This window comes from Mus caroli, unplaced genomic scaffold (assembly GCF_978045245.1).
Source record: "Mus caroli unplaced genomic scaffold, Mus_caroli_1 scaffold_4, whole genome shotgun sequence".
In the NCBI taxonomy this organism is placed as follows: Eukaryota; Metazoa; Chordata; class Mammalia; order Rodentia; family Muridae; genus Mus; species Mus caroli.
The window spans coordinates 30,792,309-30,936,487 of NW_028227259.1; the positions used below are offsets into that span (position 1 = coordinate 30,792,309).

A 144,179-nucleotide genomic window follows, 5' to 3' on the forward strand; every position below is an offset into this window, starting at 1 on the left:
AGTTCCTGTCTGCAGCAAGAACAAAACTCCACTTTAGCTGAGACCTGACTTTGTGCAGGAATGCCACGTTCGTGTTGCCTTCCCTGGATTCATAAGCTCAGCTATTGGAGCTGCTTGTCCTCTACTTAACTACTTCCCTCTGAGTCTCTCTTTCCAGCTTTGTGGTTGCAAACACTGTTTTTGTTTCTCGGAGTGTGTTTTTGTTTTTGTTTGTTTGTGTGTGTGTGTGTGTGTGTGTGTGTGTGTGTGTGTCCCCTCATGATTGAAGAGAGCACTGGGGGTTTCTGATTTTCATCAAGAGCTCAAAAGAGCCTCTTTCTGTTCTAGTTTCTATTTTTGTTACTAAAAAGACCCTCTCTTAGCTTGTATATACTTAGTGGATGACCAGATTGTTCTCCCTAACTATTGAAAATTTGTTATTCTTAACTCTGTTGAGGAAGGATCCATATAGAATAAAATTTGTGCTTAAGTATATGTGATCAAGATTTCGCTATGTAGCTCAGACTAGCCTTGAACTTGAAATGCTCTTACCTTAGCCTCCTAAGTGCTGAGATTACAGTCACGCATGATCATGTCTGGCTGAACAAAGTGAACATTGTAATCATGATTGGATGAACTTGAGTTTTGTACGTACTTGTGACTGGAGACACAATAATATGTTTCGTGACGATCCCTCCTTCTTTATTCTTTTGCATCAGGCTTGCTTCCCTGCAACGACAGCAGCCAGAGCTCTGTTTCCTGTCACTATGGATGACTTGCCGTAGAATGACAAATAAGTGGGCACATGTGGATGTACTCTTTTGATATTTGGCTGCCTCGTTTGTAGCTATGAGCTCTGAGTATATTGCATGCATTAGTGGCTTGATCCTCTGACTGCTAAGTGACACTCCATTATGTATACATATCAGAGTTTGATGAAGCATTACTTGTGGATTGAAGCCATTGCACATGACAGTGTTGTTAATTATCAAAAATATTTTCATTTCTCTTGGATAAAGTAAAGAATTGCTATGTCACAAAACAAGTCCTCTCCCCACCTTTCTGGAGATGGAACCTAGTGTTACACACATGTAAGCAACTGCTCTACAACCGAACTGTGCATCTCTAGCAGGTCGTTTCTATTTTAAGAAAATGCTAAACTCATTCCCAAAGCAGCTGTACTACTTTAAAATCTCCTCTAACAATGCACATGTTACAGTTAGCTACACCCTCAAAAAGCTATTTTGTCTTTCTAGTTTTACATCCTTACAGATTCATATTAGAATATAACTGTGAAATTAATTGTGGCAAAAGTATTTTAATCTGCTAATTGGACATAGACACCTTCTTTTGTGAGGTGCCTGTTTATTTCTTTTTTCTTTTCTTTTTTTTTTTTTTAAGGCAGGGCCTCTCTACATAGCCCTGGCTCTCCTGATTGTCTCTATGTAGACCAGGCTGGTCTGGAATTCACAGAGAACCACCTGCTTCTGCCTCCTGAGTGCTGAGACGAAAGGTATGTACCTTCATGCCTGGCTCTGTTTCTTTTGTCCATTTGAAAGGAGTACATTGTGTTCTTGTAATGTACTTTCATGTCCTCCTCCTCCTCTTTTGTAATAATATATAAAAAATGTGAGTATAGATGCCTGTAGAGGCCAGAAGAGGGTATCAAATATCCTGAAACTAGAGTTCCAGGCAGTTGTAAACCACCAACATAGGTGTTTCAAACCAAACTTGAGTTTGTGGAGGAGATGTGCTCATACCATTTAGCTTTCTTTCCAGCTGTTGGCTTAATTTTTTGTCTTTTTTTTTTTGTTGTTTGTTTTTCGAGACAGGGTTTCTCTTTATAGTTCTGGCTGTCCTGGAGCTCACTTTGTAGACCAGGCTGGCCTGGAACTCAGAAATCTGCCTGCCTCTGCCTCCCGAGTGCTGGGATTAAAGGCGTGCGCCACCACGCCCGGCTTAATTTTTTGTCTTAACATTTAAGTTCAGTGCTTTGTAGCATGTTCTTTGGTATGTGTGTGTGACACATATGCCTTCCTTTGTTTGGTTTGCCATCTTCTTTTGTTAATGGTGGCCTTTTCAGAGCAGATGTTTAAGTTTTTAGGAAATCTTACTTTTTAATTTTTGTCTATAGTTTACTTTCTATTTGTCTTAGTCAGGGTTTCTATTCCTGCACAAACATCATGACCAAGAAGCAGTTGGAGAGGAAAGGGTTTATTTGGCTTACACTCCCACATTGCTGTTCATCACCAAGGAAGTCAGGACTGGAACTCAAGCAGGTCAGGAAGCAGGAGCTGATACAGAGGCCATGGAGGGATGTTCTTTACTGGCTTGCTTCCCCTGGCTTGCTCAGCCTGCTCTCTTATAGAACCCAAGACTACCAGCCCAGAGATGGTCCCACTCACAAGGGGACCTCCCCCTTGATCACTAATTGAGAAAGTGCCTTGCAGCTGGATCTCATGGAGGCATTTCCCCAAGTGAAGCTCCTTTCTCTGTGATAACTTCAGCCTGTGTCAAGTTGACACAAAACTAGCCAGTACACTATCCCATTAAAAAAAAAAAAACTTTGTCAAGCCAAATACCACGAAGATTTGTTTTCTCCTGGAACAGTGGTTGTCAACCTTCCTAATGCTGCAACCTTTAATAATCATGTTGTGATTCCCAGCATAAAATTATTTGTCTTCCTCTTTTATAACTGCAATTTTGCTACTGTTATGAATCCTAATGTAAATATCTGATGATCTTAGGTGACCTCTATGAAAAGATCATTTGACCCCCTAAAGAGGTCTTGATTCACACCTTGAGAACCTCTGTCCGAGAATATTACAGCATTGGTTTTCATGTACAGGAATATAATGCATAGGTTACTGATTCTCATGTAGGGGTGTGGTCAGGTTTGAGGCGAGGTGTATTGAGAGTTTTGGTTTCTTTAAAAACAAAGAAATGTTATATAGGCATATGTTTTTGTTCTAATTGCAGTTGTGGGACATGGGGCTGTTTTAGATTGTCCACAGCAGCTGATTATGATTTACCTCATGCTGTAGCGGGTGCATGATTTTGTCAGCTACATATAGTTTTTGCCATTGTATGATGTTTGGAATTCTGGGAATTGAAAGGGTATATAAATGCTAGAGCCTCAAGAGGGGCTCCTGCTCATCTTCCCCTTCCCCTTCCCCTTCCCCTTCCCCTTCCCCTTCCCCTTCCCCTTCCCCATCCCCTCCCCCCCTCTCCTCTCGCCCCTCCCCCTCCCCCTGCTGGTTGCTGTTGTGGTTTGTCAAGTGGACATGCACTGATAGTGAGGATCAAACTTGCCCCTAATCAGCAGAAAGTAGTCTAACAATATTAATGTCCCTTTCCCCTCTAGCCCTCTTATTTTCCTACCTAGTGTTGTGGGGTTGGAAGAGTGTAATATGTGTGGAGAAGGGTGGTTTAAAAAAAAAAAAAGGAACCCATAAAGTAGCCAAAAGTCTGGGTACAGTGGGTGTAAGAGTCAGTGTTCTCTAGAGTCATGGATCTTATGGAACGTCTCTACATATTAAGGGAGTTTATTGTGATGACTTGCAGTCTGTAGTCCAACTAACCCAACATTGGGCAGCCATGGATGGGAAGTCCAAGAATCTAGTAGTTGCTTAGTCCCATGAGGCTAGTTGTTTGAGCTTGTCTTCTGTAGAAGTAGGTTCTAACAAATGTGCTGGCAAGTAAGTGCAAGCAGTTGAAGAGTGAGCCTTCCTTCTTCAAAAGTCCTTAAGGAGGCCTCCAGAAGAAGGTGTGGCCCAGATTAAAGGTGTGTATCACCACTCCTGGATTCAGGAGTTCAATCATTATTTCTGAGTTGTATTCCATGACATGAACCTACCAATTCATCCAGTCACCCACTGAAGGATAATCACAGATAAGCATTGACATGAAAGTTATAAACACACAGGTTTTTCTGTGAACACACATCTTAAGTTCACTTGGGTAAATGCCTGATGGGTTATATAAGAAGTGTACTTTAAAATATTGTTGTGTGTGTATGCCCTGGCAGTGCATGGAGGTCAGAGAATAAGCTGTGTAATTCAGTTATTCCTTTTGCTTGCTTGCTTGCTTGCTTGCTTCCTTCCTTCCTTCCTTCCTTCCATCCTTCCTTCCTTCCTTCCTTCCTTCCTTCCTTCTTCTCTTTCTACTCTGTGGGCTCTGGGAACTAAACTCAGGCTGTTAGGTTCAGTGCATTACCTGCTGGGCCATCTCACTGACCAGATACATGTACTTTTATTTTTTACAGAAACTGCTAAGCTTCCCCAAAGTGCCTGCACACATTTTGCACATTTATTAGGGTGGTTTATTTTGGATTCAGGTTTTAGGGGGTACAATTCATCCTGGTAGAGGAGAGCATCATGGGAGGAGTGATTCAATGGAAGCATGCTGTACAACTTATTCATACCTTGACTGATAAGAAAGTAGAGTCTGGATAAAGATGGGGTATAACCTTCAAAGGCCTTCCCTAGTGTCCCACTTTTGCCAACCAGTTTTCAACATTAAAGGTTCCACAGCCTTGAAAGACCCAAACACTGCTCCTCTGTGAATGCAGTATATGCTTTTTTGTATGTGAAAGGTTTATTTATTTATGTATAGGAGTACACTGTCGCTGTCTTCAGACACACCTGAAGAGGACATTGGATTCCATTACAGATGGTTGTGAGCCACCATGTGGTTGCTGGGAATTGAACTCAGGACCTCTGGAAGAGCAGTCAGTGCTCTTAATGGATGAACCATCTCTCCAGCCCCTCAGTATATGCTTTTAACCACTGAACCATCCCTCCAACTCCATGTTTTGGTTGAATGCATTACTATGTGAATTCTGAGTAGGTATCCACCCCACCTTTATATTTATTATGCAAAAGCATTCTTACTTATCACCACAACAATCAAAATCAAGCAGTTAACTGTCATATTCCACCTCTCTGATCCTGTGGCCTTCCTGTTTTCACGAGTTGCCCCACTGATACATCTCTCTGGGAGAGCCATTTCAGTCATGAGCTGTACTTGGTGGCCATGACTCTTCTTTAGCCAGGAATTCCACCTCCCTGTTTTTCCCAGACTTTCATAAATGTGATGCTTTTGAAGATTATAAACCTGCATAGAACATCCTTCCGTAGAAGTTTCTCTTGGTTTCTCAACAACTAACTCAGATAGCCTTTTTTTTTTTAAACATATGAAAGTATACATTTGGGTCTATGATTCCAGAGGGAGAGTTCATAATGGAAGGAAAGACATGAAAGCATGCACCCGGGGCAGGCAGTGGAGATATTGTCTCTTCAACAAGAAAATGTGAATGTAGAAAGAGTCTCTCCTTGGAGAACGGATCGATCACTGAATTCCATTTCTTTCTTGTTAGAAAATTTTAGTTTCTCAATGCCATAGCTATGTTAGAGCATGAGATTTGAGTCAAGACAGATACAGAGTTGAAATCCTGATTCATTTGTTGAAAGTGCAGATTCAGAGATTTTTGATTAATTTAATCTTCACTTGCCCCACTTTTTAATTCGTAAAATGTATGGCCCTTATGGAGGCATAGAATGTGAAGAAATGATCATTCCATGACTTACAGACTGCCTGAGCTTCTAACTTGCTTTACTTTTTGTGCTTTCAGTCACTATTCCATTTTATTTATTTGTTTGCTTATTTATTTAAGCCAATAGAAAGTCTTTATTATAGCTGGTCAGTGACTACATTGGGTGTTAGGTAGACGTCTTTGATCTCCACAAAAGACATTGTTCTCCTACTTCATTCTGTAGGTACACAAGATTTTTATTCACTCATAATTGAAGTGTTAGTTAACTTGGGTGAAGTGTTTCAAATAGAAATTATTCTTTTGGAATATAGGATTCAAAAGCCAAGACTTGGGTGTTAGGTGTCAATGAAGGCACAGTGTGTCCCCAAGACCACCTAGGTACTCACTGAGGGGAAGGAGTCTCCTCGGCTTAAAAGCTCCTGACCTGTAGAAGCCAGTGTATCTAGTAGCTCTGAGAGGTTTTCTTTTCCTTTTTTTCTTTTTTTTGTTTTTCGAGACAGGGTTTCTCTGTGTAGCCCTGGCTGTCCTGGAAATCATTTTGTAGACCAGGCTGGACTTGAACTCAGAAATCTGCCTGCCTCTGCCTCCCAAGTGCTGGGATTAAAGGTGTGTGCCACCACGCTGGGCTGAGAGTTCATTTTTAAACCCTCACGTTTAGATAGTAACCTCAACTAGGAAAACATAGAGGGCTAGGTTCCTGTGAGGTATGTAAGGACTGAGCCGTGCTCTGAAACCAGAAGCAATGCACCAGTCAAGAGACCATTTTCACCACAAGCATTGCAGTTTGGTTTCCTGGTTGACACTGAGCCTTTAACAGGTTTCTAGAGGAAGTTAGAGAGCTGACTGAAGTGGTATGTAGTGATAAGGAAAAGGGGGTGATTAAACCTGTACTCACAGCAAGTGATCACATCTCTAAATACTAGGTGTTCCTACATACAGGTTAAATGTTTTTCTAGTGAATGTTTCATTACAAAATGTTTAGAGTTTCCTGTCCTGGAGAATTTCAGTTTTAGGTGAAATTAAGAAAACTACTTTCTTAAGGTCATAGCTATGTTAGAGCATGAGATTTGAGTCAAGGCAGACATAGAGTTGAAATCCTGACTCATTCGAAGTGGAGATTCAGTGGCCTTTGACTGAGCAATGTAATCTTCATTTGCTATAATTGAAATACACGTCTTTTTTTCATGTGTAATACGTTATAAAGTATTACGAAGTAATTTTATCATTGTACATATTTTTGAGAGGTCTTTCTCAAGACCAGCACTGATATTATCTTGAAAATATTCTCAGCTGGGTATTCCATCCTGAACAGTGTAAAAAATTAGGAAAAGGTGACAAGGGGTTCAAGCAGTTTAGATATGAATTAATGTGCTTTCTGACAGAAATCTAGTTAGTCAGTGAGGCTCCATGCCAGGCTTACTTTTATTGGGCAACGACTTCATGACGATAAATCAATGAGGATTTTTTTAAAAAAGGAAATTGTTTTTTTTTTTCCTTCTGTTTCTTAAATGAACATTATAAAACAGGGATTTTAGGGATTTTTTTTTAATGGGGAAAATTTTCAATCACCTAAAAGCTGAATTTCACAGCAGACATTCTTTCAGCTCCCTAAGACTTTCCGGGAATGTGGATGCCCGCGTCTGGAATTCTCACTGAGCGGCGACCAGCCTCCATGCCCGGCCTCTCCAAGGGGCCCACCTGCGGGGCTCCTCCGCCTTCCCAGCTCGCTTTTGCCCGAAACCTCGTCCTCTAAGACGCAGGCTTGGGGGCTTGCTTTAGGATGCTCTGGCGTCCGTCTTTGAGGTCGTGGTACCTAGTCCCACCGCCACACACCTCCTCTCCTTTCCTAAGACCCTAAGCGCTAAGGTTTCCGCCAGCTAGCGCGAACGCGAGTGCGCGTGCGTCGATGCAGCGTTCGCGCGCCTCAAGCTTGGGGGCGCGGAAGCCAGACTCGGCCGTTAGCGTCGCCGGCCGCGCTTCGGCTCCACTTGCCACGGCGGCTCAGCCGTCGTAAAGCGCAGCCGCGCCTACTGCTGCAAGGCGATTTATGACGGCCTCCGGTTCGACTTTACGGCGTGTGGCCGTCCACACTCCTCCCGCCTGAAGCCTCGGCCTTCCAGCCCGGCCGAAGCTGTGTCTGTGCGCAGCTCTTTCTAGCGCGCGCCGCCGGGCACTCGCTGGCGGTCAGGCACCCGGGACCTTAGGCGTCCGCCCGCCGCCGTCTGGCTCTTCCGCACGCCTTGCTCCCGGCGTGCACCGCGGCGCAGCCATGTTGCCGTAGTGTTGTTTTCTTCCTGCGGAGGCGAGGGTGCGACGCGCGGGCCTCGCCTCTGCTCGCTCGCGGGCGCCGGCCCTCGCCGCTCCCCCGCCTCCCCGGCCCGCACCAGAGCCGTCGGCCTGCCAGGAGCTCGGGGGACGGCTGAAGGCCGGGCCCGGGGACCACTATGGCGGCCGCCCTGGGCGCGGGCGGAGGAGCAGGCGCTGGAGGTAGGTGGGCCGCGGCGGGGGCCGTAGACCGGGCACCCTTTATGTAGGGCCTTCGTGCTGCCCCGCCACAGACGGAGCCGCCCCGGGCTTGCCGCCGCCGTTCAGGCCGGGAGCGCGGAGCGTTAGGCCCGAGGCGGCGACGCGAGGTCGGCGGCGGCCCCGCGACGGGGTCGGGGGTCGGGCGGCCCTGGCGACTTCCAGTCTTCTTGGAAGATGCGCCCTGGGCAGCGGCAAGCAGCCTACTCAGTGTAAAAAGAATTTTGCGGTTTATTAGAGTGCTTTAAATAAACCTATTATCATCTAAGGAAAACTTGTGTTTGGCAGTATGCTTGAAAGGGATGAAGACCGTGTACAAAGGGTTAGTTACTGAACCAGTTGTTTGGGTATTTTCATTTCGCAATCGTAAACGATATGGAAAGACTAACCAGTTATAAGTAAAACCACATTTTGTTGAATGAGGATTTTTAAAAAAGATGTGGAACAATAAAAAAAAAATGACGTTTCAGGACTTGGATAAAAGAAGACCCTCACGGTAAAATGTGGATAACAAAAGCATTTGCCAGCTAGTTCTGGCAATAGACACTTGAACTATTCTACATATTCCAGAGGTGTTAGTGATGCTTACAGATTGGGGGTTGGGGTGGGCATGTTAAACAACCCTGCTTAGGAGTTCTGACCTCAAAACAAAAACCCAAATGGCAAAGACTACATCCAGAATGCCATTTCTGGCAGGATGTGGTATGGTATATGTCACTGCCAGCTTACATAGATGATTTTTTTTTTTTTAACATGCAGATTCGAGGCTTTCTAGTTAAATGTTTAAAATACATTTTGTCTGCTTTACCTGATTAGAGAAGGTAAAAACTAAGGTTTTATATGTGAGTCTCAGAGTTATGGGAACCCTTGGGTCAAAGCTGTTTTTAAAAGATGAAGATGATATTTTCATTTTCCAATTTTTTTCTCACTAGTGTGGTTTGGTTTTCCAGAGGCTGTGTGGCATGTGAAGACTTGACATTGATGGCTTGGGGACTATGTGCTTTTATGATCTTTTAAGTTTCTCATTTAAAACTTTAATCGTAAAAACTGATAAATATCCACACAAATAAAACTTGAGGGCTGTCTATTAGTTTTTAGCCAGAAAGTTTGAGGGTCGTAATTTTAGAAGGCTAGATTGCCTTTTTGGAAGTTTGGAATTTTTCTTCCATCTTAATATCTTGTCAGCATTCCCATTGCTTAGACTTAATCCAGACTCCTTGGGAAAGTAGGCAAGTTCTTTTGAATATTCACCTTGGTGCTCAGCAGCTCTGCAGTCCTGGAACTGCTGGACCTCTTCAGCCCATGTGCAGTACACTGTTCCTGCCTTGAAGGGGTTACACTCCTATTGGTAGTTGGTCATCTCTGAGGCTTACTGTTGGGTAAGTTCACCCTTTCTAGTTCTTTCTGAACCCTGGCTGGTTCAACTTAGCTGTTCTGGCTCAAACTCTTCTCAAGCTGATCAATCTGGCTTCTCTGGGCTTCTCCTGGATTGCTCTGTTTGGCCTCACACTAACTCTAGCAACCTTTCCTAATCTGGCTTCTTCTCATTTTCTGGCTTGTTCTCTCTTCAACCTGTCTTTGTAAAACTCTCCCAGGAAAACTGCCCCCTTCCTCCTTTTTCTTTTCCCTTCTTTCCCTTTCCCTCCCTCTCTCCCTCCCTCCCTTATTCTCACTAATTGTCTGCCACTCAATTAGACATCCCTTTCAAACATTGGTGCTTTCTTCTATAAGCTAACTTTACCTTCCTTGTTTGGGATTAAAAGTGTGTACTAAGGGCATGTCAGTATTCCAGCAGAGGGATTAAAGGTGTGTGCTAAGGCTGAGATACAACTAGAAACAGTTTTTTTTTTTAAAGTAAGTAACACAATCTTGGGGGTTCACAGTGTGATCAAATATCCTGTAACTGTCTCCTGATTCAACATGCTCCGGCTCCTGAGGGAGGAGGCCTTACTAGAGAAATTATTGGCTACTATTTATCTGTTTGCTACCTCAGTGCCTCCCTCTCCATCTAGTAACACTCTTATTTTCTCTTGAACAATTACCTTAATCTGTAAATTGTTTTTTAAGACCTGTGAGGACAAGCATGTCTGCCTGCCTTGCCATGCACCCCAAATTCCTGACCTTGTACATGTGTTCAGCATATACTTGATAGATGAGTTAGAGATTGAAATATTTTATTTAAAAGAAAACAACACCCTTTCTTCTGTACATTAGATTTCCAATGTTTGCTGTAGAACCAACAAAGCCATTACACTGGAAATATTTACATTGTAGGTAATACCGTCTTTATATCTGTAGATTGCTTACGTGACACCTCCGTTTAGCATATCACCTAGCACAGTGGCTTTCGAGTTTACAGTTAGATTCCACACTGGCATTATGATTTAGTACTGCACAAGCTTCATGGGTAGTTCTAGTGTGTACTGTGCCACACTTTGACTTCTGTCTCATTACATTAAAAGGCTGCTGTGTACCTTGCATGGGTTTATAATCCCAGCACTTGGGAAATTGAGGTGGAAGGATTATAAGTTTGAGGCCACCTGGGCTGCATAGTGAGAGTCTGTCTTTACCCGCTTCCCCAACAAAACCTGGTTGTTGCCTAATGTAACTGCATTGTTAAACTAAATCAATTAAATGTCCCAGAATTGTCAGTTTAAAATTAATCTCAATATTGTAAGGGGTTGATGGTGGTGGTAGTAGTAGTAGTAATATTTTCAATGTCTAGAATGTAACCAGAAACTAATGGTATCACTAGGTGGCCAAAATAGATGATCACAGAGGTACAATTATGTCGGTGTGAGACTTAGGTCTTACAGGAATCAAGCATGCCCGTAACTTTAGATAGTCGCTCTTGCCAAGTAAGGGTGAGGGAAGCATGGGGTGCTTGCTGCTGGTAAAAAGAATATTGCACCTGTAACATTGGACATAGAGATCAACATAAATGCAAAAATCGGTCTTTAAGGACACATTGTAGAGCAAATAATAAATTTCATGGGCTAGTGCTTACTTTGCAATATAAAATGAAAAGTTAGGACATAAATTTTAGCAAAAACCCTTGCAACTGATTTGTATGTTAAGGCCTAACAGTTTATAAAGCAGCTCATGAACTGGAATGCGTGCCTTGTCTCACAATTTAACAGTAATCTTGGACCTTACATACAATGGTTTTATAGGTGAGGAAACTAAAATGTACTTGTAAAATTTTGTTTCTTGGGTCAGTCTTACTGAAGAAAAAGATTAAGAAATTTAAGACATACCTAATGTAAAAAGAATGAACCCACTGTCAACATTTATCAACATTTTGATGTTGCTTAGCTCATGGATTAGGTTTTTGTTTTTGTTGTTTTGAGGCTATGTTTTTGTCAGTTTAATGTTACCTCAGTGGCTAGATAGGCTTAGTTCTACTGTGTCTGGCAAGTTAAAATGAATCTTACAGTGACCATAAGGTATGTTTTTGACACCCTGCACACATAGTATATATGTGATCATATGAGTGTGTATAGGTGTGTGTGTGTGTGTGTGTGTGGAGGACAGTGGTCCATGTATCTATCACTCTTCACCGTTTGGAGACAGGATCTCTCTGAGCATGGAATCCATCCATTTGAGCTAGGCTGTCTGGCCAGTAAGCCAGAGGGATTCTCTGACTCTTCCTTCTCCCATCTTTTAGCATAGGGGTGATGGATGGACTCAAAAGCTTATGGTCCAGTTTTTTATGTGGGTATTGGGGATTTGGACAAAGTCTTTATGCTTGTGTGGTAGACCTTCATTAACTGAGACTTCTTCCCAGTCCTTGAGTGTAGTTTTTCAGATAGGGAAAGATCTGTTGTATACATAGCCATCTTGGAAGATAATCCTGTACATACACAGATAACTGTATTTTTAATAGTGAATAGAACCTGTTTATCATTCTGGGTTTGCTTGTTCACTTGAGAACCATTTCTTTTCTGTGTCTGTAGGTTAGAGATGCATCCATCTACCATTAGTATTTCATGAGCATCTTTTTTTTTTTTTTTCTTTTTCACTGTAGGGTCTTGCTTGTGCTAATGTCTCAAGATGGATACCTTTAAGATTGGGTTTACTGAGGCATATAAATGGAGAGTTTGGGTAGCTACTTTTTAGTCATCCTTAATACTTGGTACTGTTCTGTCATTCCATCAGTCAAATATTCCCTTTCTCTTTTTTTTTTTAAGATTTATTTATTTATTTATTACATGTAAGTACACTGTAGCTGTCTTCAGACACTCCAGAAGAGGGCGCCAGATCTCATTACGGATGGTTGTGAGCCACCATGTGGTTGCTGGGATTTGAACTCTGGACCTTCGGAAGAGCAGTTGGGTGCTCTTACCCACTGAGCCATCTCACCAGCCCTCCCTTTCTCTTTTAAATGAGTCTGAATTTTTGCTAATGTATGTGGGAAAAGTAGCTTCAATGTTGTATTTTATACTACTTATAGTTCTCAAATGAATCTTTATGTGCCTTGTAATGACGTGTTCATGCATTCACTTTTTAAAAATTGGGCAGCAAATGTATTTCTTATTTCTAAGTTCTTGTTTTGATGATTGGCCCTATGGTCTTCCCTGTGACCTTGTTTTAAACTCATTGTGGCAGTTTTAGCTTTACCTTGTGACATGTATCTGTTCTTGAATATTTTCCTCTCAGAGTTCTCCGTGTCACTTCCTCTTTCCTTTTCACATACCTTTGCATAACCCAGAAGGCCTTGTTTTTGGCTATGGTATGAACTTGGGCCTTCTGTGCTTCCATGTACTGAAGTCCCCATCCTGTTATGTAGGGTTTCTAGTTAGTAGCTTTTAAATATTGTGGCTTATTTGCATGTTGTATGCACATGTTCTTGTAACACGGCATGTGCTTTCCAGAATGCTCTTTGATTAATCTGGTGCATTAAAAACACTGAACGTTATAATCACCACCTGGGAGTTTGTGCAGAATTCTGTTGGTATTGTGACTTGGATTTTGAGAGGTTTGTTAACATAATTTAAGGTGTTTTTTTTTTTTTTAAAGATGTATTTATTTGATACATGTGAGTACACTATCACTGTCTTCAGACACACTAGAAGAGGGCATTAGAACCCATTACAGATGGTTGTGAGCGACCCTGTGGTTGTTGGGAATTGGACCTCTTGAAGAACAGGAGGTGCTTTATAGCTACTGAGTCATCTCTCTGGCCCCTTGTTTTTCTTTCTAATAGTTGACATATTGTCGTTTTAGGTGGTCTAGTTTTTTTTTTTTTTAAACAATGGGTTATTTTTTTTATATGAGTTTAATTTATGTATATGAGTACACTGTAGCTGTCTTCAGACACACCAGAAAAGAGCATCAGATCCCATTACAGATGGCTGTGAGCCACCATGTGGTTGCTGGGAATTGAACTCAGGACCTCTGGAAGAACAGTCAGTGCTCTAAACCACAGAGATATCTCCAGCCCTTTGTTGTTGTTGTTGTTGTTTTTTTTTTTTTTTAATGTATGTATGTATGTATAAGAGTGTTCTATTTACATGTATGTCTGCATGACAAAAGAGGGCATTAGATCCCATTATAGATGGTTGTGAGCCACCTTGTGGTTATTGAACTCTTAACTGCCAAGCCACCTCTCTAGCCCTAGTTTGTTTTTTCCAACCTTTACATTCTCAAATGTCTTAGTATTTTATACAAAAGCTCCTCTGTTGTCTTTGGTTATTACAGGGTTTCTGTTGCTATGTTGAAACATCTTGACTGAAAACAATTTGGGGAGGAGAGGGCTTATTTTAGCTTATGTTTCACATCACCGTCCATCAGTCAGGGCAAGAACTCAAGGTAGGAACTGATGCTGACTTGCTCAGCTTGGTTTCTTGGACCATTACTGCCCCAGTACACTGGGCCCTCCCACACCAAATACCAATCAAGAAAATGCTCTGTATACTTGCCTACAGGTCAGTATGATGAAAGCATTTTTCTCAAATGTGTTCCTTCTTCTCAGATGACCCTATCTTGTGTCAAATTGATAGAACACTAACCAGGACACTTCGGTAATTGAGACAGTTAAAACTAGTTGGATTCTGGTTTTAATAATTGAGAAATTTAGATTTTTCTAGTTATATAGTTGTATCTTCATCTATGTTTCTCTTTTTTGGAAGTCAGGTACTTGACTAGAGAGTATTGGCTGTCCCTCCAATACCAAGTCCAATACAGTGGGTAGTGAGAGATGTCTTGATCTCTTTGTCTTGGTTTACAGTTTAGTGGCTGATTTTTAAATGTCTTACCTTGAGTGTGACAGTTGCTATGTAGGTTGTTGATAGTGTTTGAATCAAATACTTCTCTGGTTGCAGAGGTAATCATGGATCTCCCTTTTCCAGTTTCTTTTTTTTTTTTTTTTTTCTTTTTTTCTTTTGGTTTTTCGAGACAGGGTTTCTCTGTGTAGCCCTGGCTGTCCTGGAACTCACTCTGTAGAGCAGGCTGGCCTGCTCAGAAATCCGCCTGCCTCTGCCTCCCAAGTGCTGGGATTAAAGGCGTGTGCCACCACGCCCAGCATCCTTTTCCAGTTTCTTAACATAGTGTTGTGTTAATAGATTCTCAGTGTTGAACAAACCATGCATTCCTGGGTTCAATACCTCCTTCATTTATAAATTTGTTCTCTGTTTTGCCCATAGTTTTCTTGTTCTGTATGCATTGTTAAAGAGAGAAAACATCTATATGCCCTGTTAAAGAGAGGAGCCTCCCTCCCCCCAAATATCAAGTTTGATTTTAGGTTTTAATCTTTGATTACAGAGGCTGTTTCAGTTGTCTTTGCATGAGAGTGCACATGGGCTGTATGCTGCTCTGAGGAAGTTCTGGGGACTTTGGAAAGTAGCAGTGTAGGAAGATTGCTCGACTGTGAAACTACACATGGGTTTAAAGTTCTTTCTATTTCTTCTATCATTGTACCTTTTAAAGCTTTTTAAAAAATGAAATGTCAGCTTTAGTCTATTTTTTGTAGTTTTTTTTTATATTTTTAAATTAATACTATTACACTTTTAGTAGTATGCTATTAAATACAATAACAGGTTTTAGTATTACAACAATTTTTATACAGTGTGTAATGTATTTTTTTTAATCATATTTAACCCTCATTACCCTATGTAGTCTCTTTTTACTCCTACTGATCATCTTCCTTGCTAGTCTACCTTTTTTGGTGTCTCCAGTTTAGTTGAAGTTGGTTATGTGAACATGAGTGAGGGACTTTTTTTTTTTTTTTTTTTTTTTTTTTTTTTTACACAGGAGAATAGGCAACCTAACAGTGGTGGCTGTAGCATTGAAGAAACATTCTCTTCCAGCAACCATTAACTAACTACTAGTAGATCTTCATGGGGGTGAGGTCATCCTCTTGTGTCCTTCCACTTAACTGCATTAACTGCCTATAAACCCCCTGGAAAGGTTGAAGTCTTATAAGCTCCTCCCCCATCCTTGATACAGTGTTGAACAGTCTAGTCTTGTGAGGTAGCTGCTGTGAGTTCATGAGTGATGTGCCATGTCATATCTGGAAGACAGCCTTTCTCCAGCTCTTACATTCTTTGTGTCCCCTTTTCTAAGATGTTCCCTGAGCTTTGGATGGGGTGATAACAGATACTTGATTTAGGGCTGAACATGGAACAGACACTGTCAGCACTTTGATCAGTTTTGAGTTGTCAGTAACCACTATAAAAAGAAGCTTCTTAGATAAAGTCGAAGAGCAGCTCTTACTTAAGGGTGTAAATAAAATATTCAGGAGCAGTTTGAGGAGTACATTTGCCTATTTAGCCTAGTAACAGTAGTAGCTTCTCCACAATGTCTTGTGACCCTCTCTAGCCATGGACTGTTGACTAGAAGTATAGTTGTAGGAATAATTCCTTTCTATGGAGCAGGCCTTAAATCCAATTAAAACATTTAATTACCCTCATCACAGTCATGGAACTGTTGCACCAGTGGGTACATCTTGCCTATGCCTATATTATATGTGTAAAACATATCCTATATTATGTGTATAAAACACATTAAAAAGGCACACAAGGCATTTTCCCTGAACTGTACTTGTGTTTTCCGCCTTTTGCTTACTATAATGGCACTGTTGTCAGCACTGGTACAGAAATAACTTTAGGCCCTCTATTACTTTTAGGTGTATGGGAGTGGCTTGTCACATTAGTTACTGGTTTTGGGACCCACTCTAATAGAATGATTTTTATCTGAACTAATTATATGTGCAAGGTCTTTGCTATTTGTAAATAAGGGCATGTTCTGGGGTTATAGTGGTCAGGATTTTTGATAGGCATTAACTGTATGTAGTATAATGAAAGAATGGGCCTTGTTTCTGATCCCTATGCACAGTTTCTAAAAATCTTGGAATTTGTTCTCTTATGCTAATGAAATGAGTGGAGAGGGGTTTCCTTAGCTTTGAAATGAGAGTTGGTTGTATGAAAAACCAACAATGTGTGTTTAAGGGGTTAGATGTTGGTGTTCAGCGTTATAAGGGATGGTTGATCTAAAGAAAGATCCTGCAAGATGAATTTAGACTTCTCAGTAGCAGGGTATTAGCCTCTCAAGTACTGAACCTTAAACTCATTTTGCATTATTGTTGCACAAAAGGCAGTGTTAGCAAGTCAGTTTCTGTATAGCCAAATCTCTTGTCTGATCTAGGGGTTGTCAGAAGGAACCATTACCTAAGCAATTCTCAGCCATAGGAGGCTTACTGGTTTGCCAGGTATGTCTCAGAACTAAGTTGTGCAAGAGCTCTGAGAATCCTTCAGAAGAGCAACCCCATAAAGCCTCAGCAATCACTGACTATTTACAAAAGGCTACCACAAAGTCTAGTTGCCATCTTTCCAGAATTCATGCCAGATACAATGGCTCTGCTAATATTCTGCTACAGTTTAGAACTTTGAACTCCCGACCTTCCAGAAATGCAACCTCAGTGCAACCCTTATTGTGGACACATCAGTGAGCTGAAAGGATGGCATATCTTGTTCTTCACTAACTCTTCACTCAGTTGTCTTTGTAAAATTAAGTTAGTTTGACTTGTAGATTGTACTAATTTAAACAGCCACTCTAGCATCAGCACTTCCCTTTTATGTTGACAATCCCAGAACTAGGGGTCCATTCAACAGCACTGCTCCTACTCACTAAAGATGGCAGATGAGGTCCAGGCTACCCACTGTGGTGTTTGGGCAGGCTCAGGGTCTACAGTTCAGTGGACTAGTCCACTGGGGAAGAAAGAGCTGTTGGCTTTGTTTTCATTTGCCTTTGGGAGAGTAGATGTAGTTTCTGATGGTGCTCAGTTTGTCAGATCTTCTATTGGTTTTGGTATTGCTGTTACATAAAAGAATCTTTGCTTACTCTAAGAACAAAGGTTTTCTTTTGTTCTTTTACAGAGTATTGATACAGATTCCTTTGTTTAATTTTTATCATGGCCATACATTATGGGTGAATTCTCCCTTACCTTATTATATTGAGGTATTTAAAGATATTCCTGTTAGGTCGCTGGCTGGCTAGGGATTCCAGTAACCTCATTCAAGAAGGGATGGAATAAATAGTATTTGCAGAAATGGTTTGGAAGTCATTTAATGGATAACAGCCTGCCTGAGTAATATATGGAGCAGCTGTGGACATGGGCGAGATGAATTGTTACTCTATTGCAGTATTCAGTATACATCGTTTTAAATGAAAAAAAAAAAATCAGCCTGTACACCAGAAAAGTATGACCTACTCACAGGAAGAAAAGAAATAGGAACCACCTACCAGGAGGCCCAGAAATATTTTGAAGTAACCGTCTAAGAAACTTCTAGGCCACAAAAGAAACCAAAGCAAATGTATTATGTACATTATTAGAATTTAGGTGAACAGCATGCTCAGAAAGAGAGCAACAAAGAGTAATTTCAAAAGGGGAGCAAGGGACGTTTCTAGATCTGTAAAGTACAATCTCTGAAATATTCTCTTGACAGTTCAGTAAGAGACTGAGCAATTATGGAGGTCTATAAGAGTATCCATTTAATGGAGAAGTGGGGGAAAGCATGTGGGATACCATGAAGTGTGTACTTGAACACATGTGCATGCCCTGCTCAGAAGACCACGGGGATGGCAGACAAAGGCCATCTAGGGGGTTCTTACCCCTAGATTCAAGTAGAAGATATAAATCTGCATATCTAAGCACCACAAAGTGGGTAGCTTGATGGAAAGTTATTTACAGTCAGGAGACTAGAAAGTCTCTGGGGAATTTGGATGTCATACCCTTTCTTTCCAGTTCCTGATGATACTTTGTCTAGAAGCCTCACTGTCTGGTCTGACATGGGCCTTTCTCTGTATTATGTCTTGTCTACAAATTTCCTTTTCCTCATGAGGACACCAGTCATTGACTTAGTGTCCTCTTAATGTCCAGTGTTATCTCAACTTAAAATCATTTTCACCTTATTTCAAAAAACAGTAACGAAGTAATTTTCACACATCACATAGTTCAATTATTGTGGATCTGCTAACCACAAGATCTTGTTTGCAGCTTTCTGTGCATATAATTTTCATCTCTGTGAAGGATAGTTTTGCAGGCTATAAGGCACCCTGAGTTTTCTGTTATTGCCTGAACCCCCAACTCCTGATTCTGGAGATGGGCAGCATTTACTCTAGTTACCTTGTAGTGATGAGGCCTTTCCTCTTTCTCTAGGCTTTCTCCTTGGCTTTGGCTTTGGGACATTTTAATGTGTCTGTCTGTCTGTCTGTCTGTCTCCTTCTCTCTCTCTGTCTTTGTGTGTGTGTGTTTATTGTGTTATAAATTAAATTTGCTGAGCTTTTCTAGATATGAAAGCTGATTGTTTTTCAGTAAATTTGGGAAGTTTTCAGCCAATCTTTAGATGTTTTTCCCTGTTCCTTTGTACCATTTTTCTGATATTCTTTTTGGTTTATATTCATGGGATAGTGGTGGTCCACATTTTTTGCAATAGTGGTCATTTGATGCTTTTTTCCTATTTTGCCTGTTGAATCTGCTTTTGTGACCCCTGTCTTGTAAATGAATTTAGTCTGTTTGATTGATTGAGGCAGGGTCTCACACTGTATCCCTGAGCCTAGATCTCACTTCATAGCTTTGGCCAGGTTCGTGCTCATCACAATTCTCCTGATTCAGTGTCCCAAGTGAGTGCTAGAATTACTCATGTGAGCTACCATGCCTGATTCCTGTGATGTATTTGTTTTTTAAATTTGTGTGTGTGTGTGTGTGTGTGTGTGTGTGTATGTGTGTGCACATACATAGATCAAAGAACAACTTGGGGGATTGGTGTTTGACTTCCACCTTTCTGTGCTTCTGGGACTTGAAATCCCAGTGACAAATCCTTTACCTCTGCTGAGCCATCTTGTCAGCCCTCCTGTTATTTTTAATTTCAAGATGTATTTGGTTTTGTACTGGTTTGCTTTTTTTATGTGTCCTTTGCTATGGCACTGCCATGTTAATTTCTAGTTCTTCCTAGTTTGAACATAAATTTTTGAGCATAAATATCAGTGATGGCTACTTAAATGTCCTTATGAACCTCTCACAAGCAGTTTCTGCTGTCTCTTCCCTCTCATTTCCATGTATGAAGGGTTATACCTTTTTGTTTCTTTGATGTATGCTGTGTCATAAGACTTTACCTGAGGAGAGGGAAAATACACATTCGTGCACACACACACACACACACACACACACACAGCTATTCACCCCAGATAAGAAATTCACTACAGGCTAAAGTCCAATTTGGTGAACCAGTGAGTTTTATGGGGGTTACTCACAGGAATATGGATAAAGATACTTACAGCAGCAGATGACTCAAAGACAGCGCTATCACTAAAGCCTACCCCAGTCTGGGTTTACAGCTCACAACCTGGGAACCTGGAGTACACTGCACAGCCTGTAGGCAGCTCAATAGGAAGTGTCCTTTTTAAGTGACTTGATCTAAACCTTTACCCTGCAGGTGGTCTGGTCTGATTTCAAGATTCTTCTTTTCAGCTTTGCTGGTCTGTCTCTCCTCAGCCTTTTTCTCCCCCCCCCCCCCCCCATGGGTATTTGAGATAATACTGTGGTGTGACTGTGAGTGCTGGTTTCCCTACTTCTCCTTGGGTTTCTTACTGCTCTTTGCTTGTTGATTCCTTTGCTGACTGGAGTGTGAAGCTTCTGTTTTCCTCTTGAGAAGGACTTGTTGGTTGAGCATCTGTCCTACACGTGGTTCTTGGTGTGGGAGAAGGGTTCCCCCTACAGGTGAGCCTCAGGAGCAGGTAGGCTGGGGGTGTGGTAAAAGATACCAGAGGCTCTAGCTCTCAGCTAGAGAACCAGGGGCAGGCAAGGAGCCCTATGATTTTGGAGGAACACTGGGTCTGTTGCTGCCACAACTCTGAACATGTGAATTTCTGTAATCTGTATTTCATTTGGTTCCTCTCAGAGACTTTATATAGTAAAATTTAAAAGGCAGCCTATGGACCTAACCCTCATACCCCGTCTCTGTAGCCCTGGCTGTCCTGGAACTCACTATGTAGACTATGCTGGCCTCAAACTCACTATCTGCCTCCAACTCATCTATCTGCCTCTACCTCCTAAGTGCTGGGATTAAAGGTGTGCACCAGTACTCCCTGCTAAAGACAGTTTATCAGATTCTCTCAGGAGTCTTAACTGGGTAAAGGATTGGTTTAAAACCTTAGTGGCTAATTTTAAAGTTTGTGCTAGATAAATGCCCTAGGCAATAGGTATTTGTATCAGAATACTCAAGTATTCTGGCCTGAGTGGACTCTGTACAAATCCCCCCCCCCCCAACCCCTTTTGTTTTTGTTTTATTTTTGTTTTGGAGACAGTGTCTCTGTAGCCCTGACTGTCCTGGAACTTACTTGCTCTGTAGACCAGGCTGGTCTTGAATTCAAATCTGCCTACCTCTGCCTCCTGTGTGCTGGGATTAAAAGTGTGTGCCACCACTGCTAAGCTTCACATGAAAACTTTAATTTCAGTTTTTAGTGTTTTTTTTTTTTAACAATAAAAATAAATGTCAGGTGCCTCTCCTATTTTGAAAATATATTGTCACACTTAAACTTCCAGCAAATTTGTAAGGAAAATAATAACTTGATTTTACAAAGGAAAGAAAGAAGGGCTCTGTCTGTTTCTGAGCTCTCTTTGGCTTCTTGTCACCATTTTGAGATACAACTGTGCTGTATGTGTAAACTGTGTGTTTTACATGGCAGCAAAGCACCCACTGCTGCTGTCTGTTCTGATTCCATGCCTTAATGGCCAGACTTATACCAAGTTAAATATAATACAGTTGAAAATTTGCTCCTTAAGATTTGACAGTTTTTACTTTTTATAAATTGTGACCAGTAGAAAATTTATGTAGCTTGCATTATACTATTACATATATGTATATGTGTTTATGTACATTATAATATATTACATTATAATTATTACTGTTACTTATTTGGAAAATGTAAAGGTTGAAAATATTGAGTCTCTTAACTTTTAACAAATCATTTGTGCAGTAACAAGTTATAATTTAAAAATGCTGTTCTTGCTGTATTTTCATGCCTAGTAGTCAATACATTTTGGATTTCTTTTATTAAAAAACCTAATGCTTCAGCATGGCCTTATATGGATAATCTGGAGGGTTAGGCTCGACTCCTAAGGAAGCTGGTCTCCTAGCGATTGCCTTGTATCTGTCTTAATTTAACAAAACTGACTTGAGTGTACCCTAATTCACAGATGATGACTTTGACCAGTTTGACAAGCCTGGTGCAGAACGGTCCTGGAGAAGAAGAGCTGCTGACGAGGACTGGGACAGGTATGCTATGCCCATACTTGGGCTCCCCCACGGTGCCTTGTGTGATGTCTGTGATCCTGTACTGAATAGAGATCGTTACCAAAGATAGTGTGCTGGCCCTTTGGTGCCCTCCCTGTCCTATATGAACCTCCCTGATGGACTGATGGGAGGTCTCTTCAGGCTGCACCAGGGCCAGGTCCAAGTTTATGTTGTAAGTAGCTGTGTGGAGCATGTGCCCACTTTCTCTCTGTTTGTAGAACAACACTATGAACATTAGGATGCCACAGTACCTTTTGGTGTATAGTCTACCCAGTAGTTAGCAAGACTTTAAACATTTTTTCCATTTTAATATCAATTAGCTTTTAATTTTGTTTCCCTAACTATTACTGAAGGTGAACGTGCCTGCTTTATAAACCACAGTTGCACACACAGTGGAAAACAGTTGGTGATGGCTGATGTCATCTCAGTGTAGTGGGTGCCTCTTGTGGGAGCTCTACTTTTAGAGGAGGCATGCTGTAGGTGCACTAGGTGTAGGCTGGCTATGTTAGGTGCTGAGGCAAGTGAACAAAAAATATACTATGGTTATGGATTGATTTCATTTAAGAACAAGTGCCCAGAAGTTTACAGGATGATTTACAATGGACTCTTGGATGATTAACCTAGATAGATGAGTTAGCCTTTCCTGACTCATTCAGTGCTCAGTCAGGATTCTAGAGAGGACTGTTAGGGTGTGAAGGAGATGGATCTTATTTGTGTGGGTGAAGGTCGGGGTTGGGGGATTATCAGTTTTTATCTATATGGTCTGCAAACCCCCAAATCAGGTTAACTGGAAACACTTGAGAATATTTCTTAAATATAGACTTTACACATACAGCCATATTGCATGTAAGGAAAATCCCTGATTATACATGCCTGACTATTGTTCATATTTCCTCTATTACCTGTTACGTTTGCATGTGTGCCTGTATCTGTGCATTTTCACACAGTGCAGGTACATGTCTGATTTCCTATGGTTTGAAATTAAATCCAGATAAAGGTCTGTATTTTGAAGTGTTGGTTCTTCCTATTTGTGTTGTCTGTTGCTACAATGAACTGCTTGGACAGTTAACGTAGGAAGTTGTGTGCCCCATAGTTTTGGAGGCTCCACTTTTGTAATTTGCCTCATTAGCTTTGGGCCTCTGATGAGAAAGCATATCATGGGAGAGGTACATGGTCAAGTAAAACCACTCATGTATGGTATGAGCCAGAAACCTACTCATGTCCCACTGTTTCCTGGGACCTCTCACTAGTCCCCGTCTACTCAGTCCCATTACCTTCGCAGTATCACCCTGGACACCATGATTTTAACTGAATCATGGCCTTTGGAGGTTATTCATCAGAATTGAAGCCTTTAGTTCTTTGTGAAAGAAACAAAATGATATGTTTTCTAGGATTTCTGCCTTGCTGCTTATCTGTATATAGTCTAACTAACCCCCTTGTATTTTTTGTTCATGAATATAGGTATAAAGGTTGTTCACATTGATGTTTTAGTTTAGCAGTATGTGGAAGCCTCTCATGTCTGTCTTGTTATCTCCACTAGGAGCCAAACACTTCTGGGGGATTTAATTTAGTCACAGTGGTTTGTTTCCTCTAGTGTGTCTGTTAACTAAGAAGTTCTTCTGAGGCACAGATTAGACAGGTGCTTTAGTCAGGGTTTCTATTCCTGCACAAAATACCATACCAAGAAGCAAGTTGGGGAGGATAGAGTTTATTCGGCTTACACTTACACATTGCTGTTTATCACTGAAGGAAGTCAGAACTGGAATTCAAGCAGGTCAGGAAGCAGGAGCTGATGCAGAGGCCATGGAGGGATGTTTCTTATTGGCTTGCTTCCCCTGGCTTGCTCAGCTTGCTTTCATATAGAACCCAGGACTATCAGCCCAGGGATGGCATCACCTCCAAGGGGCCCTCCCCCCTTGATCACTAATTGAGAAAATGCCTTACAGCTGGATCTCATGGAGGCATTTCCTCAACTGAAGCTCCTTTCTCTGAGATAACTCCAGTCTGTGTCAAGTTGACACACAAAACCAGCCAGTACAACAGGAGATTTTCATTTACTCTTTTTTTTTTTTTTTTTGGTTTTTCGAGACAGGGTTTCTCTGTGTAGCCCTGGCTGTCCTGGAACTCACTTTGTAGACCAGGCTGGCCTCGAACTCAGAAATCCGCCTGCCTCTGCCTCCCGAGTGCTGGGATTAAAGGCGTGCGCCACCACTCCCGGCTTCATTTACTCTTTTCCAAAGTAATTACCCATAACATCTTCCACTCCTGAGCATTGGTTTAGAATAATTTTGAAGCATAGACTCTTGTGTCCATTGTGTTTAATCTGTGGTAATTATTCTCTTATTGTGGTCAGACTGCTCTAATAGTCCCTTAGTTAGAATTTACTGGTTGGCTCCTGAGTCTGCCTATTGCTGAGACTTGTAGTTTTTGGCAGCTTCCTTCCTTCCTGCTATGTTGGTTGGTCATGGTGTGAGGAAGCCTGGTTTTATTACTCTTCTCAGTCTGGGTAGCAGTTGTCTCTGTAAACCAGCTTCTTTTCCCACATGGTCTGCAGTATGGTGTTTGCATATTCTAGATTCTGTGTTTTGAATGTTTTGATACTGTTTAAGTATCAGACACTTTCTGCCTGCTGCATAATGGAGAGGTTTTGGAAGAGTGGTTATTTTGAAAACCTCTTGTCATGTTGTATTAGTGCAAGAGAATATGGTGATGCTGACTCCACATCTGAAACATGTTCAGGCAGTATAGGTGCACACTGAGAAGATCTTAATTGAGAAACATTTAATGAAGGTATATTTAGGGAGCAGGCTTAAGGAATGAGCGTTACCTACCCAGAACATAGTGGTTCCTGTGTAGGCCCCAGGGGAGGGCTGGTCTGGGACTGAATTCAGAAGCTGTAGGTGGGGACATCTATGTGAGCCATTCCTGGAGGACATAGTCAAAGTCCAGAATGAGTTGAAAGAGACTAGAATGGATAGGAACCAGAGGGCAGTAGACTGAGTTCTCAAACAGTGGCCATGCTGTCATACAGAGCCAGGTGACTGACAAACACAGTCACTCAAAATCATTTTCTTATTTTCAAATGCTTTTGCTTGTTAGTACAAGTTGCATATTCTTTGTAGTTTTTCTGGTATAATTATGAAGCCCTCTCTTATTACCATCCCAATTAATGTGTCCTGAGAAAGTGATATTACCTCCTAGTTCCCATTTCTTAAAGCTGTGGCATGGAGAGAAACTCATTTTCAAAGAGGTACTTGCATGGTTTTGGTCATATAGAATCAGGTTCTCAAATAAGGCGTTGGCTGTCAGCTTATTTTCCTGCTCTCACAGGAGGAATATAACAGAAGATAGCCAAATCCCATATGACTGGTGTAAAAATGTTGGGAGGAATTATGCAGAAGTCAGAAAGGTAGTCTTTAAAGTCCTTGTCTTGCATCTCTCTCAGGTTATTTAAGCTCTTGTCCATATTTCCATTTATGAAGTGAGGGTATGAGACTAATTACAGAGTAACTTACAGTAACACAGAGCCTTTAGTATATGAAGTGAGTGATCTTTTTCAAGTTGTTTCTAGTTCTTTCAGAACTAGATACTATAACATTGTTGTTTCTAGTTCTTTCAGAACTAGATACTATAACATTGTTGTTTCTAGTTCTTTCAGAACTAGATACTTTAACATTTTGTTTCTAGTTCTTTCAGAACATACATAAGAATGTAGAAACAGAACTATTTTGGGAACAAAGATAACAAATGGGAATGGGGAGAAGAGGGAATACTTATATACCTGAACGGAAATGGCCTCCTTTCATAAGGCAGTGGGAAGTATTTAAACCTTGATGTGTTAAAGGTTCCCTCTGGAATCTTGAGAAAACCTGTTCCTAGGCACTTTATCACAAAAGCATGCTGGGAGACCTGAACCTGGCAAGTGACCACTATGATTTCCATTCCACACTCCTTAGTTACATAATTTAAAATTTTTCTTTAAAATATTTAAGGTAAGTGTGTGTGTGTGTGTGTGTGTGTGTGTGAGTGAGTGAGTGTGAGCGCGTGCGCATGCATGTATGCATGCCATGTATGCATGCCATGTGAGTGCAGTGCTCTTGGAAGCCAGAAAGGAGTGTTGAATCCTCTGAGCTATACTTGAAGTTCCCTGATAAGGGTGCGTGGAACTGAACTCATCATCTGCAGGAGGAGGTGCTCTTAACTGCTGAGCCACTCACTGCTTCTGCTCAAATATTTTAAGTTCCTTTTGGTTTCTGCTAGTTGGATGAGTATCAGGTGATTTCTTGTGTGTGTGTTTTTCCTTCCTGATTAATGATATTGAACACCTTTTTCTTCACATCATAAGTTTTTAAAGACGGGGGAAGCTTTAGGTGTTTTTCTTGATTATTTGATTATTCAGCAGATTCAGAGGGAATAAAGTACTTTCTACAGTGCTGAGCTTAAGTCTAGTAAGCCACCTTCTGTATTGAGCCTGTCCTTAGCTGACAGACAGACTTGTCCATGTATCCTTAAGAATATCTATTCTTTTTGTAGAGGAAGGAAAGTGTAGCTACCTGGAAGTTCTCATCCTGGAGCCTTTACTGGATTTCTGAGTGACTACTGTTCATTTTCTAGTCTAATAGGAGTGACATTTTGCATTTTTCTTTCCCCAGTGAACTGGAAGATGACTTGCTTGGAGAAGATTTACTGTCTGGCAAAAAGGTAAAAAAACCAAAAAAAAAAACCAAAAAACCAAAAAACCCAGGGACACACCCACACCACCACCATCACTTGTATATGGGGTAGACTTTTTAGAAAGCCGAACATGGACCAGAAGTTTGTAAATGGAGTGATTGTTTTGTTGCTGTCGATTGAAATAGATAAGGTCTTTTTCCCTAGAATTATTATTGACTATTAGTACTGTAATAAAAGTTCCAGGACAGCCAGGGCTACACAGAGAAACCCTGTCTCGAAAAAAACAAACAAACAAACAAAATACACAGTTAAGTTTTTCCAGTTTTACAAGCTGTAGATGTCAGACACTTACTGTTTCATTTAAGAAGTAAAAAATCAAGTCAGTTTTTCTTTCTTCACTTAAAGTTTGTGTGTGTGTGTGTCTGCCCTTTGGAAGGATATGCCCCTTTTAGACTTAGGAATACTTTTAGTAGAGGAAGAAAGTTGAACCACCCCTCTGTCTAGAATATTGAGACATGTTTAACCCAGCCTAGAATTTAGAACTCTAGCAGATCACTCTGATGCCTCTACATGCTATAGAAATGGGTGATAATGTTGGAAGACCTGAGCTATTATTTGTATTTTCATGTCATCTATTTGGGAAAGCCAAAGTTATGTTTCTAATTGGTTTACTTTCTGATCCAGTGACCTTAAAAACAGCTTGTATCAGATTTGTATCTTTTGTCTTGTTTAAAAACTTGAGATTTTTTTTCTGTCATTATTAGTCATTTTAAGATTACCATTCTTTTTTGAAGCTGACCTTCAACTTATAGAGCAATGCCTACCCGTGCCTCCACGTGTTGGTATTAAAGACATGTCATCATGCCAGGCAAGGCAGCCATTTGTGTTTATTCTGGTTAAGAAAAAGTTGTTAACAGATTCCCTTCCAGGGATGTCTTACCTAACCTTTTTCTTTTGTGCTAGAATTATAATAAATGTGACCATTATGTTTGCTTGCTATTTACTTGTCTGTGGCATTGAAAATTTCTCAGGGGTTAGCCAGTAGGTTGTATGTGGGCTTTCCAGATTCTCTGTGGTAATGCCAGGCTGAGTAAACCTGGAGGATGGCAAGAGGTGGAGCAGTAGGAGGTTAGAAACAGCCCTCTCAGGGTGAGCTTGTGCTTGTAACAAGGCTTCTTATGGAACTGACACGTGTTAATTATATTTCTTCTTTGAATTAGAATCAGTCGGATTTGTCAGATGAAGAGCTGAATGATGATCTGTTACAGAGTGATAATGAAGATGAAGAAGACTTCAGGTACTCAATATTAGCTTATTAAAACTGGACCATACTTAACTAAGTTGATGAGAATTGTGTATATATTTTGTATTATAATGAGTAATTGAATAATGTGGTATTGGTGATGTACAATTAAATTTTGAACAAGATATTGTTGTATTCTGATTTAGAAGCTATATAGATTGTTCCCATAAGTAGGTCACTGGCTTAAAGTCATGTATGCCTTTCAGGGAATGTTGTGAAAGCTCAGCGCTCTCTGCCTGGAGTGTAGTGGTCTCTGACTTGATGCAGGTGACTGCAGTTTGATATTGCTGATTTTGTTTTCCTTTTCAGACAGTTTTTAATTGATACTACTCCAGAGAAGTACTTAGAAATACTCATTTTTCTGTTTTAGGCGGAAACATGGGGAAAATATACACATCCTTCTGGGTTATAAATGTGATTGCAGATGCATCATATGAAGGCCATAGATTTGAAACCTGTTTTTTCACATGGTTTGTGACTAAAAGTATACTTCCAAGTCTCTTCATTGATATCACTAATTGTATTTAGATCTTTTGAGTGAAGTTGGCCTTGAAATGTATCTTTGGAGTTTGGCAAGATGTTTGAAGTCTATGTTGTGCTCAGCTTTGCTGTATAGGCTACTTGCTATGACCAAAGATTTACTTTGTGGTCTTGAATCTGAAATCTCATGTGTGTGTATGTGTGAGTGTGTGTGTATGTGTGAGTGTGTGTGTGTTTAAGTACATATATTTAACCTAATTTTAAAGAATTGTCTGAATATGTCTGTGTAGCACTTGTGACTTCTGAGACCTGAAGGGTGTCAGATCCTCTGAAACTGGAGGTACAAATGATTGTGAGCAACTCTGTGGGTACTGGGACTAGAACTTGGGTCCTCTAGAAGAACAAGCCAGTGTTCTTAACAGTTGAACCACATCTCCAGTCCCTACATTTGAACTCTTACTTTGAAATGTTTGCACTTCAGTAGGTAGCGATAACAATTACGTATAATAAGGGTTTTGTGGCCTTAAGACCCTTTGCTCTCTTATGAAGAAATTACTAGTTTGTTGAGTTTAGTTTTTGAGACAAGGATCATATTGTAGTTTAGGCTATTCTGACTCATGTCAATCCTCCTGTGTCAGCATCCTGAGTACTGGCATTATAGATGAGCTACCACACCTGGTGCTGTATCAGTTATTTTTAAAAATATATTTGTGACTAGCATTTATTTGGATGTTGAGATATACTTTTACACAGATACTTAATGTTTTGATTTTCTAAATAGCTTATCATGTTTTTGGGGGGGGGGGCAAATTGTTTTTACCATTCTAACTCTGGTTACTGGAGAAGTGGCTTAGCAGTTAAGAGTATTTAGTGTTCTTTCAGAGGATTCTCTATTTGTTTTCCAGTATCGACATCAGCACCTATAATCACCTGTAATTCCAGTTTCAGGGGATCCTGTGCTCTCTTCTGGCCTGTGGGAAACAAGCATATATGCAGTGCACATACCAAATTACACACACCAAAGATAAATGTGAATGACTCTTACAAACAAGTCTATGCTTTTTCTGAGTATAGAGTAGTATTCTTGTTTTCTGTTAGCAGTTCAACCAGACAGAGTCTGTTTCATTTTATAAAAGTAGATGGAAATGCAAAGTGTTTAGTTTTAGCATTGGATGTTTGTAAGCCAGACCAGCTTCTTCATCTGACTGAATTCATTTTTTAGTCAGTTAACAGAGCTGAGAAGTGGAGATGCCATCTGCATTGTGGGTCAGTGGCCTGGGCTACTTAGAATCTAGTGCAATTGTGTTTTACAGATTGTTAAAGTACACTTACCTAGTGGGGTATTTTGTTAGCTGTGATTAAGTCTCATAACTCACTTAGTTAATGCTGCAGCTTTGAGCCTCCTCTCAGTGTATCTTTTGTTGTGTTTTGTCATCTAGTTCTCAGGGTGTCACCATCAGTCTGAACACCACCTCTGGCATAGTAACATCATTTGAGCTGTCTGACAACACCAATGACCAATCCGGAGAACAGGAATCTGAGTATGAACAAGGAGATGATGAGCTAGCCTACCACAAACCTGAGGAACAAGAACTGTATACTCAAGAGTACCCAGAGGAAGGACAGTATGAAGGCCATGATGCAGAGTTGACAGAAGACCAAATAGAATATGGGGATGAGCCAGAGGAGGAGCAGCTGTACAGTGATGAAGTGCTGGACATCGAAATCAATGAACCTTTAGATGAATTTACAGTGAGTCTTTTCTCTTTTGAATGGCCAAAGATAACATGGCTTCCTGCACATAGGTTTCTAGGCTGATTTAAAATCTATTTACCTCCCATGGGAAGGAGAGAAATTAGACCTTATTATCACTGTCTGCCAGTTTCTTTATCAGAGCTATGACAAAGTTTGTGTTGACAGCTTGTTTGGCCACTGGTAATGCTCCTTTGTCATTCGGGAAAGCTGCAAAGAATTGTGACCTTGAGGATTGTACCCTAAGGAAGAAAACAGCTTTGTGTGGTGGAAGCACACTGTCAATGTTAGAAGTACTTAATGCAGAGCCTTTATCCAGGCTTTAGACAAGATCTGATAAAGTCCTTCTAAGGTGAAAAGATTATTGACCTGCTAAAGACATCTTTAAGGTGTTAATATTCCACAGTGATTGATGTCCTGTCTTCATTCATCCCTTTCATACTGAGAACTGTCTAAACATGAATAAAGAGGTTGAGGTTAGTTTAGAAAATGTCACATATAATTTGTTATCTATCTGTAATCAGCAAGCTAAGGTGGTTCTGGTCTTCGTTTCAGAAAGATCTCTTTAGTAGGTAGCGTTTATTTTTATTAAACACCAGGAAGGAATTGGCTTCTGGTGGCAGGTTAGTTGTTTGTCATAATTATCAGAAGAGGTTTGTGTTTTTAAAAAGCTCCTGATGACATTCATGCTGGAAAGATGTTATTGCTGCATTGTGTAATGCCTAAGGGTTTCATTTCATTGGGGTTCTATGTAGGCAGAGAGGAAAAGAGGTGTGTAGAAGCCTTGTTGGTGGAGTAGCACCCTGGATTGTGGTACCATCATTTAGTGTGTGCTTGCATTTGAGAACATTGGTCAACAGCTAATAAGTCTTGGTCTTTTATGTAACGTAACAGCCTCCTTTACTAGGGGTTGATGATACAGAGTCTGAAAATACTTCGTTCAGTCAAACTGGGCTTTGGTGTCTCAGGAAGTTGAGGCTTGTTCTTCTGAAAGTGTGTGTAGTTGGAGTCATGAAACAGCATCATGGAGCCTGCTGCTGTCTGTGGTCCTGTAAGGATGTATTCTAGTAATCAGTCAGTAGATAGGTAGTGTCTCCTGGTACTGCTTGCTTATGAGAGACACCGTAATTCAAACTGCTTGTTTAACCCAAGGTCTTTTGAAAATGTGGTTTTCTTCTAGTGTTTGACTATTACTATTCATTTGTAATATTAGCTGTTCATTTCTTTGGTCCTCTACTCTTTAAATAGTCAGCACATCTTTACTAATTGTAATTCATATAAATATTGTTGAACCATAAAAAGCATAGAATAGAGGAAGTACTCACGGAGTGGAAAGTGTGGCTAGGGTGAGTTTGCTCACTTACATAGTTCTTGGGGACTTGTAATGAGAGAACTTGTAATCAGTGAGAAAATTTCCCTTACATATATCCTTGTCCAACTTAGGACCACTTAAAGTCCCAGGAATATACAAAATCCATTTAAATAATTTAGCATCTTGTGGTCCAAGATTCAGGTACTGAAAAGAATAAAATATTTAAATTTAAACTGTTATAGAACTCTTACATGAAAATGAATTACTTTTTTTCATATTAAAAAAAAAAACCTCAGAAACTTTTAAAGTTTCACTTAGAAATTTTAAGTATGCTAATATTTCATACCTGAATGTTCTGTGAGCAGTGGCAGTCTGGTGTTGGAGATAAAGCTATTATCTTCTCTCTCCATGGATGCCACAGTGATAGTGTCTGAAGTGACTGACTACTCTGGGTGGGAAGAAATCAGAATTAAGCTGTGGAGTGCTTTGCTCTTGTCCAGCAGCTTCAATCTGTCTTAGACGTCCCTGATGTGCATGTTGCTATTAGACCGGCAAACACACGAATAGATTCTGTCCCCATGTACCCTACAGGTATGTAGTTTATTCAGTGGTTTAATCTGGTTCCTTGTCCTAGTCAGTATTTGTTGACCTGCTCTTCAAAGCCAGAATTAACTCTGAAATGTGACCCTACAAGCATTGGCTTTCTGTGAGAGCCTACCACCAAAACTATGCATTTGTTGCAGAACTGGCTATAGAATCCATAAGGCCACACTTTGTAACTGGAAGGGATACTGCCACATGTGAAGAATGGGAGATCCCAGGGATGTTGAGAGATTGCTTAGCGTTGTTAAGTGAATTTTGCAAGCACCATTGTTGGTGAGTGTGACTGCGTTTTAGCATTTATACTCTGGTAGCAGCAAGAACTATTGCTCAGTAGCCAAGAGAATCGTATTTGTTGGTGACATTAAAGTATATTCACTGTGAAGTTAGTATTGAATGAGATTTCATAAAACATTGTTTTAAAATCATGTTCAAATTTCCCATTTGTGTAAAGAGTAGCAGAATGATACATTGTGGATTTGGCTGAAATGTTGCTTTGATGGGATGCTAACAGTTTTTGTGCAAAGTGGAATGCACTCTCAGAATCATCTTGAGAAGCAGGAGGGTCATTTCTCCCCACCTCATTACTTGTAGGCAATGCCAGTATCAGTCTGCTTTCTTTGTCAGTGTGGTGTTCTCTGGTCACCTTGTCTTCTACCTTGCCTGAACTCAGAAGGAACAAGCTTGCCTACTGATAAGCCCTTTCCATTTCATCCAAAACCTCACCCAAGAGAAAGAAAGGCTTGATGAAGAATCCACTTGTAGTGTGATTTGTGAAAAACACTTTGTCAAACCGCCCCACTCCTGCTTTTGCTGTTGGCCTCAGGTTGGCAAGGGGCATAGAGACCAGCTCCTGCTCTGGCCAACTCTTCAGTGAGCACACAAGCCTGGGTCTTGTAAGGCTTTTTTCCTTTGGGCAGATGTGAGAGCTGCTCATCCGGGGCTCTGAAGCTGAGCAGTTGTTGCTCTCATCGCTGCAGCAGCATGTATGTTTGGTTTGCATGACTGTGCAGAGGAAGCTCTTTTGCTATGTGCTCTGTCAGGGCATCCCCACAGTAGAATGTGTTAAAATAACTCTGCATGAATCGTAAGTGAAAAGTGGTTGAAACAACCAAAAGCTTTGTGAGAAAAATGTTTCTTCTCTTTAATGGCCGTTAGGATGAAGAATATTTGCAGGCTTATGGTGGGCAACAAGGGCTGCAAGTGCGGGAAGACTGTGAGGCTGAAGATGACTTAGATGAGATTACTGATTCCCAGGTTGCTTCTGAGACCCACGAGGTACTTGTTCAACTTCTACAGTTTCCTGAGTTTCTTTTCTTCCAGAATCAAAATGAGAACCTTTTTTTTTTTAAAGTATTAGTGTAAAGTCTATGCGTCTCCGAACTGTGTGCCTTGTAGTAGAAGCCCAAGCCTGGGCCTAGAGAAGTGAGTTCTGGTGCCTGTGAGAAGTGTGTGCTCTTGAGTGGAAGTGCTTGTTTGTTTCTTTTTATTATTGCATATGTATGGTGTGTGTGTGTGTGTGTGTGTGTTTTTGCTTGCTTGCCTGTGAGTATCTGTGCATGGTACACACATGAGGCAGCTTGTTTTGAGGGGTCAATCTCAGTTCATCAGGCTGACACAGGGCTGATTTTTAAAAGTGTTAATGTCACTGCTTTGAAATTAGTGCTATAATTATTTTAATTAGTTAATATTAGCTAATTTGCACCATTATTCAAGAAACAATGCAAAGTTACCTGCCTTAGGTTCTGTCTTAAGCACTGAAACATTCTGTCTCCAGAATGCAGTTTAACATAGGAAGGAAGGTACTGAAAATTATTGTTGGGCATAGCAGAAAGTGATAGCTCCCAGGAGAGAGGCTCAGACTTGTTCTGAAGGGTCCTGAGTACTGAAAGGTCCTCCTGGGGAGGGCCCATGTCTAAGGCTGTGTAGAAGAATGACCTTTGAAGTACTCTTGAAAGAAGAGTGGTTTCTAGTAATCATGAGCTCCTGTCTCACTGAGAATTGGTAGCTACTGTGGCTAGGTCTGTAACAGGTCATAAAGTCTTCTTATCCCTGGGTAAATTGTTAAAGCTTAACATTTTTTCTTCCTCTAATACTTTCCTTAATGTTCTCTTCTGCTTGCTAGAGAATATATCCACCAAAGCCACCTAGCACTCTGTAAGGGTAGGTAAAACAGAAGCCTTTCCCTAAACTGAATTTGAGTTTACTTTTTATACTTTGTGTCTCTTTGAAATACAGTAAAAACATAGAGAAAAAAATAAGACTAGGGTAAGAGACTCTTCATCCCAGTTGTACAGTTGTAGAAGAATGTATCTAATCCAGGGAACCATGGCAAAGTTGAAGAAGACTCAGAACAGGCAGTCTGGTTTCCTAAAATGTTCAGTATCATTCCACTTAGCACATTGATGACCCATCTTAGGCCTGCAAAGACACTTGAGAAAGAAATCAAGAAGACCTGAAAGCAGGGAGCAGAGCAGTTATAAGGCTGCCAAGGAGGTGGTCAAAGGTTGGCATGGAAACAATTTTGTGCATATATCATATGTCCTCACAGGATAAGTAAATGAGCTATAAGCTCATGAAAATATATTCAATAAGGTAAGAATTAAAACCTATTTTAATACTGGCAAAATCAAGACTGCTGGAAGATGTAGGAGTGGAACCCAAGCCTTTCTTTTGCTGTTGAGCATGGGAAGACATGTCTGATAATTGAGAAAAGCTAGGTGATATACTCTCCCCTCAGCTCCTCCCTTGCTTGTTTGTAAATCTAAACACAACCAAAGTTTGGATGAAGAGAAATTATCCTTAACGATTGTTTTTAGACTGTGGGATTAGTTAGTTGTGACCAGTTTTCTTTTAGCCCAGGCATTGGGGTGTTGTAGACAAGTGGATCCTGATGTTCACTGGCCAGATAGCCTAGCAGAAATAGTAATTTTTGGGTTAGTTTAAAGGAGTAAATAAGAGACTGATAGAAGACACACAGTGACCTCCTGGATGCACCCCCCCATCACCCCTCTCACACTCACTATAATAGTTTACATTCAGTGAATTAGCCATTTACATCTCAAATGATTCAGTTTTTATGCATGCATATATCCAGCTTACCATTTTGCCAGCATCTGTGGGATGCAAGCTCTACAGCTCTACACAGCTACCTGCCTGATGTCTTTTCAGAGACCTCCAGTTAGGTGAAGCTGGCATTTTTGGCTTTACCACAAGAAATAATTTTAGAGTGAGTTAGTATGGAGCATATTTAGAGTTCATGAAGACAAAGAGAGATTGCACAGGGTTAAAGGGAAGACTCCTAGAGAAAAGATAGAAACCCTGCCTCCCAGTATGAGGCACACTGTATGACATGTCTTTTTACACTTATATTAGCAAATTCTTAAGAGTGCTGAAGAATTTAAATGAGATTATACTGTGCTTCCTGAAGTGCTTTGATAGGATTTTAACTGATGAGGTCATAGGAGGAGTTGCTGATGGGGTTAGAATGTTTTCATGTAAACTAAAGTTAATAAAATATTCTCATAAAATATCTGGAAAAAGGAGTAAAGCCAAACTCAGGGCCTTAAAAGTGATTCATTGTTATTCTAACAATAGTTTTTAAAAAATATTTGCATAAAAGGAATATTGTGTTCTTTCTGTTGGAAGCTCTCACAATGAATCTTGGTAATTGTGTTAGAATCTGTGGTTTTCCACTGGCAAGAGATCTCACCCAAACACCAGAGAGGGGTTCTTTTTCTGTTTCATAACTTTCTGTCCCATAATTTCCCATCTTTCTACCTTACCTTATTTTCATTGATGAGGGACAATCCCATTACCCTTCAGGAAAGCACAACTTTTAAAAAAATATATTTATTTTATGAATATCAAGAAGAGTCTCTTACACTAGTTTTATTTTTTTCTTCTTTAATTTATTTCAAAGACTGAGAGTAAGGTGCAAAAAGAAAAGTATAATTCAGCTTAAGGGAAAGGCTCCTGTTTTACACCCAGCAATCAGAGAAAAGATTGGAATAGTCTCTTAAAACCCTGATATTAGGTAGGGTTCCTTCTGCGCCTGGAGCTGATCCTGTGCCACAGGGCTCCATACCCAAATACCGCCAGGAGAGAGCTGGTCTCCCGGGAGCCCTGATTTGTGAGCACAGGTAAACCTACCACTTCTGTTCAAGTTCCTGGCCTAAGAGGGACCCTCCCAGAGCCATCAGGACACAGGAACTAAGGAACAGCTGGGGACAGGATACTTCTGGTTTCTGTCTACACCCTGGAGCTGACCCTATACCACAGCTCTCCATACCCAAATTCCTCCCAGAGAGAACTGATCTTCCAGGAGTACTGACACACAGGCTTGCAGGAGGGACAAGCCACAGTCAGAGACAGCAAGACCAGCTAACACCAGAGATAACCAGATGGTGAGAGGCAAAGGCAAGAACATAAGTAACAGAAACCAAGGCTACTTGGCATCATTAGAATGCAGTTGTCACACCACAATGAGACCTGAATACACCAACACACCAGAAAAGCAAGACTCATTTAAAATCACATCTCATGATGATGATAGAGGACTATAAGAAGGACATAAAAACTCTTATCTTAAAGAAATACAGGAGAGCACAGGTAAGCAGGTAGAAGCCCTTAAAGAGGAAACACAAAAATCTCTAAAAGAATTACAGGAAAAGACAACCAAACAGGTGAAGGAATTGAATAAAACCATCCAGGATCTAAAAATGGAAATAGAAACAATAAATCAGAAAGGGAGAAAACCCTGGATATAGAAACCCTAGGAAAGAGATCAGGAGTCATAGATGCAAGCATCACCAACAGAATACAGGAGATAGAAGAGAGAATCTCAGGTGCAGAAGATACCATAGAAAACATTGACACAATAGTCAAAGAAAATGCAAAATGCAAAAAGCTCTTAACCCAAAACATCCAGGAAATCCATGACACAATTATAAGACCAAACCTAAGGATAATAGGTATAGAAGAGAATGAAGATTCCCAACTTAAAGGACCAGTAAATATCTTCAACAAAATTATAGAAGCAAACTTCCCTAACCTAAAGAAAGAGGTGCCCATAAACATACAAGAAGCTACAGAACTCCAAATAGACTGGACCAGAAAATAAATTTCTCCCATCACATAATAGTCAAAACACCAAATACATAATATTAAAAGCAGTAAGGGAGAAAGGCCAAATAACATATAAAGGCAGACCTATCAGAATTACACCCGACTTCTCACCAGAGACTATGAAAACTAGAACATCCTGGGCAGATGTCATATAGACCCGAAGAGAAGAAAAATGCCAGCCCAGACTACTATACCCAGCAAAATTCAATTATCATAGATGGAAAAACCAAGATATTACATAACAAAACCAAATTTATACAATATCTTTCCACAAATCCAGCCCTACAAAGGATAATAAATGGAAAATGCCAACACAAGGAGGGAAACTACATCATAGAAAAAGCAAGAACGTAATCATTTTTCAGGAAACCCAAAAGAAGATAAAACATAAATAATAGGAAGCAACAATCACTTTTCCTTAATATCTCTTAACATCAATGGACTCAGTTCTCCAATAAAAAGACATCGATTAACAGACTGGATACATAAACAGGACCCTGCATTTTGCTGCATACAGGAAATGTACCTCAGTGTCAAAGACAAACACTGCCTCAGAGTAAAGGCTGGAAAACAACTTTCCAAGCAAATGGTCCCAGGAAACAAGCATGAGTACCCATTATAATATCTAATAAAATGGACTTTCAACCAAAAGTTATCAAAAAGGATAAGGAAGGACACTACACACTCATCAAAGGAAAAATGTACTAGGAAGAACTCTCAGTTCTGAACATCTATGCTCCAAACGCAAGGGCACTCACATTCATAAAAGAAACTTTACTAAAGCTCAAAGCACACATTTCATCTCACACAATAATAGTGGGAGATTTCAATATCCCACTCTCATCAATGAACAGATTAGCACACCTGAAAGCTCTAGAATAAAAAGAAGCAAATATACCCGAGAGGAGTAGAGGTCAGGAAATAATCAAATGCAGGGCTGAAATCAACCAGGTAGAACCAAGAAGAACTATATAAATACTCAACAAAACCAGGAGCTGGTTCTTTGAGAAAATCAACAAGATAGATGAACCCTTAGCCAGAATAACCAGCGGGCACAGAGACAGTGTCCTGATTAACAAAATCAGAAATGAAAAGGAAGAAATAACAACAGAAACTGAGGAAATTTAAAAAAAATCATCAGATCCTACTACAGAAGCCTATACTCAACAAACCTGGAAAATCTGGATGAAATGGATCTAGACAGATACCAAATACCAAAGTTAAATCAGGATCAGATAACCATCTAAACAGTCCCATAACCACTAAAGAAATAGAAGCAGTCATTAAAAGTCTCCCAACCAAAAAAAGCCCAGGACCAGATGGGTTTAATGTAGAGTTCTATCAGACCTTCAAAGAAGACCTAATACCAATACTCTTCAAACTATTCCATAAAATAGAAACAGAGGGAACACTACCCAATTTGTTCTATGAAGCTACAGTTACGCTAATAACAAACATCACAAAGACCCAACAAAGAAAGAACTTCAGACCAATTCCTCTTATGAATATCGATGCAAAAATAGTCAATAAAATTTTATTTTAGTCAAAAAATAAATAAAAAAAAATCTTTAAAAATAGCAACAAAAATATGTTAGCCACATTCTTTACAATAAACCTAATTCTAGAGCAGCAGTTCTCAGCCTGTGGGTTGTAACACCTTTGGCAAAATTCCATCTCTAGATTTGACATTAAAATTCATAATAGTAGTAAAATTACAGTTGTAAAGTAGCAATGAAAATTTTATGGTTGGGCGAATCACCTTTAACTGCATTAAATGTTCTTAAAATTAGGAAGATTGAGACCTACTGCTCTTCAGACATGTGAAGTATTTATTTAAAATTTTTTACTTTATTATTTTTAAGATTGTGCATGTGTATGTGTGCACATGCACATGTATATGTCTGTGTGTGAGTATGAGCATATGAGCACAGTATCATGAATGCCAGAGGAGTCAGATTCCATGGAGCTCAAATTACAGGTGGTTGTGAGCTCTACAATTACTGGGAACCAAACTCTCTGCAAAAACAGTGCATGCTTTTGACCCCTGAGCCTTCTCTCTAGCCTCATATGCAATAATTCTATAAATGAAATGATTAAATTGTCAATTTAAATGATTCAAACAAACAAACAAACAAACACCTTTGATATTAACACCCAGTGCAAATAAACAGCATTTCCTTCCTCCTTTCCCTTCCCCTCCTCCTCAAGTCCAGGCTTTGCAGAGGTTAACACTACTGTTTCTTCTACCTTATGTTTCTTTTACCTTACTAAACTAGAAGTCCAACTGCTCCCTGACTTGTTTGCTGTGCTGTGAACCTAGAATCTCAGGCATGTTGAACAGGGGCTATACCACTGAGCTACACCCATATAACCATATAGGTATTGGTAGAAAAATTGAGGTAGATAGCATGTGTTGGGTTTTTTGTTTGTTTGTTTGGGTGATTAAAATTTTTTTTTCCAAAGTGATTGTGTCATTTTACACCCTTCCTCTGCTTGAGAATCCTCACTGTTCCTCACCATTTGGTATCAGTTTCTTTCTTCAGCCCTTCAATGACTGCATCATTGTGGGTTTTGTTTGCTTCTCTGATGGCTAATGATAACTGATCACTGTACATACAATCTTTTGGACTTTATGTCTGTCGTTCATGGGTTTGGGTTTAGTCACTTCTGTTTATATAAGCAACAGAATTTATAAGTTCTTCATTGAGATTATTGTCTATATATTTGCATTCCACATAGACAGTGTATTTGTCTATGTATAGTTTATATTGCATAATTTTAGTGTCTATAATCTAGAGAAGTTGCTAGATAAGTGTCTGTATATTCTAGATTTCAAATCCATTGGCAGAAACGTGACTTGTGAATTTTTTTGAATCTCTGATTACACCATTATTTTCTAAAGTTTGTTTGTTGTTTTGTTTTACATGAGATCAGTCATGTTCAGGTGGTATGTGTATAAACAAATTTAGGTTTAAATTTTTTTTTTAATGTATATGGGAGCTTTGCTTGCATACATGCTGCCTTGCCATGTGTACAGTGCCTTTGAGTTTCAGAAGAGGCTCATCAGACCCCCCTGAATCCTCTGTTGAGCTATCCAGCCCTCACATTTAATTTTTGTAAGTAGAAAACAAGTTGGATGATGTCCAAGTAATTTTGTGATCTACCAAAATGTTGACAATGCCATGATTATAAAATTAACTCCCGCTTTTCTTCTGGAAGCTTTGTATTATTAGCAAGTGTTAGATTAGCCTTAGAGGCTCCCTTATCTAATAGTGTTTGAGGTGTGAGAGGTAATCATGGTGTTGAAGAAAAAATGTTTTTCCAACTATTTCACTGTTTGCTGTGTAAGTTTTCCCATCAAATTACTATAGTTTTTGTGTTGTTGGCTGATTTATTTACTGGCAGGCTCTTCTGCACCAATTTGTTTTTATAAAGTCTGTATGCCAGCACCCCAGCAGGTGCAGTAATAGAACATGAAACCAGGTCGTATAAATCCACCAAGTTAATTCTTTTCTTAGGTTCTTTCCTGTCATGGATTTATTAGTATCTACTAGAAGTCTGGCTAGGGGTTTAATGCAGATGGCCATGTATCTCTAGATTAAAAATGGATATGTTTATTATTTTAAGATTGAAATTTTTAAAGGTTTTATTTTTATATTCTTTGGTATATGAGAGAGAGAGAGAGAGAGAGAGTGTGTGTGTGTGTGTGTGTGTGTGTGTGTGTGTGTGTATTTGGTTATGTACACGAGTGCAGGTGTTTGTGAATACCAGTAGAGTGTATTGGACCTGCTAGTGCTGGAGTTACTGGTGGTTGTAAATTACCTTATGTGGGTGCTGAAAATTTAGTTTGGATCCTTTGTGTGAATAGTATATAGTCTTAACCACTTAGCCATCTCTCCAGCCCTCCCTTCCCCTAGTTAACATGTTAATAAATTATCTGTTAATGTAAACATTTTAATTTTTTTCTCTGTAATCAGAATCCTTGTTATTTATTTTGCCTTACTGACTTCCAGTGCAGGTGCTATGTACTGCAGAAAACTTGCTTCAAAGCTGATTTCCTTGCTGTATTTTTAGTGCTGGGAAGAAGACACCTTATTGCTCATCAGATTTGCTCTCAGATTGAAGATAATTCTTTTTGGTTCTAGTTTGCTCGTGGTGATTTTCTAATGGACACCAAACTTTAGTAATCTTTTGCATCTGTTGAAGTAATAATATAATTATTATAACTGCTGCACTAAGGTTTTTGCTTTGGTAGACATGATTTCTTTTCTGTGGTCATATTACTAACATGGTCTATGGATCCAAGAATTGGCTTCCCTGGGAGCTTGTTAGGAATGTGGACTCTCAGGCCCCACCCTGGACCTCCCAGGACAGAATCTACTTCTAAAAAGGATTTCCAGTCATTGGTATATATGTAGTGATATACATTGGTGTATATCATTGGTGTAACACAGAGTAGTCCTGCCGGAGCATGTGGAGGCACAGCAGGGACTTTTTGGCAATGCTGTGTTGAGGCCTCATCATCGATACTACTCATTCTGATTGTCTATATGTACTCAATGATTCAGAAGTGGTAGTATTACCCTAGCAAGAATGTGAAATTCTGGTGCTGCAGAGTTCTTCAGTATGCTGAACCTCAGAGCACTGAAAAGCCATAGGCATTAGGCTGAAAGTAAAGTCAGTCTCCATGCTCAGCATTTGGATTCCTGGATCTGTTTTCCCTTTTATACTACTTGTTATAGAGTCTGACTTGTTAGCTTTTTGCATTGAGAATATTTAGGAAAGGAAATCAACAATAATTTTCCATGGGTTTAGTTTCTTAAGAATATGTCTTTGTTTCTTTGAAGAGTAAAGATAACGTTCATGATAATGAAGAGGCAAGCTGCAGTTTTTTATTACAGTGGTAGAAAATGTTTAAATGAACCTTATGTTTAGTACGTATCTGTCTTCATCTGCCAGTGGGCTACTGAGACTAACCTAAGAGGGAGATGATAGGGCCATAGGAGCTCAAAAAGAAAAACTATATGTAAAAACTGCTTTAGTTTCGGTTAGCACTAGAGGAAAGTCTTGTAAGAGACTCTGCTAAAATAAAACCTGGTTTTAGTGTGAAGAAATGGGTTTTTGTCTTTTACTGGTCTCAGCACTAAGTCTGTGCTGAGTTAATACTAGACAGGAAAAGTGAAGTAAGTAGGGAAGGGGCAGGGGTAGTGACCACAAAACCCCAAACTGACTTAGGGACTGCTCTCCTGACAGAAGATCAAAATATGTGGTTGGGGTCTGTGAACTGTTCAGCTTACATGGCTGAAATAGCCATTACAGCTTCCGGGTGAGTCCTGCGCTATTAACTAGTGTTTTCTCAGTGGTGAGTTTACAGATGTTAGCTTACCTCATGGTCATAGACAACTTAAGTTATGAGGAACTTTGCTGTGGTCTGAATTAGCTGTAAGGCAGCAGGGATGTTTAACAGATATCTGTTCTCAAGCAAGTGTAAGTAGCAGTAGTGGGAGGTCCTCATGTATTAACTATAGGCAGGAGTTTGCAGGTTTTTCCCTACTGGAGTTGGCTTCAGGTTTCACATAGCCTTTTACCAGGAACTTTGAAATGTACTTATATTTTACGTGACTGTGTACTCATTCTCTCTCTTTGCTTCTGTCTGCCTGTAGGGAGGAATGGAAACCCTGGAACTCCAGAAAGACATAAAAGAAGAATCAGATGAAGAAGATGATGATGATGAGGAATCTGGACGGTTACGTTTTAAAACTGAAAGGAAAGAAGGAACAATTATTAGGCTTTCAGATGTAACTAGAGAGAGAAGGAACATTCCAGAAACTTTGGGTAATTTTTGTTTTTGGCCTGTGGGTAAATTAATTAACCCCCCCCCCTTTGGCCTGTTTCCTTGATCTTTATTTCCACTTCAGATCTCTCCATATCTTTTTATGATTTATTATTGGTAGGGTGCATGGTATAAGTGAGGCTGGTGCCCAGTTGTGCTATGCTCAACATTTTGCCAAACAACCACTTCTGGGTTATAAGTGTTTGATTGAAATATTTAAAAGTATTTATTTATTTAGTCGTTTTCTTTGAGAGTATATGACCTAATGCTACTCACCTTTGTGTCCTGTGTTCTTGACTGTACTAAGGTGGTAGCAGGGTCATGCTTGGCTCTTCTCTGCTGGACTGTGTCCCTCAGGTAGCCAGGGCTAAATTCTGGCCATATTGATTTTATTTTGTACTTGTAATGTCCTTATGGCCATTCTTTTGGGTTTTCTCTGCTTGTTGTTTCTGGGTATTCAGTGACTAGTTAACAGAGATCATTAACTAAATGTCAGGTACCTACCGCTGAAGACCTTTCTCAGACTGTTGCTGACTGAGAGCATTAGCCCCACCCCTCTGTATACTCTGTGTCCTTTCCCACTGATCATTGGGTGCATACTGGAGTGTCATAGTCACCCCAGAGCCTGGGAGTATTACTTAGTAGTAGAAGAAGTATCTGACTAGAGTGACCTGGGGCTTTGAAAGCAGTATTGGAGCCACTACCAGCCCTTTTGAGCCTTTAGTCCCATGCATTGCCCAGGAAGATTGTATTTTCAGTGTGTTCCAGGTTCTGCTTGGACTTTAGAAGAACAGAGACCAACAGAGGGTGGCTTTCTCAAGAGGAAAGCAAAGCTCATGGGGGTCTACTTGCCTTTCTATTTTGGTCTAGATAAAAATAAAGGTCAAAGCCTCATTGCCTTGATGGTCTGTCAGTCCCCCTCCCCCACCCCCTCCTCAACTCTCTCATCTCTCTTTCTCTCTGTGAATGTGTGTTTTTTATTAAATCATTTTTTAAAAATTTTATATACATTGGTGTTCTGCCTGCTTGTATGTCTGTGAGGGTGTCAGATCCCCTGGAACTGGAATTACAGATAGTTATGAGCTGCCATGAGGGTGCAAGGAATTGAACCCAGCTCCTCTGGAAGAACAGCTAGTGCTCCTTACTGCTGAGCCACCCTTTATTGTTTTGAAACACCATTGTTTGTATTAGTTATTGTTCTATTGCTATGACAAAATGCCATGATCAAAAGGAACTTAAAAAAAGTATTATCGGGGTTATAGTTTCAGAGGCTTTGAGTTCATTGTGGCACAGCGAAGGTATGGTAGCATGAATTGTTACTTGATCCACAATTAGGGGCCAGAGAGAACAACACAGACACTGGGAATGGTGTGAGTAGTCAGAAAACTCAAATCCTGCCCCTAGTGACATATCTTTTCCAACAAGGCCACACCTACTAATCCTTCCCAAATAGTTCTACAAACTGGGACAAACATTCAAATATATGAACCTATGTACCTTGTCATTCAAGGCTTGGAGCTTGGCACCCTGGCTAGGAACAGTGAGGGAATGAAGAAAAGACAGACAAACATAGTGAAACTGGGAGCTTAGCTAGTCTTGATAGGAGGTCTGTATAAGAGAGAAGTCTCAGGTTACAAACATCTGGGAGGAGGAAGCTGCTGCTAGTCTTTGCCCACACTGACCAGTTGTCTATAAGTGGACTCCCGACTCCAAAGAAAGCATTGCCATTCCTCTTGAGCCTGGTACATTTGGGTGTAATGATTCATGCCAATTTCCCCTGGATCAGTTGGCCTTGGAGTCCTCAAAATGATGGTGTACATTACAAAATGCACATTTCCTCAGGTCTTCACTTACTTGGGGTTTCCCCACTCGCTAACCTATAAGGGCCATTCTCATTCAAACCACAATATGCTTGCTTTTACTACTAAAGAGGAGCAAGCAGCATGTATCTTTCAGGGGCACATACAAATTCTCCAGGTGGACACTAAGCTACCTTCAACCACTAACTCATCACAGTTATTAATATTCATTGTATCTCTCTCTGAGGATGTGAGCATGGCTGTTCTGGATTGTTCTACTTGCCTGTATTCATATTTTATTTTGCCTTATTTTACTTGCCTGTATTCATATTTTAGTTTGGTCACTCCTTATTATTATTATTTTTGGACTTTTTTTTGACTCTTCAGAGTCATTTACACTTTCATTTTTTTTTTTTATGACAGCTGTCAAATCTGCTTTCTTTTCAAGGTACCTACCTGATAGCTATAACCAGCCTTCTCCAGAGACAAAAGGCTAGGAGGATTGTTTTGTTATAGACAAGTCATATCCCTGGAACTGGAATCTTTAGGAGCAGTTCTGTAAGGGAAATAATTTGATAATGTATTTTTCCTCTAAAAAGGACTAAGTGCATTTTTGTAGAATGTGGTATGTGGTAATTTCACTAGGTAATTGAACAAAAGAAAAATGTTAAAAATTCTTTTTTCTTTAGAGTTCTAATTTAAGGAAGCATCGTGTTTTGAAAATTTACTAGTAATTTCATTCAAAGTTGGGTCATTCTCAATATACAAAGGATGTTACCACTCCTCAGAAGACTGGTTTCCTGAGAGAGGAAGCTTCCTGACAGGGCTTGTACATTCCCAGATGATGGACAGATAGAAAGCTTGGTGAGGAAGATGGTGCCCCAGCCTTTGAGAGCTGGAAGTTTACATGAGTGTTATCTGTAGGCTTGTTTTTGTGTGTCCAGTCCCAAGATGAAGTTTATTGGATTGTAAAGCAGTTTCCCTGCTTTTATACTGAGATGAAAGCGTGTTTCTTCTAGAGTCCCTGTGTTCTCTAGTGATGCATAGCTTTTGAACATTTGATTTTTTTTTTGTCATTTTGTCTACAAATAAAAACTTATAATAAATTAGATTTATTTTGTATGTTTTGAGTGTTTGCCTGAAATAAATGTGTGTTTATCATGTGTGGAGCTCAGAAAGGGGGCCTAGATCCTCTGAAACTGGAATTAGGGGTGTTTATGAATGACTGTGTAGGTGCTGGGCATTGAGCTTGGGTCTTCTGGAAGAGCAACCAGTGCGGACTTCTGAGCCAACTCTCCCGCCCACAAATAACACCGTCCTCCTTTAGTGACAGATAACTGGTTAATCCTCAGAGCCCTTGGCTGCTTGAGAATCAGATGTGGCTGTGATACTTCTCATTTCTGACTCTGCCAGCTTGTGTGGGAAGCGAGCTTTTGGAGATTTAGAATGGAGTTTGATCACTTTGAGACACATGTCTCAAGTGTGAAGAGCGCTATATCACACACATGACCCTCCATGTTAAAGAGCAAAATCTTGTTTAGGATAAATAAAAAATTGGGATATTTACTTCAGGCTGAGATAAAAGTAGGATTTGGGGCTAAGGTATTCATATTTACTTGGTTAGCCCTTTTCACAGTCAGATTTTTTTCTGCAAGTTAAATTTTACAGAAATCTATTTAAGTCATGCTTTTCTCCATCTTCCCAAGGATGACATCCAGCTGTGAATTTAGAACATAAATCATTTGTGCAGAGGAAGCCACAGGCATAGGTGGTAATTCTCTGGTAGAACCCAGTTGAGCTAGACTGTGTGTAAAAGATTGGTTTATTATATATGAAAATGCCAGGGCATGCTCTACACAATGCTACTTTGACAGGTTCTTCTCTAGACTCTGCGCAGAAGTGAAGAGCAGTGGCTTCTCTTGCTCTAGGAAGCATTTTGAAAGCAGCATGGCTGTGAGGGAAAGCCAAGCTTCCTAGTCAGTCACTCTGAATTTTGTGTTCAGCCTTACTGGCACATCATATTAAATTACTTTTTATTGCTTTGTCTTAACTGCTTGGCAACCCTTACATCTTGTCTATTGAACTATTATCCTGGCTACTTTCACTGGCGACCAGAGACCTGTGGGAAGAACCCTTTCATCTAGTAACAGTGGGTGGTTGTTAATGCTAGTAGACACATACTTTTTTATACTATGGTTCTTGTTTTAAAATTTTGGGGGTTCAATTATTTTTTGATGTTTGCCATTTTTATTTTGCCAGACTGTATGCCATAAGTATGTATTCATTTCTAACTGCTTTATAATTATAATTATTTGGATGCAAATATGTTGTTACTAGAAATAGCATAGTATAATTGTAGTTGCTTTATGATATATCTTTTTAGGATTTGGACATAGTTTAGGAAACACTTATGGGAAAATTAACATTTCAGTTGAAGTTACAGATGTAATTTCTATCCTGTCACATTTTGGTGACCTTTTGTGACAGTTTGTCTCAATTGGAGGAGGGCATTTTTTCTTGCTGATTAAAGATGTCACTTGAAACCATTTTATTACTGAGGATAGTAAAATTAATCTTGACAGTCAGAACCACCAGGAAAATAATTGCTGATTCACTGCGTAAAATGTGTGTGTGAAGCAATAATATAGTCAAGATTAAAATAAAAATCTATGCTGGTTAAAAGATTATTATGTTTTCTTTCCAAGGGTTTATATTGACTTGAATGAGAGGGGATTCCGTATCAATATTTCCAAAATGAATCATAACTTAGAGATTTTTAGTCTGATGTTTCAAAGTAGACTCTAGTCATACTTAACTGCCCTCAGTGGAGGAGAAAGGCTTAAGACAGTGTTTAGTAAAATTTTGAGAAAATACACATTTACTAATATAGGATGTTACTACTACTACGTAGTATTGCTAAATCATACTTTTAAAGACACTACTGTAAAATAAAGGGACCCTCTATGGATGAAAGGGCTCCCTTAGACGCTTAGAATAATGTACTGTTGGAAGATTTTTAGGGTCTGTGCTATGTTCATTGCAAAGGGAAACATAGGAACCCAAGTAGACGCATGAAGCTCCTGCAGTGCTCTAAGTAGCCGTTTTTTTGTTTTGTTTTGTTTTTGTGCTTGGCTTTCCTCTTATTTGACAAAGTGTCTGTAGCTGGCTGCATGGACATACAATGCCTTTTTACAGCATGACATATGCTAATGGATGTAAAAGTTTAAAGCAAAATGCAGTTAGTGACTGTTCCATTCAGGAATTATCCTTAATAATTTGACTTCAGAAAGAAGTTAGTAATGGCTTTGATTTATGTCAGAATACTTGAGGGAGGTTTGTTGGTTTTGTTTGTTTGTTTCCACCTGATTCTGTGCCATTGCACATTAGTGGCATCTTTTTGGTTTTTGTTTTTGTTTTTTTTTTTTTTTTTGGTTTTTCGAGACAGGGTTTCTCTGTGTAGCCCTGGCTGTCCTGGCACTCACTTTGTAAACCAGGCTGGCCTACAAAGAAATCCACCTGCCTTTGCCTCCCGAGTGCTGGGATTAACGAGGCTTCTCTGTGTAGCGATGCTGTCCTGGAACTCACTTTGTAGAACAAGCTGACTTCAGATTCATGCATATACACCTGCCTCTGCCTCCTGAGAGCTTGTACTAAAGGCATGCACTACCACGCCTGGCCAGAGACATTCTCTTACTGACCTCATTGGTGCCCAGTGAGGGGTAGTCTCCTCCTCTACTGTAACGGTCTGTGAACATTGGCTATTTTCTTAGATTTACTAAATCTACACTGTGAAAATGAAAGCATTTAAGATTGATAGATGATACTTGTATTAGAGATTGGTACTTGGTTCTTACTGTTCTCTCCACAGACGTGTGTAGTGTGGATTGTACTTAACACCTGTACATCTTTTTACATAGAGCTTTCTGCAGAAGCCAAAGCTGCATTGCTTGAATTTGAAGAAAGAGAGCGACAACATAAGCAGGGACGCTATGGTTCCCGGCGGGGAGGAAGGCGAGGAGGTTCTCTGATGTGCCGTGGAATGGGAGACCAGAGGCGAGACAACAGTGAAAGGGGAAGGATGAAGGAGCACAGGCCTGCCCTGCTTCCTACACAGCCGTCTGTTGTGGTAATTATAATGTTATAATGCAGTACCAGACAGTTTTAGAACAGTGAAGGTGTGCTCCTGTGGTCCACACAGCTCACACTTACTTTTTCTGAAATGACACTGAAGCAATAGAAGAAATGCTGAAGCTTCTGAAGTTTGGTCTGTGCTAAGATTTTATTTGTAGCCTGAGGATTGGGTTATTTCATTATTGGGTAGTTAAAAAATCCATCTCAACACTTCTGTTGAGTAGCTGATGGCCTGTGTGGCTACCACCGAGCCCTGCTTTTCTCCCTTATATCAGTGAGACCTCTTCAAGTATGCTGAAATATGCTGATGTTAACACAGGATTTAGGTCATAGTTGCTTGTTTTATAAACTGTTTTCCTATAGGTTTTCCCTGCTGTAGCAGTTTTCTTAATTATATACCTTGTAAAAATGTTCATAACTTGAAACTGAACTATGCAGTTAAACTTGGATGGATTTCTTCTGGGAGGTCTCAGCAAAGACAGGAGTCATGGTGTTTTGTCCTTTTGCAAGCTAGAGGTAAACTTTCTCCTTTGGAAGACAGTGTTAGGAAGAAACACAATGCAAGATATGCCTCTAGTGTATACCACATACTCCTCTGAGGCTTGCAGCCTATACTTGGCTTCTGTTAACAATGTTTTAGATACCATCCATTGGTGAAGTGATGAAGTAGAAAGGGTGGTTGTTGGCCTTGCATGAGAATCCAGTTTTAATGTACCCCAAGGGAAGAGGGAAAGGTGGGTGATAGCACTTGAAAGTTTGGTTATATCAATACATTGCTCTTTTGTACACAATTGGTTTGTTCTCTGTCAAGGTTAACAAGTTATGCACCAGACTAGTTTTTCATCAGCATGAGTGCCTGTTTACCAGTCAGAAGGAAAATGCAGAGCAGGTGGGAGATAACCTTTAACAGCTAGTCAAAAAGCAAAGGTAACCTGCATCCTAACAGGGATGCTGGTGTGACTGACCACCTGGTGGGTTGCATAGCCACCAAACCCTCTGACCAGCCATGCACTTTGGCTGAAGCCTTGTCTTTCAGCCTATTAGGGCTATCATGTAAGTGAGCTTGCCTGTGATGTCCCTCCCCAAGCCACAGAGATTCTAGATCCTGTTTGCTTACTACTCTTCACGAAGAATGAATCTGTCCTCTTGCCTGTTCACCTCCACATTCTCGGAGGAATGTTCTTGGGTCTTGTTTCTTGATCTGGGTTCTGTTCTTCTTGAAGTCCTAGCCTGCACTTTTAGTGGACACTCATTTTGGGTGTCTTATCTGATGGCTCATACCCCAGGGTCTGAGGTGTCCCATGACTTCCTTTCTCTTTCAGGCTGCTTTGCTTTAGAGCTACTACTATCCCTCTTCCCCTCCTACCCCTCACACTTACATGCTGTTCAAAGGTTGAACATGTGGCTAATAGCTCCATCATGCCATGTTACTATGTCTTTGGTGGGAACATTTGCAATAGTTGTGTTTTTCCTGGTCTCTCTCAGGGTTTGTGCTCTCCTTTCAGGAGAAATCAACTGTGGGGAAGCCCTTCTAAAGCACCCAGCTAGAGTTCCTGGTGGAGTCCAGGCCAGTGCAGAATTTTCTGCTCAGCTGAGGCCCTCCAGGTTAATGAATACTGACAGTAGGAGGGTAACATTATTAAATAAGGGCTCACAGCATCTAGCAGAAACCAGCCAGGGATGTTGAGGTATTTGTAGTTTAGCTTTTTCTTCATTAATGAGCTTCCCATGGCTGAAGTAACAGTTTCTCTTTCACACTGTAGGTATTTTAGATATTTTTATATCATGGGATAAACAATAGTAAGATTTACTATTAAATAGTTTGCTATTCTCAATATTGGCTATTACTCAATGACATGACTTAGCTATTCTCAATGACAGTGATTTTTTTTTTTTATTCTTGGGCAGTGTGTTATTCTCTTCCCTTCTTGTCAGAAAGTAAGGGGGGGGGCATTCCATCCCCAGACAAATATGCTAGTGTCTGAAATGGGGAGGAGAGGAGATCCCCCTTCCCCAGTTTCAGTGCCAGCCTCTCTCGGTAAGCTCAACAGGCAGCCTTTTTCAATTCTATATATTATACACTTGCATGCATAAAAGTAATGAGCAGCGTGCCCTGGATTCTCAGAATAGGAGAGTTCAGGTTTATTGATTTCTGAATCTTTGGAGAAGTCCTTTCTTGAGAAAGCCAGCCAGCCAAAGCCATATACAATTTAACTTTAATCTTATTGTTCCTCTGAAGTCTTCCCTCAGACTGTGGCTATTTGCTTTTGCCATAGCCCGTCACAGGCCTGTGTTCATCTCGTCCATCTCACACTATGAGCAGTCAGTCACTTTCCCAGAAAGGGCATCATTGGGGCTTCCTCACCATGCATGTTGTATCTTTCACTTGGAATGCAGAGATCCTCTATAATTGGGCATCATTCCAGGGAAAAGGACTAATTAGACAGCTGAATTATAAGTGTTTTGACTACTATTTGGCAGTAAAGTTGACTTGATTAGTGATTAAAAGCAAAACTTGTTGAATCAGATTGTCTGACTCAAACTCACTTTCTGGCCCTGTCAGGAATAGGCCTGCTGCTTTCTGGGAAATTAAGAGATGGGGCTGTAGGGGATCGCAGGGCCACTTTAGGTATCTTGGCTACTTTAAATTGTACTTCTAATTTTTTTTGTTTATTGACCCTCTATACGTATTCTATGCCCACCCCCCTTGATTAAACAGGAAGTCCTTTTACCTATTTTTCTCCATTCATAGTCTATTATTCTCTCTGTGTGATGCATCTCTTTTCTCCAATGGAGACTTGGCCCAGATACCGCTTTCTCAAAGTATCTTCTTCTTGGAACAGCTCTATGTAGCTCTATGTAGCTCCTTGTAGCAGCTCTATGACCCCTCCCCCAGTGACTCCTCAGCAGCCCAAGAACATCCACATCAACCCACACTTCAAGGGGACAGTGGTAACCCCTGTTCAAGGTATGTGTTCGTTTCTGGTATGTGTTCATTCACAAAGCCACCCCAGTAGCAGTTAGATTCATGTTCAGGTCTGGGAGGAGTCACAGACACAGTGTAACTTGTTCCCTTTTAAATGGGAAGTTTCTAGTGATTGTTTCTGTCTGCCTTCTATCCCCTCGAGAAGAGGCAGGGCTAACTATGCTTAGAGGCTATGGATATCTTTGCTCATTGTGGGCAATTTATTTCCTGGGCAAAATTTTATTTCTTCAGAATTCATGCTATCATTTCTTCTGTCTTTGCCATGAACTGGCTGAGTTTCGTAAGTCTATTGCATATCCTCTGTGCAAAGTTTGTGTACAAGTTTTTACTGTAAGTCTACTTCTAAGAAGTTAATTGGTGTAAGCTTATAGCACGTCAACATTACTTTTGTATTCTTCTAAATGTTTATTTCTGTAAAATTTTCTCTTGGTGGTTTTCAGGCTCACTCTCCAAGATTAATCCCTCCTCCACAGCCGCAGCCTCCTCCTCCACCACCACCACCACCACCTCAGCAGCAGCCAATCAGAAGTCTGTTCCAGCAACAGCAGCTGCAGCCTCTACTCCCCTTACAGCATCCGCATCACCCCTCCCCACCACAGGGAGTACACATGCCCCCCCAGATTGAGACTCCAAGGATGATGTTGACCCCTCCCCCAGTGACTCCTCAGCAGCCCAAGAACATCCACATCAACCCACACTTCAAGGGGACAGTGGTAACCCCTGTTCAAGGTATGTGTTCGTTTCTGGTATGTGTTCATTCACAAAGCCACCCCAGTAGCAGTTAGATTCATATTCAGGTCTGGGAGGAGTCACAGACACAGTGTAACTTGTAATGTAATTTTGAAGAAGCTCCTTTCTTCACAATGTCTATCTCCTACTTTGTTTCTGAATGGAATATACTGTGCCAGTCTCAATGTGAGGCACAACCTGAAGGTAGTTGTTGAAGTCTCTGAATGCTTATTTCATATGTCTCATGGCAAAGATGTTGGAAGTGACAACTGTTCTTCTTAAGTCATACATGGTGTGCCTCTTTAGTTTGGGTTACCTGGCAGGGAAGACCCAGGCTATCTTTCCTTTATTGCTATAACAGAAGAGGTGCTGGAGCTGGGAGCCGTTATGTGTAGCTTCTCTGAAACACTTGCTTCTCTCTCTATTCCACCTGTTCCAGGCACCTTGGCTTTTGTTAGAGAGCAGAGCAGAGCAGAGCAGACCAGAGTTCTGTTCATGTTCTTGCTCCTTCATGGGCAGAGGCAGACTCTGCACCTCAGCACCCAAGGTCAGTAATAGGCCTTGTGTGGCATGCAGATGATGAGGGAAAGTAGATCAGTGTTGGGAGTCTGAAGTGGAAACTTGAGGGTTCTTTGAAGAGTCAGTTGTGTTGGATGGTGTTGTGCTGGGGCACACGGGTGAAGGAGTGCTTTCCTGAAGTGGACACAGGTGAAAGACTTAGGCAGACTTGTGAAAGAGTCTTTTGCTGAAGCAGACACAGGAGAAAGAATGTTCTGCTAAAGCAAGCACTTGAGAGGACACGTGATGAGAGATTCTTTGCTAACTGAATGCATGTATTCGGTCTGCCTTACATTGCATTTGTCGGTACTACATAGAGAGAAACATGCCAAAAAAACTTCTGGTGATGCGCTGCAGTTTCTTGCTGCTTCTATGAACTTGGGCTGATTGACAGAGTGATGTCAGCTGAGACAGATGCACATGCTAAGGCAAGGTACATGCTGAGGCAAGACCCGTGGAGGACATGTGATGTTTGGAGGGTATAAATAGGACTTGATGGACAGTGATGGAAGCTGAACTTGGCTTGCTGATAGAGCTAAGCTGTACAACAATTGTTGGTCTTGCTTCTTTGCTGATCTTCACTGTACTGAGAGGCACAGGTGAGAACTTTTCCTGGTACCTGGTGTCTCTCTGGCTCTGTCCTGCTGACTTGTGCTGAGGTTGAGGCCTGGCTGTTCTTGCTTGGTTATGCCACCACTGCTGCTGACCTGACTCTACTGGACTGCTGCTGTTTCCGTGAGGTGCTGGGAGTGGGTCCACCTGCCACTGCTGACTGTATTACCTGTTTTCAGACAGCACAGACAGGAGTTGCTCCAAAGAACCATTTCTGAACAGGTCCACTTCCCCTGTATCCTTTCTTTTCCACTACCTCCAGTAGATAGTGGGCTAAAAGGGAGGTTAAAGCATTTAAAAACTATCATTAAAACAGGTGTTACAGGAATGCATACAGTTATGTGGGAGTTCATTGAGTTGGTTAGTTCTAGGACCATTCAGAATGAGAAGGAGTGGCTCATCATTGAAGATGGTCACAAGTCTTGGAGAGGTACACAAGTAAGAGGGGCTGTTGATAGTGAGCACAAGTCTTGGGTTTGAAGTAATTAAGAGAGACAAACACCTTATGGGTAACAAAAGGAGGAAGTGCTGCAGGGCCCCCCTGTGTGGGCCAGAGGAAGGACTTTAGTGTTTAATGGGAGGAGTTGTCTGGGTTACGGTATATCAAGCTGGGGCAAAAAGGAATTTGGGTGCGCACATAGCTGAAACTAGTCATTAGGTAATAGAATGCATTTTTATTGTGCTCCGGTTTATGTATCATTTTAATGCTCTATTACTATTATTATTATTATTATTTGGTAATGACATCTTAACTACTTGATTCTTATACTGTGGAAATGTTGTTAGACCAAACAGCTTGTAGTGATTCTTTTATCTGAGTTAAAAATGGACTACTGTGGAGACAACTGAAAACATCAACAGCATATTTGGCCCAGGAGCCACTAGCTAATGCACATTGTAGTGATGGATCAAGGAAGAGCAAGATCAGAAGTCACAGTGACAACAGAGCAGTTGTTGAATTGGGTACCGTTAGAGCTCATTGCAGCTGCTTAGTAGTCATTTAGCATTTGGGATATATTGGAAAGATGAAAAGTCTTGATAGGTGGGTGTCTCATGAGCTAACTGAAAATCAAGTGTTATTTTGTCTCAGTTCTACTCAATAACAACAAGATATTTCTTGAGTAGTCTATGATACGGTAAAAGGTGATAGCTCGTGAAGACCAGTTCAGTGGACGGACCAGGAAGTGTACCTGGGGAGAAGTATGTGTCTAGCTAATAGATGACTGCAAAAGCCAGGAGTCAGAGCATTGTGCAGCAGAGGCAGTGGGAGGCTGCATGTAATTGCAGTGGATTGGATGAATAGGGAAGGGAGGTGAGCTTAAGAGGTAAAGAGATTTCACTAGTTGAGATAGTAAATGTAGGGTCTCTTGGCCTGTGCTAGTCAAGTTGCTTGCTTATTCTAGGCATTCTCCATCTTTGCCTTCTCAATGCTGGAATTGGAGCTGGATTACATAGCCATGTGACATTTCTTCAGGTTCTAGGGATCTGATCATCTCTCCAGCCCCCAACATAAGTCTCTTTTGTTTCCCCAAATTGAACTTCTCAGTGGTTGTCCTTCACCAGAATCAGTTAATTAGGTATTTCCTTGTAAATTTCATTGGAAAACTGGTGGCTGGTAAGATGCATAGATTTTCTTCAGCCTAACAGAAATAATAGTGTTGGAAGCACAAAATAGTAAAGCTGTAAATAGGCCCTGGAATGTTCTGTAGGCCAAGTGTTATTATTTGCTAAAAGTCACCAGACGGGGCAAGTACTAAATTCAGGTCCTGCATCCAGGAACTTGAATGACTCAATAAATACCAAGTCTGCTTGAAGCTCTTTAATGTCACCATGAGCCCAGGATCTTTGATACTACTTGTTCCTTGCCTTTCATATACCTTATGCTAGAAAGAGGAGAACCTTATTCTTACTGGTTGCATGTGTTTGTTCATTTAGTATTTTGTTAATAAGTTTAAATAGAAGCCCAATTCTTGGGAGACGCTGAGTGCCGAGATATGTTCTATACCTGTAAACTATAGCTCAAACTAACATGTCTCAAAGTCTTTACAGCTTAATGCACATATAGGTCTTTTAAAAATGTACACCTTTAATCCCAGGACTTGGGAGGCAGAGGCAGGTAGATCTCTACATATTTGAGGCCAGCCTATTCTATATAGTTCCTAGACAGCCAGAGCTATATTGTAATACTCTGTTGCCTCAAAGCAAACAAAATAAGATTCATTCATTCTGTCCATACATACATACATCCATCCATCCATCCATTCAGGGTCTTAGTATGTAGCCTTTGTTGGCATGGAGCTAACTATGTAGACTAGGCTAACCTGAAATTCACAGAGATCTGCCTGCTTCTGCTACTTGGGTGCTAGAATTAAAGGCATGTATCTCTATGCCTAGATAGACTTACTATTACTTACGTGAATATTTGTTGGTGTATGTGCATGTGTATGTAGATGTCCAGGGAGGCCAAAAGGTATTGGATCCTTTGAGTTGGAATTACAGGTAGTTATCAGTCCAGCATGGAGTTATGAACTTGAGTCCCTGAAAGAGAGAGTAACCACTGAATTATCTCTACACCACCCCCCCCCCCGAAAATTAATTTACTGAGCAAATGTATGAGTATGTTACCTCTCCTGTTAAATGCTTTTCCACTGAGACAGAGTACCCAAACCTTGCATGTCTTTTTAAATTATGTCTGTTTTCTTTTTGAGGGTGAAAGACTATGTCTTCTGTTAGTTACACACAGGCTGCTAAGGAGTAAATACCAACGTTTTGGGTTCAGTGCTTAACTAGATTGGTGGAAACATCAAAAATTTTAAGTTCCCTTCTGCTCCATGAGGTGCATAGGGTTGGGCCTTGATTCTATTGCTCTCTGCATTGGGCCAGAGCACACCTGTTCCCATGTCCTGACCTACTCCTGTGAACTCTGTACATGGTTTATTTTTCTGGAACAAAGAGGGTGGAGACATTGTCAGTATTGCCATCTCCTCTGAGGTTCTGTTAACAAACCCATTCATTAGAATCAACTCTTCCCTCCCAATTCCTACTGTGTTGTGTTGGAATTGTTTAGTTCCTATAAACGGTCTGGTAGAGAAGCTAGCTAGGTGTTTTATATTTGGTACTTGGTTCAAAAATACTGTCCATCTGTTGCACCTTCTTTTCTACTCCTTCTTCATATAATCTTCTGAGATGAGAATACTTTTTTTTTCTTTCTCTGCTTCATAGCCTGCTCTTTCCCTTTAGATTCCTGTTTGCACTGTGTCTTCTCACAGGAAGTTTTATGTTGGAATAGACTCTCAAGGGAGGTTTAGATTTCTGCTGGATTTGCTTTTGATCAAATAGGGTGGTGGCCCACAGGCTCAGTTGATATTGAGCTTGTAAAAGTGTGATGTTAACTATACTAACCATGATTCAGTTTAATGTATGGGACTCATTTTGTAAGTATAGAAAGTGAAACAGTTTGATTTGTCACTATATAAAAGTGATTTGGATGGATTCTTCAGGTACATATCTGTGTCTTTCTGTCTCATTTCCCAGAGTCTTAAAGTTGTGCTGTATTAAACCTTTGATTATTCTTTTGCTGAGACTGCTGTAATAAGCACTACCAAGAGGTGTAGGCATGGGCAGGCTCATTACCCTGGCTTCAATTCTTGGATTGCATATGGTGTTTCCATGTCCCCACATGGTCTCTCCGTGAGCGTAGTCTTTGCTTTCCTTTTCTCTAGGATGCTGATTAGGTTGGATTAATGCTCACCATTTGGACCTCTTTAAAGACTTCTCCAAATGTGTCCCATTTAAGGTGCTCATAAGGGAGTTTCCTGGGTGCATCTAGCACCATATTTGACTGTAAGCTCCCACACAACACAACAGTGATGAGTTTTCAAATCCAGATCAGTGAGATGACTGTAATGAGTGGCACTTTTCAAAGAGGGCAGCATATGCTTTAGCCCTAAGAGTGTAGCCCTCTCACTTCTTGTCCTCTGCTGGGTGACCTTTAATTCCAGCACTTGGGAGACAGAGTCAGGGGCATCTCTGTGAGTTCAAGGCCAGCTTGGTCTACAGAGTGATTTCTAGGGCAGCCAGGTCTACAGAGAGAAACCTCATCTTAACCATAGGAGGGGTTGTTCTCTTAAGTAGACTTCCTGGTCTGGTATACTGGTAAGACTTTTTCATCTTTGAAAACAAAACCAAACAGCAAGTATCAGGATAGAAGTTTACTTTCTTGTCATTCTTTGTAAGCCTACATGAGCATTGTTCCATCTTTCCTCTGCCTGCCTTTTTTTCTTCCTTTTCTCCTCCTCCTTCTTTTATGATTCCATAGGATTCACGTTTCAGTTTGTGTATAACTGGCCAGTCTTAATTAAGCTCACTGTCTAGCTCAGGCTGGCCTCAAACTTGCAACAGTCCTCCTTCTTCTGACTCCTGAACGGTAGAGTTACAAGTGTCCCCACAATGTCACATCCTACTGAAACTAGATCTTTTTATTTCATAAAAAATTACCTTCTTTTGTTGTAAAAATATTTGAATTCTAAATAGTTATCCTCTGTTAGAACTTAAGCTGTGTATTGGTACAGTTTTATTCTGGGGCCAAAATTACCCTTCACTCTCCCGTAAGTACTAAGTGTTTATGGATGAAGTCTAAACTTGATGTTACTATGTGCTCAGTGTATGTAATGTATACTTTGTGGGAGAGCTCCTGTGTTATCCTGCCAGCTGGTCTGATGCCAGGTGATTAAAATGTATTTTCTTACAGTGCCCTTGCTGCCAGTTCCAAGCCAGCCGAGGCCTGCCGTGGGACCCCAAAGATTTCCAGTGAGTAGCAGCTGTTCTATTTGGTAGGGGGAGAGGGGTACTGGTATTGTGCTTGTCTGGCCAGAAACAGTGTGGGCATTGCTAATGTTCACTGCAGTCTCTGGTGGAAAATGTTTATTAAAACCTTAAGGCCACTGGCTGTTTGAGAGCAGAATTAATTCTGTAGCTGTAAAATTGCTGAATCACGATTATTTAAGATGCCTTTCATCTTAAAGAATATGAATTTTGATCTTGTCATGGTTCTGTGTTGAGGGCACATCTTACAGAGAACATGGCACATGTGAGTCTTTGTGTCAAATTCTAGGAAATAAGAATCAAGTGCTTGGTTATTAAAGAGCTGAGAGTATTCCTGAGCCACAGGCTTCCTGTTCTTCAGTAAAAAAATTAAGTCTGAAACAAAGCACACACTCATATGCTTCTTGTCATTTGTCTGTAACTAGAAGAAAACAGTCCAGTATTTGCTTAAATATATGCATTTTACTTTCTTTGAATTCTTGGTTTATCAAAGCCCTGACTGAATACATGTTCTTTTTAAGAACCATGGGGAAATTAGTCCAGGCAATGAAATACCAACACTATTTGTATGGAAAAAAGAAAGTGATTTTTGAATATGTGTATGTTGCCTGTTGATGATGAACAATAGATGATGTGTGTGGTAACTCCAGATGGATTAGATGGAGAGCCTGCCTAACTAACCAGATCCACTGAAAAGTTCACTGTTGAATTCAGGGTTTAGAGTAATTTTTCGACACTCTTGCTTTGTGGCTGTTATTTGTGGTGGTACCATCTGAAGCTGGTTCTTTTTTGCCTCGTTCCCATACTTAGGAAAGGTTTTTTTTCTTTCTTAGATTGCTGTTCAAGTTGTATACATTTAGCTTTTAAGTAGTTGTTTTTAGTTACCAATCCTTATTCGAACATCTATGCAAGTGGTTGCGTTCCCCCATGCTGTCATTCCATGCACTTGTGAGGAAGCACTTGGTTTAATTTGTAATACTGTTTCTCTTTCCTCAGATCTGTGTGAAATTTGCTATTGGTCTTGTTTTCATGTTTAATTTACATCATGGTGCTAGAATTTGATGTAAAAAAGCAATTCTAGTTTTCAAAAATTTATGTAATTTAATATTTTTATGAAACAAATTGCTTATCAATATGAAATTAGAGAATTTGCAATTTTCACTTAACTTTTATTTTTCACTTGTACAAACAGAATTTTATCTGATAATAGAGGAAAAAACCTAATGCTGTTTTAAGAATATTACTAGAGGAAAATAAATGTTAAGCACTTAGAGGTCAAAGGGCAACTTGGAAGGAATTTGTCCTCTCCGTCTCCCATTGGGCTCCAGGGATGGAACTCAGATTGTAAGACTTTGTGGTTGGCATCATAGTTACTGCTCCATTGCTGTGAAGAGACACCATGACCAAGGCAGCTCTTAAAAAGGAAAATGTTTATTTGGGGGCTTGCCTACAGTTTTAGAGGATCATCATGGTGGGAAGCACACAGCAAGGCACTAGAGCAGTAGCTGGGAGTTTTATATCCTAATGTGGGCGGTAGGCAGTATTAAATGAAGCCTGAGAGTTGTGTCTTTGCTTAAAACCTAAATAAAATTATAAAGACAGCTGAAACAATATTATGGTCTAATTAAGCCTTTGACCATTTATTACTGCTGGTCATGTGTATTGCAAACTCTATCCTAGTTCTTCCCAAAAATTGAGAGACAATTAGTATTACTTACAGACTCTTGCTTTATACAGTGGCCCACAGTCCCAACACATGCCTGTAATCCTAGCATGTAGGAGGCTGAGGCAGATAGATCGTGAGGTAGAGGCCAGCCTGGGCTAGATAGTGAGACCTTGCCACAAAGAAAATGAAAGGCTGGAGATTATGGCTCAGCAGCAGAATTCAAAGTTCTAAGTTCCATCTCCAGTATTAGGTTACACATTCATACAGAGACTATACACAGAAATGATAAACCCATTTAAGAAATACAACTTTAGATTTTTTTAAGTCTACTGGATTCATTATATTTCTTTGGTGCATAAAATTAAATTTGAATTTGGAAGTCTTTGTACCAGTTTGAACAGTATTGGAAATTGAGCAGAGTAAAGTTTATTCTGCTCATCATCATTCTCAGTGGAGCCTTCTCATTGCTCTGAGACTAGACACTATGCTGGAGAATGCTGCACACACTAGTATACAGATGGTTTTCCTGTTAAGAAGTAATTGTGTGACAAAATAGTTCCTTAGGAGATGTAATACACACATCATCTCACCCCAAATAGGAATCCCACGTTAGACTAAGGTATGACTACCACTGAAGTGTCCAACTTTAATGAACCAATTAGTTTTTATTGGACTTATTTACAGGAGCAGAAATGGCTCAGCGCCCACCATGGGTGATAACTCACAAGGCAGGGAACCCGAAGAAGCATCCTGTATAGCTTACAGGTAGCTCAATAGGTTGGAGAGAGTCTTTTCCAGGTGTCTCAGTGGGTCTAAACCTCTTACAGGCAGCTCTGCTGGTTTCTGCTTCTTCTAGGCAGCTGTTCTTTCTGGTCTGAGAGTTTTCTTTGCAGCTCAGCCTTCCTTGTGAAGGGGACTCTGAGGTTTTATTGCTTACTCTGGCAAGGAGAGCCTACTCAATCTGGTCTATTTCAGGGACCTCTTGATGCTGTTTCAAGTTGTTCACCTTTGACTTAAGGAGCTACCGAGAGATGGAATGTTACAATATTTGAGGGAACTGTTACACAATATTAGAGTTGAGATAGTTTACTGGTACTTGTGAAAGAGAGTAGTGTAGAGAGGGGAGGATGTTTAAATTTTTATTTTTTTTTATTTTTTTGTTTGTCTTCAAGGGCACAATGAATTTATATAGGAGGACTAGGCAGTACTTACTGAACTAGGAATGATTCCTTTCTTTGCCTTGCTGACTGGGAAGCATACAGGGCATTCAAAGGTAGGGTGGCCCCAGCTCCAGGTCTAAAAAGAACTGTGGTACATTTGCCACTCAGCCTTAGCTTAAAGGTCCACTTAGTTTGGCAATTTCATGAAAACTTCAAAAATAACTAAGAAGGAATATGTGTAGAGTGTTTCCTAGTGACAGTTTCCTCTAGGTTTGCTGGTTTAAGGTGGTTTTTGTGCTTGTGTTTTCAATGATGCTGGGGACTGAGCCCATATTATTTCCAGCCTTGCCTCCATCTTGCCACCATTAAATTAATACAGAGAAGCCTAACATCAAACACTTTCATGTGTTTACTTAGCATTATTTTAGATTTTCACTCTTAAAACCAAAACGTTGTAAGACGAATAGTGACTATTTGGTAATTGAATATCGTCTTTTAGGTCAAAGATTTAAATGTCAAGGTGAGAAATGCTCTAAGAAGATCCTGTTTAAAATACTCAGTTTTGGAAGGAACTGCTCTGGAGGCTTCTTGGTCATGGTTTTTGAGTCATGTTAGTCTTCACACATGGATGTGGTTTCTAACCCTTTCCACCCATGTTTGGTAAGCCTCAGTACTTCATGATTTAAGCTTCAGGCTAAAAATTAGGTCTAAGCCGGGCGGTGGTGGTGCACGCCTTTAATCCCAGCACTTGGAGAGGCAGAGGCAGGGGGATTTCTGAGTTCAAGGCCAGCCTGGTTTACAGAGTAAGTGTGTAGCCAAGGCTACACAGAGAAACCCTGTCTCAAAAAGTCCAAAAAAAAAAAAAAAAAAAATTAGGTCTATGCAGTGGATTTCCTTTTTTAATTTAATGAAATGGTTATTTTATATTTTCAGACCAGACTTACAAATTTCTTGCAAATATATATTATATCTCAGTTGATACAGAATGGCTCTGCTTCACATTTGCCTTGAGTCAGTGTTAAAATCTTCTGAATGTAAAGTGCACCTGTGATTTATATGATAGATGCCCACAGGAACTAGTAACATCCAAAGCAGGGCTCATAGGATATTCTGTCTGACTCCTTGCCTGTTAGCACCAACCATTACACTAGCTGCACAGCTAGAGCTTGCCAGTATCAGTTCAGAGCACATGTATGTCTTGTTTTTATGAGAGGAGCCACTAGCTTGAGGTCCTGTCTTTTTTTTTCTGAGTTCTACTTTCAGTTCAAGTGTTCCTGTTTTCATGTTAAGAATCTTGGTTTCACTGCATAGAGAAGCCCCTCCTTTGTATGTCATTACCATAGAAAGTCATGAATTCTTTTCTTCATGTATATTTTTTAGTTGTTTGTCCTAGAAAAGACATTATTTGCTCATAGCAATGCTAAAATGTCAATTATTGCAATAAATGTTACTTTGAGGGTTTTCATGGGTCAAGATTCCATTTCATTCCCATTGCTGTTTTATATATAAATTTCCATTTAAAGCAGTTGTTCTCAGACTGTGGGTCTGACCCCTTTGGGGATATCGATTGATCCTTTCACAGGGATCAGCTAAGACCATTAGAAAACATACTTACAATTCATAGCAAATTTACAGTTATGAAGTAGTAATAAAATTTCTGGCTTGAGGGTCACCAAAACGTGAAGAACTGTGTTAAAGGTCATAGCGTAAGCACGGTTGAGGAGCACGGATTCTAACTTCCTGACATAGGCTATTGAAGCCGTTTCCGTTCTGTAGCTTTGCAGTGTTGTATTAGACTAGGAATGTTTCTGGTAACCAGGAATACACAGATAGCTGTAGAAACATTTCCCCCCCCCCTTTTTTTTAAGTTAAAACTTTCTGCATATATTTTAATCATATTTTTCCCTTCCCCAGATTCTCTCCTCCACCCTACTCATACAATTTCATGCTCTCTCTCTCCCCCTGCCTTTCCCTCTTCTTCTAACTCTCTCCCTCCCTCCCTTTTCCCCCTCCCCCTCAAAAACAACAAAACCAAATGTCAAACAAAAGCCCAGTAAAACACACACAAAACAATAAAACCACACTAACACCCCCCTTCCCCCTCTGAAAACAGTAGAGTGCACGGAGCCTACCCAGTGTGGTTGATAGGATATACCTAGTCACACTCCCATTTGTTATTTGATGTGATATACCCAGTCACACTCCCATTTGTTATTTGATGTGATATACCCAGTCACACTCCCATTTGTTATTTGATGTGATATACCCAGTCACACTCCCATTTGTTATTTGATGTGATATACCCAGTCACACTCCCATTTGTTATTTGATGTGATATACCCAGTCACACTCCCATTTGTTATTTGATGTGATATACCCAGTCACACTCCCATTTGTTATTTGATGTGATATACCCAGTCACACTCCCATTTGTTATTTGATGTGATATACCCAGTCACACTCCCATTTGTTATTTGATGTGATATACCCAGTCACACTCCCATTTGTTATTTGATGTGATATACCTAGTCACACTCCCATTTGTTATTTGATGTGATATACCCAGTCACACTCCCATTTGAGAAAGTTGATTTTCCCTTTCCCAAAAGGTATCAATTGCGAATAGTTTCTTGCTTAAACATGGGACTATGTGTCCACTTTCCTTTTCTCCATACTGGTGTTGAATAATTTTTTGTTGTTCTTTATTTAAATCAAGGATTAAATTTATAGTTTTAAGTTGAAATTAATCTTTAGCAGTGTCTTTATTGTTTGGCTTGACCTGGCAAATGAGGCTGGTACAGTAGAGCTCTGGGCCAGGGTATGGTGTGTGGTATCAGGTGCGGGTGATTGGGGCTTGCTGGATAGATAGGTCCTGAGTGCTATTTCATGCAAATCATGTCTTCCAGACTGCTGCAGCAAATCCCATTTCTTTTCTGATTACAGCCTCACTGATGAGAATCAAGACGATGCTCTCTAGGAAGGAAAGTCTTGCTTTTGAGTGCTTACAGTTTTTACAACATGGCTGCAATGCCTTATAATTATTAGCACTTAAGATAGGGAAGGGATGATAGACATTTTCTCTTATCAGATCTTTGAGGAGTAGCAGGAGAATGTGGTAGGAGATCCTTCCAGCTGTCAGATATTGTCAGGCTTGCAAGCAGAGAATGCAGTTTAAAATGCAGGTGACATAATACCCAGCATCCTCCACTTGCTTCTGGGTTTCTGATTAATCATGATTACCATACATTATCATACCATCAAATTTAATCATATCAATGAATGGCCATCTGCAGCAGTAACACAAGCAGCTAAACATAGTGGAAAGAGCCATTAAAGGTAGAGGTGACTTATCAAATTCAGTAACCCATTAACTTGACTCTGTTATGTCAGCATTTCATATGCACAGCACTGGAGGTGGGACTGGGTTAAAGGCCACACTGACAACTCAGAGGCCACAAAATAGCTACTGAAATTGTTTCATACAGATTTCTTATACAGCAGTCAGAATCGTCGCACATACAAATTCTATGTGCACACCCATTTATGCCTGGGCATTCCTGTGGAGTTCAGAGGACAACTTTTGAGTGTTGGTTTTCTTCTTCTACAACCTGAGTTCTCAGGTACCCATGCTTGGCAGCAAGAGCCTTTACCCATTGAGACACTTTTCTGTCCCTAGATGATATCATAATGTAGCCCACCGCTAATGTTGCAATTTAATTATACAAACTGTTAAACACTGTTAACCAGTGTTAACAGTTTAGTAATGTAGCCACAAGTGATAGGAAGTTAAAATTATAGAATTGCTCTCTATATGAAGAAAATCTCTTTTTGGGTAGGAGGGGTGTGTTCTACAAAGAACACACCAGGTTTTTGATTTTTGTTTTTCTGTTTTTTTATTATATTTGAAAGAGAGAGCGCATGCACACATGCCTAGGTCTTAGGGATTACCCCTCAGGATCTGTGCACTTTATTTATTTTGAGGCAGGATCAATCACTTAGACAGTGCCATTACACAGGGTCTGTGTTGGCCTTGCCAGTCACTGAGCATCTTGTGTTCTAAATGGACTCTTGCATGTGTCTGGGGCCTGGCTCCTCTCCTGGGGCATAAGGCGCCCGAGATTCACTGGCTTTGTTGTACCTGCTGGTAATTTGTCCTTGCTTGTTGCTATGTAGTGTTCCAGTACTGCCGTTTATTGTTCACAACAGTATTCCTGGAAACAAGTGCTCATCCTTAGGTTGTCAGTGGGTCATGTGGAAAATTTGTTTACAGTTGGGAATTTATAGGCTATATGCTTTTTCTCCATATAACTAGACCACGGCTTTTGTTGTTGTTTTGAGACTAGGATCTCTGTATAGCTCTGGCTGTCGTTCTGTAGTCCTGACTATGTCTTCTGAGTGCTGGGATTAAAGTCATGTGCTACCATCGCCTGGCTTTGCTTTTCAATTGCTTCTGTTTTCTTTAAAAAGTAAAAATAAAAAAGTTTGTCTTAGAACAAGGTTCTAACAGTCGTTGGGAGGATTTGCTAGTAAGGCCTATTAGTAGGCATAGCGGTGGCAGGTTTGTATGCACTGCTCCGTTTTGTGACAGAATGTAAGATCTCTTGGAAGATTGCAAGAGCAGTATTTTATACAGCAGAGAGGTTTTTAGCTTACAGTCACCATTCTAGTTTATTGCTTGAACCAACAACAGTGCCTTGCATAAATTCACTCATTGTACCTGAACATGAAACTAAAACTTCCTTCTTTGGAGTATTTAACTTGTATCTATAAATAAAAATGCTTTCTAGGAAAATCAGTGTATTAAAACAAGGTGCAACCTGAAAGGGGAAAAAAAATCTGTGGCGAATGCTCAGAGAAGAGGATTAACACATGTGATAGAAGGCTGTAATTTTAATTATGCCGGGGTCACTGGGGTTCTTTATTCTTTGCTTTTAACCCATTTAATCAGAATTAACTCAGAGATGTTCTTAAGTGTCAATTCCTTTCTTATAGAGTTCTTTGCATTTTAAGTGAGATTAATAAATGAAAACATGTTATACAGGAAGGTTGTAATTTATTGAAAGATTCAGGAAATTTCAACGACATTGTTAAAGTATTTAATTAGTCATACCAACTGACCCTTTTAGAGAAGCTGATAAGTCTCATAATAGCAGTTGAAGCCTTTTTATTCTCATCCTTATACGATTAAGTTTTTGCTAAGCAATTTATGCAAAGTTTCCATCTATGTTTTTTTTTGTAACTGAAGTTATCAGTTCTTTCTGAATAGAATTAATATAGATAATGTCAAAATTAAGAAGAGATGCAAAAAAGTAAAAACACAATCTGTACAGGAATTATGAGGGATGATAATATATCTTGAATTTTTAAAGAGATATTAAAAAAAAAAAAGCAGAGCAGTTTGAGTGGATTAAACTAGTCTTTTCTTTCCAATGGTAGAAGCACTTTAGTGCTGCAAGTTCCATGACAATACACTTCTAAAGGAATTGTGCATTTGGTGAGAGAATTAGTCATTTTCCAGGCTATATACCCATGTAGTAGTAGGAGTCACTGAAGGAGTGACATGGTAAAGTGTTCTGTGGCTTAAGCATTGAGCTGAAGGAGATGGAAGAATCTCAAGTGTGGCTGCCATTCATCTGTGGTGGAACTCTTAACCCTGTGTTTCTTCCTATTAAGGAGTAATGGCTTGTTGATCCTTTCTAAGTACAATATTGTCTGTAAGACTTGTATGGGCCAGGGGAGGATTGAGAAAGGGAGAACATGTTGGGTTGATGGTAGTTCTATAATGTTTTGAGGACCTATCTTACTTACCTGCTCATTTGCTACCTGAGTGCCTTCATTCGAGAGTAAGGCTTGCTAGATGGTGTATGCCAGCTGAAGCACCCCCAGACTAAAGAAATTAGGTAGCATTGTATTTGTAGCCTTGTGAGATCCTGGGCTGGAGTGATGGTAATTGAATCTGAGGGTAGCAGAAGCAGAACATGGCTAGGTAGAGGGAATCAGGAAAGAAAGGATATGAAGCAAGGCTGAGATGTAGTTCCAGCTAAGAGTCCTGAGCCCCAGACCCTTACCTAAGCCTACTTAAGGCAGAGCTCTGAGCATAAGTCCCAGCTTGAGTCAGCATGTGTATGTAAGGGTTTTCCCTCCTCCTCTTAGGTAGACCACAGAAAAGCAGTGAATGTGAGTCTGGGTGGCATTTGAAACATCTGCAGATGTGGTTTTGATACCTAGACGGCATCAGAGTACCCATTTCATGAGTACCCAGAGTTGGCTGACTTCACAGGTAGAACTACAGAATGTTCTTACTACATGGTTCATTTGTCAAGTTTCATGCCTCTGGCTCTGATGTGCTCTCCACATTTGCAAGCATCTGGGAGAAGAATGAGGATAATTTATGGGAGGTTTTACCTTTCTAGATTAGAGATTCCACTCACTGTATATGCTTTCCTACCTGTAAGACCTTCAGGGAAGGCTGCATGCCAGAGCCTTGCTAATTCTCAGAACATGACAGACACACTTGAGGACCTCTAGCAACTAGCTGTCTTTGGAGAAGTGGAGCTCAGGTTGGTGTAAAACAAATGGCACTGGTATGTATTAATATTTCATTAGCACCCATGTTCTTGTAGTAACAATGGGTCCTTCTCTTCCTCTTCTTCCTCCTCCTCTTCCTCTTCCTCCTCCTCCTCCTCTTCCTCTTCTTCCTCTGTTAACTGCCATCCACAGACTTAATTAAGCCTTTGGCTAGCACTTGAACAAATTCAGGAAATTACTTATATAGATGTTGTAATGGATGGGTTATTGTTTCATGGAGCAAACTTCCTCCTGCTATCTTCTTATTCTTTGAGAAATTTCTGCCATAATGAGGATATTTCTAGTTTATTGACCTCTTTTTATACTTAGATTTAACCCCCAAAAGTACTTGTTGGTATGTATGGGGTGAATGATGGGAGCTGGACTTTATCTATCTTACATATCAAGTCTCAGTTCAATCCATAGCAGAGCAACGGAAATTGACACTCTTAGAAGTAGACAACAGACTGTCCCAATAATGTTGACTCTTAAAAGAAAAATAATAAGGCGGTTGCCTCTAAGATTAGGAGAGACAGAATCTATGTTTATCTTTACTTTCTTCTCCAGTAATGTTACAAAGCCGGAGTATCTGAGAGTGCTAAAACCTGTGGTCACCTCAGACCTTGGCTTTTGTGCACTTTGTGAGTTTCAGTTACAATTAGCTCAGGAAACTTCAGGCTAAGGCCCCAAACCAACCAACCAACCCACCAACTCACCAGCCAACCTACCAACCAACCCACTAACTCACCAGCCAACCCACCAGCCAGCCTCCCAACCTCCCTTCCTCCCCTTCCCTCCTTTCCTCATCCTGCCTTGTGTCATGGTATAAATACCAGTGTGCTTTGTGGAAGCCAGGGTTTTAGTGTGCTGCAGTACTTCCAAGTTTAGAATGTAAGGCTTGGTATTAGCTTACTATTAGAAGTGGGAAGTTATTTATTTACTAACTGTAACACCTCATGACAGCCTGTGTGCCAGGTTTTGTGCCAAGTAAGGAAGACATATTAGTGTGTACAACAGATATGGCATTATGCCTTATAGACCTTCAGTTAGAGGCAGAGAGACTGAAGGGGTTTCAGGTTTTCAACTCCTTTGGTTCTCACATGACAAGGAAACATGGGAATTATCAGCAGTCCTGTGCTTCATTTCACAGTCTAGATGACTGTCTACAAATACATCATGCAAGGATGGCAATGACATGTTTGATAGAGTTAGGTTGTTTGTTGGGTACTGTGCAGAGCACTTTTCTGTTCCATTACTTTTACGTATTGTTGTTATTCCCATTTTACAAGTGAGTAAACCTGGGCTCAGACAATAAGTCACCTTCTCCGGGCTGCAGCTGGGGAGTGACTGGGTAGAATGACAGGGCTGAGGCAGCTGTTAGTCAGTTCTGGATTCTTCTGTTCTGTACCCTGGAGCAAGTGCTACAGTCAGTGTTATTGTGAGTATCCATTCTCAGCTAGTCCCTTAAAGGTTCATCTGGAAGCCAGAATAATGCTCTAAGAATTACCATGAGTCTTAAGCCTTTAGGTTCCAGTGAACCATAGAATTATCATACCCCACACATTGTAGTGTTTATGAATATGCATTTAAGCAGCATCTGGGTACTAGTAGAAAAGGAAACTTAACAGTATTAAGAATCCAGAGGGGCAAGATTTGAGATCCTATTATATTTCCAGTTTAATATAAAAGGGTATCTTCGGAAGTTATAAAGATTTAGATATTCTTCTTTGGACTCTGATAGTGTGTAGAGACTAAGAAGTAATGTACCCGAGGCCACAAGAATAGCTCAGTTGGCAAAATGCTTGCCATGCAAAGATGAAGACCTGAGTTCAATACCAAGCATACATAACAAATCTGGGTGTAGTGGGGCATGCTTGTAATCGCAACTTTTGTGAGACAGAGACAGGAGGATTCCCCTGGGAGTTGCTGAGTTGAGAATCTTGTCTGAGAGAATAGGTGTGTAGCATCTGAAGAGGAATGGCAGTTGGAGTTGGGCTACAGCTACTCCACACAGAGAAGCAGTGTACTTAGTCTGCCATATCTTGAAGTTGTTGGTGGTTTTTGTTGTTTTGTTTTTGTTTTTGTTTTTCATGACAGGGTTTCAATGTGTAATTCTGGCAGTCCTAGACCTTGCTCTGTAGACTGGACTTCTTGAACTCACAGAGCTCTATATGCCTCTGCCTCCCAAGTGCTGGGATTATATGTGTGCACGACCACCACCCAGTGCTTGAAGTTCTTACTAGAAACTATGCATTGGTCTCTCTGGAGTCCTCTTGGCTCTGACCACTAATTGGGGCAGAACTGAAGGGTTAAGGGGAGAGTGATACCCTGGTCTCTCCATGACAGCAGAACTCAGCAGAACTTCACTCCTTACAGTGTGGAAAACAGCCTGCTTTTCCAGTTACACCTGCCTTATCTCCTTGGAGGATTCAAAATTAACTGTCTGGAGAGGTGGAGGGTGGGGTGGAGGGAAGGATTATGAAAAGCCTAGTTTTTCATATGACTCATTCTACTGATCCCTGACTCAGTTCATGGAACCAACACATGTTCTACTTCTGTGATCCTAGTAACGAAAACAGACTGGAATGCTGGGCTTAGTTTAATTACACTCAGTTATGAAGTCAGAGTGAAAAGAAACTGGAGCTTGCTGTTAGGTCTTTTTGAGATCTGAACAGAAAGGCCAACTACAGAAGATCTTGTCTTGTATTTCATGATAATGTAGGAGTTATGTGTAGAAACCACAGGGGCACAATGCAGGAAGTCACTCTGGTTCTGGGAAGAGATAGGTGTAATTCCTGATAAACTTAGTTTATCTAGAAAGCCAGGTATACCGCAGTAAATCAGTCTGGTTTTGGAAAGGAACTAGGTGGGTCAGTTGGCTGGGGAGGCAGCTGTGCAGTGGTAGGAGTGGCAGCATGGGATGGTGACTTGTGAATAACTTAGGCTTGCTGCACTCTTGTTTGAAATTGGTGAAAGTTAAAGCGATAGAAGTTTTCACACTGAGTGTTGCTGATTTCTAGCTATCAGTACATGTGTTGTGTAAGTAAATTCTACCCTCTTCAATTCCTCCTGCTCTGCTCTTTGCCAACTTGTTAGCATAGCTAAAAATTGAGGCGCCTGAAGCACTGTTAAATACCACATCAGTAGCATGCCTTCAGTGCTTGCTGTAAGTCAGTATACTGTTTGTTTCTATGAAAAATTGACTAAATGAAATAATGGATTGAAAACTTAGATTATCTTAAATACATTGCTGTTAAAAATTAGCACACACATTACTAATGACTATGCAATACTTGGTTGTATCCAAGCCTTACTGTATAAGGCTGCTCAGACTGTTGCAGGCATAGAAGCAGCTGGACTGCAGATCAGAACCAGAAGATGATTGGATGGAAAGTGATCAGGGCAGTGGGAGAAGAAGCTGACTAGGGATAGGAAAAAGACTTCCCACTGATGGTGGACCAACCAGTTAAAATCACTTGGTGATACTAATCTGCTGTAATGAGCCTTTTCATTGTATAGTGAAAAGCAGGCTGGGAAGTGGGAATGTGGGTCATCTGTGGTCTACACCAGGGTGGGTCTGTGAAACAAACCCCAAAGAGCAGTCTGGGCCTGTCTGAAATGAGGATGGGTGGCAGAAAGTGCCATTTCTACCAGAGAAACTGTTCGCAGGGGAATTTTTGTTTTTTGTTTTTGTTTTTTAAAACAAAACATGAATAAAGTTTTTAAAGAAATAGATGCATTGTAGAAGTCTAGTATAGTTTCCAGAGTTCATAGTGCCACAGATGTTTTGTATCTAAGGGGAGAGTTGATTACTGTTTGACATCTCCAACTCTGAGAGCTTTGTCTTGACAATGATAACCTGTGGCAGTTCACATTGAATTTTTTTCAGTGAAATCTTTTGATGTGGTTGAGTGACTGTGGTAAAGTTACCAAAGTAATGACTTTAGGCAGTGATTTGACATCATAAAGATTTTGTTTCTTGGTCATGTTTGATGAGGTAATGGGCCTTGTATGGGCAGATGATGGCAGTCTTTGAACCAGAACACCTTTGGTCCTCTGTAGATGATTATAAAGTACATGATGATGTGATGTTCTTTTTTTTTTTTTTTTGGAGATTTTTTTTTTTTTTTATTGATTATATGTAAGTACACTGTAGCTGTCTTCAGACACCCCAGAAGAGGGAGTCAGATCTCGTTAAGGATGGTTGTGAGCCACCATGTGGTTGCTGGGATTTGAACTCCGGACCTTCGGAAGAGCAGTCGGGTGCTCTTACCCACTGAGCCATCTCACCAGCCCCTGATGATGTTCTTAAAGTCACATGGTAGTTATTAAAATTCTATGAGGGCTGGAGAAATGGTTACTGACTGCTCTTCTAAGGTGCTGAGCTTCCAGCAACTACACGGTGGCTCACAGCCATCTGTAATGGGATCTGATGCCCTCTTCCTGATGTGTGTGAAGACAGCTACAGTGTACTCATAGATAAAACAAATCTTTTTTTTAAAAAGTGAAAATCACTGTAAGGCAGGGAGTATGTGATCCTTCATTCAGGCCAGTTCTCTCTCCCAGCTCCTCTGACATCAAGATTGACCGTAGAACCAAAGGCAGTCAACAGTGGATTCAAGTAACCTCATGTAAGCATGCCAGGTGCCTGACTCTAGAGTTGGGGTTTCACCTTATTCACACATACTGAGTTCTAAACCATTTCTAATCTTCTGAACTGTTATGAGAGGTGGGCCCACTGTTTGTGATTTCTGATGGCCTCAGTGTGTTTCATTTCAGACTGTCCCTGAGGTGGCAGTTCTACACAGCTTTGGAGGACAATTGTGTAATTGGAAAGTGTCAGGATTACTGATTGACTTGGTGTGGTGGTTAGTTTTATGTCAACTTAGCACATGCTAGAGTCATTTTGTAAGAGTGGATCCTAACTTAGAAAATGTTCCTACCAGAATGGCCTGTGAATAAGCCTCCTGGGCATTTTCTTGATAGATGGTTAATATGAGAGAGCCCAGCACACAGTGAGGTGGTGCTACTCTGAGCTAATGCTCTTGGAAGGAAGCAGGCTGAGATTAAATTAATCCAATAAATCTTTCCCCAAATTTCTTTTTTGTCATGGTGTTTTATAACATCAGTAGAAACCCTAACTAAGGCACTTGGATCAGAAGCCACAGTATCAGTTACATACCAGAGGTATATAAACTGGTTCTCATTCATTCATTCATTCATTCATTCATATATTCTTCCTCCCTCCCATTCTCCCTTTCCTCCCCTTACCCCATCAGATGTCATAGAAACATAATTTCTAGTTTATAATCCAGGAAAATTTGAAGATCACTTAAAACCATGTTTAGATATACTTATAGGTGTTGAGTCATCTTTATCTGAAATGGGTAGGGTAGGACCAGAGTTTTTCAGGTTTCAGAGTTTTCTAGTTTGGGGAATGAATAACCTGGATTTTACCTATTGAGTAACCTTAAGCCAAAATTTGAAATCTGCAATATGAAACTTTGAGACTTAGAAAGTTACTGATTTTTCAGACTAAGGATGCTCAAACTGTATGTGCCAGAATATGCTGACACACAGAACTGAAACTGGAGTGCTCACACTATGCTCTTATGTGTAAAGAATGTTACATACAATGCACATGATGTGTTTCATTGACTTCATGGTAGAATGGGCATGTCTGTTAGAACTCCTTATTCAGGCTTCTTAAGTATCAGCATGGTAACAGCCTGTGTTGATAGAAAAAGCTTTTCTGTATTTTATCAAAGTGACAATGTTAAAGAATCCTCTCAGAGCATCAGAGTAGTGATGTGTCTGTCTAGTACCATTTTTGTGTTTGTGTTCTGAGGATGGGCAAGTATGTTTTACATATTCACAGGTTCCTCATTATTGACTGTGCTTTGAGGAGAAGGTATCTTGATGTCTTTTTTGGTAGCAAGAAACTTCTTTAGATGTGACGGTTGCCTCAGCTTCACTTGACATAGCTAATGTGATCTGTGGGGATTTCTGTTCTATATCTTTCAATAAATCCTAATGCTTTATTTTGAGAAAGATAAAATGCTTACATTTCAAACCTCATTTTAATTCCATTTTTAGCTAATAGGCTTACAGGTTTGTGGTAAATGGGAGTGTTTGTTTTGCATTATTCTTATTGTGCACCCAGGTTCAGGCTTGCTCTCTCGATCCATCCCTCTCCTCCCCTCCCACCACCTGTGTGTTTTGTGTGTGGGTGCACATGTATAGGCCAGAGGTTGGTGCTGGATGTCTTCCTCAGTCACATTTCTATCTTAGTTTTTGAGGGTTTATAACTGAATGTGAACCATTTTAGCTAGTCTGATTCATTGAGTCCTCCTGCTTCATTTCCCAGCATTGGGTTTCTCGGTCTGTGCTCCCACAACCTGTGTTTATGTGCATGCAGAGGGTTGGGACTCAGGTCTCGATGCTTATGAAACAAGTTCCATTGAGACATCTCCCCAGCTCCAAAGTAGATTTTCACATTTGTTTGTTGTTTCTGTGTGCTTGTGTGTAAGGTGCATGTAAGGAGGTCAGAGGACAGTTTGCAGGGGTCATTGTTTTCCTCTACCATGTAGGTTCTGGTAGTCAAACTCGGGTCATCAGATTGGATGTGAGACACTTTGCACCCACTGCCATCTTGCTGGCCTTGCAGACATTTAAAGGCAACAGAAAAAAGTATTTTTGGTGCTATAAAATGGAGTCACATTTAGGGAGAATAGCTAAAATTAATAATAAAACAATAAACAAAAACCTTAAGAGGTTTGCATTTATGGGGAAGATTGTTTTCTAAATTTTATTTTTAATTATATATGTACATGTATATGTACATGAGAGTACAACGCTAACAGAGGTCAGAAGAGGACATTGGATCTCCTATAGGTGGAGTTACAAGTGATTATGAGCTGCTTATAGTCATGCTAGAAACCAAACTCAGGTCCGCTGCAAAAATAGCAAGCATTCTTAACCACTGAGTTAAGAGTTTAAGAGTTGAGAAATACTGGGTTATTTCTCATGGATGAGGTAATACTATATGAAAAGAATTTGATATTTATTATTTCATTTTAGAGCACTTTGTGCTCTTTCTTTTTCTTCTTTGAGTAGCAGTTCCTTTGATACAGATTTTTAGCTGTCTCAGCAACTACACTAAAGGACAGTGAGATGAGGTCCTTTTCCTTCATCTCTCTCAGTTCTGCTAGTAAAATACACTACTGAGAATGAGCGAGTTTGTTGGTTTGTTTCGTTTTCTTTGGGTGCTTGGTATAGAACGTAGGGCCTCACGTTGGTGGCAGAGGAACACTCTAGCATTGAGCTGTAACCCATCCTGAATGTAGTTTTTATACAAGAGAATCAGCTATATTATTTTTCTTTTAATAATTTGATTTCTTAAAATTAATGTTCTGCTATCTCAGATTGCTCACTTTGTTAAGGCACAAATTGAATTTTTTTTTCCTATTTTTGAAGTAAATTGCCTCATAGCTGTTGATTAGGGTTGTGTGAAGTAGATAACAAAGAATAGCACCTTTCACAAATGCCATGGATGTCCAAAATAGACATTTATCTTTTGGATTTCTGAAAGTGAAAGTCAACAGTTATGTAGATTCGAATAAGTCTTGAGGCAGTGTTATGGCTCTCTAGTTATGTTAAAATCCTGAATTAATTTTTTTGATGCTGTATTTTGATTCTTTATTAATGGCAAATCCCTTTTTATGGAATATCATTTATATTTACATATAGATATTTATCTTCATCTATGTGCATACTTAGGCAATAGAAAGAAGTAGGCTGACCACAGGAATAATTGTTAAGCTTGGGATTATGTGTATGTTCCGAAGCCTACATGGTGTTTTTCATCTTGTTTTCCATTGTTCTTTAGGGCCCTCCAGAATTTCCACAGCACACACCTGGACCTGTTCCCAACAGTTTTAACCAGCCACCTAGACTTCCTCTCCAGGACCAGTGGAGAGCCCCACCCCCACCTCAGGAACGAGACCCTTTCTTCTTAGGAGGTACATGAAGGGATGTAATGGGCACAGGATGAAGTGACAGAAGCTTCACTGAATGATGTACCTATGCAGTTACTGCTAAAACAGAATTTGCCTCCCACTAGAAGATGTATTACAGTGATTCTACCAGTTACCTCAGTGGCTAAAATTAAACAGTAATTGGATCTGAAATATGACAGTCTTCTACAAAGAAGGAATGGTTTATAGAAAACAACTCACAAAATCATGCCAGGATAGCTAAATCTAGGATTCTTTATAAAATACGACGCTAACACTTGAAAATAGTGAAGCAGTTCCCGAAAACACTCATTGTAAATGTCACTTATTTCCTTGGATAGAGGGATGCAAGAAGAGCGTTAACCTAAGCTGTATGAATACAGGGCTTGGACTGAGCTCAGAGCATTTCTTTCTCTGTTCTAGGCCTAAGCCTGAAGCTTCTAGCCTCTCTGTACAATCTGATCTTCCAAGCTGACTGTAGATCTGCCTTCTTTGTGCTTCTGCCTGAATTGCTCTACTTGGCCTCATAACTAACTTTGGCAATACATTCTAATCTTCTGGCTCTTTTTCATTCTCTGCCTTGTTCTGTCTTTATCTGTGTCTAGCTTGTTCTCTCTGCAGTCTTTCTCTTAAAAAACTGCCATACACACTCACCACCCACTTTCTTCCTCAGTGCTCTTAAATAACCTGTCTTTCCTGTCTGTTCTTTGTTGAGTTGAGTGTATCCTATATCTTACTCATTCTGTCAGTCTACCTCTGATCCATCACTTTGCTCCTCAATTAGATGTCACTTTCAAAATATGGCTGCTCCATTCTACACACTAACCTCATCTTCATTTTTAGGGATTAAAGGTGTGTGCTAAGGGTGTGTCCATACTCTAGCCAGATCTTACTGTAATCCAGTAGGTGTCAGCATTCTGGAGAGATCCTGCCTTAGCATGTGATCCTATGCCAAAGCAGCCATGTTGCTGGATTAAACTTCTTCTATAGCGTATCTAAGAAGTTTTTCTAACTTGAACGTAATGAATTACTATTCAGTTTCAGGTGAACCAAGGTTCCCCAGTCATCTTTTTTTGGAACAGCGAAGTCCTCCTCCACCGCCGCCTCCTCCCACGCTCCTGAACAGCAGCCATCCTGTTCCTACTCAGAGTCCCTTACCGTTCACTCAGCCTGGACCAGCTTTTAATCAGCAAGGACAGCAGCCAGTGTTCCCTCGAGAGAGGCCTGTAAGACCAGCCCTGCAGCCCCCAGGCCCAGTGGGGATCCTGCACTTTAGCCAGCCAGGGTCAGCAACTGCCAGGCCTTTCATTCCTCCTAGACAGCCATTTCTACCCAGCCCGGGACAGCCATTCCTGCCTACACATGCACAGCCTAACCTTCAGGTATGCACATGAGCTAGCCTTGAAGGAAACCATGCCTATATGGTGCTAAGCCTTTGTGTTTCATGAAAGAGAAGTTTCCAGTTTTGTTTCTGCTAACTTACGGTTCTGTAAATGATATGAGTAGTAGTCTTAAGTATACTGTTCATATAGCCAGTTCTTCTGGTCAGTATTGTTTACTTCCTTAATACTAGGAAATGTGGTAAAGTGATTCTTGTTTTCTAGGAACTGAACTTGGAATTTTAAAAGCGATGTAAGACCACTAACATTTAAAGTGTTTAAAGCCCTGATAGTTTATCTTGTGTAATGCTTTTTTAGCATCCTATCCCTGCTCAGGAGAAACAATGGCCTTTCTTGGTGGGGAGAAAAAGTGTGCTCTTTCTCACTCTTTATATGACAGACTTGTGCGCCCTCTGCTGGTAGGCATTTACTGGCCAGAATAAGAATTGTGACATTTTTCCTATCAAATATATATATATATATATATATACATATATGCATATATATATATATATTATTTTAATCTTAATTATCAAGATGTATAGTGATCATGTGAGTTGCAAAGGTATTCCTTAATTCCAGAACTTGGGAAGTATTGTGTACTCAAAAAAGGGGTAAGGAGAGTTGGTAATAATATACTTGTCTCGACTATTTGGATACCCAGAGAATACAAGAATGTCTATTTAGAGACTAGAAAGATGGCTCAGTCATTAAGAGCATTTGCTGCCTCTCTAGAGGATGGGATCCAATCCCCAGCACATACGGGGTGGCTCACAATCATTTGTAACTCCAGTCCCAAGGGATCCAAAGTCTTCTGGTCTTGGTAGGCATCAGACATGCCCAAGGCACATAGACATACATTCATCTAAAACATCCATACACATAAATACATTATTTAAAAGTATATCTAAGCGGGCAGATAGCATAGCAGGTAAAAACACCTGCAGTCAAGCCTGATCACCTGAGTTTGACCCCTGGAACTCACATGATGGAAAGAAAGAACTGACTCTAGCAAGTTATCGCCTTGGGCACATGTTCATGTTCATACTTATATACTCACATATATACATAGCTAGTCGAGCAATACGTAAATGACATAAAATTAAAAAGAATATACATTTAAGCTAAAAAGAAAAGATAACTATTTACAGTGTTCAAAACAGGTTAAATATTTTGATTTTTTTTAAATAGAAATAATTTCTCCTTTGTTATAGAAATATTAGAACATAGGTGAATCTAAAGAAATTAATAATTCCGTTATCAAGCAGCAGTTGCCATGAACATGTAGTTGGAAAGCATTGTGTCCTTGTGTCTACTTTTTCCCTTGTAGACCCTTTGAGCATGCTGTGGGAGGTTGCCTTTTATGATGATGCATATGCTTAGGCAAACAAAGGTAGTGTCAGCAGCCAATTGCTGCATTTATGATGGTGTTAGTTCTCCACATAAGCTTTTTCTCATGCTGGGTTTTTAAGGAAACCATTGCATTGAGATCTCCCTAGCACATTTATTAATGAGCTGTTGTTTCTCTTTCTTTTGTAATGGAAGGGACCCTTGCATCCTCCATTGCCACCACCTCATCAACCACAGCCCCAGCCGCAACAGCCCCAACAGCAGCCCCAGCATCACCAGCACCAGCCGCCCCTTCAGCCTCCCCTCCAGCCTCCACACCAGCCTCCCCCACAGCATCAGCCTCCCCCTCAGCATCAGCCACAGCAGCACCAGCATCATCATCACCTTTCTGCTCCTCCCCCTCCTCTGATGCCCATGTCTCAGCCGCAGTTCAGGCCGCATGTACAGACTGCCCAGCCACAGCCCAGCAGCAGTCGGATGCAGTGTACCCCACATCAGGGGCTCCGGCATGTGAGTAACAGATGTGGGTTAACTTGTAGGGTTTATGGGACATAATTTTTGAGCTAGATAATTTTCTAGTTAATAAACAGTTTATTTTCAAAAGCAAAACCAATTTTTTAGAGTATTTTGCAAAAAAATTTAAATTATAGATATTAACTTACCCTTTTCTGAGCCTTGAGTTTTCTGTAGTGATTAGATAGTACTGTTGAGTCAATCTTCCAGTGCAAGGGGTTTAGCTTTTGATATAGATTATCTGCCTCTGTGGGTCCTGATTCAGAGCTTCCATTCAGTTATAGGAAATTAACTTATATTTGTTGGTGGTGTTACATTTTACATATGGTCTTGTCATCCATTGAAAGGAACTGGGAACTAGTAGGCTGGTATGAGAGTAAGATGTAGTTCCCTTCCATTGTCTTGTCTCACAATATCCTAACACAGTTCCTTTCTGTGAGTCTGCGTCTTAGTCCTGTACTTTTATTCTAATAGTTTGAGGAAGTCAGTGAGTTGCTTTGAGCCTGTTTTCCTAATCCTGCCTCTTTATATCGTAATATGACTTGAACAAAGCCTTTAAGGGATTTCTGGATAGAGGAGAGGCATGTGTAGTCCTGTTTCCTTGTTAAGGTGATGTCAGAAGCTCAGTTCCTCTTTGTCTCAGCCATCTCTGATCCTTGACATGTGGGTTCTCTTCTCAGGCATGTCTCTTCTTGTGAAATAACTTTGTGGCACCTTTCTCCTCCAGAAAGCTTTTTATAAGATTAAAACAGAGCGTTGGGTTCTCCTGTTCCATTTTAAACTTAGGTAAAGTAGAAACAATGTGCCATTGATACAGTTGGGTCCTTGAGGCAGGCAGAGTGAGGTGTTATTGTTTGGCCCAGAATGCTGTTAAAAATGTTAGTCCATATAATGAAAACTCACTGGGTTTGACTTTTGTAAGTGGAAGCTGTATCTTTATGGAACTGAGTCCTAAGCATCAGGGCACACAGCAATACTTAGCATAAAAAGAGTAAGGGGTTTACCTCTCAGAAAGGAAGGCAGTTATTGATGACAGTGATCACTTGTTGTTTTACTCACAAATAAACTTGTGTTTCTTTTTGTGACAGAATGCAGCATCTCAGAATATAAGCAAACGGCCCATGCAGCAGATGCAACCCACTGCTCCCAGAAACAGTAATCTTCGTGAACTCCCCATAGCACCTTCACATGTTTTGGAAATGAGTGGTAATCGATGCTCCTCTACACCTGTTGCTCAGGTGAAGTCCATTGTCAACACATCCCCACCTTGTAGGGCTGTGGTGTCTTCCAGGAGCTCACAGGGAAATACTGATGCAAAAGCCAAGCCACTTAGTCCTGAAGCTCAACCTAAGGAAGAAGCAAAAACAGAAGCAGAGGTAGGATGCCTTCCTGGGGTGCATTGTCTCTGTAATAGAGTCCTGAGGACCAGTGTATTCTGCTTAGTTCACTCATGCAAGGATTATATTTGTACAGTTATTGTTGTATTATATAGAATCAATATATATCCAGGTTTAGCAGATGTTTTCTGTAAAAGACCTCCAAGTTCTATAAATGTTCTAGACAATCATAGTTACTTACTTCACCATTGTGGTACAAAGTGGTTTATAAATAGTTCTTACAGGAACAGATGTGTTGAATACCAGTAAAACCTTACTCGCAAAACCATGTGGTTCTGTGGCCTTACTTATATTTGGTAATTTAGAGTAGGTGTGGGGTAATAAATGTGGATCAGTATTTTATATGATTTTCACTTCTTACAAACCTCAACTTTCTTACCTGTTAAGTGAGGATGAAATAAGATAGGGTATACCTGGGAGCTGGGCACAGATAAGAACAGCACCTGTAAAATCCATGTTGAGTGGACTGATTATTATGTTGTTCAGTGTAATGATAGCAAGAATTGAGGGAATTCATCCTTCTTAAAAAAAAAAAAAACAGTTAATACTGTTTTAACCTTTTAATTAGGCTTTCATCATTCAGGGTTTTTTCTGATAAGTGATTCTGATGGTATTAATTGTATCACATCAAAATTAGGAAGTCAGAATGTTTTGGATGGCATTTAATAGACATATTAAAAGTTTGATATGCGGGTTCCATAATCAGTGCATGAAAGAAAACTAACTCTACTGGACTGGAACGACATGGCTTATAAAGAGCCTTTGTGATCTGGGTCTTGGGTTGCACCCTTGTAATCTCAGCTACTCTGAAGGTAGCCATCTTATCTTCTCTTGAGCTTTTAAGTCAGTGAGACAGACTAAACCTTCAAGTTTAAAATAAAGGCCCAACCTAGACGGCCATCAATGGGAGGAGAGGCCCTTGGTCTTGGGAAGATCATATGCTCCAGTACAGGGGAATGCCAGGGCCAGGAAATGAGAGTGGGTGGGTTGGGGAGCAGGGCGGGGTGAAAGCATAGGGGACTTAATGGGGACTTAATAGGGGACTCACTTAATCTCAGCTATTCTGAAGGTTAAGTGAGGCAGGAAAATCAGTAGTTTAAGGCCAGTGTGGACAACTTAGATCCTTCTCAGAATTAAATAATAATAATAATATAATAATGTGATATATATCACTGTGTGTGTGTTTGTGTGTGTGTGTGTGTGTGTGTGTTTTCCCCCTTCCCCAGTGGTAAAGCTTTGGGCAACATTCACAAGACCCTGTGTTCAGTCTCAGCAAACCTTTCTCCCCCCAAACCTAAATAAAATGATCTTTTCTTTTCTTTCTCCCCCCCCCCCCGCCCCCCATCATTTGATAGTGCCTTTGGGTTCTATAGCTAGCTTTTTAGTCTGGTTCACATACACATTTCTTTTATAGTAACAGTGACTTAATAATAAAAGGAGACCAGGAATTCTGGAAATTTATTACAGGCAGGCAGATAATTTATGAAAGCAAAATAGAAAGTTGACAGATTGCAATGGTATAGGTTGAATGCCTTAATTTGTTTTTGTTTAGTGTGTGTGTGTATGTGTATGTGTATATGTATACATATATATACATACACACACACACATACATATACATAAATGGAACCAGGCTTATATTTCTCTTCTTTGTAAAGAAAAATATTTTGCTTAGCTAAAGGTGACTTACTGACTTGACTTAGATTTATTGAGTTGGTAATGGTACAGTAAAGGATAAATCTAGAGTATTTTTATCTATATCTCTGAACCCACTTTAACCCTTTCTTGACTGCTTGGGAAACAAATGCAGAGGAAATCACTCCTATGTTAGGAAGTGGTGCATCTGGGTCTTGGTGCAGTTGTTGCATTGTGGGCTTCCTCCTCATGCCTGCTGCAGTAGCAACCCCTCACCTACCTCCCTACCTTGTTTGAAATGCACCTAAGACTTTGACATGCAACAAGAAGTCACAGGGTGCCCACGCAACTCTACCTCTGTGATTGTCTTACGTTTCTAATTCTTGAGATTTATGGAAATAGGTAAGATTTGTAACGAGGTGAATTGTTAATAGATTGAATCTTCAATAAAGATTTTTATGGATAGATAATTTTATAAAACATATTTAAGTTTTTAAGCTTTCTTCATTGGATTCTTTACTAAAAAAGAAAATCACTAGACATTTGAAAGGAATTCTCTGTATAGACTTTGAGTGTAGTTTGGGTCTGGGATATTCAGGGCATTCATGTAACATTAATATTCCAATACTGTGATTGGCAGCATTTTGATTCTGAGGAGGGTTCGTGAGTTCAAGGTCAGAAAGATTGACTTGAGCTATTCATTATAACCAATTATTCTGTGACAAATGAGTTTGAGATCAGGCTGAAAATTCTGTACGAAAAATCAATAGTTCTAATCAGGGCCTTTCAGGTCATTTACACCCCACCTTTTGTTGGTTTGTCAGGGAAGAGCCAGATAAAATCCCTGTGACAGCAGGGACTATATGGCTATTGCCATTTCCATTTGAAACATATTTTGATATCTTAAATGAATAGTTTAATTGGTTTCAAACTTGTAAATGAGTAGAAATTTACATTATTTCATTTTTAATATTCTGATAAGATTTTCCAAATTAGGTTTAGCTGTATAATTTCCCCCCCTCCCTAGAGGAAAGAGTTAAACTTGTTAAGCAGATTTTTGAATGCCTTCTTTCAAATACTGAGTTGCAAGGTTTGGGGGAAAATTGATTTGTTTGAAATGGCCACCCTACCACATAAAGCAAAGTGAACTGTGTTTTCCATTTTAGTTTCCTGATGAAGATGAAGAGACAAGGTTATATCGCTTAAAGATAGAGGAGCAGAAGCGTCTGAGAGAAGAAATCCTGAAGCAGAAGGAACTACGAAGGCAGCAGCAGGCTGGTGCCAGAAAGAAGGAGTTACTGGAAAGACTTGCGCAACAGCAGCAGCAGCACCAGCAGCAGCAGCAGCAGCAGCAGCAGCAGCAGCAGCAGCAGCAGCAGATCTATGGCTCGCAGACCTCCATGGAGCAAGAAGAACTGGCAGCTACACCATCACCTACCAATGGTAACCCACTGTTGCCCTTTCCAGGGGCACAATGCAGGCAGAATGTGAAAACCAGACTTCTCGTTAAAAACCAAGACATCACCACTGCTAGTGTTCAGCCCAAAGCAGTAAACTTTGTCCCATCTGGTGCTAACGTGCAGCATCAAGGGCAACACTTGAGACCATTGAAGCATCTGCGACAGCTGCCACACAAAGTCCTCCAGGTCAAACCTATGGATATGGAGGAGACCCCCCACTCCCCACAGGCAGCCAGAGTGACATCCCTTCAGGGCCGGCCTCAGGACACCAAGCCAGGGGTGAAGAGGACTGTCATGCACAGGGCCAACAGTGGAGGTGGTGGAGACGGGCCACATGTCAGCTCCAAGGTCAGGGTGATTAAGTTGTCTGGAGGGGTAAGTTGACACATTTTATGAATTTCTCTGTAAATTTGTTTGCCTTATAGGGTATTAGTCTTCATGAAAAGAGTTGAACGTGAACTCTGGTAGAGTCATGTAGATTAACCAAACCTAAGATTTAAGTTCTACTTCTGTATGAACCCATATTGTCTCAGCTGTCTTGAGTCTAGTGAAAGGCCATTGTGTCATCCTGCAGCTATACCTTTCTCAGTTTTGGCTTTTTTTTATAAGTAATAAACAGTGCTCTCATAATCCAACAAAGAAACTATCAAGTTTGTCATAGGTGTGCTTATTCCTTTAATTCACATACAGGAGAGGCAGAAATAGGCAGATCTCTGTGAGGCCATTCTGTTCTACAGAGTGAGTTCAAGACAGCCATGGCTAGACAAAGAAACCCTATCTCAAAAAAATTGTTACACACATAGTAGTTGTTTATAGCATTTATGTATGTATGGTCAGAGGGGGTGGGCCCACTTTTGAGCCACATACTTGTCTGTGTAATTGCTGTGCTCTGTAGCAATGATACCTGTTGTATGCATTTCACCTTGTAAACTGAGTTAGTGATTGACTAAAGGCACAACATTTGTACAGCAGAAAAAGGAAAAGGGCCTGCAATTCCACCCATGAAGTGCAGCAGTTTCCCTTGATGTATGAAATGCTATGTATGTGGTTTGCTTATCAATTAGCTGAGTATGAGAGAGAAAACAGAATTTCTCCCATGTGATTTAAGGATATGTCTATAGAATAATGTCAAGTAAATTACATATGTAGAATACTCAGTATCCACAATCCTGTTTTATCTGAATGTTTTCCTCCTGTCACATTTAACATCTGAAGCTGCTATGTTCAGTGGCACAGTAAAGTTTGTACAATGGCTTTCTAGCTTTGGGCATTTGTTTATTTATTTAAAAATTTTTTATTAGATATTTTCTTCCTTTACATTTCGAATGCTATTCCCTTTCCTAGTTTCCTCTCCTAAAGCCCCCCCCCCAACCCACCCACTCCCACTTCCTGGCCCTGGCATTCCCCTGTACTGGAGCATATGATCTTCCCAAGACCAAGGGCCTCTCCTCCCATTGATGGCCGACTAGGTTGGGCCTTTATTTTAAACTTGAAGGTTTAGTCTGTCTCACTGACTTAAAAGCTCAAGAGAAGATGACTATTGGTGGCAATAAGACTTGCTCACTGGTGGGAAAAACAGTGTAGATAGATGCTCTGCCACAGAAGTTAAGTATCTACCCATAGGGAGCAGCATTTTAAACTAGAAAGCATACTTCCTTTAAAAAGAAAAAAACTGTATGTACTTACAATTATTTCTTTGCTCCAATGTAAAAACAAAACTAAGACATTTAATATGAAATTTATTTGTGATTTTGCTTCATTACTGCGTACTTTTACTGCAAATAGGAAAAACAGTCTTTTGAATTTCCACTTAAATGGTCACCAGTCACTTTGGAATGGGTTCTATCTAACCTTTCTTTTTTTGACTCTTAAGTACTGATGTGCATTTCTAGCAGCTCTTCTACTTCTGTGTTGGCAACTTTGATCAACCTGATGAGTCTCTGGTGGTGTTCACTCTTTATCTTGAGTAAATAGTATTTCCCAAATACTACCTCCTCTAAGTGGATAGGAACTGTTAGTAAGAGAACATATAATTGTGGGTTCGTTGCAAAATGTGCCTAATTAGGACAATTCAGAAAGTTAAGTAGCTGTGTGTTCCAGTGTCTGGAACTATCACATATTTGACTTTTATCATCGCCTTTAGTTGCTACTAGGTATCAATCATAGTTGTCCTCTTCCTGGCACTGGCATCACCCTAGGGCTCAGCTCTGTGCTCTGCCTCTAAGAATCTAGCTATGAGTCTGTACGGAGTCAGGCATCACAGCTGGGCAACCTGAGAATGAGAGGAGGAGAAGCTTCTAAGTGACATCTGTGTGAAAGGTTTTAGTTTTTCAGTTCACTGTTTGAATCATGGCATTTTGTTGTTGGCTGAATTCTATTTTGCTAGAAGCTCTTGACTTCTAGTAGGGTAAAAGTACAATATATAGCTTATAAAGTTTCTTAAAGAAAGCCTAGTGTGTTTTCTTTTTGATTCCTATTTTTTAGGAGGTGGGGTGGTTTCTTACTGTTTCCTAGAGTGGTCTCAAACTTGTTACCCTCCTCCCTCAGCCTCTTGCATGCTTGGATTGCAGGCATGCACCACACATATCACACACACACATACACGCGCATGTGCACGTACACTTCACCACATATGTCTGTCTGTCTGTCTGTCTGTATGTATGTATGTATGTATGTATGTATAATCTGTTTTCCAATGGTCTTATGTGACCTTATGAAAGGGTTGCTAGACATGCCCTCAGGGATCACAACACACAGGTTAAAACTGCTGCTTTAGTTGTAGAGAGAGGTGTGTTTGTGTGTGTGTGTTCCTAAATAAATAAATGCAATCTGTTTGTCCTGTATAATGTTACTTGTATTTTTCAGGGCTGACCATTGGAGAACGTTTTATTATAAGGCAGAAGTTAGCTCATGCTTCCTAAGAGAGCTGTCTCCTTTATGGCTAATACAAAATCTATGTAACTAAATCGAAAGTGTTCAGTAGTTCCTTTTGGCAGTCACTCTCTAGCCAGGCTTTTTGACCAGTACTACTTAAGAACATGAGTCTCTGTAGTTAGCTCTAGCCAGCTGTTGCTATACCTCATACCAGTTGGGAATGACTCAACTTCTTTGGGCTTGTGTGTATGACTTATAACTTGTGAGCCTGCTGTGACTTGCAGTGGGTGTTTCTTGTCTTTCATAGCTAATTTAAAATTTAAATCATTCATCTTTGCATATTTCATTTTGATTTTTGAGATAGGGTCTCATGTAGTTCTGAATTTGCTATGTAGTTTGAATTCCTGATGTTTTTGCCTACATTACCAGATACAAGAATTAAAGTGGGTTGCCACTATACCTGACTTTCTTAGAATTTTTTTTTAAATTGTAAAAGATGGAGAGTCTGAGTTTAAGACAGTAGATTTTAGTCATTTCTTTAATTATGTTACCTTTAAAGATGTTTTCATTCATTTGTCTTCTAGTTGTTGTACGTTAGTTCTTTTTATTGAAATTATTTAGGTCCTCTTTATTAAAACAATTTCATCGTGGTAGTAGGAAACAATCCTAAAGATTTTCATAAGAATGATTTCTTGGGGGCTGGAGAGATGGCTCAGTGGTTAAGAGTACTGACTTGTCTTCTAGAGGTCTTGAGTTCAATTCCCAGCAACCACAAGGTAGCTCACAACTGTCTATACTAGGATCTGATGCCCTCTTCTGGCATGAAAGTGTCTGTACAGATAGAGCACTTGTTTACATAAAATAAATAATTTTTTTTTCTCTTAAGAATGACTTCTTGCCGGGCGTGCTGGCACATGCCTTTAATCCCAGCACTCGGGAGGCAGAGGCAGGCGGATTTCTGAGTTCGAGGCCAGCCTGGTCTACAGAGTGAGTTCCAAGACAGCCAGGGCTATACAGAGAAATCCTGTCTCGAAAAACAAAAAAAAAAAACAAAAAAAAGAATGACTTCTTGATATTCTGTGTACTTGTGATGGCTGGATCACTGTTCAGTTATGCCTGGAGGAAGATGCTGTGTTTCATATAGAGCTTGTTGTTGGCATCATATCTGGCATTGACTGCTCTGAAACTCATTTTTTATAGCACATAGAACTTGAAGCTCTCCTTCTCCAGGGTCACAAGCTAGCCTTCTGTGTGATCATCTGACACATAGAAGCTTCCCTGCTTTTGCTATAGAAAAACCCATGTTTGGGTAGTTGTCTATCTTGGCTGCTTCTGGGATTCTGTGCTGATGCTGTTTCTTCTTTCTCTTCATCATCATCATCATCATCTCAATTTTCTACCTATAAATGCTAGGTCTGGTGGCTGGGAGGAGTTCTAGAAGAAAATGGATGGCAGATTAAAGTGTTCCTGAGGCTTTAAAGAGGTCTGTGCTTCCTGCTGGCATTTGCAGTGGCTACTGTCTGTCTAGGGTTGAGCATGTTCCACTCACATTTTCATTCACTGTGGAGCAAACCTGAGTCTCCACATAACGAAGCAGTAGGTCCAGACATCTGGTTGGGTTCAATTCTGAGTCTTGGCCCTATTTAATAATAAAAGCAAAGGTAGGAAGCATCAAAAGTTTATTTACTGTGACTGCTGGGACCATCAGTCCGTCTCTGATTAACCACAGAAACAAACAGTTAAAACAAAGCCTTCAGCCTCTTCTGGCTACTGAGAGGTGAGACCCAGCTCCCTTCTGAGTGACCTTGGTTACTTGATTTACATCTTTGCTTATCAGTAAAACGTAGGCCTAGTTCCCTTCCGGGAACTGTCCTTTGGTTGGAGGGAGAAAGTAGAAAGTAGGCAGATACTTTATCCTGATCCCGATTATGAAAGATTTAGAAATTTGGCAGCAAACTAAGTAAACAGTTGTCCTCTTTGAGCACATGGAGAAGTGGGAGAGACTCAGGACCCCCACCCAGCAGAAAAGCCGGCTGATCAGCAGTGGGTCTCTTTGTATTTATTTTTAAAGGCTGTCCTACTATCCCGTGGAAGACCTCAGTTGATCTATGGGAGCTTGCTTTGGAAAATGGGGTGAATTTGTCCCTCTTTTTCCCTGTCTTAGAGAGGCAGTGAGGGTATCTCCGTCCTTCTCACCAGGCTTCCTTTCGAGACAGTGCGTGGGTCCCTCTTTCTATGGGTCACAGGCTAAATTTCATTTTGTTACATCTTGATGAAAGAGAAAATTTGAGGCCTTGCCCCTTTCCCACATCCGCCACGGGTTTCTATCTTGGACTGCATTTGCTCCTCCACCCCCACCCTCTGTCTCTCTGTCTTTCAATGTCCATTTATGACTGAGTAATTTCTCTTCCTCAGGTGGTTTATGAGAAGATTGGAGGTACAGAGTGCGGCCTTAGGCCAGAGGCACTAGAGACTGTAGCTACACAGTAGTACACCAGCCTAGCCTGGGGCCTCACCCAGAGCCATATGTTTGATTTCTGCTCTCCTTTTAGTCTGGAGCAGTCTCTTGGTTTTTATGTTGCTTGCCTTTGACATTTTAAAAGACTACAGTCTGTGATTTTTGTGCCCTTTGCTGTAATTTACATTTTATCTATTGCTTCTTCTGATATGTTTGAGGTTGTTTGTGTTTGGCAGGTTCGCCACAGAAGGGAACCTGTCCTTGGTGTGATTATGCAGACTTGCCCTATATTGCTGAGATTAGCTTTAATGACTTAGGTGAGGCAGTGTTTGCCAAGTCTTTCCTACACCTGGCCTTACCCACTGTAAATTGTAGTTGGGAAGGAGCTCTGTGTGAGTTCCCCCTTACCATCCAGCACTGATGTGTCCAGTTCTAGTGTGCCTTGTGTATCTGCTTTTACTTGTTCATTTTCTTAACTTTAGTCAGCTTTGTGAGGTTTGGGTTTTTCAGTGAACTGTCATTGCCATTATTTACATTGATGCTAGATCTCATCATGATTGGCTAGAGGGGGCCTCTTCCTATTGGCTTCTGTGTCCCTAGAGAACTCCCCATTGTTCTTTGAATGTATGCTTATTTCCCTATACTCAAACTCTTGTTTGATGTGCCTCGGCCTTTTTCTGTGTGGGTCTGGGGTGGGTCTTTTCTTTAGAAGTCTTTAGTCCCTTGGAACACAGATACCAGGGGGCTGCTGTGTTCATCAGCTTCTCATTACTGTGAAAAGGTGAGTAATTGGTTTGAAAGAAGAAAAAAGGTTCACCTTGTCTCACCAAGTCAGGTTTTGAGCCACAGTTTCTAAGCCTCACCTCTTCAGTGTTATACAGAGAAGGCCTTCTTTTCTCCTAGCAGCTGGGCAGAGGAAGAGAAAAGAGCTGAGGTCATCTCAAAAATCTCTCCAGTCATTAGCTTTCCCTGAGAAGACATGAAAAATTATTTGCCCATGGATCACAGTGACAGACCAAAATACAATTCTACCCAAGTCCACCTTGGTAAGCCAATGAGTTCACAGAGCATAGAGGAAGGGTAACTTACAAGGATGTAAGTGACCTCCAAGTTGTATCACTACCATGTCCCACTCCATTATAGACACCGACCTCATAAAAGATGCATCATGGAGTTCTACTTTTCAGTGAAGCTCCCATGTCTTATATATGCTAGCATTTCCTAAGATCATTTATAGCTGCAGGAGGGCAGGAAAGAGCCATGGCAGAATCCTAGGTGAGACTCTGGGACCATCTCTTCCATTACAATTACAATGACCTGACTACCATTATTTTGCCCTGGCTACTGAGCCATAGTATTCTCTATCCCAAGATGGCCTCATGTTATGCTTAAAAAGAAAAGTACCATATAACTGGGGCACTTTCTGATGCCCTGTTCAGTCTTCCAGGAACACCATAGATTGGAAACCAACCACATCTTTAGCCTTTGGAGGATATGTAAGATCATGGCTGTCAGTGGTCAGGACACCATTGTCTTTAATGCAGGTCTGTGCTTTGTTCTGGGAGTTGCAAAGATCACCAAGTTGCAATCATGGGCCGGCTGGGTTTTATTGAGATTTCCTATATCTTGAAAGATTATTGGCAGATAATATATCCATATATATATATATATCTTTTTTTTTCCTTTACTACATTCTATTTGAGTTATATGGTAGTCAAAGAGAAATTGAATATATTTGAATCTTTGAAGTGAGTCTCTTCTGTACCTCAGGGGCTAGCCAAGACCTGCTTCTGTGATACTACTAGCCAGGACATAGGACACTTAATGGGAGGGGAGGCTATCTGGGGACTTGCCCTTCAGGGCAAGGTCTTTGGATTCTAGTGTTTATGCATTTTGGTGAGGCTTCTGGCTGCCCCAGTTACTCAGGAAGGAAGGACATGCTAACAGCAGTGAGGTCTAATAAGAGCCTGCAGAGAAGCCATGGTCTCAGTTGTCACAGCAGATATGACATGAACTGAGGCACTAGGCATTTGAGCTGCATACAAAAGCAGGCCTGCCTTTGTGGATGGAGCTCTGTAGTGAACTGAGTACTCTGTGGATTTTAGTGTATAATAGGTACAAGCAGAAGTAAAGTGGGATGGGCAACATAGCAAGGAGACCTGGAGAAATAAATGGCTTCTGAGTGGAGTAAAGGAGTGGGTCTTCCTGGTATGTGTGTAGGGAGTGGGGTGTGTAACTGTAGCAGTTCCTAACTGAAGGAAGGGCATTGGGTTGAGTACAGAGAGTAGGAGAGACTGGAAATGGGCCTTGCATAGATTCTTTAGGTCTTAATTTTTAGAGCAGTGGGAGCCACTTGAAAGCTCTGATGAGTTGATGGTCTCACTTTGTTTTGCTGGCTTAAGGGGGGGGGGGACCTAGGAAAAAAGAAAATTGGCAGTTTTGTTTGTTTTCCAGATTTGGGGTTGATTTCTATTTTAAGCATAATATAAAGAGGACACAAGGCATAACTAATCACCTTACTGTTGAGGTTCTGATGAATAGAAGCATAACATTTAAACCCTCCAATCTTTGGTTACTTTGGTTACCAGCCTGATAGAGAGTTGCACACCCGTCTTCAGTCCCAGGCGATGTAGAATGTTCCACATGCCCTTCTTGTTCTCTGGAGGTGCCTGCCCATTCTTGAGCCTCTATTTTTTATTGCTCAGGACTGCTGCTGTTCTGGGATCCCTGCTGGTGCTTCTGCACATACTCTGCCCTGCCTGCTGACTAGAGCTTCCCATGCTTTAGAGCTTCTGGTCCCTGCTCTTGAAGGAGCTTTCTGCCTTCTCACCATGTTTGTCACTAGACCCTAGGACAGTTTCAAGGACATTAGAAATACTTGAAGCTGAAGATGTCTGCATAGTTGGGTTTCTTGTATCAACGAGGTGGAGAGGACATGGAATCTCTGCAAAACATCTGAGAGTGAACAGGATAGTTGTCCCCTAGCCTTGTCAGTGATATCAGGAAGTGAGCAGTACAGGAGCAGGGCCTGGAATAACTGGTCTTTACTGTTTATCTTTGCAGCCACCTGCTTTTCCCTTCAAACTCCTTTTCATTTGGTTTGCTGAACAGGATTGTTTTGTGAGATCTGTTTATTGTATTTGAACTTTAAAAATGCTCACATTTATTTTGGTAAGAGGGTGTGCCACTGTTTATGTGTGGAGATCAGAAGACTTATGGAAGTTGTCTCTCCATCATGTGGGTCTCAGGGGTTAGAACTTAGGTCATCAGGCTTGCCATCAAATACCCCTACCCACCCACTGAACCATCTTGTCTGCCTGCTGTCACATTTGCTAGTTTGAAACTGTTGCTTAGAGGACATAGCTCTGCCTTACTTGGTTGGTTCTGGCAGAAGCTAGCTTTGTAGGGCAGTCTGGTAGCACCTGGGCACAGCCCAGGTAGCTCAGATGGAAGTAGAACTGACTGTAACTATGGTCTTTGGTATGTAGGACAAGACCATGAATAGAGTTCTGAGGAGACTGTTGGTGACATGGGTGGGGCAGTAGGTAACAGATTTGCACTGGGCAGACCTGCAGGAACAAAATTGCCCCTGAAACCTGAGCTCTTGAGTTTGAAGACCCAGTTCACAGCCCCACTGCTTAGGAAGCCTCCGTATTAGAAAGGACCCAGAATCTCACTTCCAATACATTTTCCTTTTCACCTAGTAGATTTGTGCCATCTGCCCTGGGCATTGTTGTTTCTCCTCAGAGGCTATTAGGGTTTTGGTGGGTTTTGTTTTTTTACTTTTTTTGTTGGCTTGGTTTTTAATTTAAAGACTAGCTAATTCTTCTCTCATACCTAACTAATCTCAGAGTGGAGGATTATTACAAGGTAAGCACCTGAATAATTGACACATTCTCGTATAGTAAATAAAACACGTGTGCTAAGTGAATCCCCCATGAAGTAAAGTCCAGTAGTTAGGTCTGGCTACTCAAGTAGCTTTTGTCTTTTAGATTTGGTTTGTAGTTGTTTTCAGGACCATTATCTGAAATAATGGTCCAGATTTCTATCCCCAGTGTGCTTGCTGGCATGTAAGCATGCCTGATGAATGTAAGGTATTCTCACATCTCATAGCAATACCCTAGGCAAGGAGGTTAGGGCTGGCCTGTTTCTGTCCTGTCTCTCATGTAGTCCAGCAGTCTACAGAGAGAAAATAGAGTTCTACACATATGTGTACTTAGAAACTTTACATAGCTTGCATATCTTTTATTGTGCTGATCCCAAAGGAGCCTCCTAGAGATTGCTGGGATAGGCCTGTATTGTTGTCCTTAATAGAAACCTGTGCAGCAAGGGTTGTGGCTGTACCATCATCTACACTGCTGGTGACAGTGAAGTGTGGACTTATCAGAAGGAGAATTCATAAAGAGGCTGCCCTGGGACACCATGCCACTGTCCTTCTGTGTGTCCTGACAATGTTATCTGTCCTTTCAGTGCTGAGTATCAAATGTCTGTCATGAGTACAGAAATTAATTTAATGTCACCTGAAGACATGCAATTAATCTTTTAGAGGTTTTCATAATACCTTTACAGAAAGAGTTGCCAGTTTGGCGGATTTGGATTTTGGGGTTTAGAAGAAGATAAGGAAAATTAATTTTTCATCAGGGTTAATACAAGCTAGCAGGGCCACAAAGGCTGAGGAAAATGATTGGGGAATTTGTCAAGTGTTGTCACTCCAGAATAATGCTGCTTAACGCCTGATAGGTATAATCAAGGGCTGAGGTTCTATGGAGAGGGATTAATCAATTTGCCTGCTAGTGAATGCAACTCAGCGATACCACTTCTTCATGGGCTTTAAAGAATGAAAATAAGATTTGATCTGTCAAATTGCAAGAAGCCCTGACAGTGTCAATGGGCATTTTTATCTGTACATTTAAACCATTTGTTATAAATAAATTTGTCCTGCTAATGTTGATGGCCACAAACCTCATTTTTTGTAAAATTAAGCTGATAAAAAATATTCCCTGATCTTACTTAATTCAGATAGGAATTTTAAAACCAAACACTAGTCTTAAGGGACATTTTTATTTTATTCATTAAAAGACAGTCACTTTAAAGCAGTTCAACAGCATGTCTCTACCTGGTGGTTATGATGGCTGTAACTTCTTCCCCCTCATCGGCTCTGGATAAACTGCTGTCTATGCCAGAAGTTACAGCGTGCACCATGCTGCCTGGGGAGACTTGTTCTTCCTGCAGATGTGCTTTTATATGGGGACACCATCTGGCATCTACTCAGGGACACTGGTTTGCTTACATCTCAGCTACAGATTTCTAAGGTGCTTAATTTGAAACAACAGTATTTTAATACTTTTCCGACATAGAAACTAGTAAGGTCACAGCAAGCAAGATATAGGGTAGATTTAGTTTGTCTTGACTCTCATTCAGGTTTGTTTATGTGCATGGCTATAGATATAAGAATGTGTTCCTGGCAATGGCCCATTATCCTATCTATTGACCATTTTCTACTAGTGTTAATCCAGAGTCTACTAGTAATTAAACTTGGCCTGAAATTAGCTTTTTGTGTGCAAAAGTCCAGAATTGACCTCCACCCAGTAGAAGCTTGTGGAAAGGCAGACTCCTCATGGGACCATGGTTCTCAGAAGGTCAGGCTGTTGCCCCCTGCCTGTCAAGAACTTTCAGAAGTTTTTGTCCTTGGGGAACAGGAGATGCATCCAGGTAGGCAAGGCCTGTTCTAAGTGCCTACATTTTTCAAAATATAGGTGATTCAAAACTAAAAGAGTGAAGCCAGGTGGTGGTGGCATGCGCCTTTGAACCCATCATTTGGGAGGCAGAGGCAGGCAGATCTGTGAGTTTGAGGCCACCTAGGGCTGCACAAAGTTACCCTGTCTTGAAAAACAAAACATAAATAAATAAGTGTGATTTGGTTATCTCTTTTTGTGCATAATTGGAGAATTTCCATGGTAAAATGTTTTTAAATGTAAGTTACATAGCCACATATTGTAGGAGCCAGTGACCTACTTGCCCTCACTGGGGCAAGTGCCTCTCAGGCTGGGATCTGGCTGTCTACAGCTGTAGCATGTTATGGTTAATTAAGATTTGAATCACCTTGGTGTGAGATGCTTTTCCTGTCTTCCTAGAGTGGACTGGCTAACATCTTGAGAAAGGTTTGTGGGTGTTTCTGAGGGTGTTCTTTAGTAAAGGTGCCTTTTCCTTTTGATGTTGGTGGCTTTGTGGTCAGCATGACATGGGCCTCCCACTCCCCCTTTTCTCCTGAATGAGACTGAACTAGGTAACATTTTTACCTTAGCACTGTGCTAGAATCCCGTGGGAGAAGGGAGTTTTGTGTTTTTCTTTGTAAAAAAATGTCTCTTTATCAATTCTCTTGCTCCTTAGAGCTCTAGTCTTTGCTCCCTGGGTTTTGAGCCAGTTTGGGTATGTGTTTTTGTAGGATTGGCCCATTTCATGTAAGTTGACTGATATGCTGGCATAACGTTAACATCCTTTTCGCTGTTTTGAGCCACATTGTAATGGTCCCTCTGTTTTCCAGTTTGAAACATTTGTCCTCTGCCCATTTATTTTTCTTGCTCAGCATGGCTAAAGGAGTGTGATGTGTGCTGTTTTCAGAGTAGCCTTTGGGGCTGACTGATAGAGAAGTGGCTTCTCTGTGTCTGTTCTTGAGTGTGGCCTTCATTGCCCCTTACTCCTCTGTTTGGAAGTGGGAACCAGTTCCTCTTAAGATCTCAGCTTGTTCTTGGAATACCTGTAATATTTGAATTAGTTCACTTTAAATGTTTTTTTTTTTTAATCATTTTTTCTTACCATGTCTTCCTTAGTTCTGCATAGCCTTTCTTGTCATATTCCTCCTCCTCCACCCCAGCCTCCAGGCACCCTGAGAAAAGTGCCTGGACTCTCGGTAGCTTCTTATTGTCTTCAAAAGGACCACAGCCCCAGAAACTTGTGGGTCCATGTCTATACAGTTTTGTTCTAGGACAATTGCTGGGTCCTTTGGGGGAAGACGATAGTACATACACACTTGGTCCTGGCAAACAGTGCTTTGTCACCTCTTTTTTCACTGTGTTGATTCCACTGCCTCAAAATGGTTGTTTTGCAAGTCTGTGAAGTTTTAAGGAGACCAGACCTGGCAGTTTCTGCATGCTGCAGAGGGTCAAAGTTCTGCTCCATTACAAGAGCTTATCTTTTCTTGGGTCACAGTTATACTGGTTGCTTTTCCTTGAAGGCCCCTTTCTTCCATTAAGTGGTCCTAAAAGATAACTTAGGAGATTTTCTTTTTCTTTTTCTGTGGTTATAACAAAGACTGGATGTAGAAGAGAGGTTAATTTTGGTTCTCGGTTCTCTAGACTGGGAAATTTTAGAGCATGGAAACCAGGATCCCAATTGTGAGGGTTTCATGGAGGAAAGTCAGACAGATGCCTGCAGGGGAGAGGTGGGAAGGCAGGAGAAATGTAAGAGGCCAAGTGCCTTTTGACAGCTTTTGGCATAACTAACCCATTCTCACAGAACCATATGAGGGTGGAGTCTCTGTGACCAAAACACCTTCTAAAGGCCTTATGGCCTCTTATACTACTGCACTGACAATTAAACTTGAGAATGGTTGTGTTGGGGATAAACTATAATCACTTCTATAGCTGGATGGGAATGGGAGATGGATATCGACATGTACCTCTTTTGAAATTGTTAGCACCCATTTACCATCATGGCTGTGTAGCCTGTGTGAGAAGGTTACCAACCATCACCTGGTCTATGTCTCTTTACATCAAGAAGAGTACAAGTACACCTGTCACTTCTCAAGGGCCAGCATCCATGTCTACTACTGCATAATGTAGCAGGGCAGAAAGAATTCTTGTTATTTGTTCTTTCTGTCTCACTCACCAACCATTCTTTGAAACACTGCTGAAAACTGCAGATTGCTCATAGGCCCTACCCACAAGCTGTCTTTATGCTGCTGCTTGATGGTACATGGGCATGTCAGTCGTCATACCTCATGGTCCTCGTGGTCAGGAGCCATTGAGGTTGAGAGCAAGAAGACCAGGAAACGGGCTGTGGATGTTCCCAAAGCTCTTAGTCAAGAGCTACTTTACTTCTCTGGTGTTCACTGGCTGTGAAACCTGCTAGTGGTATAAATCCTGGGGGGGGCGGGGGTGGGGGGTGAGCTCCTGCAGCAGATCCTGGAGCCAGGCAGCTTTTCCATTTGTGGTGAGTTTGAGCAACAACTACAAAGTTAAAACTGGTTGTCAGTTTTCAACAAGAGTGTTCTTGGCAATACAAAATGAAGTAGTTTTACAGTGTAATCAGTATGGATTAGACAGTACTTGTGTTTATTGCAGCCTCTTTAAATGGATACATTTGTTTAAAAAATTTAATGTTTTAAATTTCAAAAAAATTGTATTTAAAACCTTAACCTCTGCCCAATGAGAAGTTTCCTTACTGGCTCTAGGGAAGAGGCCAATTTGGTATTATTTATGTCTGAAAAGTTCTGCCTCGAGGTCAACACTTGTAGTAAATGCCAGTGCCTGACCAAAATGGTGGGCAGACACTGATCTGCCTGCTGCCTTGTTGATTTCAGCAGGGAGGAGAGAGCGATGGTTTTTCTCACACAGAAGGCCAGCCCCAGCGGCTTCCACAGCCTCCGGACATGAGACAGCAGCCTACCCGCAAGGTGACGCTGACCAAGGGGGTTCCTCAGCAGCCCCAGCACCTTCCTGTGGGGCCCCACATGTACCCGGCTATTCCTCCAGGGATTAAAAGTATCCAAGGGATTCACCCAGCCAAGAAGGTACTCAAGTCCTTATTTATGTAGCTTTCCTAGCTGAGAGAACTTGGCATTGGGTGGGGTTTTTGGTGCTTGCTAATATTCACATTATTAAATGAGCTGTTGTTTTCTTAGTCCTGATTTAGAAAGCCTTTGCCTCCACTTATTTACTTGGTGGTACAACTAGAGAGTATGACTGCCCTGTACCTTGGAACAGCCACTGCCCAGTACAGACAGCACTGGCACCTCTATTTCTCTCACCCACTTGATAGCAGGAATGTTTCAAATGGAGAACCAGAGGTGTGCTTGTCCTGCCTAATAACCCCCAGTTTAAGGAATAGAGGCAAGGCCCTGTGGAGGTGAGGGTGTAGGTGAGGGTCATCTCCTCTGCACCCAGCCTGCCAAGGATCCAAGCGGCTCCCTGTCCCTCCTTGAGGAAGCCAGTCTAGTCACATTGTAGACAGAAGCTTCTGGCGGGAAGGCAGCTTTCTACCTGTCAGAAGGAGTGAACACAAAGTCCCCTCTACAGCAGTGGCACGTGGCTGAGGTGCAGGTGAGGCCAGGAAGAAGGAGACTCTTGCAGGTTCTGCTGTCCTCCTTCAGAGGTGGGGTCTGCTGGTACAGTGTTTCTTTTACCTTGTGTGTATTGTCTCTCACACTGTTAAAGAGATAGGAGCCCATAGATGACTCTGCTGTTGCAGCAGACAGATGTACACATTAATGTTAATTAAGTCCAGCAATCAAATGGTGGATCTCACAGACTGCTCTAGGCTACATTCCCTTTCACACCTATCCTCTGGCTATATGAAGAACATGACTTAAGAGAATTAAATGTGGGCTTGCTAGAGGGGCTTCACCTCCCACATCTTAGCTCTCCATTAAGAGGCCGATGTTGTCTCTCACTTGCTGGAGCTATTGTGAGGCTTTTTATAAGACTTTATATTAAAACCAAGTATCTGGCTGAAATCTTTACCAGAGTGTACATTATGCGACTTTCTGTAAGGAAAGCAGAAAACACCTTTGATGTGTCTCCTGTGAGTCTTTGAACTGTTCCCTTATTTCTCCAGAATATGCTCCACAGGAATGGTAGTGACCTTATGAAGATGCGTCTCTAACTTTGTTCCTCTAGGTTTCCATTCCTGTGGTGCCCACACATATTCTGAGTATCAACTCTGGCTTTGTGCCTTTCCTTGTGAGGTAGTGGGCTATGGTGAATTGCTCCTTTAAACCAAGTGCTAGAAGAGAATTAGGGTAGGACATGGGTGAGGTCCAGTGTGCTTTGGTTCCACTGTCTTCACGCCTAGCTAAATAATTGCAGAATTAGGTATTCTCTTTTTAATTGCCTCACCAGTTGAAAATGCTAGAAATGCCAGCCATCCAGCCTTTCTTCAGTGAAGGCTCTTCACTGGTTCTAAAATGTAGATGGCTTTGAAAGACAGTGCTTTGACTGGCAGATTGGTGTATGACTGTGTGATAGCTCTGGAGGTGATGTCACACGTGGCTAGATGAGGTCGTATGTCAAGGCTTGAAGATGATAAAGATAAACCTTACCACTTTGTGTAGAATCCCAGATGACTCATCACAGTTGGAGATTTTTTTTAAAAAAATTTTTAAAGATTTATTTGTTTTATGTATTTATTTATTTATTTTATGTATATGAGTACACAGTAGCTATCTTTGGACACACCAGAAGAGGACATTAGATCCCATTACAGATAGTTGGGAGCAGCCTCTATGTGGTGGCTGGGGATTGAATTCAGGACCTCTAGAAGAGTAGTCAGTGCTCTTAACCTCTGAGCCATCTCCAGCCCACAGTTGGAGATTTAACCCTGTGTATACCATATGTCCATTGGCCTGTGCCATGGTGGGAGAAGTGTTTGTTTGGCTAATTGTTGCCAGTGTTGTATCTTTGCGGCTTATCATGAATGAAAGTAATGCCAGAATCCCTTCCAAATATAGCTGTAGAACTTTGGGACCTAGTCTCATTCTACTTGCTGGTATTGCCCTGGTTAGCTATTAGGCCACCCTTTAAGAAGATCCTGTGGCTCACAGCATGTCCTGAGGGACCCTGAGCACGTTCTTACTTTTGTACTTTATTAGCCACTACAGGAGGAATCCACTCAGGTGTCAGAATGCATCTTCTTTGTCATTGCCAGGCCATCATGCATGGGCGAGGACGAGGAGTGGCAGGTCCCATGGGTCGGGGACGACTAATGCCAAATAAGCAGAACCTTCGAGTGGTGGAATGCAAGCCACAGCCCTGTGTGGTGTCTGTGGAAGGTCTATCCTCATCCACCACTGATGTCCAGCTGAAGAGTCTGCTGATGTCCGTGGGCCCCATCCAGGTGGGTTGCCTGTATGTGATGGCAATGCCAGTGGGTTATCTTTCCAGAACAGTGGCCACTGTGGGTTACATTTGTAGTAAGATGGTACTCAAGAAGAAAGATGCTAGTGCTTGCCTCATAGAGTTTAGGAATTAAACACTCTAGTAGAACAAATTGTCCTTTGAAGTCTGTCCTACAGTTCACATGTGTACAGTCACCTATATGTTTTTGTATTGGATCACATTTTATTTGTGGTAATTTCTCAAATTTTGAAGTAAATTAGCCTCCTAGTCTTATTTTCTGAAGCTGTGTCACACACTCACAGTTCTGGTGCTCATCTTAGCATTTGCAATACAGATGTAGCAGTAACTTACACTTTGTGGTCATGTCCTTTAAAATTGTTGGTCTGAGCTTGTTGCCAATCATATGAAGGATGAAGACAGACACCATTCCATATCTGCTATGAGCAAATGGTCTGACTCTACAAATGGTCTTCAGAGGTGTGCATGACCAGTAGAAAATGCAGGTTATACAGGGAATGTCACATTTCTGAGCAGAACAATTTTAGCGCTTGACTAAGCTGTTTCAGATTCCCATTTACAGCTGGATGTGGTAGCTCACACCTTTAACCCTAGCTTTTGGGAGGTGGAGGCACGAGGACCTCTGAGAGTGAGGCCTGCCTAGTCTACAAAGCAAGTTATGGGCCAGCCAGGGTTATATAGGAAGAAGGAAGGACCCTTTCTCAGACAGACATATGTCTACTTACTTTTAAGAGGTCTAAAAGTGAGTAGAAGAGAAAGCCTTCCAAAACTGGGCCTGGTGTTGAGAGATGAATCTTCAGACTTTGACTACCACTTTTACTAGCTGTGCGGAAACACTGTCTTTAAGGATAGGTGGTTTAGCTACTGTAATGGTGCACACCTGTAATCCCAACACTGAGAGGCTCACATTGGAGGAGCATAAGTTGAGGCTAGCTGGGGTATATATTGAGACTGTCTAAAAAGATGCTTTCTGAGTAGTTGATTGTAGTATGGGTTATTTGTAGGAACAAAATTAATAATAGAAGATTATAGATGTGTTAACATGTAGTTATTGTAACCAGAGAGTGAAAATAAGTACTAGTTGAAGATTCTGCTTGGGGAATTATACCTTGGTGTTTCAGAGTGAAATGTAAGGTCAATGTACTTGGGGTATCTAGTACTCACTGGCTTAGTACTGAGAGTTGGCCAAGAGGGTACCTGGTCTTTCAAGCCTTTTACTCAAGAGAGAGTGATGGTAAAACATATTTTAGTATCGTACCATCAGACCTGAGAAATGTGTTTTAAGGGGCCAATGACCCCACAGACACTACTGGTTTCAGTTAGCATGCTACTTCCTAACATACTACAGGTTCCTGCAGAGCAAAGAGACTAATAAAGGTGAGCAAGAGATACTGTGTTAAGTCTCCTGGTGTTTCAGTTTCACATAGAGAGGGTGCAGCTAGTTGAGACCTGTGAGTCAGACAGTCATTTGGGAGGGCCTCATTCTGAGAGCAGAGCCAGGTTAAAGCTTAGAGCCAAGGAAATAAATTCATTGTAATTTTGAGGCCCCTCTGATAGAACAAATCTGTTTGCTAGGCTCTGCCTGAAATTATGTTCAGAAGAAAATTTTTACCCCATGTACCTCCAGTATCAAAGAACAAAAAGTGACTCCTCCTCACGTGTCTCAGTGACCATGACTTCTAGCCAGCACTGGATGTGAGCCATAATGTCTCATTGCTGCCTCTGGCCAGACATTGCTCTTTTTCATGTTCTCTGTTAGCTTAGTTGTTTATTCTAGTAGTTCTATGGACTAGATTGGAATGCCTAGCAATTCTGAGTTTGTTTCTCAGTGCCACACTAACCGTCAGAAAGGCAACTGGCCAGAGCTGTGAGATAACAGGCCTGCTTTGCCATTTCTTAGTGTACAGCTTTTGTTAGAGTTCTTACTTGGGAGCCAGTTCTGCTATGTCTATAGAACTAAGAGAGCCAAGGCTCTGGAGCTCAATATGCCATTTTTATTTTTATTTTATTTTTATTTTTTTTAACATAGAGGCAGAGAGGGGCGGGGGAGAGAGAAAAGAGGAATAGAGGCCATCCATGAGCACGTGGAAAGGGGTGGGGGAATGGGCGAGGGTACAGAGAGAGCAAGAAGGGAAGAGCAAGAGCTCAATATGCCATTCTTATGCAGAGCCCCAGCCCGCCCTGGTGCATCCCCAAAATTCATTTACCCTGTGGTAAACTAGGGCAGAGTGCCATTCTTTAGATGGACGAGGGCACCGTCAAAAGTTGCCTTCCAGAAAGGCACAGGCAAAGCAATTGTTTTCACCTGTGGTTACCTGTGTTCGGCTCTGAGTATCACACTAGAGGGTGGACATGTTGCCCCCTAGCTGATTGAGGAGCACCACTTAGTACAGGTGCCCAGGGAGACCATGGAGGACTGGGGACTTGCCTTCATGCTTGAACCAACATCCTAGACTCCTATTCTATATAGAAACTCATGACATGCTTTTATTTTACATCACAGTTGGCAGTAGTTAATCGTCTTTGTTTGCTTCCCCTAGAGTTTACAGATGCTTCCCCAGCAGCGGAAAGCCATAGCAAAGTTCAAGGAGCCAGCCCACGCACTAGCGTTTCAACAGAAATTCCACAGGTATCCTCTGTGTTCTATAGTTGATGACTTGGGGAAGAGGAGGGTGCTGTGCTGTGCTGTGCTGTGCTGTGCTGTGCTGTGCTGTGCTGTGCAAAACAAGATCAGATTCCCAAATCCTTTCTATAAACTGTTTAAATTGTTTGGAGAGGCCCCATCTACTTCCTTCCATGCACCTTGGTTAATTGCTGTCATAAGAGTTTGTGTTAACTGTCTTTTCAAATTTCCACAGGCACATGATTGATCTGTCCCACATAAATGTGGCCCTGATTGTGGAGTGATCTTGAATGGTAATATCTGACCTCATGCTGCACACACTGTGGAATTTCTTCAAGGAAGCTGTAGGTCGGTGCAGGATCCCCAGAAGTGCAGGTCTCTCCAGTCTGCAGTTTGCCAACTTGTCTGCGTGCCAGCCAGCCACAGGGTGATTCCAGAAGAGAGCTATTTAAACTGGTGGACATGGGATTGGAGTCTGGTGTTAGATTGTTTTGAATTCTGTTGTCCACAAGAACTCTGTTCTCGTGTTCTTTTGTTTCCGAGTGCTTATAATGCATGTAGACCTTGTTCTTCATGATCCTGCTATGTGATTGGTCACAGAGTTTTAGATTCAGGAAAGAATGTTACCAGCTCAAATTTCGAGGATTTTTTTTTTCCACAGCAAAGAATATTTGATAATGGTTGCACTTATCTTCAGTACAGGCTAGAAAAGAGTTCTCAACCAGGCTTAACTGGAGTGGTCTCAGAAAGCCATCAACAGGCTCTGGTAAAACGTAGGTAAAAATGGTTGATTATGATTGACACTCACCTGCCCTGGAAAGCCAGGGTGTGAGATGGGTGTCTGGGAATGGTGCCATGGAAGTGGCGATTCTGCTTCTTATAAATACCTCCAAAGTGCCACCTGTTTCAGCAGAAACGCTCAGATTGCTAGCTAGGCAAGCACTGGGCACTCCAGAGCCAGTGGCTCTGCCACCCTGCAGGCAGCCCTCTTGGCCTAGTTTTCCTGGCATAGGGTGAGGCACAGCTTGAAAGGTGGTCAGACCTGCTTGGGCTTCTTTGCTTTTCAAATGTCCTAGCTCTGTAGTTTGTGCTGTCATTGGTTTGATTGTCTCACTGTCCTTCAGGGCTCTGAGTTTCCTTTGGGCTGCCTTTCTATCACATTTGTGAAGGATGGATTTCTCAGCAAGGCTGATGCTGCCCAAGATAAGTATATCTGTCCACATTAGTCATTTTAGTCGATTCCAACAGGTGAGACTTGCTTTCTACAAACATCCCTTAGAAGTCCATGCTGGGCAGACATTGAACACAGTGCCTTATTATGTTTCTCCCTTGAATGCTTCAGTGTTTTGAGTCATACTCTAGAATGGACTGACACTAGGACACACTCAGGACTTTTTTAGTTGTATTTTATACCTGTGATTTTATCTCACATATCTTGGTAGGATGGAGGAAGACAGAGGTCTGTTGTCATCTACTGTCGCTGGGTAATAAGGAGGGAGCTCTGGACTCAAAGCAGCTGGCTTCCACAGCTGAAGTTTTACATTACGTTTTCAATTAAGTTGCCAACGTTTTAACAACTGGAGAATGGTATTCCAGGCCCCAAGAAACTTTGCGTTAGGATTGATTCTGAGATGACACTCTGTGCTGGCAAGGAGCATTGGGGGACACAGTTGTTGTTTGGTATCCAGGCAGTTGAGCTGAGGCATTCATAGGATGTCTTAGAAGACATTGTGGTATGGTGCCACCTCTGACCACGAAGCCTCTTCCTCACGCCTGCTTGGTACACTAAGGGCCAGCCCTGCAGGGGCTGTACCCAGCTTGGCCTTAGCCCATCCAAGTGCTGTCAACTGGTCTCCCACTGTCACTTCCACTCATTTCATTTGGACACAGGAAATGTTGATAGATATTTCGTTAAATTGGTGAGTTTGGTAATATGTTAGCTCTCATTGGACAAGATAGACGCCATGTAGGAGGTTGAGGGTTAGGACACAGTAAAATGAATTTAACAGTTTCGCTGCTTTCACAAATAGTTTTGAGTGCTGGGTTCTTAAAACCCAATTATGCATTTTTGTCTGAAGTAGGCACTGAAGCATTGAAGTCAGGTAAGGAGACATCCTCTTCGACACCACTGTTGGCCGAGGAGCTCAGGGCCACTTTGAGTGTGGTGAGATACCCAGGAACACGTGTGCCCACAGCTGAAGTTTTACATTACGTTTTCAATTAAGTTGCCAACGTTTTAACATCTGGCACACACATGAGCCTACACACATGAGCCAGTTTTTCCTTATTGTAGTGTCCTGTGAGACAGACCAGCTCCAAGCACTGCTTAGAACAACTGCTCACTCTGACCTTGCTACACATCCATTTGGGGTGGACTATCAGACCAGGCAAGCCAGTCCTAAAGGCTTCTGTGAAGGAAACCACAGAAAGTGAAAGAAGCAGAATTAGAAAGAGCATTCCCCACTTACATTGTCCTTCTCACAGGGAAGTCAGACGGTGGAAGATCTGCTGCAACCATTATCTCTGTTCTTTGTGTATCATGCATTTAAAATGAGATGGAAAAGCATTAGCATACTGTGTAAATATGGACCTTTTCAGATTAAAACGTTAATGGAAATGCTTTTAACTCAAACAGCAACATCTTAGCTATTTGTTAGTTCTCTTTTGTTGTCTTATCAAAGTTTAATGGAGACACTTTCATAATTGTTGTTGTGTGTACATTTGATTTTCATAAAGATGGTAGTAAGTCAATGCATTAACCCTCATCTGTGTATTATTTGTTCACAAGTTCCAGAGGTTGAAGGACTGAGGTAGAGAGTAGGGGTGGGGACAAGGTACTTTCCCTCTCTCTGCCTTGTTTATTTTGTACTGTAATGAATGTGAGTCACTCAGCTGCTTACCTGAACATAACCTTATGCTGCCCTTGGCTTGGCCACATTTGTTAAATCCTTATTATATTGATACTCTTCTTGAGGAGGAAATCTCACCTTTTCTTTTTCAAAAGAGATTCTGAGGCAGTCCCCCACCCAATCCAAATAGGCAGCTTCTTGTGCAGGTCCTGTGCCCATGGCTTGCTGTGGAGGAGTGTGGCTGATGGCGTGGGAGGTGGGTTTTCCATAACCATTTCCATTTGGGTAGTTCTCATGTGATATGCAACGGTCCAAGATGGTTGTCTGAATCAGGATAGAACACCCATTAGTCATTTTCCCCCCACCAAGCAGCATTCTGCCTGATGCAGGTAGAAGGCTTTGCTGCTCATGGAAGCTGGTAGGGAACCTAAAAGGCATGGGAGGGAGGACTGGACAGTGGTCACTCCGGTGGGTAAGGAGAGTCTTATAGGATGGAATGTTAGTGATGTACACCTCTGATGGGACTCCAAAGGGTGGTCCTTCACTTAGGTGTAGAGCCCCACAGATGGACATGTGAGGGAATTCTTGGGGTGACATAAGCTAGATAAAGGGCCTTTCTTGGAGAACTAGGCTTAAGGAATATCCCTGTCTTCTGTCTTTTGGTTTTTGTTTGTTTGTCCTTTATTTTCTTGTGGCATTATTAGGCAGGTAAGCTTGATGTAGACCATTGACTGACACCAGTCAAAGATAGGTCCTAGTGATATAAGAACACTAGCCCAAGAGGTCCATGCAGTAGTTAAGTATTGTTTTTGGTCATCATAGGGTGCTCTGAGGGTCTTCTCTGTGTCCTCTGACCCAAGACAAAATACACAAGTCAGGAAGCACTTCCTTGTGCCAGAGCTGTGGGCCACACTGGGGGGCGCTGTCGCTTGCTGTTTCCCTGCCTGAGAATCAGCTTTAATTCCCACCTCCTGCTTGTTGGCCCCAGCTCTGGCCTTACATCCTTACTCTCATGCCCAGTTGCTTAGAGAGGGAGAACAGGTCTAAGGAATTGTACCTTGATGTGCTCTGCAAAGGAGATAACGAATGGGGCGCAGGGTAGACAAGAACAAGACCCCTCCCCACAGAGGAAGCCACTAGGAGCTTAACTCAATTATGGGAGAACCTTAGATACTTCACCAAATTTTGCAATGACAGCTGGGGTATTTTAAAGTTTATGATGAAGTGTTCTTTTTATATTCTTAAATGTAAACTTGGAAAGGCATTTAGCCTTGATTTGTTAAATCCTAAGGATTTCCTGTAAGGTTTTTTTGCAACCTATTTATTTTTTGTCATTTAAAATGCCTAACTTCTTAGTTACACAAACCCATGGCTTTGTGTACTAGAACCAGAGCAACCCACTGATTCATATTGGATCCCAAGTATACCTCTTGCTGGTATCAGGTGTCAGAAGGGACGTTTGTTAGACACCTTACTTGACCTTCCTAGGAACTGTTGATCAGCTACCTCTTTCTGTCAAGTGTTGGTAGAATGGGCTGAAAAGACAGGTACTTGCACCAAAAGAGCTCTCCTTTTCCCCTTAGATGTACAGTAGAAGAGCTTGTTAAGTGTTCTCTCTTTGCTTCCCTTTACTGATTTTTCAAAGGTTTGTGGGAAAATGTAGGTGATTTAGAGAGAACCTTGTGTAGTTTTCCTTAGGAGTCAGACAGGTGGGATGGATAGACAGGTGCATGTTACTGTGTTCTGTGTCGGAAAGTTTAGTATGCTCTAAGCAGTAGGCCTCTTGACTTTCTTACATGACTTCCTGCTAAACTACTTTTCATTTTAAGGGCGCGCAGCGGAGGCTGGTTTTGGAGACTAACACATTTTGCATTCTGCATTGTTGTCTTAGAGCACACACACATGTAGACGGCGGGTCGCACCCAGCCCACACTGACTGGCCGCGGAGGAGCAGATAACCACTTGTTCTTTCCTTTTTACAGGTGTGGGATCCCGATCCTGAGCTGTGTCCTCTGTGAGGACTTCCCTCCCAGGCTTTAATTCCGATGTTTAGTTTCCAGGTGCAGCAGCGGGGCCTTGCGCTTTCCTGTGGCTTTAAGAGCATCTGATGTTCTGTTCTTCTCCCACTACGCGACCCACTGCCCTGCCCTGCCCTGGCTGGGACTCTGGTTCCCTCCTTGCCTTCTGCTTCTCTTCCATCTGGTTGTCGACACTTGAGGTGTTGTGACTGTTCCCCCACCCAGTGCATGTTCTTTCCCTCCATTTCTGTGGCTTCCACGTCTGCAGTGGCCACTGATACTCACTTGAGTCAGGCTCCCTCTGGCAGGAGGGAGCACTGTGGATGTCTGCGCCAGGGCCAGCCACACGTGCAGTTTCTCTAACCCTTTTGCCTTGACAGGTCTCTCCTTGGGATTTATTTGCTCCTCCAGAACCTGAATTGGAGAGCTTGACCTTTTGCTTGTTATTTTGCAGTTTGATTTTGGGCCTAAAGATGCCAGTGCTTTTCAGCTGTGGTGTGCATGTCATTAACTACCCCTCTCTGTTTTTACCCCTCTACCTTTGCAGGACCCGGGTCATGGGTCAGTGTTAGTGGTAGCGTGCTCTCATTCGCTTGGAAGTGGTGGCCATGTGGCCGTTATACAGCCTTTGCTGATATGGCCCTCATCGTCGTGTAATGTTTGTGCACCTCCCTGCTGTGCAGGCAGCTTGGAGTGCAGGCTGTGTTGCTGGGAGTGCGCTGGCTGCTTAGAAACCACGAGACACCACCTCACTTTCCTCTGGCCTCACTGTTTCTGCCAGTCACATGCTCTTCCCGTATGCGTGACACTGCCGTGCTTTCCTCCAGTTATCCTTTGCATTAACTACGTGGGAACTCTTGCAGGCTATATATGTGAAGAATAGTTGTGATGTAGATGGAAAGAAAATGTATTATTGTGTGTATCATTTGTGTGCTTTCATAACAAAAAATGTGTTTCAGTTGTACTGTAACCAAAAATTTTGTCAATAAAATATTTGAGGTTTTCCTGGCTTTGAAGAGTTCACTTTCTTTTGCGTCTGTCTGTCTCACACAATGCTGTGGGCAGTGATTGGCCCTGGATGGATGGGATTGGGGAGAGCATCACTCAGCTGTGACACAGTGTCTCCTTAATGGAACCATGAAACCAGAAAACTTCACAACACTGTATTTGGGTTTCAAAACCTGGAACTGAGCAGATGATGACAGTGTTGCTGTGGTCAGGGAGTTGTCTCTCCTTAGAACTATTCGTCCATTTACAGGTAATGGTTACAACTTGCAAGAAATGACTACTATGCCACTGCTCTTTAGAGCCTGTACATGGAGGCATTGACTATAATACCCCTTGCAGCTGCTAGCTCTGTTTTATACAGATCTTGCTGTTTTGAGATTGAGGCATCATAAAGTTATCCTGCTTCCGGGTACTTTTCAAAGAGAGAAGCCAGACTGTTGTGCCTGATAGGCCAAAGGTTCCATCCTAGGCCACATCTTCTCCCTTCCCCTTCCCTGAGAATCTCTCCCTTTGTCGGGGTTAGCTACTGTTGTGTACAGTAGTGCTCTTGCCTGCTCCTTGGCTTTGTTGAGAAGGGAGTGCATGTCACACGTGACCCCGACCTTCAGCAGTCACGCCCTGTTGGCCCTGTGCCTTGTCCATCAGGCTAAGGCTATGTGTTGACAGCTGGAAGGGATTTGTGGAAGCTCCAGTTGCTTGAACAGGAAGAAGACTTTGTCCAGCCGTAAGTCCTAAGATGCCCAGCTATAGGTCTATTTGACGTTTTGACCTTCAGCCCAGCCTGGGGTACATGAAAGGCTGTATGTCTGGGGACAGGAGCCCAGAGAGCCTTTCCAGATGTGTTCCTGGAGTGTGGACATTCCAGTCCTGGCTAGCCAGTAGTAAAAGTATGGTCCCTTTTGCCTGCAGGGTAGGCTATGCAGGAGGTCCTGTGAGTGGAGCCCACCCTGCTCTGGTGAAGCTGTGTGTCCTCAGCATGGAGTCAACACTAAGGAACGGGAGCTCGGCATGTTTCCATGCTTTATTCTACTCCTAACAAGTGCAGAACGTGGGGACTTAGTCAAGACAAAAATACTTTAATAAAATAAAATGAAAATCTTGGTTCTCACAGATCTTAAACTGAGGAAGCACATAGTAGGAGGTTTACCGATGGACCAGTGAAGAGTGTCATTAAATCTGTGTTGTGACCACCTGTGCTGTCCTCTGAGCCTGTGCTACTTGGGCTCTGTCCCCACTAAACACCGGACTCCCCACAGCTGTCATTCTACTCAAGAGTGGATTTTATGGGTAAGGAATCATACAGGATATGCCCTGTTGTGGCTTTTCTGTCCTCAAGGTCTGTTTATGCAGCTTGTTTCAGAAATTCCTTTTTAGTCTGCTGGTGGGCTGCACTTTGCTTCTCTGTCTGAGTAGCTTATACCTTGTTAATAATGAAGGTGTTAACATGAAGATTTAAATGTCTTTAAAGCCTGGATTCAGCAATTTTGGCTATATATTGAGAAAGACATGTTGGATCACATGGTAACTGTTTAGTTTGTGAAGAACCATCGTCTTGGTCGTAGTCTACAATGGCTGTGCCATTTTACAGTCTCACCTGTGGAGTCCAGGTTTCTCATGTTGTCCTTCCCACTGGTTCATCAGGGATGCTTCGATGTCAGTAGTTTTGATTTGCATTCAATGAAGTTGAATGCCCTTTTGTGTTCACAGCTATTTGTGTTATCTTAGAAATTAAGTTATTAAAGCCAGCATTGCAGATCTGTGCAAATAAAATATGGATGGTACAGACAAGTTTATTATTAAGAGACGGCGGTGGACATCTAGCTTAACCTGTTCTTTGTGGGAAAAGCAACATGATCAACTTATCACACATGTGATGCAGCCACTGGACCATGCAAAGCAACTTCATAATTACTATTTTATTAGTGCAACAGAAACCCTAAAGAAAATGTCTTAGAGCAAGTACTGCATGGAGTACTGATACTAGACAGGAGAGATGGCTGAGGTAAAGTAAAGTGCTTTTTGTGTAAGCATGAGGACCTGAGCCTGGGCCCCTCATATATGCTTAAAAAGGTGAATGTGAAGGCGTGTATCTAAACCCAGTGCTGGCTAGCTAGAGAGAGGTGGATCCATGGGCTCTCTGGCCCGCCCGTCGGAAACACGCTAAAGACAAAGTGATTAAGAAAGACATCCATTAACCTCTTAGAGACCTCCAGATGCACCATATTGGCACTACAGGACAGAAACATGACATTAGAACAACAACAAACCAGAACAATAAAGCTTTACACCATAAATGCCTGGTGGCTGTGTATCAAGAAATCTATTAAATACTAAAGAAACATTGGACAAACCACTGTGCCAGCTTTCGGTGGCTCTTTCCTCATCACATTCAGAGAAAAGAGAATGGATAGTCCTTTCTAACAGTAGAACGAGTCTTCAATCCTAAAGATCTTGTCCCTGAGTGGATGTAACCTAGAACAGTTGAGGTCTCTGCTACTGGAGACAGTCAGTGCGGTGCACAAGAAGAAATCTTCAGAAGCCTAAAGCTAATAAAAGCTGCTATTTGCAATCATGTGATAGTGGGCATCAATCCCCTAGAAACCAATAATGAATTTGTTTTGAAAAAAAAAATTCCAAAGTAGCTACAGATCAAATTAATATCAAACAAATCTAGTCCTCACCTGTATAAATTGCAAGCTGATAATGGTAGTATAAAAGATAAATTGCCACTTAAGTAACAAAAGAATAAAATTAATATGAAATTATCAAAACCTGAAAGAGGCGAGGGCAGATGAGTAGGTGGGTGCTTCATGTTCCCGATTAGTCTTAGTGCTCCTAAGAAGTAACAATAATAAATAGTTCTCAAGCCAGTCTATGGGTTAACTATGTCACAGTTACCCAAAGATGGGGTTTTGATGCCAGACAGATGTATTCTCTCCTGCATACATTGTGATCACAATACATGACAGAAGCAACTTAAAAACAGGAATTGTTTCTCTTGCCCCTGTGATTCCGTGGGTCCCTTCATCATGGCAGTCAAGAATTACAGGGAGGAACCAGAATAAAACAGCTTCATGGGCATTCTTCTTGTGGCCTGCTTCCTGCTAGGTTGTTCCTCCTGCTTGTTACACCTCACAGTTGTGCCATTGTGTCACGAATCCAGCAGGGACCCATAGATCAGGTCAGTCAGTGTTCAACAAAGCAATGATCCGGAGCATGGACACACTCCCCAAGTGTGCCTTACACCCTGCCAACTAGATAAACATACTAACCTTCCACTCTGGACCGTGAGAAGTGAACCAAATGTGTTCAGTCCATCAATTTGAATCCCCATTATGTTTACTGATAGCCCAAATTCAAAGTCTCTTTTGAGACCCAAGGCAAAAATCTGTGTACCCTTATAAAGTAAGAAAAAAAAAAAAAACCCATACTCCCAACATATAAGAATAGGAGACATAGCAAGGGAGAATTAGACCTAAGCAAACCTGAATAAACCAAACATTCAAGCACTAATGCTCTTGTGTTGAATATCCAGGGCAAGTCTTGGTAGGATGTGAGCTCTAAAGCTGGGGCAACCCCTGCCCTTAAGGCTTTACTACCCACAGCCTCGGTCTCTCGGGTTGCTTTTGCTTAGTGCCTATGACTTTTCAAAGCAGATCTTACACTGCCCCAGAGTCTCTCAAGATTCTGCAGCTGGCATCACAGCCTCACAGTGTCATGTATTGGCTCCTAAAGGAGCTTTCAGCAGGGACACTAACCTTTCATATATTGCCCAGCCTCCAAAACCTTCACTGGAAACTGGTTAAAGCCTCCAAAAGATAAACTGGCATGCCTGCACAAGTGGCAGCATGTAGGTATCACCAAGCTCTGCCAGCTGGAACAGTAGCCACTCCTTACACCCCAGCTATAGAGGCTCAGCTTAAGTGGCTGAGCTTAGGAAAATCCTCCTTACCCTAACAGTTTTTACATCCTTGAGCCACTGGTGATGAAGTTGGTAGGTCTGCCAATTCCTGAGATACTGTCAGTATTAGATATTACTATAAAGATTAGCGTTCATGTTGAAAACAGGACTCAAGAGTAGGGAGACAATTATGATGCGGTGCTAAGAGAGGACCCTAGACTGGTTATCAAAATTAACAGAAATGTCAGCCAGCTGTGTTGTGTGTGGAGTATAGGGAAAGACATTTCTGCAAGAGAAAAGTAGGGAGCAGACCCAGCCTTGTGTGGAGGTTTATAAGGTTAGCAACTTTTACTTCACTGGGTCCAGTGGCTAATCAGTGTGCCAGAGTAACTGTAACCATGCAGGAAACAAATGAAGTTCATTGCTCACACAGAGGATACAACACATCTGGAAACTAAAGATCAAACACCCCTTGGTCCTCATGGGCCTGTGAGTGTGGGTGATGAAACATGCAAGAGTGTCCTTTGTGGCTTCCAAAGCCATTTAGGAACTACAATTTGTTACTGGTGAGGGAGGGGTCCAGTTCTAGGTCACAGGATGCCCTCATGGTAGCAGATGACAAGACAACTGTAGCCAAAGTCCAGAGAAAATGGAAATGCATACCATACAGGGCCACACTAGGGAACTATATCAACTGCCTGGGAAGTGGGAGGAAGGCCATGTTACCGGTGTCATTTTTCTTAATTGCTGTAGCACAGTATCTGACAAGAGTAACTTAAGGTAAGAAGTGACTCCCATTAGGAGGACCACGCTGGCAAGAGGTGAGCTAGTTGGGCAGCCAGAGCACGGAGCTCCCCACTGGCCCCCTCGCACCTGAAGTCAGGGAGCAGAGAGAAGCTCCTGCCTTTCCTGTTTAGGGCTGGTGCCCCAGGGACAGTGCTGCCCATCTTTGGGGTGGATCTTCTCAGTTAGGCTTGTCTGGAGACATTCTCACAGACATAACTCTAGATGTGCCTCTATCCAGTCAATAATACACACGAGTCACTACAGCATCCTAGAGTTGTTATAATGAAGCACTGTAGCCTGGAGCTTAATGAGAAACTAATTGTCATCTAATCCTGAAGGTTGGACATCTGAGATCTTGATGTCAGTGGGGTTAGCTCTTAGGACTGTGAGAGGGTGTTGTGTGACATTGTTCCAGGGAGACAAGAACAAACATTTTACTCACCCCAGACAGGTTACTAAAAACAGACCAAAGTAGATTCCACCTGTCCAGCCAAGTTGTCAATCAAAAGCTAGAATTATCTGGGAAGAGGAATCTCAATTGAGAAAATGCCTTTCTTGATTAATGGTTGATGGGGGCGAGTCCAGCCAGTGAGGGCAGTGCTACCTACCTGTGGACAGTTGCTCATGGGTCGTATAAGAAATCAAGCTGAAGCCAGGCGTGGTGGCGCACGCCTTTGATCCCAGCACTTGGGAGGCTGAGGAAGGCGAATTTCTGAGTTCAAGGCCAGCCTGGTCTACAGAGTGAGTTCCAGGACAGCCAGGGCTATACAGAGAAACCCTGTCTCAAAAACCAAAAAAAAAAAAAAAGAAAGAAAGAAAGGGAGGGAGGGAGGGAGGGAGGGAGAGAGAGAGAGACAGAAAGAAAGAAAGAAAGAAAGAAAGAAAGAAAGAAAGAAAGAAAGAAAGAAAGAAAGAAAGAAAGAAAGAAAGAAAGAAAGAAAGAAAGAAATCAAGCTGAGCAAGCTACCCTCCCATAGTCTCTGCTTTCATTCCTGCCTCCAGGTTCCAGCCCTGGCCTCCCCTAATGGACTGTAACTTGTAAGTCAAATAACCACTTCCCTTTTCAAGTTGTTTTTGGTTATGGTGCTTTATCAAAGCAATGGAAAGCGACCTAGACACTGCCAAAGTCCAGTTGGTAAACTAATGAGTTTGACTGGGGTTACTTCCTGGACTACGAGTGGGTGAGGGGTTACATACAGGTACAGAAATATCTCTGCTCAACAGCTGCATTATCAAAAGCCCACCCTAGCCTGGGTGAAGCTAGGAATGTGGGGTTTACTGCACAGCCTGCAGGCAGCTCAATAGGTTGGACAGTGTCCAAGTCAGCCATTCTTACTGCTTATAGATAGACACTTGGGGAGGGAGAGAGGGAAAAAAAAGCCAGAGATAGCAAGGGCAGAAAATATTGTTCCAGGGCACTTCCCTAGTGACATACTTTCTGAAACCACATCCCACGTCCTGTTCAGTGGTGTAAATTCACTTCTGGTGTAACTCATTAACAAACCAGTGTTCTCTGCTAGTATCTGTCCCTTCTGCTGTGACAGATTCTGAAAGAAGCCATTTACAAGAGGTAAGATTTATTTTGGCTCATCGTTTCAGGGTTTTGCTTCATGACTGGCAGCCAGGAAGAGAGGAGATCTGGGTAATATGTGGCTCCAAGGACAGCTCTCAGTAACCTGTTCCCTTCATCTAGGCCTCATATATTTGACTCTACCACTCCCCAGTCCTGCTATCAGATTATGAATCCACCCATGGATAATCCACTATGGAAGGCAGCTCCCTCCAAGGTATCAGGTGGCAGCTGTACACTTGACATATGAGGCTTAGATGGGGGGTGGGTTACAGCATAGTGGCCCCCAATCCAATCACCTCTTGACATCAACATCCACTGACCAACATGCCTTTAGTACTTTGGGAAGACATGTTATATTCAGAGCATGATGCTCTAGGCCCATGGTTCTCAACCTTCTTAGTGCTTCAATTCTTTAGCACAGTTCCTCATGTTGTTGATCTTCCAACTATAATACTATTTTCGTTGCTACCTCATAGCTGTAATTTTGCAACTGTTATGAATCGCAATGTAAATATGTGTTCTCCAATTCTCTTAGACAACCCCTGTGAAAGGGTTTTTTGACGCTCCCAAAGGGTCACGACCCACAGGTTGAGAACTTTTTGTCTGTGCTCACTACTGGTCTCACTCTAGCCAAAGGCTCGGGAGACGGCTCATGGTGCAGCTGTTGTGGTGCTAGGGAGGACAGGACCAAAGGATAAATGGCCTCTTTCTTGGTCACTGTGTGACTATCTGCGGAACATTAGAATCTGGAGGGGAGAGTGTGAACTACTAAGGGGCCCTTCTGGGAGTGGAGAGAGGGGATGCTCATGGCAGCTGATCTTAGGTGTTATTGGCCTAAAAGGCTGACTTGGGTGTGGAGCTCCTCACTCTGGTGCTCACAGTGCTACTTGGGACAGGGACTCTCTATGGCCAGCACCACTTAGAGCCATTCCTTGGAGTAAATGAAATGTCATTAATATAAATGTAGCAGTAAATTAATTCCAGGGCTGCATTTCTTTGCCTTATACGATTAACCCATAATCACACAGGAAAAAAACCCAATATTTATTTAAAATTGCACCTCAGTAGATGAGCAGTTACATGATCTACCTATGTTAATCTGGCTACTTCCCAGCCCTATCCCATGATACTTGCATATTACTATTGATCTGGCTCTTTGGACTTCAGATGTTGTCTTAGTCAAGGTTTCTATTCCTGCAATAAACATCATGACCAAGAAGCAAGTTGGGGAGGAAAGGGTTTATTCAGCTTACACTTTCATGTTGCTGTTCATCACCAAAGGAAGTCAGGACTGGAACTCAAGCAGGTCAGGAATCAGGAGCTGATGCAGAGGCCATGGAGGGATGTTCTTTACTGGATTGCTTCCCCTGGCTTACTCAGCTTGCTCTTTTATAGAACCCAAGACTACCAGCCCAGGGATGGCACTACCCACAATGGGCCCTCCCCACTTGATCACCAACTGAGAAAATGCCCCACAGCTGGATCTCATGGAGGTACTTCCCCAACTGAAGCTCCTTTCTCTGTGATAACTCCAGCCTGTGTCGAATTGACACACAAAACCAGCCAGTACAGGTATGTTTCTGTAATCTCTCTCCAGACCACTTCCTCATGGCTTCAAATCCTCCATCCTCCTTGCTATCTGAATCTCACTCTCTCCTTCCTCTGGTTGGTGGATGTCCCACCCCATTCTCTATTCTGCCCAGCCAATGGGTGATCCACATTTATCGACAAGACAGAGAATAATAACTGGTAAGAACTGTTTATACACACTTGAGACAGGAGATTCTTGGTATAAGCATTACAATGCCGTATCCAGACTAAAACAAGATATGAGAGCAGAGAAATCAACATTTGGGTAACACAAGGGTAAACTTTACACAGTGTATAAAAACATTATGTCTACACCCCAGGGAGGATGTAGTAGTCAGTGGTGGCTTCTGCTGGCACCCTCACCCCTTGCTCCACCTCTGTCTACTATGTGAACATGGATTCACAGTACCACATGATACATATACACATAAAAATAACATATACTCAAAGGCACACACAAAGTCACACTCAAACACACACATCTCCATATGTAATCACTTTCACACACCAGGTGAGATTTGTTTAGCTAACTCAAGGATGTGGGAAGGGCACAGCTCTCCTTTTTTAAAAAAATTTTTAAAGATAAACTGGATGGGAAGCACAAGATTTACTTATGCTCCATGATCCTGTCTGGGAAATATGCTGGGTGGTGACTGGTGCCTGGCTTAGGTCTAAGTCTATACTCCTTACCCATCCTTAAGAACATGTGCAGCTTGTTTGCATTTATTTGAACAAACATGGCCTTTTAGTGTTTGTTATCAACAAACACAGCCTTTTGGCGCTGTTTGTCTTAGGTTGATAGGAGCTCAGGAACCCCAGTTTCCCATCTCTAACACCAGCCTTCATTAGCACACTTTTTTCCCATTCAGCCCAAAGCCCTGAAGGGCATATGAATATGCACTCAATGTATTTCTTCATAGCAATGAATAACTGCCATGGTGAATAACTGAGCTTTGCTAAAGGCAATACTGTGTGTAGGCCACCAATCTGCTTAAGATAAAAGTCAAAAGTTAAAAACAACAGGATTCTGGGACTCAGCTGAAAATAGTCTGCACAGGTGAGAGTATGGACTACAAAAGCTAACAGCTTCTGGGACAGGCGGGAGCCATAGAGCTTCTGAGGCAGCCCCCTTTTCGGTCTCCAGACATCCAGGCACCTTCCCTGCCAGAGGATAGGTGTCCGCCCAGCCCGGGGAGGGCTTTGTGGGAGCACCTGGGGGAGCCATCTTGGTTCGTGGATCCCTCTGACACAGGTGAGAGTGTGGACTACAGAAGCTAACAGCTTCTGGGACAAGTCCTGTTTTGGGCCTTCATCTTCAGCGAGGAGGGAGGTCCAAACGCCAGATATCTGTGCACCTTCCCTGTAAGAGGAGAGCTTGCCTGCAGAGAGTGCTCTGACCACTGAAACTCAGAGGAGAGAGCTAGTCTCCCAGGTCTTCTGATAGAGGCTAACAGAATCACGAGAAGAACAATCTCTAACCAGAGACAACTATAACAACTAACTCCAGAGATTACCAGATGGCGAAAGGTAAATGTAAGAATCTTACTAACAGAAACCAAGACCACTCACCATCATCAGAACCCAGCACTCCCACTTAGCCCAGTCCAGGGCACCTGAACACACCCGAAAAGCTAAACCTGGATTTAAAAGCATATCTCATGATGATAGTAGAGGACATCAAGAAGGACTTTAATAATTCACTTAAAGAAATACAGGAGAACACTGCTAAACAGGTAGAAGACCTTAAAGAGGAAGCACAAAAATCCTTTAAAGAATTGCAGGAAAACACGACCAAACAGTTGATGGAATTGAATAAAACCATCCAAGACCTAAAAAGGGAAGTAGACACAATAAAGAAAACCCAAAGTGAGGCAATGCTGGAGATAGAAAACCTAGGAAAGAAATCTGGAACCATAGACGCGAGCATCAGCAACAAAATATAAGAGATGGAAGAGAGAATCTCAAGTGCAGAAGATTCCCTAGAGAACATCGGCACAACAATCAAAGAAAATGGAAAATGCAAAAAGATCCTAACTCAAAACATCCAGGAAATCCAGGACACAATGAGAAGACCAAACCTATTGATAATAGGAGTAGATGAGAATGAAGATTTTCAACTCAAAGGGCCAGCAACTATCTTCAACAAAATTATAGAAGAAAACTTCCCAAGCCTAAAGAAAGAGATGCCCATGAACATACAAGAAGCCTACAGAACTCCAAATAGACTGGACCAGAAAAGAAATTACTCTCGACACATAATAAAATCAGAACAACAAATGCACTAAATACAGATAGAATATTAAAAGCAGTAAGGCAAAAAGGTCAAGTAACATATACACACAAGCCTATAAGAGTTACACTAAAATTTTCACCAGAGACTATGAAAGCCAGAAGATCGTGGACAGATGTTATACAGACACTAAGAGAATACAAATGTGAGCCCAGACTACTATACCGAGCCAAACTTTCAATTATCATAGATGGAGAAACCAAAGTATTCCAAAATAACACCAAATTCACACATTATCTTTCCATGAATCCAGCCCTTCAAAGGATAATATCAGAAAAAAAAAAATACAAGGATGGAAACCACGTCCTAGAAAAAGCAAGAAAGTAATCCTTCAACAACCCTAAAAAAAAAACAGTCACAAGAACAGAATGCCAACTTTAACAACAAAAATAATAGGAAGCAACAATTACTTTTCCTTAATATCTCTTAATATCAATGGATTAAACTCCCCAATAAAAAGACATAGACTAACAGACTGGCTACACAAACAGGACCCAAAATATTGCTGCTTTACAGGAAACCCATCTCAGGGAAAAAGACAGACACTACCTCAGAATGAAAGGCTGGAAAACAATTTTCCAAGCAAATGGTCTGAAGAAACAAGCTGGAGTAGCCATTCTAATATCTAATAAAATCGACTTTCAACCCAAAGTCATCAAAAAAGACAAGGAGGGGCACTTCATACTCATCAAAGGTAAAATCTTGCAAGAGGAACTCTCAATTCTGAATATCTATGCTCCAAATACAAGGGCAGCCACATTCATTAAAGAAACTTTATTAAAGCTCAAAGCACACATTGCACCTCACACAATAATAGTGAGAGACTTCAACACATCACTTTCATCAATGGACAGATCATGGAAACAGAAACTAAACAGGGACACAATGAAACTAACAGAAGTTATGAAAAAAATGGATTTAACAGATATCTACAGAACATTTTATCCTAAAACAAAAGGATATACTTTCTTCTCAGCACCTCATGGCACCTTCTCCAAAACTGATCACATAATTGTTCACAAAACAGGCCTCAACAGATAATAAAATATTGAAATTGTCCCATGCATCCTATCAGATCACCATGGACTAAGGCTGTTCTTCAATAACAACATAAATAATAGAAAGCCAACATTCAAGTGGAAACTGAACAACACTCTTCTCAATGATACCTTGGTCAAGGAAGGAATAAAGAAAGAAATTAAGGACTTTTTGGAGTTTAATGAAAATGATGCCACAACATACCCAAACTTATGGGACACGATGAAAGCATTTCTAAGAGGAAAACTCATAGCTCTGAGTGCCTCCAAAAAGAAAGTAGAGAGAGCACACACTAGCAGCTTGACAACACACCTAAAAGCTCTAGAACAAAAGGAAACAAATTCACCCAAGAGGAGTAGATGGCAGGAAATAATCAAACTCAGGGGCAAAATCAACCAAGTGAAAACAAGAAGAACTATTCAAAGAATCAACCAAACTAGGAACTGGTTCTTTGAGAAAATCAACAAAATAGATAAACCCTTAGCCAGACTCACTAGAGGGCACAGGGACAGCATCCTAATTAACAAAATCAGAAATGAAAAGGGAGACATAACAACAGAACCTGGGGAAATCCAGAATATCACCAAATCCTACTACAGAAGGCTATACTCAACAAAACTGGAGAACCTGGATGAAATGGACAAGTTTCTAGACAGATACCAGGTACCAAAGTTAAACAAGATCAGGTTAATGATCTAAACAGTCCTATATTCCCTAAAGAAATAGAAGCAGTCATTAATAATCTCCCAACCAACAAAAGCCCAGGACCAGATGGGTTTAGTGCAGAGTTCTATCAGACCTTCAAAGAAGATCTAATTCCAGTTCTTCACAAACTATTCCACAAAATAGAAACAGAAGATACTCTATCCAACTCATTATATGAAGCCACAATTACTCTGATACCTCAACCACAGAAAGATCCAACAAAGATAGAGAACTTCACACCAATCTCTCTCATGAATATCGATGCAAAAATCCTCAATAAAATTCTCGTTAACCGGCTGGCGAGATGGCTCAGTGTTTAAGAGCGCTGACTGCTCTTCCGAAGGTCCTGAGTTCAAATCCCAGCAACCACATGGTGGCTCACACCCACCCATAATGAGGTCTGCCGCCCTCTTCTGGTGTGTCTGAAGTCAGCTACAGTGTACTTACATATAATAAATAAATAAATCTTAAAAAAAAAAAAAGAGCATCAAGAAAAAAAAATTCTCATTAACCGAATTCAAGAACACATTAAAACAATCATCCATCCTGACCAAGTAGGTTTTATTCCAGGGATGCAGGGATCGTTTAATATACAAAAATCTATCAACGTAATCTATTATATAAACAAACTCAAAGACAAAACCCACATGATCATCTCGTTAGATGCTGAGAAAGCATTTGACAAAATCCAACACCCATTCATGATAAATGTCTTGGAAAGATCAGGAATTCAAGGCCCATACCTAAACATGATAAAAGCAATCTACAGCAAACAAGTAACCAACATCAAAGTAAATGGTGAGAAGCTGAAAGCAATCCCACTAAAATCAGGGACTAGACAAGGCTGCCCACTCTCTCCCTACCTATATAACATTGTACTTGAAGTCCTAGACAGAGCAATTTAACAACAAAAGGAGATCAAAGGGATACAAATTGGAAAAGATGAAGTCAAAATATCACTTTTTGCAGATGATATGATAGTAAATATAAGTGACCCTAAAAATTCCACCAGAGAAATCCTAAGCCTGATAAACAGCTTCAGTGAAGTAGCTGGATATAAAATTAACTCAAACAAGTCAATGGCCTTTCTGTATACAAAAGATAAACAGGCTAGGGAAACAACACCCTTCTCAATAGTCACAAATAATATAAAATACCTTGGCGTGACTCTAACTAAGGAAGTGAAAGATCTCTATGATAAGAACTTCAAGTCTCTAAAGAAAGAAATTAAAGAAAATCTCAGAAGATCAAAGATCTCCCATGCTCATGGATTGGCAGGATCAATATAGTAAAAATGGCTATCTTGCCAAAAGCAATCTACAGATTCAATGCAATCCCCATCAAAATTCAAACTCAATTCTTCAACAAATTAAAAAGGGCAATCTGCAAATTCATCTGGAATAACAAAAAAACCTAGGATAGCAAAAACTCTTCTCAAGGATAAAAAACCTCTGGTGGAATCACCATGCCTGACCTAAAGCTGTACTATAGAGCAATTGTGATGAAAAACTGCATGGTACTGGTATAGCGACAGACAAGTAGACCAATGGAATAGAATTGAAGACCCAGAAATGAACCCACACACCTATGTTCACTTGAACTTTGACAAGGGAGCTAAAACCATGCAGTGGAAAAAAGACAAATTTCAACAAATGGTGCTGGCACAACTGGTGGTTATCATGTAAAAGAATTCGAATTGACCCATTCTTATCTCCTTGTACTAAGATCAAATCTAAGAGGATTGAGGAACTCCACATAAAACCAGAGACACTGAAACTTATAGAGGAGAAAGTGGGGGAAAGCCTCGATGATACAAGTACAGGAGAAAAATTCCTGAATAGAACAGCAATGGCTTGTGCTATAAGATCGAAGATTGACAAATGGGACCTCATGAAACTGCAAAGCTTTGGCAAGGCAAAAGACACTGTCAATAAGACAAAAAGGCCACCAACAGATTGGGAAAGGATCTTTACCTATCCTAAATCAGATAGGGGACTAATATCCAATATATATAAGGAACTCAAGAAGGTGGACTCCAGAAAATCAAATAACCCCATTAAAAATGGGGCTCAGAGCTAAACAAAGAATTCTCACCTAAGGAATACTGAATGGCTGAGATGCATCTGAAAAAAATGTTCAACATCCTTAATCATCAGAGAAATGCAAATCAAAACAACCCTGAGATTCCACCTCACACTAGTTAGAATGGCTAAGATCAAAAATTCAGGTGACAGCAGATGCTGGTGAGGATGTGGAGAAAGAGGAACACTCCTCCATTGTTGGTGGGATTGCAAGCTTGTACAACCACTCTGGAAATCAGTCTGGCAGTTCCTCAGAAAAGTGGACATAGTACTACCGAAAGATCCTGCAATACCTCTCCTGGGCATATATCCAGAAGATTTTCCAACCAGTAAGGAGGAAACATGCTCCACTATGTTCATAGCAGCCTTATTTATAATAGCCAGAAGCTGGAAAGAACCCAGATGCCCCTCAACAGAGGAATGGATACAGAAAATGTGGTACATTTTAGCCCAGAAACTTAGAATACCCAAGATACAAGATACAATTTGGCAATCACATGAAGCTCGGGAAGAACGAAGACCAAGGTGTGGATACTTTGCCCCTTCTTGGAATTGGGAGCAAGGAACCCATGGAAGGAGCTACAGAGACAGAGTTTGGAGCTGAGACGAAATGATGGAACATCTAGAGGCTGCCATACCCGGGGATCCATCCTATAATTAGCCTCCAAACGCTGACACCATTGCATACACTAGCAAGATTTTGCTGAAAGAACCCTGATACAGCTGTCTCTTATGAGGCTAGGCCGGGGCCTAGCAAACACAGAAGTGGATGCTCAGAGTCAGCTATTGGATGGATCACAGGGCCCCCAATGGAGGAGCTAGAGGAAGTACCCAGGGAGCTATGAGGATCTGCAACCCTATAGGTGGAACAACAATATGAACTAACCAGTAACCCCCCTACCCCCCCAGAGCTCGTGTCTCTAGCTACATATATATCAGATGATGGCCTGGTCAGCCATCAGTGGAAAAAGAGGCCCATTGGTTGTGCAGACTTTATATGCCTCAGTACAGGGGAATGCCAGGGCCAAGAGGTGGGAGTGGGTGGGTGGGGGAGTGGGTGTGGGAGAGTGTGGGGGACTTTTGGGAAAGCATTGGAAATGTAAATGAAATAAATACCCAATAATAAAAAATAAAAAAAAAAGAAGTTAGGACTTTGAATCTTTCAGTGTATTTTTTTTATTATATGGAGAGTGGTTTATTAGCTAATCCCGCTGAAGGGGAATTTTACTACAAACCTTTGTTCTTATACAAAGAGCAAAGAGCTTTAAAATTTTTGGAGTAGTTGTTGTTCCAGAAAAGATTCAGAGGCAATATCCTTTTCAATATTTGGGGCCTTAGTTATATCCTAGAAATATTGTGGCACAGAAAAGTAAAGAAAGAAAAGATGATTTACTTCAAATCATTTCCAAAGCTTCTAGGAGATGTTAATTGTCTAAGACCTCACCTTAAGCTCACCACAGGAGGACTTAAGTCTTTGTTGGATTTTATCAAGGGAGATGCAAATTAACTGGTGAGGGATAAATAGCTTTAACTTCTGTTAGTTTCATTGTGTCCCTGTTTAGTTTCTGTTTCCATGATCTGTCCATTGATGAAAGTGATGTGTTGAAGTCTCCCACTATTATTGTGTGAGGTGCAATGTGTGCTTTGAGCTTTAATAAAGTTTCTTTAATGAATGTGGCTGCCCTTGTATTTGGAGCATAGATATTCAGAATTGAGAGTTCCTCTTGCAAGATTTTACCTTTGATGAGTATGAAGTGCCCCTCCTTGTCTTTTTTGATGACTTTGGGTTGAAAGTCGATTTTATTAGATATTAGAATGGCTACTCCAGCTTGTTTCTTCAGACCATTTGCTTGGAAAATTGTTTTCCAGCCTTTCATTCTGAGGTAGTGTCTGTCTTTTTCCCTGAGATGGGTTTCCTGTAAAGCAGCAATATGTTGGGTCCTGTTTGTGTAGCCAGTCTGTTAGTCTATGTCTTTTTATTGGGGAGTTTAATCCATTGATATTAAGAGATATTAAGGAAAAGTAATTGTTGCTTCCTATTATTTTTGTTGTTAAAGTTGGCATTCTGTTCTTGTGACTGTTTTTTTTTAGGGTTGTTGAAGGATTACTTTCTTGCTTTTTCTAGGACGTGGTTTCCATCCTTGTATTTTTTTTTTTCTGATATTATCCTTTGAAGGGCTGGATTCATGGAAAGATAATGTGTGAATTTGGTGTTATTTTGGAATACTTTGGTTTCTCCATCTATGATAATTGAAAGTTTGGCTCGGTATAGTAGCCTGGGCTCGCTATTGTATTCTCTTAGTGTCTGTATAACATCTGTCCAGGATCTTTTGGCTTTCATAGTCTCTGGTGAAAAATCTGGTGTAATTCTTATAGGCTTGTGTGTATATGTTACTTGACCTTTTCCCCTTACTGCTTTTAAAATTTTATCTTTATTTAGTGAATTTGTTGTTCTGATTATTATGTGTCGGGAGTAATTTCTTTTCTGGTCCAGTCTATTTGGAGTTCTGTAGGCTTCTTGTATGTTCATGGGCATCTCTTTCTTTAGGCTTGGGAAGTTTTCTTCTATAATTTTGTTGAAGATAGTTGCTGGCCCTTTGAGTTGAAAATCTTCATTCTCATCTACCCTATTATCTGTAGGTTTGGTCTTCTCATTGTGTCTTGGATTTCCTGGATGTTTTGAGTTAGGATCTTTTTGCATTTTGCATTTTCTTTGATTGTTATGCCGATGTTCTCTATGGAATCTTCTGCATGTGAGATTCTCTCTCCCATCTCTTGTATTCTGTTGCTGATGCTTGCATCTATGGTTCCAGATTTCTTTCCTAGGTTTTCTATTTCCAGCATTGCCTCACTTTGGGTTTTCTTTATTGTGTCCACTTTCCTTTTTAGGTCTAGTATGGTTTTCTTCATTTCCATCACCTGTTTGGATGTGTTTTCCTCTTTTTCTTTAAGGACTTGTAACTCTTTAGCAGTGTTCTCCTGCATTTCTTTAAGTGAGTTATTAAAGTCCTTCTTGATGTCCTCTACCATCATCATGAGATATGCCTTTAAATCCGGGTCTAGCTTTTCGGGTGTGTTGAGGTACCCAGGAGTGGCTGAGGCGGGAGTGCTGAGTTCTGATGATGGTGAGTGGTCTTGGTTTCTGTTAGTAAGATTCTTATGTCTGCCTCTCGCCATCTGGTAATCTCTGGAGTCAGTTGTTAGACTTGTCTCTGGTTAGAGCTTCTTCCTTTCGTGATTGTTAGCCTCTGTCAGCAGACCTGGGAGAGTAGGTCTCTCCTGAGTTTCAGTGGTTAGAGCACTCTCTGCAGGCAAGCTCTCCTCATGCAGAGAAGGCGCACAGATATCTGTTGATCGGATTTGCCTCCTGGCAGAAGATGAAGGCCCAAAACAGGGCCTGTGCTTCTGTAGTCCACACTCTCACCTGTGCAGATTAGTCTTGGTAGGATCCAGGAAGGAAGATGGCTCCTGGGGATGCTCCAGCAAAGCCCTCCTTGCAGAGTGTACACCTCTCCTCTGGCAGGGAAGGTGCCCGGATGTCTGGATCCTGTGCAGACTAGTTTTGGCAGGATCCGGGAACCAAGATGTCTCTGGCAGATGCTCTGGCACCGGCCTCCCGGGCTGGGCGGACACCTCTCCTCTGGCAGAGAAGGTGCCCGGATGTCTGGAGCCTGAATCGGGGCCTGCTTTAGAAGCTCTGTGGCTCCCGCCTGTCCCAGAAGCTGTTAGCTTCTGTAGTCCACACTCTCACCTGTGCAGACTAGTCTTGGCAGGATCTGGGAACCAAGATGTCTCCAGTAGATGTTCCGGCAACTGCTTCCCGGGCCAGGAGGACGCCTCTCCAAAGTCCTAACTTCTTATATTGAAGCAGAGACAAAACCACTTTTTATATAATGTAAGGCTATTAGCCATTCCTAGAGGCAAAAGTTTACAATGATTACAAGCTCACTAGAAGCAAACCCTTTACAATTATCGGGATGCAAAGAAAAAAAAAAACAACCTTCGAAATCCATAAAAATTCTATATGGAGTAGGCAGACAAGATTGTAATGCCTCTACAATGTCCACAGCCTCATTGACCTTTCATAAATCTTAAATTTGAACTTTATTTTGAAGAATACCTGGAAAGATCTGTAACAATGATGTTTTGACTTAATTCCCCAGAGGTGAGGTGAGGCAAGGCAAGACAAGGGCATGGTTTGTAATACAAAAGCTTTGCATTAACTCAAATGTAAATATTTCTTAATCTGAGCTTATTGCCTGAGGCCTGGACCAAAGACTACCCCTCCTGCAGTAAGCACAGATTCCAGGAGAGTGATTCTACTGTCTGTCTATGCCTCTAATTTTTGGACCACCTTTCCTAAAATGATATATACTTAAAACATTCCTTATAACCTTGGTGCTGTGAATGCATTGCTTGTACTGTAGTCCCCTGCAAGGCAGCAGCTATAGCTGGACTCTGTATGAGGGTCCAATTTCTGCACAAAGACAAATATATCCAGATAAGTCTGTCTTTGCTTTGTATGGCTGGATGGCCACCGAGTGCTGCATTAGTGTTCTCTTAAGACAACTGTGTAACAAAAGGAACCCCTGCTTAAGGGTCTCTGAAAATTCTACTAGCTCTTTTTAGTAGCCTATTCACAAACTCCTTGAAACAGTTCACCAGGAGCCTGTTTGATAACAAATAAATTTCCATTGAGATCTCCTTTCCAGTCCTGGGGTTTTAAAATTTGGTTCTACCACTGTATCCGATAAAGTTTGTGTAAAAGGGGCAGTGGACCCATACTGACCACAGCTGTTTTTAACTTTTATTATTCTTGCAGTCATCCTAATTACAAAATATGGATGAGTTAAGAATCTTGAGCTTTCAATCAAACTGCAAACTGCAGCCAATAGAACACTGTCAATTTAACCATAATTTTAAAATTTCTTTTGCAATATTAGAGCATTTGGCTGCCAATTCTAATATATGAATGCATGAGAGTGCAAGTTTTAATGCTTCATTAAGGAGACATTGTTTTAAATCTTATCCCTTATAAGTCTAGTTTCTAGGATAAGAATTATATAAAATATTATCCCAATTTAGAAGTATCTTTAAAGGCCTGGTTTCCTGGGCTGGTTTATGCCATGTGTTGTTGTTTAAAATGACTCCAACCCTGAGTTACCATTTTAATGCTAACTTTCTGTTACCAACGTTAGAATTTTTTAAACCATACCAAATAACTTATATGCCAATACTCTATGACCAAAACATGCAGAACATATTTATACCTTTAAGATCAGTCGGAAACGAAATACAAGAATCTTATGTTTTGACCAATCCAAGAATGTTTACCTTTTCTAGCTGTAATTTCAAGAGAAAAAGCAGTTTGTCATTTGCTGAACCCAATAATCACAACTGCAGAGATTTTTCTAGGAAAGAACAACTATCAACTTATTTGCCTTAGAACTTGAGAAACTGCTGACCCTTCTTAAAAGCAGCTTTTCAGCAGGGCCTCTCCTGCTGTGCTTGACTCCTGGCTAAGGGTGCAGGGCAACTTAAATCAGCCTTGCTGTACAAACTGAGACTGAATCAAGAGACGGACAGCCAGCAGTTAAAGTTTTAACCATTTTTTCTTTTCAACATGAAATGTAGAACAACAGTCATTCAGACATGGAAACATAAACAGACACAAATTGACACGTGGACATATTGGTGCACCAAAGACAGACAATCCAGAGATGGAAAAGAACTTGATGTGACCAGAACTAAGGATGTCTTCTGTAGGGGCCAGAGAGAAAGCGGGACATCTCCCAATTTCTGTCTGTCCCTGAGAGAGCTCTGAAATCCATTTTCCTTCTCTCTTTCTGTCTCTCTCTCTCATGTCATTTGTATATCTAGCATCTTTGTATTGTAGTTTTTTGTTTTTTACTCTTTTCACTTCACTTTATTTTATTTTAAGCCCTATTCCTCTTGCCTGATTCAGTTCTTGACTATGGACAATTGTCTATATAGAATTCCCCATCCCAATGTGTTGTCACCCCCAGCTGATATCAGTCTAGCCTGTATCTTTTTTGCACCCTTATACTCAACAGCCTTCAAAAGATGAAATTTATATCACTAACATTAATGCTGTATGTTGTTTACCACTGTGCGGGATACATAACTTCTACCATTTTCTGTGGAGCTCCACCAAAGATAGCGTCCCTCAGTTGGTCTTTCCATGTCCATTCCTCTCGTTCAGGTGCCACCTGTAGCTGCCCAGCAGCCATGGAGAACTGGGTATACCTGGAAGGAGAGCTGGGGGGTGGAAGAGGATGGGTGGACAAGAGAAATAACTAACGAGCCAAGACAAAGTTCTGAAATCAAGGATCAAATTTTAATTTTTCAGCTCTGCTTTTACATAGGCAAAACCGAGAAACCCATCCCTTTGTTTCAGCTGGATCGAGCTGCAAAGTAAGCTCTTCAGCAGCCCAGCATTCTCAGTTCTCTGGTCTCAGGTCTCTGGCAGGAAGATGTAAATGTAGTGAGGCCAGATGCCTGGCTCCAGTGTCAGATTTGTTTAGCCAACTCAAGGCTGCTGGAAGGGCATAAGAAAGTAGCCTAGCTGAGCTCAGTACTAGAGAATCTCTCAGGGTCTGGTAGCCCTCATGAGTGTAGAGGTCATAGGCCACAGGACCAAAAGACTTCTGGGGACTCTTCCAGGACCTATAGGAGTTGTGGTGTTTGTGATAACAGTGCCAAGCTAGTGGATACTTTGTGGTAGGAAGGAAAGTTCCAGGTTGCCTGCTGGGGCCAGGTGCTGGCTCTGGCAAGCCTACCCTAGAGGAAGCCTCCGGAGCTGCTCCTGACAAAGTTTTCATCTCACCCTGCTCCATCTAACACATTTGTAGACAAGGTTAAAGTTTTGAAAACTCATTTCCCTCACCTAAAAAGGTTCTGTTTTGGTTGAATACTTTGTCTTGGAGGACTGACTAGGGAGCATTGTCCATATATGTGTGGACAATGTATATATTTATACAATCTCAGTATGAACATGGTAAGATGTCAAGGCTGATGCACCCTGTAGGGACTAGAGCCACCATATGCCCTGTATAGGACTCCCACATCATCCTCCAGGCCTGGGCAGAGGGAGATGGGGCTGGGTCATTAGGAACTGGCATTCTTTTGAGCAAGCCCCAAGGTGTATCCAAGACACACATTTGCAGGGGTTTTCAAGGCGTCTGGAGGCTTCAAACAGGCTGTTGGCAGGACCTAGGCTTGGGTGGGTGCTGAACTCTGTACACTTTAAAGTAGGTTCATTCTTTTCTGCGTGCATGCGTATAGAGGCCAAAGGTTGGCTGTCTTCCTCGGTTGTCCTCACCTTATATTTGGATGTTCTGTCAGTGGCCTGAAGCTTGCTGATTCAGGTAAGTTGGCTGGCCAGTGAGCCCCCAGGAATCCTTCTGCCTCTGTGTCCTCTGGCCTGGGATTACAGGAATACGTCACTTTCATGTGGGTTGCAGGAATCCAACTCAGATCTTCATACTGACCAAACCATCTCCCTAGAACAAAGTTAGTCTCATAGGACTTCATATTAAAAGCCAGGAGGATGGGGTAGAAACAGCAGAATCCTGTATACCAGCCACCTTAGGGCTTGTATTACAGGTGTCGAACTTCCTATATGGTGCACAGCATCCCGCACGCTGAATTCAATCACCACTGCTGTTTTGTTATTCTGTCTGGTCTGGTGGTCTGTGATCATCAGTCTTTGTTATTCTTATAATTTAATTCTTTTAAAATCGAGTCCCTCTGTATCACTGTGTCTCTGTCTGTGCATGTCTGTCTCTGACTCTGTCTGTCTCTGTCTCTCTGTCTCTCTTCCTCAGTTTGGGGGGAGGGACATGCCCATGTCATGTCATGGTTGTAGAGGTTAGAGGACAACTTTGGGGAGTTGGTTCTCTCCTACTATTTGGTTCCTGGAGGTGAAACTCCAGGCTTGGTGTAAATCACCTTTACTCTCCGAGCCATCTCTCTGGCCTTGAGACCTTGCTTGTTATTTTCTGAGGCAATAAAATTGAAAATTGGCCAACAAATAACTGTGTTTATTAGCTTCTGTGATGGTTTGTACATGTTTGGCCCAGGGAGTGGCACTATTATGGGGTGTGGCCTTGTTGGAGTAGGTGTGTCACTGTGGGCATAGGACTTAAGACCCTCCCTCTAGCTGCCTGCAAGTCGGTCTTTCACTAGCAGCCTTCAGATGAAGATGTAGAACTCTCAGCTTCTGCACCATGCCTGCCTGGATGCTGCCATGTTCCTGCTTTGATGAAAATGAACTGAACCTCTGAACCTGTAAGCCAGCCCCAATTAAATGTTGTCTTTTATAAGACTTGTCTTGGTCCTGGTGCATGTTCACAGCAGTAAAACTCTAAGACAGCTTCTAAATGTCCCAAGTGAAAGGATGTGACTTTCAGGTTAGGCTAAGGTTAGGCTTAGGGGCTAGCCAAGTTTTGATCGCTGAGGAAAACTTCTGGAAGGAAATTGAAAGTGCTGCCCCACTGAGCACAGGAGTGACAAGAAAGCGAAGCAACCACGTTGCCAACTGTGGAGTCACGTTGGAGAGCTTTCCTCCAGGCATTGCCTGACCTGTCAGGCGACGAAGCTGAAGAAGCTGAGAGAGTAGTCGGAAGTGACACTCAGTGGCATGCCTTCGGTGTAAACCATCTTTCATTGGATGAGGACTCTCCTGGGCACATCCATAGCTGAAGAGAAGCTAATGCCTGGCTTAAGAGAAAGAGCAGCAGACACTTGTCTGGGACCACCATGTTCCTTAGCAACCCTGTGCTCTGCCAGTGGGACAGCAAAGCCTAGAGGGCACACCCATCCCCGCTTACCATGTGACTAATGTGGCTACTGCTCAGACAAAAGCATATTCCTTCACAATGTTACTGTGGCACATTGACGTTTATTACAACAATTGTACCCATCTGTTTTTTAGGTGCCTGCTGGGGATTTGAACTCTCATCCTCAGGCTTTCAGTGTAAACTGTTTTATCCACTGAACTATCTCCTCAGTCCAGGCTTGACTTTTTACATGGGCTCTGGAAACCAAACTTGGATCTTCATACTTTTGTGGAAAGTGCCTTACTGATGAGCCGTCTCCTTAGCCCCTGGAAGGAAGCTTCTTGCGACAGAATCTACCCCTGTGACAACCGAGGAGTCGGGGTATCATGGAAACTTAGTTGAGAAGTGGCAACGGAGCTGGAGAGGATTACTTCAGTGTGGAAAGAAATGTTCTCAAACAACGCTATGAACTGCAGGGGATGTTCATGAAGGGAAGAGTGGGCAGGTGTGGCACATTCCACTGTCATTAGGGTAAAAAAAAGTCACCTTGACCACCCCAGCCTTCCACAGCCACCACTCTGATTAGTCAGGAGTCAGCAACAGCTATCAGCATTGAAGCCTGACTGCCAGAGGCAAGCACAACTCAACAGGGCCAGATGGTTCTTGGCATTTTTTTTTTTTAGCAATAAGGATATATATATATATATATGTGTGTGTGTGATATATATATATATATATATATATATATATATATATATATATATCTCACAAAGGTGCCACTACATAATACTGTATAATGAATGCTACTATACATTTAATAGATACTAATGAGTGGTGTCTGACTCTACAGGCCTGCAAACCCAGCTGAGGGGATGAGACAGGGAGATTACCAAGTTCAAGGCCTTTCTACGCTACAGAGTCAATTCAAGACTATAGGAGGCCACTGGAAAAAAACCTCTTATTTCAAAATAAAAAGTGTCAGAAGATGGTTCCCACACTCACTGTCAGGTCCTGATGTAGTTTGTTACCCAAGGACAGAGTGTCAAAGGCAGGGGAGCTGTGCATACATACAATGCATGTTTGGTCTGTATGAGGCTTGGTGGTGACAGATTCCAGCATAAAGCAGGCATTCATTATATTTTTTTTCTTTCAATAAAAGTTTATTAAAAACAGAGGGGGTGGCTTGAGAGAGATGGTTCAGCCATTAAGAGCACTGACTGCTCCCCAGAGGATTCAGGTTCGACTCCCAGTACACACCAAAGGGTCCCCAACTGTCTGTAACTCAAGTTCTAGAGGCTATGAATCCCCTCCTTGGGTACTACATGCGTGTGGTGTACAGGCATGCATGCGGGTACAAGACTCATACACATAAACCAACAATCACAAAGAAGAAAGGAAAGGAGGCTGACTCTTGCTCCCAGAACACAAGAGCTTTGCTGGCATGCTGGTGCTAGAGTGCCCGCCTGTCACTGCAGATGTGTTAGGACATCCTGAATACCACAGGACAGAAGCTCCTGCTGTCTCGGCAGCCTTGACAGCATCTTGACTACATCTTTCCTGGAGTTGAAAGAGTAAGATGGCAGCCCCTCCTCTACTCTCTATATCCCACCCGTGTTGATAACACTGGCTACCCACACAAGTGCCTGCCCTCACTGATGTGTCCCAAGTTCTCTTAGCTTAACCCTGGCAGCTTGATGTTGAAGTTCTGTTGTGGCTGGGACTGTCACTAGTGGGCAAGGAGAGGTGTGGGTCTCATCCATGGTATCAGGTGTATGTTCCCTATGGCCTCTGTAACTGTGCCCTTTGTGCCCATATGCTTTTCTGTTAGCATGAAGGCAAGGCTCAGGGGCTCATTTGTCTTGGGGGAAAGGCTTCACTGGAGTATGAGCACAGATGTACTAGTTTGGTGCCCCATGAATGCCTGCAGTGGTTCAAGTTGTGTGGGCATCTCTGCCCTCCACCTTTGGTCAGCAGGCCACTTCCATTTCTAGATTACATCTTTCCTTGCTTGTCTTCATGGTTAGCATGACCTTGCACCTCTCCATGTTCCTTCTTCAGTGGCCCTGCCCACTGTGGGCAGCACCATTCCTTAGGACAGTTGTACTGGGATGTATGTGAAAGCTAGATAATAAGTATGAGGCCATGAACAAGGTAGCAAGCAGTGTTCCTCTGTGGGGCTCGCTGACTGTGGGGCCTATGAGCTGAAATAAACCCTTTTTTCCCTGAGTTGCTTTTGGCTATGTTTTTTTTTCTTTTAAATCACAGCAACAGAATGAAACTAGAACAGTGCCAGACTCCTTCCAGACATTCTCCCTTTCTCAGGTCTCAACCATCTGCTGTCCAATTTATCTCAATGAGCCCTGGACCCACCACTCCTCAGATGGTTGGACAGACGAGGACCCACATGTCCACTGCTACAGACTAGGGCCAGTGCAGTGCTCCTAATTTGGCTTTTCTTTTCAATTTTTTAATTTATATGTGTAAGTATTTATCTGTGCAGTGCCTGCTAGGATCCTAAGCCATCTGGTTGACTCCACAAGTCTTTTTCCCAACTTGACCACCAGAGGGCGCTCGGCCTCCACGCAGGAAAGAATGTTGTGCTTGGGTCTTTTCTACCTAGCTACCAGGCAGAGCTGGACCATAGGGAATTTACAGCTGCTAGAAAATGACAGGGGTTTGGGGAGTTCACCAAGGCAGGACACCCCCTCACTCATGCCTCATGTTTATGCGACAGATGGGAGTCATAAAATAGAGAGGATATGGATAGGCGTGTGAGTACCAGACTCAGGGCCAATCTGGCAGCTACCTTTTTCACTTCTGGCCAAAAGCGAGCTGGAGTTGCCCACCATCCCCCCCCAGAGCTGCCTTTGGGGTGCCTATCTCTGCAGGTGTTGATGGTGCTATTAGGGCTAATAGCAGCTGACCACAGATTTTGACCTAGTAGATTTGGAGGTTCCTAGAAGTCACAGATGGAGGAAACCTGGGGTTGACTTCCACATACACATGTACACACATATACCATGAACACAAAACCAAACACACACAGAATCATAACACACACACACACACACACACACACACACACACACACACACACACACAATTGGCTTGCAGGGCACGAGACAGAGACTGGACTTTCAGGGGCCCACTACCGTCAGAAATGGGACTATCTTTCACTAGAATTCACAGGGCTTCACAGGGCTGAATGCAATGTCCTCCTGCCCAAGAGCCAGAGAGGGCCTCAGAGGATATTTGGTGCATAGCAGGGACAGTCCTGTGTGTATGTATGTGGATGCCAAGGTAAACGCTAGGCTTCCTTCTCCGTTCTCCATGTGTGCCTTACGAACCTCTGACTCTATATGTTCCGGGGATGTGAACTGCTCAGGAGATTGCTTTCATGTTTCTGGGTCCTAGTCCCCTGCCTAGCTGTTCTTTTTTTGCCCTCCTTGCCAGAGATAGGTGGCCTAGGACAGCTGTCACCTGGAGTCCCAGGGATTGGGAATACAGGGAATCAACATGGGTCTGGGCGTTGACACTCCTCTCAAGGATCTGGGTTAGCATGTAGGCTGTGAGGATCTAAAAACCAGCTCTTGTACTGTGTTAAGAGCCCCTGGAAGGATTTTCCCAGCTGGAATGAGGCTGAATCAGGGGAGAGGAACACTTCTCTGCAGGAGCTGGATGCAGGTCCTCACCTTGCACACAAGACTGCACTGAGAAATCAATTGTGGTTGGGGGCAGCTTTTCTTTGATTTTTGTTGTATTATCATTTCTTTGACTACAGATTTCTCAGTCTGCTCAGGTTAAACTAGCTTCTTGTCTGGAGACATGGCTCTGCTGCTAAACTCTGAACTGGACCATGGTGGTGAACTTCATGCCAGAGCCAGGCCTCCTTCCAGGCCTCAGCACTTTTAATGTGGTAAAATGTGTATTGGTAGTGAATTTTCTGCTTGAGAGTCAAACTCTAGGAGAAAGAACTATTTCTCTCCCAATCCCAGATTCCTATTTTGGGGTGAAGGTGGGGGCTCTGGGCAGGCCTGTTCTCTCTGACCAGGTACATCTTTGATTGACATTCAGCTTTGCAGTTTGCCCACCAAGGTGGCTTCCCATTGCCATGCACACAAACCCTGTGAGGCCTTCTCTGGCTCGTAGGGAGGGGGGCATTGTGTACAAGCCCTGTGGATTCTAGTGAAAGATCCTCTACTGATGAGAGCAGGCCCCGCAGCTCCAGCCCCCAAGTCATTTTTTTTTTGTTTTTAAATAATTGATTAATCTATCATTTTGGGTATGTATGTGTTGCAGGAAATATTAAAAACGAAACAGCACGTTCCCACACTTGAGCTGCCAACTCTGCCCTGATGGCCTGGCTGGCTGTGCACTGGCAGCTAATGGCCAACTTGTTTTATTTCCTGGAGACTCTCTGGCCTGAAGCTCCCGAATGTCTCTACAAAGCTCGCTAAGCATGTCTCCCCATGCCTCAAAATCTCCATGGTCTTTGTGGTGCACCTCAGGCAAACTCACACATTTTGGCGCCATACCTTTCTCTCTTGAACCCAGATGAGCCCCCGTGTGAGGGAAAACGCAACACCAACTTAGTTCAGAAACAACGGTAACTCAATCTCTGGGTGCAGCAACTAAAACCTAATCTCGTGAGCCCTATTAAATCTGATTTCTCTGGTGGTGAATCCTTGCGGATCCACCATGATACTGGGAAACTCTAGCAGCTACATCTTATACTTGTGCTGTCCCTGTCCAAAAGGCTTAACTCTCTCCTGCTTCCTCTCTTCCTCCATCCAACCCAGAAGTCCCACCTACTTGCCCAGTGTTTGGGTCCTTTATTCATTAGTTGGATTGGTTCACCAGAAGCCAATGAGTGCATGACTCATTCCTGATTCCAGACATCCTCTATGATAGTTTCTGTGTTCACGGTGTGTGGGTGAACACGTGGAGCTCAAGGTCAATGTCAGATGTCCTTTATCTGTTCTCCTTATTCTTGAAGACTGAGTCTCCTGCTGAACCTGGAGCACACTGATCTGGCCATGTTAGTTGGCCAGAAAGCCCTGGATTCTCCTGTCTTCATTTCCCCAGTGTTGGGATCACAGAAAAGTGCTGCTCCATCAGGCCTTTTATGTGGGTACAGGGATCAAGCTTGGCTCCTCAAATTTGTGTCATAAGCACTTTGCTGACCAGACCCACATCCCCAGCCATGGTTGGGAATCCTACAAAGACTAGAAACAGCCTTGTCCACAGCAAAGCGCTCTCTCTCTCTCTCTCTCTCTCTCTCTGTGTGTGTGTGTGTGTGTGTGTGTGTGTGGCTCCAGAGGCCTAATGATCTCTGCTGTAACCACTAGGTCTGTCACACAGGTAGGAAGGAAGCCATGGGCAAGATGTTGTGAGTGTGCCTGCTGTGTCCAGTGAAAGTTTACTGATGGCTACTCAGCTCCAAGTTTCATGGAGTTCTCAGGTGCTGTGAATATTATCGTTTAGATTCTTTGTTTCCGACACTTACAGGTACTAAGAACAATGTCAGCTTATAAGTTATGTGTAAATAGGCCTTGGACTAAATTTGTTCTAGGGTCATAGCTTGCTCTCTATCTTTGAACATATACCCAGCAGAGTGCTTGGAAAGTCAAGACCCAAGAAGTGAATTGTGACCTGTTTCTATGAAGTCACATGTGGGCCACATTCCTGGGTACCTGGAGAGAAGGTGCCTGGCTTTCCTGGGTGTTAGGGAGGCCCATAGGCTGAGTATAGCCAGCTTCTTTGTGCCCGCATGAGTCCCTGGCAGGGGCTTTGGTGTTTTCTGGCCAAGCCTTGTAGCCACCAAGCATCCTTTGCATGTGTGCCCAACATATCCCATGGAGTGTGACACTGAAGACATTGAGACCCCACCAGGGGAGGACCTCTCTGCCACCCTGTCAGCTGCTGGGTCACATGTCTTCCTACACAGGAAAAATGATTGCAACCTGACTCAATCCACCCATTGAGAGAGTGACATCCACTCTCTCAATGGCAACTTCCCTTCCCATACACAGCTTACTCTCACGAAGGGACGTGAAGAAGGTTCTCGACAGCACAAGGTAGGAATTTTGTCACATAACCAACAGTTAAGGAAGTCTCTGTGATTTCTTAACTTATGCAACCCATATAGCACAAAGATACCAGTTTTGAGAACATTATGATGCAGTTGTTGGGTTTTTTTTTTTTTTACAAGAACAGATAAGAACTTGGGTACGAGAAGATGGCAGTAAGTACCATAAAATATTTTGCACAATTTCTTTTTTTTTTTTTTTTTTTTTTTTACTTTTATGTCCCACTGGGACTTTTATTGGTGAATGAAGACAATACATAATAACCTATGTCACAAGATAGAAACTTATAATGCACCTCTTTAGGCTGTCTTTGTAATAAAGAAAACATTTTAAAACATCATCTTCAGTTAATTATTGCTTACTGTCTGTGTTTTCTTCTTAGAATAGAAATTACAGTTCCTCCAATCATCCTGCATTGTTCTTGTGATTTATTGCAACTCAGAAATATGATGCATCCCAGTTTCCACTGACTTTGAAATTTGTATGTTATATATTGACCAACAAGAAAATCTAAAAGACATGATGACAGGCCACTTCGTGGCCAAGAATTTTAAAGATGTTGTAAGTTTCTGTTTGATCGTAACCACTTGGCCTTTTCCCTGACAAGATTTCAAGTAGTTCACTCTTTCTTTTTTTTTTTTTTTTGATTTTTAATATTTTTATTACATATTTTCCTCAATTACATTTCCAATGCTATCCCAAAAGTCCCCCATAGCGCCCCCCACTTCCCTACCCACCCATTCCCATTCTTTTGGCCCTGGCATTCCCCTATATTGGGGCATATAAAGTTTGCAAGTCCAATGGGCCTCTCTTTCCAGTGATGGCCGACTAGGCCATCTTTCGATACATATGCAGCTAGAGACAAGAGCTCCGGGGTTCTGGTTAGTACATCATGTTGTTCCAACAATAGGGTTGCAGATCCCTTTAGCTCCTTGGTTACTTTCTCTAGCTTCTCCATTGGGAGCCCTGTGATACATCCAATAGCTGACTGTGAACATCCACTCCTGTGTTTGCTAGGCCCCGGCATCGCACAATTTCTTGATACTACCAATTCTGAAGAGATATGTGGGTGCCCTGTTAAGGCTCGATGGCCTGTATTTTCTTTGGGGTCTTTATCACACCTATGTTAATACCTTTTTTCATGCCTATAGAAAGATCCTACAAAGAAGGACAGAGGGACCCTGGAAGATGGGCAGCAGGGCTGTGCCACCTGGCCCCTCCAGAAACGGGGACTGCTTGGGGTTGTGTATTCTGTGGTGTCCTTGTTTCATGAATTCCTCTCAGGCCACGGCAAACTGTTGAGCTGGGTGGGCATCCAGTTCTTGCCTCGGCCCAAGTGCTGCATGGGTAACTGGTCACATTGTTAGGCACAGTCGAAGCTGTTGATGTGCACAGTCATTCCAGTTTGCCTGTCAGAACGGACAAAAGAAGAGCAATGGCCAATTCCACGAGACATCGGAAATACCAGCTATGAATCTGCTTCTGAGTCCTATGAGACCAAAGAAAAATCTTTTGCAGAGCATTCCCAAGGCCTGCTGCTGCCAAGCATGTTGGCCTTGTGGAAGCCGTGGAGGACAGATCCCTGACCCAAGGCTATTGTAGTGGGGACAGCCTCCTGAGAAAACCTCTGTCACCAAGAAGCGCCTCAGGGCTGCAGACACCCTCAAAGGTCTCTCCTTGGAGGTCAGGCCTGCCAAGCAGTTAGAAGGTTCACTTAGTGCTGCTTCTTAAACCAGGGCCAGCCTCTGCTTTGGCCCTATCTGCCCAGAGACCCCTCCATCTGCTCAAAGCTTCTCAGATGTTTCTCCCCAAAGCACAAAGAAGGACCGTGTTTCAATACACTAAAGCACTGGGGCAGAGTCCTCTTGAACACACTGCCAGGCAGCAGTAAACTGGAAGGACTCCTCCCACTACACCTAGCTAACACTGTCACTGACTGGGCATTGGGGATAAACTACAGGCTTTGCTCCAGATAGACAAAGACCAAGAGATACTAAAGTGGTCACTCTCTGGCTCTGGCAGGCAGCTCACCAGGCCCAGATGGAGAAGTTACTCTAGCGACCATGCTAGGAGGGTTAGGAGAACTACGTTTCTAGGAGACCCTGTCTGGAAAGGTCCAGCATCTTCAGCTATGGAAGCTGCTCTCTCCAGATCAGAGACTAGGGTCAGGGAAGGGCATCAGGCTACCGTGTAAAGGGGACTGCACACACTAGGCCTCTCCTGCCCACAAAGAAGGCTTTGCTGGCAGAGTTGGAACTGGGCGGGGGAAGATTGTCCCCCTCAATTCCCCAACTCTGGAGAGTGTGGGCGGAGCTTTGCATAGCAAGTACAGGGCTGGGGTCTTCCAGTGAGGAGGGCAGACAGTGGATTTGTTTTGTTGACTTTGGTTTCCTAAGTCAGTAGGTTTGAAATTACAACTCAACAGAATACTGGGGCTCCAGATTTCCCAGAAATGAAGCCAAAAACAACATAAAAGGGGTGCAACAGGAATTCTCAGAAAATATCTACTGACCACTGGGTGTGTGTGGCACGCTTTATTTCTATAAAACTATTACAAAATATTCAAAAATACATTTTAGTAAATTTACAGCAGTTACTTCTCAGTTTATTAATGCAAAAACATCCTTGTTTTTCTCTGTACAAACTACAGGCTCCATCCTCGTGGGCTCGCTGCTAGGTGCACTTTTAAAAAATATTATTTTCTAATAAATTCTTTGAAGTTAAAAATAACAGAGTTCTTCCAGTCTGTCAAAAAAAAAAAAAGTGTGTATGTGTGCGTTAACAGTCTTGGTTTCCAAGAACATGACAAAGTGGCGGTTACAAAGCAAATACAAACCGAGAAGGCAGTACAGAAGACGGCTATTACATTGGAAAATAGTTAAATTAAAATAATATATTTTCATATTTTACACTTTCAAAAAATGAAATGTCATTCAGTTAGGTATTGATCTCTCAAAAATCTAATTTACAATTCTGTGTATAAAAATATAATTTGTGGACCCCCATGGAGCAGGTTTTAGTTTACACTTGCGGGAAAGCGGGAGCATAGCAGGAGAGGAGTGCGGAGGCTTGCCTTCTGACACGCAGGACAAGGGACATGTAGAAAAATAGACTTTCAGCAGGTTGCTTGGCCTCACAAAATAATCTTTCCCTCACTGTGAGTACAGTTCACACAATAATAAATTATCCAAGACACAAACTAGTTAAGGCTCTTGAAGGTCCGTTCATATTTTTAAAACATCTATTCATACGAAACAAATAAATAGCCAGGAGAGGAGAAAAACAACCCATATAAGACAATAACGAAAAATTTCAAAAAATATATAAACTAAACATAACAACAGAACTCCCCGGGGTTTTTGCTTCCTTATAGTCTACTTTGGACTGCCCTACTTATTATTATTATTATCATTATTATTATTATTATTATGAATTATTCTTATAATTAAAAGTCTCCTTCCGTGCGCTTTCCCATCAGTTGCTTGTTTCGCAGTCGCTCCCCGCCCCGCCCGCCCCTTGCCCGGTCCCGTCAGACTTCAGCTGGACTTGACCGCCATTCCCAAGGGATGCATGGTCTCGCTGTCCAACAGCCAGGTGCCAATGTGGTAGAGCAGCTGCGAGTACCAGTGGATGCCCGCAGTCGGCTCCGCGCCCCTCACTTCCGCTGCAGATTGCGCTGCAGGGAGGCTGCCCCCGCCCCCGCCGTCCGTGCGGGCGGGTGCCAGCGCGGCCAGCAGCGCGTGCGCCAGGCGGAAAGGCGCGAAGGCCCGGTGTGCCCAGCTGTGCTCCTCGATGACAGCGTAGCACGAGGCGAGCACCCGGTTGATGAGAATGGTGCCGTGCGCTGTGAGCGGCGCGTACGCGCCCGCCTCCTCCTCTCGCAGCGTCACGCTGTGCACCGCGGCGGGCAGCAGCCGGCGGTCCCCGCCGCGTTCAGCCACCACGTACACGCGCTGTCCCGGGCGCACGCGGCTGGCAAAGAGCGCGCTTGGCCCGGGCGTGGGCCCCGAGTCGTTGTGCGGCGCCACGAAGAGCAGGTGCGCGGCGGTGAGCAGCAGGCGTTCGCGCGGCTCCAGCGTCTCGATCACGTAGAAGACCTTCTTGGCGCCTTCGTCGCGGTCCAGGAAGGTGAGGAAGTCGCTGTACAGCAGCCGGCCCTGGTCGTCAGCCGCCAGCACGCGGTCTCCGGGACGTAAGTCCTTCACCAGCTTGGTGCCGCCCTGCTCCAGGTGCACTGTGGCGGATCCCGGGAAACAGCCGCCGGATTTGGCCGCCACGGAGTTCTCTGCGGGGTAGAGAGAAAGACCGGTATTGAGTGCCAAAGGAGACAGGTACACCCGGTGCGTGTACGTGCGTTTGTGTGTGTGTGTGTGTGAGTGTGGGTGGCGGCGCGCGTTCATGTCCCACTCGGTTGGACCAGGGGCGCGCTCTTTGGGGTGGAGAGACGGGGGATAAGGGTGGGAGTAGATCAAGACTGGCCCAGCGCAGACCGCCCTATGCCAACAATCCCAGCGCTCCAATGGCTAAATTCAGACTCAGGCGCATTCCTGAATGACCCTCCAAGATTGCTCCGCGTGGGTAAAAGTTAGCCGGCTGTCTGCTCCAAGAGTCAGGGGACACTCCCAGCTTTTCTCCAGCCTGGGGCCCTGCCTTCTCCCTCCCCTTCTTTGCACCCAGCCACGTCGCAAACCCAGAAGGATATTTACTCTCCACTTGGATTCCTGAGGAAGCCTCCTTGAGCTCGCACGGGCGCCAGGCGCACCCTCCTCTCTCGCGCCCGGACAGCGGGGCGCAGCGCCTCCCTGTGCTCAGTGCTTGGAGGCTGCGCCGCGGGAAACCAGGCCGCCCCCGCCTCCCGCTTCCCCAGTGAGGGACTTGGTGTTGGTCGGTGGATGGCCAGGGAGCCGAAAGCGAAATATAGCAGTAGTCGTTGTAGCAACTGGACAAACATTCCAGAGGTTTGCCCGAGGTGTGAAAGCCCGAGACTTGTGTGGATTTTCTAATTAAAATCCAATAAAGAGCTTGGTATTCTGGGATATTGTCATTGTGATTTGTGGGATAAATAGGAGACAGCCTCGGAAGAGGGGATACTTCCAACCCCCCCCCCCCCGTCCCCATTCTCAGCTCACTCTACAGCTCGCTGGCCGCCCCCTCCCTATTTGCTCAGGTGCAAACCCCTCCCCCTCATGCAGTTCACTCACAAGGCACTATTTGCACAGCCCGGCCTCTTTTCCAAGCACTCGAGACGTGTATTTGAATTTTAAATGGCCAGGCCTGCTCTGAGCGCTGGAAGCGCGGGTTCTCAAGGCCCCTTGACTACCCGCTTTACTCAGCCCTCCGTAGCTCTCCAAGGCTCACTGTCCTGGAGGACAATAATTGAGGATGGGGCGGAGCGCAGGGGGCCAGGGAGGAGGGGTGGGGAGGTCCTAGTCTTCTTTGCATTCCAATCTCCAGGATCATGCTTTTGGCAAATAGAGATTGCCAGAAAGAATCTTTCTGCTGGAATTACAGAAGACTTTTAATCTTCTCATCGTTTTCCCCGGCATGAAGTGTGGGGCTGGCCGTTGGAAGCACTCCGTAGCCCCCCGGAATGCGACCCAGGGCTCTGGCGAGCCAGAGTCGTCGAGTCGCACGACCCCGCTTGACACACAAGGCGCGGCGCCCCAGCCCGCGTGTGTAGAATGCCAATGAGCTGCCCTCCCGGGCCGGGGTCTGCACTGCCTTCGAGACCCTCCGGGCTGGATTACCGCTGCTCATTTGGGAGGACATCCCCTAGGAATTCCTACCAGAGGGACTCTGCGAACAGGGATGGCAGGGGAGTCTTGCGTGTTCAGCTCAGACTTTAGGTCCAGGGAAGAGCTTACTTAGGGCCTGGGCCCGCCAACTGTATTTCCCATCCCACCCTAATAGGAGCTCCCAGACCAGGGTCCTGCAAGGAGCCTGGCAAGGTGGAACTCCTGAAGCTGACCTCTTCTACAGGCCACCACCGCTCCTGTGCATCATTGGCAGCTATTGTTGCAAGAGCCAATATCACCTACTCAGTATTTCTTGACGTTGAAATTATTTCCAACTAAATTGTGTCGCTAATATACAGTTTAGGAAACTTGGGAAGCTGGGGTGGGGGGCCTCGGGGAGGTCTATGGAAAGTCACCGTGAGCTGCCTTGTCAGGCAACACAATTCAGAGGCCACTGCACGTGCGCTGGCTGTCTGCCTCCCTAGCTGTTCCACCTCCCCCCTCAGGCCCCCCCAACAGCGCGTGGCATTGCAGGCCCAGGGAACTCTGCCTCGCGCTGGCTGGGGGGCAGCCGCTCCAGCGGGATCGCCTTCCGCAATCCTGCCAGGGACTTTCTGAATCCCAGCTGGGCTCCTAATAAGAACGGATGCTTCTAGGCTTGCGGTCTCCCGACGTTGGAAGTAAAGAGTTCATTACCTCCCACCAGGCCTTTCCCAACACACGCTTAGCGAGTGAGTTAAGTTAGTTTAGAATCCACAGGCGCCCAGCGGGGAGGAGCCAGTACCCGGGTTTATGCCCTGGACAGACCCTTCTGCTCATGGGGTTTGGGGGAAGGGCGGCAGGAGGTTCTTAAGCCCTAAATGAGAGAAGAGATCAAGGCAAGCTCTGGCTGATATCTGTAATCACCAGGAAGCCCC

The 144,179-nt window shown here is 42.0% G+C and overlaps 2 protein-coding genes across 9 annotated transcripts in view; one reads left to right on the top strand and one right to left on the bottom strand.

The window, feature by feature from the left end:
• Positions 1-7,120: 7,120 nt before the first annotated feature.
• Positions 7,121-105,549, top strand: Rbm33 (RNA binding motif protein 33). Of its 5 annotated transcripts, none has more exons than XM_021161823.3 (19): positions 7,125-8,020; positions 21,753-21,831; positions 26,502-26,550; positions 27,744-27,820; positions 29,746-30,058; positions 33,129-33,248; positions 42,761-42,932; positions 48,647-48,855; positions 52,287-52,575; positions 58,496-58,554; positions 75,851-75,983; positions 77,016-77,359; positions 78,902-79,216; positions 80,308-80,595; positions 83,418-84,086; positions 97,625-97,834; positions 99,967-100,155; positions 102,716-102,804; positions 103,034-105,549. In XM_021161823.3, the coding sequence occupies exons 1-19, from the start codon at positions 7,978-7,980 to the stop codon at positions 103,080-103,082; spliced, it is 3,696 nt and encodes a 1,231-aa protein (XP_021017482.1). In that variant the 5' UTR covers positions 7,125-7,977; the 3' UTR covers positions 103,083-105,549. The 5 variants fall into 5 exon arrangements, with proteins under 5 accessions (XP_029333569.1, XP_029333568.1, XP_021017482.1 ...); XM_021161824.3 differs by having other exon boundaries at positions 97,628-97,834; XM_085836551.1 differs by lacking the exon at positions 7,125-8,020 and adding an exon at positions 12,111-12,236 and having other exon boundaries at positions 21,751-21,831.
• A 35,514-nt stretch (positions 105,550-141,063) lies between these two features.
• The window catches only part of Shh (sonic hedgehog signaling molecule), an 8,909-nt gene continuing 5,793 nt past the window's right edge, over positions 141,064-144,179 (bottom strand). For all 4 annotated transcript variants that reach the window (XM_021162956.3, XM_085836552.1, XM_029478046.2 and 1 more), the window contains exon 3: positions 141,064-141,812. In XM_021162956.3, coding sequence (XP_021018615.1) covers positions 141,064-141,812 — 749 coding nt within the window. The remainder of the gene's footprint in view (positions 141,813-144,179) is intronic.

Coding starts and splice junctions, on each gene's coding strand:
- Rbm33 (XM_085836551.1), top strand. CDS start 12,148: ATGGAGAGTTTGGGTAGCTACTTTTTAGTCATCCTTAATACTTGGTAC. Junction 79,217..80,307: donor CACATCAGGGGCTCCGGCAT/GTGAGTAACAGA, acceptor TTTTTGTGACAG/AATGCAGCATCTCAGAATAT. Junction 80,596..83,417: donor AAGCAAAAACAGAAGCAGAG/GTAGGATGCCTT, acceptor TTTCCATTTTAG/TTTCCTGATGAAGATGAAGA.